This window comes from Streptopelia decaocto (assembly GCF_964273445.1).
Source record: "Streptopelia decaocto genome assembly, chromosome: 1".
NCBI lineage: Eukaryota > Metazoa > Chordata > Aves > Columbiformes > Columbidae > Streptopelia > Streptopelia decaocto.
Window position 1 is genome coordinate 136,626,572 of NC_138663.1, and position 120,817 is coordinate 136,747,388.

A 120,817-nucleotide genomic window follows, 5' to 3' on the forward strand; every position below is an offset into this window, starting at 1 on the left:
TGGGTCACCAGGCAGAGGGGACAGTTGAGGGCTGTGAACACAGACCCTGTTAGTGATACTGTCTGGCGTAGGATGATGGAGGAGACCAGCACGGGGAGTTTAAATGTTCTGCTTGGTTCATGAAGGGAGGGAGATGTCTACAGAAGTGGGTTCAGGACTTCGCAGAAGATGATGTGGTTACCCACAGTTGTGAAGTGAGTCCCTCCTTGCTGGTCTGGAGGGGGCTGGCATATGTGGGAGGACATGCCTCCTCTCTGAGGGGGCAAGGAGAAGGCTTTCTCTTCCTACAGAAGGCAGCCAGCCACCCAGACTGTGAGAGGATGGCCTGGTGAGACATCAAGGTCTGAGCATCCTGTTGTCTGTCAGCCACGTTTGAAGTCTGCCCTTTGGCAGGCAGGCAGGCAGGATGCGCTGTGGCACGCGATGGGTTTGGTGGCATGCCGGTACAGGGAGGCATCCCGTGCGCTGACTCAACATCAAGGTGCTATGAGAAGCCCAGAATAAATTCAAGGAAGTGTAAAGTATTCTGTGAGCACTGAAGGTCCCTGAGAACAACCATCCGTCTGGTGATAGGAGTTCAGTATTCCCCTTTAGCCTGGGAGCAGAAAGCTGGTAGCCAACAGGCCACACATCTCTGTAGTACCCTTCTGCAAATCATTTTCCCTTCAAGCTCTAAAACAGGGATAATGATGATAATTATGGTGATAAACTGCACAATAGGAGTTATAATTGCTCAAGGTCCTTCACTAGAGCTTTTGGTGTTTTTTTCTGGTATGTGAAATGATAACATGCAACACTTTTGAGGACAAATAAAAGAAGTCCTCACCATACCAACAGACAGAACCTGAAATGCTTTTGGCAGTGGTTGGATCAGTTGGAGGCTTGATTTCTCTGAAAAATGACTCTATCAAAATGAAGGGGTGAGGTGGTGAGTTTGTAGAGGTCTGTGGGAGGAGATGGGGTTTCTCTGCTGTGTGAGGGTGGGGAGCCCAGAGTTAAGAAGGGAGGTGGTGCACTAGTTTCCCAGCCAGATTTCCTCCAAGTCAAAATTACCCAAATTACCCTCCTCCTCTTTGGTCTGACTTTTGGTGAAAAGCTGCAATTTTTTTTTTTTTCCTAATTTGTTTGTTTGTTTTTCACAGAATCATAGAATGTTAGATATTGGAAGGGACCTTGAAAGATCATCCAGTCCAATCCCCCTGCCAGAGCAGGAACACCTAGATGAGGTTACACAGGAATGTGTCCAGGCGAGTTTTGAATGTCTCCAGAGAAGGAGACTCCACAACCTCCCTGGGCAGCCTGTTCCAGTGCTCTGTCACTCTCACCATGAAGTTTCTTCTCATATTTAAGTGCAACCTCCTGTGTTCCAGTTTGTACCTATTGCCCCTTGTTGTATCATTGGTTGTCACCGAGAAGAGCCTGGCTCCATCCTCGTGACCCAGATACATACAGTTATATTTGGCAGGGAGCAAGAGGGGGCAGTGAAGCCTTAGCAGAGTTAAGTTTGCCTCCCTAGGTGAAGCATGCAGCCTGCCCCTGTAAGGAGGTCTGAATTTCTGGGATAAAAAATGTGGGGAAAGTGCAAGTGCCTGCTCTTACGAGCAGAGATATGCATGTACTGAAGGTTAGACTAGAAAAATGTTGGGCGAGGGGAGCAAGACTCAGGGCCTGAGGCTAGACCCGTCCCATTTCCCTTCTTGCTGCTACTGGATGATTTCTGTTCCTTATCTATAAACCCCTCAGCTGATCAAGGGGAGCCTTTTTGGTAGCTGACTCAAAAGTACATGAACTTGGATGCCCAGATGGCATCTGTTTCTGCTTGCTGGGGAGCTGGGGAGGAGGTAGCTGAAGGTTTCCCTCCTCGCCCTCTCTTTAGTTTTCCAACTTTCTGCCTGCTTCTTGCACTTTGCTAACTCCAGCCTGCGCCTCTGTGGAAGAAGGCAAATCCTGAAGGGATGGAGTCATGTTCGAGGGCAGAAAGGTGCCTTGCAACGAAGGACTTGATGAAGAGAGGCTGAGATTCACTGGAGAGGCTCCTGGTCGCTCTCCTCCTCGCCGGCCCCTCCTCGGGCCTTTTCAGAGCCAAGCGTTGGTAACGCAGGAAGCGTCTGTCCGCGCCGCAGGCTGCGGCTGGGCTCGGCTGGGCTGGCAGTGATTTCCTCTCAGGCAGTCCGTTATCTGTCGACTGTCAGGACAGGCTTGCCCTCTTCCTCCCCTCGGCCCCAGCCCCATTCCCCAACTCCTCTCCCCGCCTTCCCTCAGCCTCTTGCACACACACGCGCGCTCACACACACACACACACACACACGCACTTTACTGCCAAAAACCGTCCTCCGCCTCCCTCCTCAGCTAACTTCCTTTCAGCATTTTTTTTGAGCTGGATAATCCTAGGATTTGTAAAACGGGGGAAAGGAGAGAGCGAGCGAGCTGGAGTCAGGACAGGAAGCTGGTTTCTCATTCCTCTAACTGTCCGAAGGCAGGAGGAGGGGAAGGGGGGGAGCCAAAGAGGAGCCTTGTGCAGACTCTTCCCCGGTCCCTTTTCATTAGTCCGTTTGAACTTCCAGTCTCCTCTGAAAGCCAAGAGAAGGAAGACCAGACTGGGACAGTTTCTGCTGGAAGTGGCGACAGCGTGGCTGACAAAACCCAGAAGGTGGCTGTGGAGGGTTCCGGGACTGTGCTGAGGGAAAGACGTTCCTCCCCACCATTGCCTGCCCCCCAACTTGCCAGCTCCAATGTGGGCACCCGTCCACCACCCACTTCCCTCTGATGAGAACCCTTCCGGGCTCGGGCTATGATCGCTGCTGCTGCCAGCTGGGGAGCCTCCTCTCAACCTGACCTTCTTCTGCCACAGGAGCAGCCCAGCATCTGGTGGGCATTAATGTTTACTTCTCCAGCTGGACGCTGTACAGGACCCCCGATGTCACCCCCTGGGAGCGGGACACGGGTGGTGGTCTGAGAAGAGCAAGATTTTTTGTTGCCTGGCGTGAGGCTGGGGGGAGGGGGGCAAGGCAGGAGGGGAGCGAACCTCTTTTGGGACTAACCTCATGAAGAACAAGGGAGCCAAGCAGAAACTCAAGAGGAAGGGAGCCGCGAGCGCATTCGGCTGTGACCTGACGGAGTATCTGGAGAGCTCTGGGCAGGATGGTAAATGCCTCTTTATTCTCACTCTGGTAGCAAAGGAGCAGAGCGCGTCTCCCTTTTTTTTTTTACTGGTAGGACTGCAAACCGGACCTTCCCAAGGCTGAGGGTTAGACAACCTGGAGCTGGTTTATCCCCGGGAAGTGGAGTCACTGCCTGGTTACTCACAATGAATGAACAATCAGAAGATTGCTTTGTTGACGTGCCTGCATGACCATTGCATGAGTAGAGCTGCATGTGGGGAAAAGACTGGGCTAGGGCTCTCAGGCTGCCTAAGTGTGGATGGAGGTGGCCAGCTGTACATCATGGTGCCCTCTCCTATCTACCTGGCTGTGGAAGGGGGTAGACTTTTAGAGAGCTAGGTTCGGAAATTAGAACTGAACTTAGTGTTTGCCTCCTCTTGGACTTGGAAATCCTTCCGAAGTCCACAAGACTAGAGTGCTACAGGGCTGTAAGGAGGAACTGGGAGTGTTCCATCTGCCCCTCCTGGACTCCAGTATAGTTCCTATATTGTCCTTTTGCTGCTGGATGGAGGCAGAACAGACACTGGGGCGTGGGGTGGAGTAGAGATGAGTGTGCAGTGTAAGGGGCAGCTGAGCTAATATTTTCACTACCTTACCTGTTATCTTTATCTTCTCTCCTCCTCCCCCTGACCTCCATGCCCCCAGATATCAGATGATAACATGGCAGCTCAGACAAGACTTAACTGCAATAAGATCAAAGGGTCCTGAGCTTGAAATGGCTGGTTCTGGATGAGAGAAGGAGCAGAATGATTTTTCTTAAAGAGACTTGAATGATGAGAGAAGCAGTTGAGAGTTTGGCATAGAGAAAGACCTGCAGTTTAGCAAAAGGAAAAATAAATATATGCCTGTTACCATCCCTGATGTGAGAATTATATTCTAGGTTTAGCATTATGTTCCAGTTTGAATTAACTAACTTTTAGCAATGTCAGGCTACTCTGAGCAAAAAAAGCTTCTAGTGGCAAGGTCAGCTTTGTATGGGGAGGGCTGTGCAATCAGGTCTTCCATTTGCTCATGAAGTACGGTGTGGAACGGCACTGGCAGGCGGATAGACTACATAACAGTAGAACTTTCCGTTGCACAGTGAAGAGGGCAGTACATATATCATTAAGATAAAAATGTTTTATATGTGGATTTATTTAGGTATGGGGGAAAACCAGACATTCAGTTTCATAGTGAGTCGCCCCTAACAACTACTGTATCTTTTAACTTACATAGCCCCTAATGGCAATTGAATTGAAATAGCAAAAATAACAGACTTAATGACTGCTACCACTTTGTGAGCATGAGGTACAAACAGATAAATTCCATTCAGTGCTAATATGAGCTGCTGTGCTGGAGGAAAAAATTACAGCTGTTTACAGGAACACTGAAAAACAACACAGGGAAGGCAGTCACAGACAGTATATTCAGCTGAAGCAGCAAGGCAGATTTTAAAGGAAGAAAGATAGTCACTGCAGCTGAAATTAGGCCAGAACAGCAAAATTATTAGCAGAAACCTCTTTTTTTTTTTTTTTAATAGTTTTTTGAGCTCCAGAAAGGAGGACATTGTCTCAAGTCTCATTTGTGGGATGGTTCACAATTTCAACCTACTTATCCCTCCATGCTGAGGAACAGTGGGGGAGAGTATGAAGTTCCTTTCCCTTCATGCACTAATGCTATTTGCTGAATGGCACATCGTGGGATCCAGAACTGAAAGACTCAATTGTTACAGGTTTGTTGGAAAGGGTATAAGTTAGATTGGTACAATTCAATTTATCAGGACAGGGGGAGAAGAAGTGAGTCTATTAGAGATATGAGTTTTGTTGCTAGTAGGGCTCTCAGGATCAACAAGAACGTGACCAGGTATGCCAAAGTGACATCTTGGAAGGAAATGAAGGTTTGGATATCACCAGGACACCACAAACTTGCAACCTGTAACTATGAAACAAAATTAGAAGAGCATTTAGGGTATGAGACATGGTTGATTTTGGGAGAGGCAGGACACAAGTCAGACAGTTGTGCTTTCACACTCAGGTCTGCTTTACTGTGTCCTGTGCTGCTGCTTTGTGTGACTGGTCCTGCACAATTGCGCAGGCAATGAGGAGCAGAGACCTGCTTTGCTGGTGCTGGGGATGGCAAAGGGAGCACAGGAGATGGCCGAGGTAAGTGTAGGCAATTCAGTTTGGCTTTTTCCCTTGGGATTAGTACACGGCCGTTACAGTTAGGGGGTGCTGCACTGCTTGCGTGATGCCTTGTGGAGGAGATGCACATCTTGAGTCTCTACATGCTTGTGGTTGTTGAAGAGTAGCTTGTGCTTTCAGCAGGGACCTTAGTCCCTGTGTCCTTGCCAAATTCCAGTGGAGAGAAAGATATTCTGCTTAAGGTATCAGTATTTCCTCTCTTGTCATTTAACTGTTTAATAACATGACAAGATCTGCTTCAGAGGTGGCTGCATTTCATTGAAGGGTGAAAAGATCCCACTGTCTCCCTTACCAGACAGATGTACCTAAGTGTCTATTATAAAGAGCTTTATGTTAATACAATAAAAGCTGTGGCAAATCTACAAAGTATTTAAGAGAGGTGTGGATGGAAAGGCTTTAGCAAGTACAGTGGTGTAGCTCAGTAGACAAAAATGTGATACAAAAGCCTTTAACCCTAATTTGATTCTTCAGATCTGACCCAGGTCAGTGGTGACTGACAGATGTTGCTGTCTGGTAGCTGGTTTGAAGCTCAGATGTGTTGAATTTATTGTTATTCAAGTCAGTTCCTGTCAGTACCACATTTGACCCTACTTGGCCTTTTCCTGCTGGCAGTCTCTACACAGAGACTGGTCATGCTCCTTATGGGGGCAGACTGCTATCAGCACTCCTAAGCATTTAAAATCATGACTCAGGCCACAAAAATCATGAGATAAATTCTGTTTTCTGAAACTCCAGTTTGCATCTGAGTTATGTTTTCAAGTTTTTCTATGGGCAAGAGGGCTAGAAACTCGGGGAAGAATCAGTTTTGCTTCCTTCCCGATAAAATCCTCAAGCAATGACTTTAATAGCAGTAGATTTGAGGAAAATCTCACATAAGACATAAAAGAATGGTGACTGGCAATACCAATGAGTAAAAGTCATCTGATTTCACATAGTGCCTCTTCTGCTGCTGCCAGCACTGAATCCACACATGGAGGTAAATGATCTTTTGGAGTGTCAGAGCTTCACTAGAAAGCAGTGTCAGAGCTTCACTAGAAAGCAGTGTCAGGCTTTGGGCATGGATAGGCACCCATGCAGGAGAAGGTTAGTGCTTATTTCCTCTACTGAAACATTTTTCTGTGTCAAACTTTATTCAAGTGTTGTAAAGATGCAATGAGCTCAGCTTTTCCCCTTAACCCCCCCACACACTCCTCACTGCTCCCTCAATGCCTCTCATCCTCAGTCTGTGGCACCCAAACCACTTTCTGTCTCTTTTTCTAATGCTAGTTACTGGCTTTGTTTGTCATTTGCTGCAGAAAAAGAGTTGCTTTGCTTGAGGAGCTTTGGAGCCACCAACCTGCTCGTGCTTTCTGCTTGAGGCTCCTTGCCAGCAGCACTCCCTGAGGCTGGGGGGTGGGAAAGGGAGCTGTTATCTGCAAATGTAGCATAGGAGGACAGGTGAGGAAACCCTTACATGCCTCTGGATTGTAATAGGGGGGAGGAGACAACAATATGGGTAGCCCATATGATGTTCTTCTGTGCGGTGTGGCTGCGCAATGACTGGTTTCTGCCTTGTCACACTACTACGTTTGAATGAAAGAGTAAGGAAAGTTTTCATTTAGTGCTAGTGGTCTCATAAAAACATGGTAGTTCTGGCTTGCACTGGCTCCCCAAGCGGGATCTTAACCACTTTTGAGAGCTGCTGTAGGTCAAGACCTTACTGTAGGTTAGGGAAGTATTTCTGAGGGAAAAAAACAACAGTAATTCAGCGGCGATACACTTTGTACAAAGAAAAGCTGGCCTTGGATACTCTTTGGCTGTTTTGGTAACAGGCCATTAGCATGCTGTCTGCTGCCTGATTCTGATGCCGTGTGTTTCATTGTGAAGCTGCCTTATCTGTGCCCAGGTGGATGAGGAGGCCTGTCACTCAGGAATAAAGCAGTTTGCTTTAAGAGCAGTCTCCCCTTGGAGCCAATTGTTAAACTCCCTACTCAGATATGAAGCAGCTTTTCTGGATCACGTGGCTTCACTTTCTCACACGTGCAGCTGCATGTGTTTGTAAGAGTGTGCAGGGATGTGTGTGAGGGTGCATGCAAGTCCATAGTATATGTGTGTGCCACACAAAGATGCATTTGTGTCCACTTAGTACATTTTTTAAGCTGGTTTTCCTGTGCTGATGTTTTGAAGCGAATGCATGCCCATGCTTTTGGGTAGATGTTTTTGGTTAGTGATGCATGCAGGAAGTCCTGGGAAAACTGCTGAAGGATCATTAATGGCAATATGGAGAAAAAAGACAAGGCCATTTTTTTTCTGAAGTCCCCTTGGAAAAATGAAAATGCCACAGGCCCATTTAATCTGCTGCAGAAGAATGAAGAGCTGCATTCATCCCACTCTCAAAATTAGAAACTGTGGCACTAGGGATTTCTGTCTCAAGAACAGATTGAGCTGAAAAGAAACCTTTTTCTGTCTTTGTGGCCAGGTTGCTTTCAATCCAGATCTCTTCCCTGACCTACCTCGCTCTGGGGCTATGCAAACACTTGTCTTCCTGTAAGGAAGGAAGCAGCAGGAGCCTGGAGAAGAAGGGGACAAGAACAGATTCTTGGCCTGGCTTGAAATGCATTAGTCCTTTTTTTTTTTTTTAATTTTTAATCTTTAATCTGATGTTCTGCTGCAATCTGCTCTACGTTTTCACACTGCTGACATACTAAGAAGCCCCATGACCTGTGCTCTATGGGAGTCTGTTCCTGGCTGTAGTCATGCAGCCTGTGTGGATAATTTAAGGCTGCATTCTCTCACCTTTGTGATGGGAGCAAAAGGGACAGTTGGGCTCTGAAGTCTGGGGGCAAAAGAAGTGGGAGAAGTGGGACTGTATTATCGTTCAGCAGAGGAGAGCTGTGGCAGAAGGGCCCTGAGGGCTGAGTACATGAATTGGCAGGTGGAAGAGCTGGGCTGGAGTTGGAGGCAAAACAGCTCCTTAGCCTTTTCAGAGTCTGTCAAGGCATGTCCAGGGGACAGAGGAGTGAGGAACTCTGCTGCCAAAGTGTGTGTGTGGAAATTATTAATAATGTAAAAGTTGCTTTTTCTCCACCTACTTCAACAGGTGGAACATTGCACTATAAGTCCCAGATATCAGCCTCTATGGCAACAAAATGAGAGCAAAAAGACACTTGGAACAACAGGAGCAGAAGCCATCTGTCTGCTTCTGTTACTCCAGTGTTCCTCCTTGTTTTAGACAATGTTTGTGTTACTTCCTCCATCTGTTTCTGGTTCCTGGGAGCTGGATTTTTGTGTCTCTGTGGCATAGTGTTACTGCAGTTAAAAAGCCATGTTGCGAGCTCAGCTCCTTGTTTTGTATTGACTTTCCATTGCAAGGGCTGTGTGATGAGTAAAGAGCCCTTCCATGCTGCCTTCTGCTTTACATTTCCCTTACCAAACACTGCAGGAGGCACTCGTGTCGTTTGCGTGCTATAAGCCCCACTTTGATCCTGCCTACTCCCCACCCCCTGAGAACGGCAGGAATTACATGTCTTACCTGCAGATTAGAGATTAGAGAAGGTATTTTGATTCAGTAAATGTTTTCTCTTTGTTGGTGATGGCTGATTTCATCTGGTCTTGGGAAATCAAGAAGTAGGGACTTCGGTTCTCATGATACCACAGCTCTCAAAGGCTCAAGGAAATAACTGCTGTGGATGAAACACTGGCACTGCACAAGCTGGATGTGTGACATAGGCTGATGTAGGCATGGTGAACAAGTAGTTCGGGAGATCCCCAGTTGTCTGCAGTGCTTGGATCCAAAGCTTTGGTGTAGGCCCTGTTCTAGTTTGGAGAGTTCGTGATGCAAACAAAATGTTAGAAAGCTTGCATCTGTAATTTGGGCTTTGCACATGTGATGCATTTCTACAGCAGCAACATTTGCTGGCAGTCAGGGTTGTGCCAAAAGTTTATGTTCTGGTGTTTCTACTTGAACAGTAATAGGGGAAATGAAAACAGCCTGTCAGTAATGGTATACCTGGCCCTGCTCTGAAGGGCATGGGGTGGGGTGGCTGTCAGACTGACTGCCCATGTCATGGCTTTGACTGGATCTCTGATCTGCACTGGGTACAGTTTTCCTAACTGTGAAATACAAAGGGAGGGTGATTAAAGGGCGGAGAGTTACCAGTGTCTGCCTCCAGTCCTGAACCACCAACAGAGTGCCAGATGCACTTAGGGCTTTGACACTTAAACCTACAGATACCTTATTACAATATAAAGGCTGCTGATTGGCTCCACTGCCAGTTGTTTTAAGGGCAACTCATGTTGCTAGTTGCCTACTAGCGTCTACTTTCTGTTCATTCCCAGAGCTCCAAGCTCCAGTTGTCCTTTGTTCATATGCCAGAGCCTTCAGCTTCTCTGCTGATAACTTCAGTGTGTTTTGCATTGTCAACAAAAGAAAAATCTGCACCATGTTTACAATGGACACAGAGAACAGTATAACATAAATTGAATTCAGTGTTAAATTAAATAACATGAGGCAACTGCAGTGACTGTATTATTAACTTTAGTGCTTAATTCACTAATGTAATCCTCTGTTTTCTATATTTATCTGAAACCACAAGCAGACTTTCTGGTCTTCTGCACCAGTGTGATTGCAGATATGAAAGGATTTACCATGGGCTTTAGACCTAGCTTGTTGTCAAATGTCTAGGCCATTGCATATAATAAAGTTATAGACACCAATACTAAACCTCACCCTCACTCAAGTGCCAAATCAATGCTGTTATTGTGTGTGAAAGCAAGGAATTTAGTCCCTAATGCTACAAGTCTCTCGGCACAGCTCACTTAAGCAGACAGGGAAGTCCTAGTCCTCTTCTGTCCCACTCTCCTGCCTTGAACACGACCCTGCAGCTGGATTAGATTCCCGCTTTTCAGCCTGGTGGAGGCACTTTTGATCTTAACAGTGCACCAAAAGGGATAAAGCAAAACCCATGCTGTTTGCACTTGCCTTCAGTTCCTCTGCCTCAGTTGCTGTCCTCCCGTTTGGGAGCAGCGGCCTAGACAAGGCTCAAACTAGCCCACCTCCATCCTGCTGCCCACAGCTGATGCCATGCATGACAGCTCCAGTTCCAAACAACGCTGGGTTGGCTGGATGGCCACTTTGATTTAAGTAATTTAGTGTCCATATGGGTAAAGTTACCTTAATAGCAGCAGAAAATATTACAGAATCACAGAATTATTGAGATGGGCAAGGACCTCTTCCAATTATCTAGACCAAACCCTCTGCTCAAGCAGGGTCACCTTGAGACATTTCCTCAGGACTATATCTAGCTGAGTTTTGAATATCTCTACAGATGGAGACTCCACAGCCTCTGTGGGCAACTCAATCCAGCCTTTGAGCACCGTCATAGTAAAAAAGTATTATGTTCAGGTAGATTTTTTTTTGTTGTTTTAAATTTGTGCCTCTTGTCCTATCAGCAGGCACCACTGAGAAGATCCTGTCTCTCTTTTTTTCATTCCATCTCATCAGGTATTTGTTCACATCGCTAAGGTCCCTCCTGATATTTCTGTTATCCAGGCTCAACAGTCCCAGCTCTCTCAGCCTCTGTTCTTATGAGAGATACTCCAGTCCCTTAATCATCTTTGTGGCCCTGAGCTGGGCTTGCTCCAGTAAGCCTTTCTTGTATTGGGGAGCCAAGAGCTGGACACAGGACTCCAGGTGTGGCCTTACCAGTGCTGAGCAGAGTAGAAGGATCACCTCCCTCTACTTGCTGGCAACCTGCTTCCTAATTCTTCTAACTTTCCTAGTAATTCCTACAGTTTCCATCAGAAATTGGTCTTGGCCTCCCAGCCTAGGCTTGCAGCTCCACTCAATAACTAACATGCAATTGGGACAGCACTAAGGATCCTTTCTGCTCAGGTTAATGCTGAAAATGAATTGTCTTCTCATAAAGAGCCCCTGTTCTTTAAATGGTTTCTACAGTCTTGCTGCTGGCCAGCTCAAACAAGCTGATGTATGCTTTGTATAATACCCTGATATGCTGCATTGTATGAAAGCTGTGCATAGCCTTGGTTTAATAGAAATCCTACAAATAATACTGTGAAGCAGCATACCTTTCTCAGGTGGGGGTTGTACAGCCCTCCAAAAAGCACTACGCACAGAACCGGGGACTTGTGGCTGGATTTGTCTCTCTTGTGGTGGCTGTGTTACATGCCCTTCTCCAGCATGGAGACTGGGCAAGAGGAGGGGAAATATGCACCCTGTACAGGATTCTCAGCTGTGGCTGCTGCTCTCAGAAATACGGCCTGAGCAGCTGAACTGAGTTCATAGCCATTTATCTGCAGCTCCTCTCTCTGCCCTCTTCTACACTCAAGGCTTAGCTACCTAAATGCCTTTGGAAATGCTATTATCTCCTGTGCTCTCTGGGGCCAGGAGCAGCTTGAAGATTTATCATCTGGAACAGGGGGCTTTGCTTAGTTCTGTAAAGCACAGAACAGTTAAAGAAAGAAAAAAAACTAAACCCCAAACCAAATGCAAAACCAGTTTTACATCTCTTGTCCTTTGCTTTCTCCATTGGAGAATGTGTCTACATTTGGTTTTGTAATGTGATTAAAGGAGACCCTTCTGCTGTAACTAAGTTGTGCGACTTGTTTCCCGCAGAGTATCAGATGAGAGACCATGTCAGGTTCTCCAGCACAAACTGAATTTAAAGGATACCTCTGTAGTTTTTGCCAAACACAGCAGCATAGCTACTGCCTTTTTTTTTTTTTTTTTTTTTTTTTTCCTGCAAGGTGCTGACTTGCTCACAAGGTTTCTCTGTGTGTGGGATGCAGGGCTGATGATCCAGGATAGATCTGTACCTGATCTCACTGTCTGCATTCACTGGCTCATCAAAAAATGCTGATGAGACAAACCTGGAACACTGGGAGAACAGGAAAAGGGTTTGTTTATCTGGATCTGAATATTTCAGTTGGGATATTTTGATACTGTAAGTATTCTGTATTTGCCACCTCTAGCAGTGAACGTAACTGTCAGTCCTGTTGCAGATAGGCAGTTTGGCAGTACAACAGGGACAACCAGCCTGTGGAAACCCCTTTGCTCCATGTGCAGCTAGTGCTTGTTTTTCTATTAATCTCTCATTATGGTGCTGGTGGTAGCGATGGCAGTCATGCTTCAGGAGGTTCAGAGGTGTGATCGGGCAGGGTGAGCCTCCTCCTGGCCCCCTGGCATCTGTGCTGCAACTTGTGTGAAATAAATAAGCTGTCAGCAGGACTGAACCGCTTGCTTTCCTTTTGCAAGATTGGAGAGGGGAACTGCTTCACCATTTGGCTCTTTCTCTTTTTATTTTCCTAGTGGGCATTTTCCTTATCCTTGCTCCAATCAGGTAGTTTCAGATACACGAGAGGCAAAATGAGAACAAACTCTCTTGTGAGATTTATTGCGTCTTCTGCTTCTAATCAAGACAGAAAAATAGAGCAAGAGGCTTCCTTCTGTAATCCTGTTCTCTCCTTTCCAGTCCCGGCTGGAAACCAGAAGTACAACGAGGTAGAGGAATGAAGCAAAAAATGTTAAAACAAATGTCCTGGAGCCTCTACAAGGAGCACAGGGTGTGGCCTGAGGTGACAGCTCAAGGTGACAGAGGGGACGTGAGGGATTTTACCTTCTGTCAAGGGTTTTCAGTTCCGCTTACTTAGTTGCGGAGTTTTTTTTCTGTATTTCCCCCCCCTTCATTTCAATAACTTTATTTCCAGCATGGCAGCATGCACAGGTTGCCAAAGTCAATGTATCAAGCCTCAGCACCTAAGGCAGGCTTAAGAGCGGTAAATGGGAAGAGCTAGTTTTGATCTACTGAGTCCATTATTCTTTCTTCCTGGCTTGATAGTGAGAGCTATTCACACACTGCTGCCCAGGGTTTGCTATGTAAAGCCACAAATGCGGTCTGAGTCAAGAAATTCAATTCCAGATCCTAATAGCTTCAATTTGGGGTCCCCCTCTAGACATCGTCCTGCAGAGGATGCCCATCCTTGGATCAGCCAGGCGCAGGTGACCCGTCCTCGGGGTGGCAGGCAGAGCCTGGTGGTGGGGGCAGCCCCTGGGCTCTGCTTGTACACTGGCTTCAGAGGCAGGGAAGGAACTAATGTAATAAATACAAAGAAGGGCTAGGAGTCCTAATTAGTCCTCATTTCTAGCTTGCTAGAATACCCATCTGTCACTCTGCTGCAATAACAAGATTTGAGAAGATTAACTGGATACTACTTAGGCTCTGAAACATGGCAGCTCAATGAGTGTGCTGCTGTTCAGCCTTAAGCCGTGCTTGCAGCAATTACACCCTAAGCAGGTTTATGTCTGGTTAGCATTTGCATGGGAGTTGCCCAAAAAAATCTGCTGCAGGAATGGTGATTCAGAAGATGTCAGGCATAGTATTGGTTCAGTCAAGTTGATGACTTGTCATCATTTAGGGAAATGCTGCAATTTGGGCACAGTGTAAAACAAGGACTCAAATCCTTTTTAAAAGTTCTGATTTATCATTTGTTTCTATGGCATAGGGATTTTTTTTATTTATTTTTTTTTTTTTTTACACATGTATAGACTGTGCTGTGTCTTTCCCTTTCCAGAAGCAATTTCAGCTGGAGCCGTGATTTGTTTTTTCACTCAGTGTCCGAAACTGTCACGTAGCGTTGCTCTGCCCAGCTCAACAGCTGCCCTCTCCCAGCCTACAGCTGGGTGCAGTGAGTCTTGTTTTTGCAGTTTGTGACATATTTCCGGATGTAAAGCACTCATTAAATTATTGATGTTAGCTCTTGGGCATTAAAGACAGACGTGAAGTGCAGCTCTGGATCCTAAGGGCTTTGGAGACTTATCCCTGCTCTAATGATGTTTCCCTACTTGGGATTTTTCATGCATCTCATACTAGTTTTGAACTCACTGCAGGATGGTGGAAGGACTTAGCAGATGGACAAAGGGTGACAGCAAGGCTTTTCTTTGCAACATTATATACCTATGAAGCAAATTTAAGTGGGCATTGGTAGAAAAAGGAGAAAGAGATGTATGTTTTCTTTGAGAGAGAGGGAAAATCAGAAAAATGTGTTCCTGCATCTTGTCAGAGAATATTTGCAGCATATGAAAAGATTTTGTATAGATGTGATTCAGGGGACAGTGCAGGTGCACCTGACATCAATTCTTGCACTTAAGAAAAGACATTTTAGCTTTTAAAGTGCCACATTTCTATGAATTCCTGCACTTCTACTTGAAAAGAGGCTAATAGCAATAGTGCAACTTGCTTTGCCTCATGGTGACACCGGTGTGGAGGTTGGGACACTCAGTGCAGTCCTGTCTCTGCAGGAGCTTTTAGCTTTTTGTTTTGGCTGTGGTGGTGAAAAGAGGGAACTCGCTCGATGCGGGATAAGGGAGAGAAGGCAGCAAGCGTGGCGCTGCCTGCTGCTGAGATCTCCAGGCAGCTTTGTGTGTTGCTTGCAAGTTCACGGGGAACCGACTGCAAACAAAAACCTGGGTATGGCAGGAAAATCCTCTCCCATGTCTGATGGGGGTTACCATATTGGAGTTTGAATGTGAAATAGTCAAGAAGCATCTCCCTTCCTCACCTCTTCTCCCCTTCTTGTGCTGGGATGTTGTGGTTGCACACAAACCTCCTGTTTATGGTGGGGGAGAGAAAGGGGTGAGGGCCATAGCTGACCCTCTCCTTCCCTCGGCAGTTTGTATGTTAATTAGCTTATTCCTACAAGACAAGCCCACAGCCCGACAATGCGTTGATTCAGCTGCCGAACAATGTCCAATTATCCCAGCCCCGGGAGCAAGAGGCTGGCCCCCAGCACATGGGCTCTGGCCAAATGGCTCCTCAAACTCACTTGGCTGGGCCAGTAACGCTGCTTGGGGGATTTGACATGTGTCAGCAGTTTCAGATGAGTTGCTTTTGCGAGCTACCAACAACACAGTTGTCTGAAACACTGGGAAGAGTTCCATGCGTACCCTGGGCAGTGCCATCCACTCCATGCTCCATGCCAAGACAGTATTGGTGGCTAAAAGGGAGCATGGATGTTCATGTGTGAAATGAGATTTTTGCACCCTCAGCTTGGCTTTCTTTATCCTTCATCCAGTTTGGTGACCTGGCAGAGATCTCAGAATCACAAAATCATAGAATGTTCTGAGTTGGAAGGGATCCACAGGGATCATCGAGTCCAACTCCTGTCCCTCCATATGACAACTCCACACTTCACACCATGTATCTGAGGGCATTGTCCAGTCTCTTCTTGAACACTGTCAGGCTTGGGGCTGTGACAACTCCCTGGGGAGCCTGTTCCAATATGAGCAGCTTAGGAGCACACCTTTTGCTTTTCTCTTTATGTTCCGGTGTTTGTACATGAGTGAAGACTGAGTTGCTCAGATTGGAGTTTGAATTGTGTAGAGCAAAGGAGGTGGCAGGAGTCACACTGGTGGCATGCCATAGGCTATGGCAATCTCTGCTGCTGCCACTGCTTGACTCAGTGAGATACCTTTGACCACTCCTTTTTCTACATCCTGCTCCCCTCAGTGGTTAAATGACACTGGCGTCATCATCTTTTTGGTATGAAGTTCTCAGTATGATTATTGTTTTTATTATTATTATTAAATGTGAAGGGTCTCAGCTGTTTTCATCACCCAATACTGAAAAGTGGGCTCTTTGAGCTGTGGGGAGTGTCACATTGGGTGACAGGGCAGAAAAGGATGGCACTCACCCAACTTGTCTTCCTCAGGCATACCAAGACCCTGAGAGGGAGGTGTGAGGAACACCAAGGTGGCATTATGTACCTCGAGAGGAAGGTTGCTAGTGCTTTCTTCTGAGTTAGTGAGGCCTCTGCCCTGATACCTGATGTTTTGGCTTTGAAGAGAATGTGACAGCCATTTACCACCTAACCTTTGGGTCTAGGAAATGGAAAAACAATGCAGCATCTATCTGAAATAGCAGAAGAGATCACCCTAAACTGGAATTTGTCCAGGATGCTGGTTTTAGTTCTGCTAATCTTCAAAAAAAAAAAAAAAAAAAAAAGAAAATAGAAAACGTGCTACAAAGACTTTCTGCAAGGACTTTCTGCAAGACTGCAGTCTTCATTTTGTAGTCTCTGATTTAGAAGGGAGAATACGCAATAGCACAGCTTTTTCTTTGCACACCATGTGGCATGGTTCATTGCTGGCTCATGGAAAGGACTGCCCCTTAAAAGTCACTGGCAGCAATTTCAGTTAATTCTGGTTTTGGGACCAGGCCCAACCTTGGGTTATTGATAGAAGCTAATGATAATGCATCCAAAGAAACAGCTGGGAGGGAAGAAGTGTGGCAGATACATGAAAAAGGAGACCAGAGGGAACAAATGGGGAAAGGGAATAAGGGCAGAGGTGGAGCAGAGAAAGCATGTGAGTAAATCCCAATATGTTTGAAATAGAGGAGGGAGAGGTTGGAAAAACTACTCTGAGAGCAAAACAACTGAAGACTGCCAATGAATGTTAGAAGAGAGAGGGCTATAAGTGGGAGGAAAATTAAAAATCCTGGCAGATTTGGTAGTAGGGACAGGGCAGATGAAGAGATGCTTTTTGGGGTACAGAGAGATAGAGGATAGACAGGAATAGCGTACACCAGAAACAATAGAGAGTAAAGGGAGATGCTCACAGTGACAACAGCTCTTGTTATTCAAAACTCCTTTGCCAGGTTCTTACCTAAAACTGAGCCAGAGAAAGAGGTGAGGGAATTATTTCTGTCTCCTTTTGGCCCTTGAAACACGCTTAGCTTTGGAAAGTGCAAAGAGATGCTGTTGAGTTACTGCATTGTAAGTGATGCATTTTTTCATCAGTTAACTATATTTTTTCATTCCCTCTTTGGTGCCTAACTGATTTTAGAATGAGCTTCGGTCACTGATCTGTTCCAGAGTCCATGGGTGTGAGCAAGAGCAGCTTTGTCTCGCTTGGATAAGCTTGTAATACTTAATGTTTAAATGTGCTCAGCATCATTGCCCGCTGAGGGCACGCCATGCCTCAGCTTGCTTTGCTTTGGAAGCCTGTGCTATGAATCAAAACTTATCTGATTTTACGGTGTCCAACAAGTTCCTGATTTTAGATCATACAGTTCATCCCCCTTTGAGACAGACCTGTGCAAAGAGATTAACTTAGCCTGGTGGATTTTTTTATCCTCTGAAACCCATCAGCCATGCACAGGTCTTGGCCTGAAGTGTGTGGCTCAGCTGTGTTGGCTACAGAGAACTGCAAAGACAAAGAGATGATTGACATACACAGCAGTACTGCAGCTATCAAAATGTGAGGAAGTTTGATTAAGTATGATCTCAACGCCCTTTTCCTGCAACACCCCTTCTTGTGTTTGCAATGTGTTTGTTAGTGCCTCAAAGCCCTTAGTACAGCAAGATCCAGGAGTCAGAAAAACAAAAAAACCCACAGTCCAGAAACCCAACTCCTTGGCATTTGAATTTGAAGAAGCGTAGTGCATTAAAGGATTTTCTTTTTTTGCTTCCTCTTTCTTTGCTTCCCCATATCTTTGTTATTCCCAGGAACGACCGTATTTACTTTTTTTGCCTCTTGCTAAACCACGGGACAGACAGGGGCTTCATCAGGGAGCGGTTTCACAGGACTGCCGGAGTGGGCAAAACAATGGGGCTTTAATCCGGGCGCCTCCAGCAGCCGCTGCTGCCCAGAGGTTTCTCTGCGTTCCCAACATGGAACAGTCGCCTCTTTCATGAAGTGCCTGTGGGATGAGCACAGGATTGCTACACCCAAAGCAGTTCCATGCAGCAACAGCTCTCTGAAAGGAAACGCTGCCGAGGACGCCGCCTGCAACGCCCCAAGCTACTGGGGTGTCAAGTGTGAGAGCCTCTTTCTTCCAGGTCTGGGCTGTGTTTGCCTTCCACATGCAATCTTTGAATAGCTCAAGTCTGGAAAGCATTTAGGAAAATGTCTAACTTTTCTGCTGAAGGACAAAAAAAAAAAAAAAAAGGAGGAAAAAACCCATCGGGGTAATGGAATAGTTTCCAATGACTTGATGCAGTGTGGCCAAACCATTTGTAATAATTTCCTTTAAATTCCTTTTATATAGAAAGAATTAAATATGAAATCATGAATCAGGAAGCAGTCATCCTGCCAGCCAGTGACATGTACAGAGAGATCAGAGCAAAGTGAGAAAGACACAGAACAGCAGGAGACTTGCAAAAACCTTTTTTAGCCCTCTCTTTTTCTTCCTCTTTTTGTTTAGTGTACACATCCATGTAGTACTAACAGTTCTTACCCAAAAGAAGCTGCGGGAATCTCCTGCTGCTCCTTGTCTCTCCGATGGCAGCCCTGAACCTTCCTGTCTTGATGTGTCTCATCTGTCTGTGTTTCCTGATGGATTTCGCAGTCCCCAGATGTTTGGATACCTGATTCATCTCAAAGGAGACTGTGAAATATTAAGTATTTTTAAATATCCAGCTTTATAATTGCTTTGTTTAACTTTGCAACATTCTGAACTCATATAAGGCAATAATAAAAATCACTGCTGTTTTCCTTCAAAGGATATTGCTGTTGCTGGTTCTAAATTTGTGTGCGCACAAAGATTTTGCCTTTTTGCTAGCAAGGTTCTAACATACGTGTTTCCTGAATTCCTATTTTTCCAATTCTCTTTTTCGAACCTTCTGTAAAGACTCCTGTCTGGAGTTCCCAGGCTGTGGCGTAAAAGAGAACTGAGGTTACCCAAGTGCTACCCAATCCAAGTTAAGAAATTTCCCCAACAAAACCAGAAATCAGAAGAAAAAGACCTTGTGCCTGTTGTCTACAAAGGTCTACAGGTCTACAAAGCTGTCTACAAAGCTGACTTGAGTTGCACCTGAGTTCTGCATATCTCAAAAGCTTGTTTGGGTTACACTCTGGAGGTCTGGCACTGGCCTCTGCTGTCTCCTGCCCACAGTGGTAGGTGGACATGCCTATCTGGAGCCCAGCTCATTTTGAACTGGTTCTTCTCAGTTTGCTCTGATCATTGTAGATGCCTGAGTCCAGTTTCCCTGAAATCCAGGCTGTTCAGCTGTAGGGTTTTTATCTGAGTCTGTCTCCAGCTTGGCTCCGAGGGAAGGGAGAGTAAATATTACAGGCCAGGAGACTACAGATGCAAAAAATTATAGGCTTTAAAATGTCACTAGCTGAGCACATAATGGATATTCTTTGGATTTTATGATTAGCTGTTATGTTCTGTTGGCCAATGCTGCCTTCCTGATGCGATTTATAAAGGAGTCTCAGGTTGCGGCCAGGCAAGCCAGAGTCAGAAGTGGATGCCTTGGGAATGCCACTATCTTTTGCAATGTTTCCTTTGTTTCTTCTGAGCAGGACAAGCTTGCTGGCATACAACTAACTCTGACTCCCACCCACTTTGCCATCTCTCCTTCCAGCCTGAGTCCAACAAGACATCATCCACCTAAATGTCTGCTTGCATAGTGCAAAACCAAGGGGGTTATGAACCAGGCTATGCTGCTAACCATGCCATTATGCCCATCAGTTTAGATCAAGGCTAGTGTATTACGTGCAGGATTCACACAGCCAACTCCCATCTCTATCTAGAGCCATCCTAAAACCTAGGATGGCCTGAAGACTGCATGTGAAACCGGGCTTTAACTCTACATGGGACCATCTCTGCCCAGGGGAGCAGACCATTGGTCTGTGCTCCATGACAGCTACTTCTGCACTTCATGCATTTCTAGTGATGTGTCTCTCTGCAGCCCCTTTCCTACTCTTCTCAGGTGAGCCAGAGGAACAGCTGGCCTGACTGAACGTCCCCTGCCCAGCTGTCCTCTGGTGTATGAAGCTGTGGAATAGAAGGGAACATGCAGGGCTGTGTGGCAAAGTTGGATGGACCAGGGCTGTACAAGCCAAGGGATTCCGTAGCATGTGGCTCTGGGCGCCCCACGTGTCCATTCAAGAGCTCCAACATACAGGATCTCTCATGGTGAGACACAAGAAGTAAAAGGAACTCACATGCTGACAGAGAAAGGGCATCTTCATTTTATTACTGTGGCTCTGAAACTTTTTTCTAGCACCTTGCAGCCCTCTGACACCTTGCCTCCATTTCACCATACTGCCTTTTACCACTGATCTCCAGAAGTACAGGCTGTATGGCATCGGGCCAGCTTCTGACCTCAGTGACACTAGTATAAATCTGGGACGCTGCAGCCAACTGGTGTGGAAGCACTTCAAATCTGCATATACCGCAAGTGTTCCCAGCTGTGGAAGGGGCTTATGATTTAGGTTGGTGAAACAGCAGAACAAAAGAAATGTCTACATGACGTGGATACTTGCGTATCCCGCCTGTGACTAAGTGTTTCCACAACATCCACACTTTCCCTGTTACCAGCAGGGTGAGCCATGAATTAGCTCCAGTATAGTCCAAAGAATGCACCAGGACACAACTGGTGTCAAGAGTGAAAAAAAGAACCAAATTTTAGGTGGATTTGTCAACAAGTAGCATTGTTGTAACTCACTGCAGTTAGTATTGAAGATGGTGGTAGCATCAACTCCAACAGAAGTAGATTGTGTTGGTCTAAATATCTTGAAGGACAGACTGCTGAGAAAGTGTTGGTGAGGTTGGATAGGTATCAGAGGAACACTCAAGTTGAAAGCTTTAAAGACAGTGCCCAGATGGGAGGTTCTGGAGACAAGGCATTGTCTGTTTTGAGAATGCTTGACCACAGAATGACCTTCCTTAAATGAAGGCAAGCTGCAGTCAAATATGATCTTTTTTGAGACATGCTGTGAAATTCCTCTTTGGCCAGGGCCCTTTGCTGCTGTAACTGGAGAAAATGAATTAGTAATAAACAGTGGAAGAAAGCATTGTGGTAGGAAAAGGTTGACTGAACCTGAGAGGTGCAGAACAGAGAGCAGAAAGAGCCTCAGCTCATTCTTAAAAATGATCACATCCTTAACATAATGGCTATCAGGGAAGTGCCATAGAGCAAGTGCTACTCAGGCCCTTCAGACTGAAGCCAAACATGTTGTTTCAGAACAGCTGAGAAGCTGTGGCAGATATGTTGTAGTGTATTGGCAGGCAAATCAGAGAGAGCAAGACAAACATCCTAGAAACCCTGAGGATTCCCCTTGGTACAAACACTTCAGGTGGGTGGAGGAGTGATGTAAGGCAATGCTTACCAGCCAGTGCAGGCTGGAAGTGGTTCCTGTGATGGGGCAGAGAAATATGGCCTACAGCTGGAAGTTGACTCCTAGCCTAGCTTTTACCCCATCCCTCCTGTGAACTGCTGTGTGACACTGTGACAGCTGGCAGACACATTTTGTGGGTACTCCCCTGGTGGGCTCTGCACAGGCTCTCCTATAACCTTGCAGGGAACAACATGGGTCAGGGTGGCCCCCACCCTGCAGTGCAGCCAGTGCTGAGCAAGGAACAGTAGCCAGGGAGGTCCCAGGTCACCTGAGAGCAGCCCCAGGGGTGTTTAGGGAGATGACAGGAGGTGCCTGGTGAAGGACATGCCCATGTCCCCCAGACTTGGGCTCAAGAGAAACCATTTCCACTTGGAAGACAGCAGAGAACTAGAACTGCTGTGAGGGATTCTGACACCCCTGCAGTCTGCCGGCTCTGGAGGCAGCAGTAACTTGTATATTTTGAGCCTTCCTCCATACAAAGTGGGCAATGTCTGAAGGGGTGGATATCCATCCAAATATCTGAGGAAAACACTGAGTTGCCAGCGTGGTTTCCTGTCCTCCTGGACACATCATCAGCTGCTGGTTTGGAAATAACAGTCTGGGTGTCCCTGTGTGAGCCATGGCAGCTGGAGATGGATTTGTTTTCTGTTGATTTCATGGCAGTGTTGCTGCTTCAGGCCACTGCTTTGGTGTGAAGATCAACAACATCCTAGAGGAGACACCCAGTGAACTGCTGACTGCTCCACGGCTACCCAATCTGCATGCCCAGCGTGGGAAGCGGTCAGACCACCCTGACGGCATCAACAAAGCCATCATGTTTGCTGACATTTCAAGAGAACAGAGAAGGGAACAAAAGCTGGGGACAAAAGCTAGGAACAAAAGTCTTTGATCCAGTTAAGAGCTGCAGTTGGAAGATACGGGCCTGAATAGTAAATGCCAGATCCAAGCGCCTTTTTTCTGGAGAGAGATTTTAAAGCTTGGTCCCAGTCTCAAAGGTGGGGCTTGAATTTGCTCTCCATGGAAAGAAAGTTATGCTGAAAACTGAGTGCCTTGTGAAATGAAAATGGACTGTAAAGAAAGGAACCAATGGACAGCTGAGGAGACGGAAGAAGTCAGAAGGGAAGGCAAGAAGTTTGGCATAACTGATTTGTGAACAGGCAGGACATCTTTTCCAGTGAATTCAGGCCTTCCCTCCCACCCCTCAGCAACCTCTCTTCCCTGAAATGATCAGAAATAATGCAGTTTCTCCCCAGATGGCCTCTGGGTATCTTCTTGCCATTATTGTGGTATTTAGTCATGAGAGAACCATTCAAGAGGAAAAAAAAGACAATAATTAGAAGTGATGCCGCGAAGCATGGATCCAGTTCCAGACATTCCCAGGCACAGGGGTACTGAAGTCCATTATTTTAGTACCAGGCTGACTTTTATGACAACCAAGCCAAAAGGTTGCTCCAAGAGTCTGATCAGTACTCTCTGACGTAAATTTCTTCCTGAGGTTTTAGTCTGTGTGTCCAGATTTTGGCTAGAAGTTTGAGTAGGGAGGGTCTTTCTGCTTTGGTAGATGCCTGGGAAGAATTGAGTCTCTCCCAGAAAAACACATTTGTGTGAGATTTTCAACTTGACTCTCTGGGTCAGTGATTCTGATAAGCCAGTTGCAATCTCTGCCTGCTTTAACAACTTCTGAACTTTTGAAGGTTAGTTTCTATTTACCAGGAGTTCAGATATAAGAAAACTACGTGGTTTAGTCACAGAGTGGGAATCAAAGCCTTGGGGTCTAACCTTAGCTCTTCCACTAACTCATTGCATGACTTTGGGCTGTCAACTCATTTCTGTTTCTCATTTTTTGCACCTTTGGGATGAGAACGATACTTATCCCCTGTTAATTCACGACTCCTTGCCAAGGGGTTAGATTTTTGCTGATGACAGCAAAGCGCATTCTATGAGACCGAGATGGGGTTTTATCCTCACAAGGTGGGACGTGAGATACAAGCAAGATTTCAACTGAGGGTTTTTTGTATCCTGAGGGTTGAAAAGCAAACTCTAAAATGCTTGCCTCAATTTTCTCTCATTCATTGACAAGAACACAACATCCTGGGCTTCAGCTTACAAGTAATGGTGCTGCTGTCCTCAGAAGTATATAGAGAGGAGCAAACACTAGCCAGTCTTTGATGATATCACTTGATATCTGTTACAGCAGGTTCCTGTTTTACACTGTGCTCTATCTTTCCCTACTGCAAGGTTTTCTTTCATCTGGAATCAGAATAAAAAAGCAGAAACTTCCCCTAAATAAAAATTCTCCAAAAGGTTATATTATATTGAAAATGATGATAGGGAAGTGAACATATTTCACCTTCTGGAAACAATATATTTGATTGTTTATTTGGCTGAAAAATCCAACGGAATCCCTGCATTCCAGCGAAATATTTTTATTCTGTCAAATGCACACTTTCCCACTGGAAAATGATTTGGCTGGAAGATTTTCAAGTAGCCTTTCTTCCCGCATGCTTTAGTATTCACTTTAGACTCCAGCTGTTGGTTGCAGTTCTCCCTTGTTGCAGTGAGTACTAGAACTATATGCTCTTCTTTATAATTAATACAGCAATACTCTTCCAGGGGGTCTCACTGTGGCTTAAAAGGCATCACCTGATAATGAAATGGGAAGGCCAGCAAAGTGGTTTTGTCTTTGTCACAGTGGCCTCTGCAGGACCATTCCCTTCAGAATAATTCTCTGCCTAACTTGAAATATCCAGGTAGGGTGGCTCCCATCCCCTCCCTTGAGAAGGCAATTCTACAACATGATGCTACGTCTCACTCTTAGGAGGTTTCTTCCTACCATTCAATTTAAACTTCCCCTCATCATTTCATTCAGTCAGTCCTCATTGCAACCCCCTGATCATCCAGAGCAAGCCCTTTCCCTTGGTGGTATTTGCAGCCCGTGCAGACCGCTATTGTGCGCGTTGGTTTCTCTCCTGGTAATGTGGGCCAGCTGTGTCTATTTACTACCCCCACTTTGTTCTTCCTTGCAAGTCTATCCCTGTAGATCATTAGAGTTTCTGCTCTTTTTCTCTTCCTCCTCCCCACATGCAGCATGGTATCCTGTTTTCCTTGTAACTGTAGCCATGCTGCAGGGCTAAAAGATTCAAGGATTTTTCCATTAATAATCCCCACGCCCTTTTCCTGGTCAAGATGTTGCTTAAGAGGGATTGAGGTAATTCATTCATGAACAGCAAGCCATACTAAAAGAGAGCGAGAGCACGACGGGGAAATGTGAGATCGGTGAAGCCTGTCTCTCTTGCATACTCTGTCAAAAAGTGCGGTGTTGCTCTGAGAGCAGCTTTAGAAATGGGGTCACATCCTGCAAAGCGCTCACAGGTTTTAGATGGTGCTACCAGCTGCCAAGCACCTTCCAGAAAAGCTGCTGGCACCGTGTAGGCTGGAGTTCCCTAAAAAAAGCAGGGAAATCTCCTTTCCTGGTCCCCCATCCCACTCCTGTGTGCCAGCAGCAGTGCAGCCCCAGCTAAGTTTAGCCACGCAGGGCATGTCTTCTGCGGCCAGGAATGCTTGCCTAAATGTCAGCGCTGCAAATTTCAGCGGCCCTGGCCAACTTCTGCTGTGTGAACATAGGTGGGATTTTTTCCTTTGCATCTTAACACCCTCACCAGCCACCAAGATTTTGCAATTGCACCTTGAGTAAGAATTTCTGCTTGTGGGGAAAAACTAAGCCCCAGTTCACTGTCTTGCAACTCTGCTGGTTCTACCAGGCTTGGGGCCACATCTGCTGCTGGCTATGGTTGCATAAAGCTGGGGTAATTTTGTCAGCCTCTATGGCAATGTTCACTCTGAATTTGGAAGTGTAACCCTTTGCTTAGTTCCTACAGTGACACAGGAAGGAGGCCAGGAAATAGGCAGGAAAAGAAGGAGAAAATCACATTTTAACGATATTGAAATACATGTGGAACTCATCCACAGAGGACCATTAGGAGCCGTAGTTGAAACTCAAAGGGACAAGTCCTGTTCTGGTTATTGCTAGGGGACCTAATAAGCTGTTTGGTTATTGCTAGAGGCCCCTTCATAAAGCCCTTCCCCACTACACACATTTTGGCTGTAGTTTTAGGCATGCTATAAAAAATGTTGGGGGACTCTGTTTCCCCAGTCGTTCCCTGAGTAGGGGAAAGCTCAGCTTGCAAGGAACAAGTTCTAACACAGAAGGACATGGAGGGCGTGTGGCTGAAGCGCTATGGAGAGCAGGCAACGCTGCTGCCATGGCTGGCTGTGCTCACGCTCTTTCCTGTTGTGTGTCCCCACCACAACGGAGACTGTAATTGCACGTTCGTGGGCTGTTCCTTACACTGTACAGCACACTGATAACCTCCTGGTGGGAGCTGGGACAAGCTCATCAGCTTCTCTAACGGGACAAGAGCAAACCTCAAATGCCAGGAGCTGTGTGGAGGTCCAAAATGGTGTCTGGTTGGGTTTCCCCTTCTCTGCTGGGGCAGTGGCTCAGGCAAGGGCAGCCTGCAGAGCTGAAGGGCTTCAGCTTGGTGTAAGCCATGTTCTGAAATTGTTATCCAGTTTCTGCACTGTTGCTGAAACAGTGCTGGCAGCGGTAGAGATTCCTCTGTTTGAAGGAATAAAACCGAAGGCAATGGTCTAGCGTAAAGGTCTTGGCATCTCCCACAGCTTATGACAACGCCACTGGAGCATGGGGGCCGTGGCTGTAGCTTTTCTTTTGTGAGCTTGCATTCCTTAGCAGTGGGAAATCGGCAGCTGTAATTAGTCTCTGATGTTCTCTGCTAATAAGTGTTTTCTCTGGTACTTGCAAATACCGTCATCCCAGAGACATAACTCTATTGTTTTGACCTCTTATCTCTTCTCTCTCCTCCTCAATGAGAGAGGCCCCAGATGTTCTTCAACACTACCAGGAAAAGACTCATCCACGCCTGCTCCTTCCCATTATATCCCTGTCTCCACTACCTCTTTTTTTTTTTTTTTAATTCCCTTTGGCTGCTGTGTAGGAAAATGGCTCCTGCTAGTCCTCATGGAAAAGGACACGGATTCCGGCAGGAAGCCCCTTTGCTTTGGGAGGAAAAGGGGCCTGACATCAACAGGAAGCGCTGTGCGGCGGAGCTGCTGCTGCCTCCGAGCAAGGGGGGCCTTGAAAACAATGTCGGCTGGCGGTTTAGGACTGGCCAGCAGGAAACGCAGGCACGTTGGTGTTTGCAGTGCAGAGGAAATGATAAGCGCTACCTGGCCTGACTTGGAGCAGAGATAGCATGGTGAAAAAAAAAAAAAAAAAAAGAAAGATGGGAAAGAAAAAAAAAAGGTTGTTTTTCTTCATACTGGTTTGGAGCCTGTCCTTTGCTAAATGGAAAACAAAATAAAGAGTAAAATATGGAATGTATCAGGAATCTGTTGGGGGGCTTGGAAACTGAGGAGCGCAGTTGTGAAGTGACGAGATTTACTACTTTAGTAACAGCTGGATATAGCTTTTTTTTCCATTGTTAGCACTGAGAATGACCCTCAGCTTGATAACCACTAGCATGCATATTTATTGAGAAATGAAGGGAGGGGGAGGCTCATGTCCCATGGGGAACTGGGGGGGATTTTCTGTGTGGGAAAAAAGTCATGGGGACAACTGCTCCTGCTTGGGTCAAAAGGGCCTTGGGAGTACAAAGAAGAGCAACGTATAGATAGATATCTCTCCTGACTTGTGCCTACTAGGTGAGAGCATAGGGCGTAGAAGCCTTTTTGAGGAAGAAGATGGCATCATGCTGTAATATTTTATTCAATTCTGTTTCTTTTCCCCTTTTATTGGTGTCTGTAAAAGCCATATTATGCATCCTTTCATTACTGACCTTCTGACAGCACAAGTTGCTGTTTCTGGTACCCTTGCCCCTCTGCCTGGCAGCTGCAGAGGTACAGTCCTTGCAGGTCAGCCTTGGAGAAACCAGGCTGTACACCCTGGGTTCATCTCAGTAGTTATGTGCTGACATTGTGGGGTGGAGGTAGACACAAACAGCGTGGCAGGAAATATTTTCTTCTAAACAATCCCAGCCTCTAGAAGGCTGGAGGGCAGTGTGACACCATCTGCAAATGCTGTTCTGCCTCCTCTGCTGTCCTTGATGATTCTCACAGGCTTCGCAGAAGGAGCAAGCTGCCCTCTTGCAACATATGGGAAGTGCTGATCTGCTACAAGGCTGGCAGATGGAGCAGTGCTCTGTTTCCTGCTGTTTCTGAAAGAAGCCCTGAAGGTGCAGTGCCACATGCAGATGTTGAAGTCAGGCTGCTTAGCAGCTCCTTTTAGAGCTCTTTACCCTCCCTGGTGTACAGAAAGAAAAATATGATCCCTACGATTAAGTCTGTAAGGTACACTTTAGAGGACTGCAGCTTCTGGAGATGAAAAGGTGTAGCCAAGTGACCCATATACCATGGGCTAAGCTACTGAGTGAAACCAATTCATTGAGACTGGTTCTGGACTTGCTGATGTAGAAATCCATACATGCTTGAGGAATCCATCCCCAAAACACCACCTTTCCTTAGCTGAGAGCAAGAACTTCACCCAGAAAGGTCTTCAGCACAGTAGCAACATGCAGAGCAATGCATGACCTAAATGCACTTTACCTAAGAGAGGAGAGCATGGAAAATGTCTTTGGCAATGGTGTCCTCTACTCTACCCTGGTGAGGCTGCATCTAGAGTACTGTGTCCAGCTCTGACCTCCCCAGTTTAAGAAGACAAGGAATTACTAGAGGGAGTCCAGCGGCAGATTATGAAGATGGTGAGGGGCCTAGAGCACCTTTCTTAGGAGGAGAGACTGAGAGAGCTGGTCTGTTCAGAAGAGAAGGCTGAGTGGGGATCTCATCAATGCTGGGTGTCAAGAGGGTGGGACCAGACTCCTTTCAGTGGTGCCCAACGATAGGATGAGGGGCAATGGGCACAAACTGAAGCACAGGAGGTTCCATCTGAATATGAGGAAAAACTTCTTCACTTTCAAGGTGCCAGAGCACTGGAACAGGCTGCCCAGAGAGGCTGTGGGGTCTCCTTCTCTAGAGACATTCAAAACCTGCCTGGACACTTTCCTGTGCAATCTGCTCTGGGTGAACCTGCTTTAGCAGGTGGGTTGGACTAGATGATCTCCAGAGGTCCCTTCTAACCCCAACCATTCTGTGATTCTGTATTCTCCAGCTGGCTGAGCAATCTTCAACAAGCAAGAGCACCAGCCTGTAGTCATGTGTCCCCCAGACCTATTACCTCAGTCTAGCAAGATTTTTGCAGTTTTTGACTATTGTAAATACCACCTTTAGGCATCAGGCTTTGATTGACACCTTCTTAAAAAAAAAACATGTTTCTCTAAGAAGAATTTCCTGGTAATGCACAGGAAATCTCTCTCAGACACATATATACATACATGAATAAAATTGTGTATGTAAAAATACATGCATATATGTATACATATGCACATACATATATATGTTGATATATACACAGATATACATTTATTTATGTATAGAGGTATATGTGTCTGACCAGGTGCTGGTTGTGACAGAATTTTCTCCATGCTGCTCGGACACAGAAAGTGAGCTCCTGGGCTGTGGCAATCGTATACCCTGGGCATTGTTTAGGATAGGTAGAACAGCACCTTGTTTCACCAGACAAACATCAGCAATCCAAGTCACCCGTAGCTTAATCCTCTTCAAATAATGACCGATTTGTTTTCAGCCTCCTCTGAGCAGGGCTGGGAGGAGCATTTCTAGGTGACCTTCCACTGCCAACAGCAGTCTTAATTCTCCACTCTGTGTTGAACCTCACACCATCATTTTATGCTCCTGTAAAGCTGGTGAAAATGCTTCTATCATTCCTACACCTCGTTTGCTAGTATTTGCATGCCATAGTAAGAGGTAAGAGAAAGAAGAACAAACATTTTTTTTTTTCCTGTCTTGTGGAAAATATTGCTGAATTCAATGGGATTTTTTTGTATGAGTGCAGTTCTTTGGGCCAGGCCCAGACAGCCTTGCAGTGAAAACAGTCTAAATATATGCTCAGCAACTGAGCAAAGATGGAGTGGATTTTGTGCTGCTTGGCTTCAGACTATAAAGACTGATTACTGCTAGTGCCTTTGCATGTTTGTTTTCAATCAGATTGACATCATAAAGCCTTATTTACTTTTTCTCAAAAGTCTGTTTTCATTTGCCTTTCACTTCTCATTTGCAGCCTTTATGGGTTTGTATTTAGGCTCCTCATCTCTCTGTCTGTGATACATAATGATTCTCAGCAATTTTCTCCACTGTTTGCCTGAAGTTGTTGACTATCCATGAAACAGCCCATTTGGAATAACCTCTGGGAATTGCTGTATCTACTCTTCACTAGGAGAGCCCTAGAGGCAAGATCAGTGAGAAGCCTGAGTGAAAGAACATTGCTGCATAATCTGGTGTCAGTCTGCATCAGTCCATCAGTTTGACAGAGGGCAAAATGAAAAGATAAAAATATGTGCTGTGAGATTCAGCCATGCAGTTTCTCATCCATAGGGGAGCTTGGTCTAGACTAGCTTCTCAGTTACTTTGTACCTTGCTCGCAAGCGTTTACCTGAACTCTCAGGTGATTTGCCCCTGCTACCCCCCTTTCACACACCTGAGCTCATTGGCACTGCCATTCTGCATTAGCTGGCACGGTTGGATGTATATGTTAAAGCTGGGGAATGGCTGTCATAAATGCTGGTAAATGACTTGCTATGTAGCAAGTGTGGAACGAGACCCATGAGTGCTGACAGACCTCCAGCCTACCCTTGCACATTCAAAAGGACAACAATAATTTCCTGGGAAAGAACCACAGAAGGAACTGCGGAAAAGCTCATCTTGCTGCAGCACCAGGGTTCATGAGACAATGGCCTGTCTCCTCACTTCACTCTCTCTTCACCAGGAGGACAACAACAGCATCATCTTTCCAGAAGCCTCCTGAGAATATCTATTTGGCAATTAGTTGCTTTGTCACCAGCATGCCATGACTATGAAAGTGGACTGAAGTTCTGTAAGTGGGAGAGCACGACAGAAGCTACAGACAAATTCTGTATCCTATAGAGATTGCTACAGATTTCAGTCTATGGAGGTGGTGTTTGTGAAAGGCACAATACAAAGGACTTCAAAACTGTTAAACCAGTAGCTGGTATTTTTCAGGTTCACTTCAAAATCTAAGTACTCAGAATTTCTTTCTAACAGCCCCAAAGGCTTTCTTATAAAGAAAAACCTGGAATTCCTATTTTCTGGCACACAAAAGTCCACATCAAAAAGAAATAAGGCACAAACTAACACTAACAGCCAGGTAGGGAGTATGAGTTGATCCCTTGAATTGCCCTTCTCCAGGTTCTGGGATCCTAAGAATTGCATGTCAAGAGAGATGTTGGTTTCTACACTCTTTTTACAGTCAAGAAATGCGTGTAATAGCTTACAAGTCACTTCTAGAGTAATTTTGAGACTGTAAGAAACTGAGCAAGTCTGTGTCAGCTAGCAGGCTCAGGTAAAAGATAAGAGACTGTGCACTATTTGTTTTCTAACTTTTTTCTGAAGCTCTTGTAAATGAAAACATAAAGGCCAAAATCAGTTGAGATGAGGAAACAACTTATGAATGAAGTCCATATATTTTCCTTGCTTTGCTGCCAGCAATTAAGTAGGTTAGCATGACTTACGTTGGTGTCCGTGCTTAAGAGAGGAGTATAGAAAGGAAGCAGAATGTCACACAGTGTGACACCTACAGTCCATAAGCTTCTTTACCGACCTGGATGAAAGACAGCTGCCACTCAAGACACTTTGAATGGAGCCTACCTCACCAGCTGTCCATCCCAGTGCTCAACGTTTACCTGCACTCTCCGTTTGCAGGTTGGTTCTCCTGGCTCCCTTGAGTGTCGTCATTGCCCCTCTTACGCCTGCGCTCCATCAGCGCTGACACAGCCTTGGGTTTGCTAGTGCTTTGAGTACGTGTTCTCAAAAACAAGGTTAATGGCAGAATTCCTGTCTCATAGCCTGCTTACACCTCGTAGTATCTAGGCATTTACTGAGATGGAGGTCAATTCATTATATGCAGCTTCAAAACTATTCTGATATTTTCTATATTTATACCCAAGTCCCTTTTCTGAGACAGCATAAATTCTCCCATTACTCCTACCTTCAGAATTAATTACCCCGATTGTTTTTGCTGTGATGAACAAAATGCTGTACAATATCCACCCTCATCTGCTGTGGATCAGAGCTGTTAGGATTCAAATGGCTAGCTGAGGGTGTGTACAGGCCATTGATGTGCCCTGCAGAACCTAAGATGCTGGTTTTAGAGGTGGCTTTACCACAGAGTCATAAGAGTTAAGAGTGAAGATATCCTGTTCGGCTATCTGGTCTGTTGTTTTTTTTTTCCAGGAAACTCACAGCAGGATGTTTTCCTAACAAAACTATTCTAGTGTTTAGTATAACCTCTTTTCAAAAGTGCCTGCATGACAGAATTTGCCAGCTATGTCAAGGTACTAGTCACGTTTCAGGGGGGCATGGTGACCGCTGGGATTGTTGAGAGTCAGCATTCAATCCTGCTTGTGCAGTGCTTTCTCTTAGGCTTTCTTTGATGTGTGTTGTTGACGAGCTGGCCAGGTCTGCCACAGGCTTCTTTCATTTCTGCCTGGAACATCACAACTGTCATATATGCTCTGGAAAATCAGGTGTTTCTACATGCCTTATTTAGATATATGAGATGTAAGCTGGGTATAATATCAGTGGGGAAGAAAACCCTTGATATTGGTGCCATTGTCTTCATGCAAACTCAGACGGGGCCTGCAGGCTGTGCTGAAGTGCATTTGCTTGAAATCAGCATGCCAAACAGTGCTCAGCATCTCCACTTCCCACTCAGGCCATGGAGAGTGATGGCTCGCAGCATCTGTTAGATTTGAGATCTGTTTTTCCCACATCTTTGCCCACTCAAATCACAACTGCGTTCAGGATGGTGCGTTTATCACAGGGAACAGCATGGTTGTGCTAACCTCCGTGACTACCTCAGTGGTAGTCAATGGTGCAGAGTCTAGTTGGAGGCCAGTATCTAGTGGAGTGCCTCAGGGGTCAGTACTGGGGCCAATATTATTCAATATATTCATTAATGATTTAGACGAGGGAATAGAGTGTACTATCAGCAAGTTTGCTGATGACACTAAGCTGGGAGGAGTGGCTGACAGGCCAGAAGGCTGTGCTGCCATCCAGTGGGACCTGGACAGGCTGGAGAGTTGGGCAGGGAATAACCTGATGAAATTTAACAAGGGAAAGTGTAGAGTCCGGCATCTGGGCAGAAACAACCCCAGGTTCCAGTATAGGTTGGGAAATTACATATTAGAGAGCAGTGTAGGGGAAAGGGACCTGGGGGTCCTGGTGGACAACAGGATGACCATGAGCCAGTACTGTGCCCTTGTGGCCAGGAAGGCCAACGGCATCCTGGGGTATATTACAAGGGGGGTGGTTAGTAGATTGAGAGAGGTTCTCCTTCCCTTCTACTCCGCCCTGGCGAGACCCCATCTGGAATATTGTGTCCAGTTCTGGGCCCCTCAGTTCAAGAAGGACAGGGAACTGCTGGAGAGGGTCCAGCGTAGGGCAACAAAGATGATTAAGGGAGTGGAGCATCTCCCTTATGAGGAAAGGCTGAGGGAGCTGGGTCTCTTTAGTTTGGAGGAGACTGAGGGGTGACCTTATTAATGTTTATAAATATATAAAGGGTGAGTGCCACAAGGATGGAGCCAGGCTCTTCTCGGTGGCAAACAATGATAGGACAAGGGGTAATGGGATCAAGCTGGAACACAAGAGGTTCCACTTAAATTTGAGAAAAAACTTCTTCTCAGTGAGGGTGACAGACACTGGAACAGGCTGCCCAGGGAGGTTGTTGAGTCTCCTTCTCTGGAGACATTCAAAACCCACCTGGACATGTTCCTGTGCGACCTCACCTAGGCGTTCCTGCTCCAGCAGGGGGATTGGACTAGATGATCTTCTGAGGTCCCTTCCAATCCCAGACATACTGTAATACTGTGATACTGTGTGACACTGCAGAGACATTTCCTGCAGAAGTAGAGGGGGAAAAAAAATGGAGTGTGTGACTTATATGATGATTCAGTTGTGCTGTCCATGCAGAGAGGATCACCTTGGCGCCAGATATTTGTCTTTTTTTAGCTGTGTCTATGGCCGCTAAGGGGGAAGAGATGAGGAGGATTCTAACAAGGTGATTTGTTTTTAAGCCTGTTTGGTGTTGTTTAGCTATCTCACGCTGTTCAAACACAGGTGAGTGTGTGCATGGGGGCGTTGTGGTAGCTAAGCGCTAACAACCAAACTAAACACTGGAATCTGATGGTGAGACTGTTTATTTTTTCTTCTTCTATAAAATGAAATTAGTGCTGGTGAAAAGTATGCACAGACATCCTGGAGACTGCAGCCCTCTGTTTGTCCTTACAGCAGTTATAACCAGGCAGGGAAAACCCTCCCCATCCCCAGCTCTGCCAAGTTCATCTTGGAGCAGGAGAAATCCTCTGCAGCGATTTCAGATGCTGTGGTCCCTTACATCTCTGGCCCCTGCTGAAAAGGAGACCGTGGAAGGCAAAGGAGATGATACCTGGGGGCAAGACAGGATTTATCCTCATCTGCTGTGGGTCAGGGCTATATGTTGAGAGACAAACTGGAATTGTGACTGCTGTGTTGGACTAGGGCTCGCGTGATCTTCAGGGAGGAGAGAACAGTTTGATCTCCTCTGGAATTTGTTTCTCAGCCAACTTTAAGCCTAGTAAAAATCAGAAATGATCAGCAAAAAAAATGAATCTGGCGAGTCAGCATTAAAACTTGTGATTTAAAGTAGGAAGCATCAGGAAATGCAGAAAAATGTCACACCAAAGATACTGACTCTCAAGTATGTTGCCATTTATGCAATGCTGCTCCTTTCTTCTGATTAGGAGGCCAAGTTAATATATTAGTATGTTCTAGAATGTGTACTGTTTTGTTGTTTTTGTACAAAATAACAAATCTTGCTTAGTATGGATTGAAACATTTATTTTTTAGGAGAAAATATTTCCTAATTTAGTAATTTAAATTGAAACAAGAGATTATTTTGACCTTTATTGTCATGCTACTGACATAGCATGAAAGGAAGCATGCACTGCTATTGAGGGCAATGGAAGACAATTTTAAAAAAATACTAATATGTAACAAAACCAAAATGGTGAAATAGAAATGGCTACTATGTTTTTTTATGGTGCAGGATTCATTTCTGGGAGAGCTTCAAAAAAACAAAAAACAACAAAAAAACCCCACACTGAACTATTTCTTACAAGTCAAACATCAAAAAGTTGGTGTTTCAGGTGAAATGAAAAGTCTGCATTTATCATCCCATTACTTGAACTAAAATTAAAATAAAATTAGAGAGGACGTGAAACCTCCTCCATGTGGCATAAACCAGCCACTAAGGAGGACCTGAGTAGCTCTGCCACTAATTTTTATCCTTGCAAGGAGCCCTCTGAGAGAATAACAGAAGGATAAAGATAAAAATGAAGCTTGCTGGTACTCTGTCCAGTTCAGTACAATGTACTGTGAACACATGACCCAATCCGGGTTAGCTAAATTTAAGCACAGTCTTACTGGACATTATTCACCATGACTGGTTAGGGTGGCTGACTTAGCAACCTCCTCCCTAGAGTCCACCTGGAGCCCACGGAGACTAAGAGCTTCTTCTAGAAGGTGGCACTGAAGGCCACAGGACATTGCTTGCATCTCCTGGTGGACTGGGGTCTTTCTCACTCATTGCTGGCTTTGGTGGGAAGCCAGGAGGACATCCTCCCACCTCTTGTTAGATGGGGTGACTCTCTCTCTTCCTAGTGTCCCCTCCTGATTGGGCTGTTTGGTGATTCAGTTAGGCACATGCTTAAATGTCTCCCTGGCTTTGGTCCAAAATGCTCAGCCTTGTGCCAGACGACGTTTTTGTCAGGCAGGCAAAGAGTGAGCACCTTGCTCGCTGGTGGAGAGGTTTGGTGGGTGGTAGCACCATGGCTGGGAAGGGACAGAAGAAGAGAGAGACCTCTCCCGTCACAGCAAGGTTGGGAGGTGAGATGCTCAGCACCCATCGCTGGCTCTGGAAGCCAGAGGAACTGGAAGGAGAGGGAAGTGCAATACCTGAGCTACCAGGAGTAGCACACATATGTAAGGGAGGTGGCATGAGCTGCGGTCATGGAAAAGACCCTGTTGAAGGTGAATGTCTGCATACGCTGAGCTCAGAGGTGATATCCAGTGAGAGTGGAATGAGTTACTACGACTGCCCTTCTGGTTTATTTTTGTCTAGGGGAAGAGAAGTATTGTCTTTTGTATGCAGTGTGTTTATAACTCAATTTCCCTTCTGACTGATGCCCTTGCTCCATGCTCTCCTCTCCTCCTCCATCTGGTTTCTATTGTAGTTTTAAATGAGGACAGTTTGGCTGTCTGGCAGAACAAGCAGGGTCTGTGTGACACCAGCTGCCTCTTCCAACTTCTAAGCCTCCAGCACAGTTTTAATTATAGAAGTGTCAAGATTGGACACCCCTCGTCCCCCCCTTTTTGTGTCTGCACGCATACACACAGCCCCTTCTACAAATCCCCATCCACGTTCCATCTTCCTCTGTGAGAGATCCAGTTCTGTGATTTACGTGTGCCCTGTAATGCCGATAGAGTCCTGTTGTAAAGCACAGGTTAGGGTCTGTACCTCCTCACATTCAGGGTTGATCAAAGCCTTTATTTTGGCTCATCAGGAGCCACATCTGAAATAATCAAACCACCTCAGAAATGCCTGGAAGTGGGAGGAAGGTAATCCTGGCCTCTCTAACCTTACCTCCCCTGAGTGCCTGAAAGACTCAGCTTTGTAGGAGATCAGAGCTGCTTAGGAATTTCAGAGCTGCAGGTTCCACTCAAAGAAAACATTTATTGTGCTCCAGCTTCATAAAAGTGCTCCATTTAGGGGCTTGATTTGCAGAAAGCTGATGTAGTCCCTCCACCTCCAGGGATCTGAGGTCAAAGTCTGTAATTTTTGGTTGCAAGTGAAATATGTCCTATATGGGTTTTGGTTTTTTTTTTTTTTTGACATCACAAAACCACAAGACATGTTGGCATAACTGACTGTTTCTCTTCATAAGAGCCAAAGATGTGGTATGGAAGGAAATGATGAACATGATAAGTGAAGGACACTGTCAGAGATATGTGAGAAGCCCGGGGCTGGAAAATCAGGGAAGACTGCAGGGCTGGAGTAAGAGATGCTGTCAGAGCTTGGTTCACATTGTTTGTCTGCAGTCTGTAGGTTGCTTCTACTCTGGAGTCTTCACCTGCTTTCGAAAATGGGTTGAATTGTGTACATTTGCTACAGCTTATTGCCCCGAGGCCCCTCTTTTTGCTTACCAGCCCTCAACAGATGGATCTACCTTTCTCTGGCTTCTAAGAGGTTTGTTTACCTGCCTGAGGCCTTTTGACCTAATTTATCCTAAGGAAACTTAAAACTCAGCAAAAAACCAGCGTGATTTAACAGGTTTTACTTCTAAGAGGTCATATTAGCCACAGCAAGCATCAGTATATGCATTTTTAGTTGGTGAGCCTATTCTTAAACCCAAGATTTTAAAAAGGATCTAATAAAGGGCGCTGTGGGCATGGACCCTATTTTTGCAGCAGTTAGGCACCATCATGTGAGGTTTGTCTATAAGACAGACTGTTTGATTTTTAAACAAACTTTGTCCTATGTCTGTCCTGATCAAATAGGTTTTCTGTTTGATTAATTCTTCTTTTTCCAGGTAGCATGGAGAGGTCATAAAAATCATCCCAAGGGCTTTGAGTGTGACACAGCATGACTAATGTATCTGCATTATGAGTCCCTGCTCAAAAAACCCCATAAAGTCAGATTTTCCCTGTTGTTTTGAAGAGTGTTCTTTAAGTGAGGAGAATTAGTCTGTTTGGCTCATTCAGGCTTCCAAGTAATCACTGGCACTTTGTGTATTCCTGCATTTGGGTTGGCCAGAAGAGAAGAGAAGGGATGCACAAGAAGGTCCTCTTTACCTCCCTCAGTAATATTTGGGAAGCAGAATGTTAGCACTTGCCTGACCAACTGGGCTCACTAATAGTGTGTCACTGAGGAGGGCACCAGTTTGGAAGCCCTCCTCACCACAGCCTGTGCCCTGGGCTGCTTTGTAGGTGCAAGTCCACCACCCATGAGCTGGGTCTGGCCTCAGTGACACCCATGAGAAATACAATAAGGCACCAGCTGGTTTTTGTTCAGGCTGTCCTTGGAGTGCTGTCTTTGGATGCCACCTGATGAAGCACATGTTAACATATCATTGTGGTATTGAACCTCAGGCAGAAGAACCCAGGGGAGGTCCAGCCAGAGGCATTATCTGTGTGATGTTGCAAAGATGTAGTAATTCCTATGCCTGGTTTTCCAGTCAAATGTATGGCTTTGTCCATTTTCTTTCCTACAGCTTTCTGAATGCACAGTGCAGCAGAGTCAGCATTACAGCAGGGAACTTGAACTTCTGCATTTACTGACTTTTGTGCTTATGGCTGTGTGAAGCGTTGCCTTAAATACACGGTAGTTTCTAGCACCTAATAAGGAAGGACTCTCTTACTGTTATTGTTATAGCTAGGGTTGTTATAGTTCTGGGCAAAGGGAGCCTTAGTCTGGCAAAGAGGATGAGTGTTTCCTATATCTATACAATGGGGAAAAATAAACATATACTTTGGGTCCAGGTCTGGATGTAAATGTTGTGCCTCGGGCTCCTCTCAGCTTTAAGGCTGGTTGAGCCTTTGGCTGGTTATGCTGATGGAGTTCTTTTGAAGCCAATGTCAGATTTTGTCAGTGTGCAGATCTAGTCAATATATGAACTTTATACCCTCTTTGTGGGAGTTTATGAGCACTAAACTGTGGGTATGTAGGCTTATATGGAAGTGTGAATGCTCCTCTGATTTTTATCCAAGCCAATTAGGCCTTTTGGCATGATTCAATGGGGCTAGAACTCTATCCTGTGGAGGGGGGAGGTTCCCAGGACGTCATGCTATACCTCATGCTTTCAATTAGAATGAAATGGAATTTTTTTTCCTGAAAAGAAAAGAAAAAGGGAGAGAGGAAAACCCTACCTTTCTTCCCACAATGTTTCTGTGACTTCAGGGTCAGTCATTGTTGTATGTCAATGAGCGTGGTATGGCACAGCCATAGCATAACCTCATTTTGCAAGTTCACTTCAACCACATTATGGGGTTTATTTTTGGTTTGCCGTGTATTTCTCTTGTTACTGTACCCTTGCCTGCATCTGCAGAGAGCTTTTGCTGTTGTTTCATGAAACTGGCTCCTCTGTGGTGATTTGTGGAAGTTCTTGGTGTGTATTCATTGGGTATCTTGCCTTGCTTTCCTCTCTTAGTCCCCTACGTGCTGAAGAGCTGTGCAGAGTTCATTGAGACTCATGGCATTGTGGATGGGATCTACCGCCTCTCAGGAGTGACATCCAACATACAAAAGCTGAGGTAAGGGCAATCTGTCTGAGTGCCAGAGGGATTTGGTCACATTTCTTGCTACCTTTTTGCTGTTATGTTTTGCTGTTAGTCCCTCAGGCATAGACTGAGGCCAACAGAGCTCTACGCTGGTGCAGAAGATGAACTGTCTCTGAAGCTGGTAACAGGGAAATACAACATTTCAAGGGTTAGTCCATGACAAAGAAAAAAAAATTCTCCCTCTGCATTTTTTAATGGCAAAGGCCTGGAGGGTCTCAGCACAGATGCTGAGTTATCTCACTTCAAGACAAAGCAATCTCTTTATATCATTTTGGAGTCCACTCATGGGATTATGTTAGGAAAACCAGGGTCTAGTTGAAACCTGGAGGCCTGATCCCAGGAGACAGTCTGAGCCAGGCTGCAGAAACATCTCTGCTTTCCAGTTTGTCTTTTCTTCTACCTGGAAATAAATCTTATTCGTCTACATTGTTATGTTTCCATATTTTTCCAGACAAGAGTTTGTTTCTGACCAATGCCCGGATTTGACGAGGGAAGTTTACCTCCAGGACATCCACTGCGTGGGGTCGCTCTGCAAGCTGTACTTCAGGGAGCTGCCCAACCCTCTCCTCACTTATGAGCTCTACAAGAAATTCACGGTGAGACACTTTGCTTTGCTCATTCCTCTCCAGCAGTGTGGATGTGCTGCAGGATCCTCCATGACAGCTGTTTGGGATTCGGTCCAATACGCTGTCTTCTGGTGCATCTCTCTGTATAAACACTTCTCAGTGCTCTTCTTGTCTTGCGCTGACTCTCCCTGTCCTTGTTTCTTTCCCCCATTTAATATTTTTTTCCTCAGTTTCTCTGCTGTTTCCTCCCCTTCATCTTGCTCATTTTTACACCACATGGCTTCCTTGCTGTTATTCTTTCTCCCCACTGTGTACCTCCTCCCAGAATTACTAATTCTCTTTCTTTTTCTCATTACTGTCCATCACTGAGAGTCTTCTGGATCACCTGGGGCTTGCGATCATAATCACAAGGCTGCAGTTTCCTCCTCTCTGTCTCTTCAGCAGTCCCTGACACCTGCACAAACTGATTGCTCAGCCCATGTGTAAAGCACCAACTTTTCTGCACCTGTAGCATTTTTCATACAATTTGTCAGAATGCAAATAATGACACAGGTTATGCCAGCTATGGCATATCAGGTTCATCATCCTCATGCCATCAATACAAATGGCAGAGGAAAGTGGCAGCTGGCCAAGCAGAAATCTCTAACCTTGTTTAAAGAGATTGTAATTCAAAGAGTAGTTGCTTGATTCTGCAAAACAACCATAGATTATACATGGATACAGCTGGAGCCTAGGAGCCGACTGTGGGAGAGCAGAAAAATAAGACCACAAAGCCTGAATTTTTAAGAGAGCTGGCTAATTTTGATGACAGGTAATATTTTATTAAAAGGTGGCACAGCAAGCTACACTTGTTGAGGTTGCCTGCTTCTTACCACTCTAAATCCACTTTCAGTTGTTTATGACACAAACAAATTTAAATTCAGTCATTCAGGCTGAAATTTTATGTGCCAGAGGTGTGAATTTTCAGCTAAAAGAGTTCATCAGCTTCTTAAAACAACTGGGATGGGGGGATGGGAAACGTTTTCTCAGTGCTAGAAACATCCGTCCTTTGTTAAGAATTTCTGTCATCCTGCTCTTTCCCATTTGCTGGGAGGTGGAGGGGACAGACCGCCAAAAATGCCAGATGTTGCAGAGAAGTAGTTTTGCAAAATCATGTCCGAACGAAAAGGGAAGCGACAAGCAACCTTAGCTGCAGGTATTGCCATCTGCATTGCCTCTATTCTGAAGTCGTGTTTCTTACAAGTCGTGTTGCTATGGCACAGGAGGCACTGAGGGGCACCCACGGGGTGCACACAAGAAGACGACTTTCTGTTGCCTGCTGAGGGAGGAGACAGGCACATCTGTGCAGGAGAGCTTGCTGTAGGGCAAATCCAGGTGGGACCAGCCAAGCAGCAACCTGGTAGAGTAAGTCTGGTAGCTGTGAGGGGCTACAGCTGAGCTGGGGACCACTGGCTCGCTGTGCTGACTGACAGACATGCAACAGTGTTAGATGACTTGCTGTTGCAATGCCAAATTTTAAGTAACATTGGTCTGCGTTTCAAGGTGATGTATAATAAAAACTTCAGTCAAAATTCTGAGCAGATTTGAAAAACTGGCCTGTATCCACAGGATATGGGGATCCTGAGGATATAGGCTAAGATCTCTAAAATAGACACAGTCAGGATGAATAGGATCTTAAAAATACAGGGTGTTATTCAACTATTCACAGTAACTGATGAGTCTCATTCTTGTTGAAGATATTTGGCTGATGTCTTTTTGGCTATCATCACTGATTTATGAAAGAAAAATGCTCTGAAGGAAACATGAAGATTTAGATGGAAACTTTTTTTAGGAAACAATGTTTGCTGAAAAGTGCACTTTTGGAATGATGACTTGCAGATTTTCGTTAGATATATTCAGTAAATAGTTTTATTCAAAAACAAAAGGGAAAACATTTGTGTAACTGTCTAAATGTTTCTTTTACAAATACTTTCTAAAGGAAATGTTTCAACATTAAATCAACATATCTAACTTTTAATAAAATGCCTTTCAGAAAAGGGTTAAACAGCTCCAAATTTAAATGATAATTTCTTTCACTTATGGTCCAGTACGATGCTTTGGTCAGCCTTGAACAATTGTTTTTAAAATCTTGTGCCAGCTCCCCAAAATGTTATCACTTTGGATTGACCTAAAAAGGGTTTTTTTTTAAATCTCCGGCTTTTTAGTTTGTCCTCAGCCACAAAATCCTTTATTCACCTAAGTCTACTCAGTAGGGATTTATAATGGGTAACCCAGCTGACAGGAAGCACAGTCAGATACCAGGAGGAAAGAAAGAGAAAAGACCAGTTCCCTAAGGAGCAGAAAACCCATTAGGAGCGTGTGTGTGCGTGGGGTGTCGGAACAGGGAATGGTGGCAGCTGTGCCTCAGCAGAAGAGTGTTGGTAGGAGTAAAGGATGCATGCTAATCCCAGTCTGACTCAGTCGGAGCTGTCTCTGAGATGGGATAGGCTCCACTTTGAGTCACCAGAGTGATTCAGACATTTGTGGCTAAGGAAAGTCAAATTCTTAATTACTAGGGAGCGGTTGGCCTTTTGGTCATCATTATGTCAAGTTCACAGATGTAACATCCCAGTCATGACCTCACTGGCTATCAACTTTTGACAAATGATGCCCTCTCACGCTCTCCACCTTGCCATCTTGTATTCTAATGACAGATCCTTGTTTCACAGGACAGATAAATTGACGCTGCTTAGCTTGTTCTAAACTGGGCACAGAAGGACTGAACACGCCCTCAGAGCAAATGAGCCATAGGAGGCCAAGCCTACCTTCTCTGGACTCTGTTCCACTTGTTAACTGGTGCTTATGAATTGTTCACTCCCGGAATCACCAGTGGAGTGAAAAAATCCTAAATGGCATAAATTTGTAACGAGATTAACAGACATGTAATAAAATGAGTTATTAGTTATTCCTTGATTTCTGTATTCCGTTGCTGTAATCCTAGGTTTTGCAGGGGCCCTTAGATTTCCAAGGCACAACATGTATGGGTCAGAAGTGTGGTTCAGAGGTTTGAATGGGTCATGACCTCAGAGAAGCTGGTATTCACTTGCTGTCTAAGCATTAGGTCTTTGAGACCTCTAAGTTAAGTATGGGAATGAAAATCAACACTGGAGGAGAAAATTCTGTGTACAATCTAGTTGAAATCCAATGTTTTAGATGCATCAGTTAAAGTTTATGTTTCTCTCCATCTCCATCCTTGGACAAGGTCATTCAACTGGAAACCTCATGTAATGATCACAAGAGTTCTTATACTTAGGATTTCTGGGCTGATGGTAGCAGGCTTTAATTTGGGCAAAACAAGTGCATCCACATCTCATGTACACCAAACTAGTGAGCTCACTTGTTTTTCTTTGCCCTCACGTCAGTGAGAAGTTGAAACCAGAGAGCATAGATCTCAATTCCCAGTGTTAGGGAATAAAACATGATTCATATACATCTCTGGCCTTGAAACTGGCAAAGTTTGGTTTGCTGGTGGTTGCACATGAGAAGTGGTCTGCTGGGAAAAGGACAGTGACCAGAAAAGAGACGGCAGTGTCATCAGTGTGGATGTTGTAGTGACTGCTACAAGAAGATGCTTCTCTAGTTGTGGCTGGTAATTTCAGGTTCATAATGCTTAAGCGACGGGTGGTTTGGGACGGGTTATTTCCTTCCTTTCCTTTCCTAGCAGTGCTGACGTCTGTCTGTAGGCAAAGCTTCTGCTGGCAGCGTGGGTCCCAGCTTCTTTCTTTGAACTCACTCCAAACTCCAGTGGCAGCAGGGTAGGCAGGAGGTTCCCAGACAGTCATGCATTGTTTGAACTTGCTGGTGGTTTGTCCTCTCTCAACACAAATATTGAAAAGGAATAGCTGAACAGATGAATACCAATGCAGTAAGCTCCTAGGAATGCAGACAAAACTTATCGTAGCTCTCTAAGCTCTTGGTCCATAGAGACTTGTTCAAGACCAAGATGTATAACCTTGATTCTGTCTAACCTAGTCTAACCCTGAGTATAAGGATTTATTAATCTATCCAGACAGTGGTTTTGCTAAAGCTTCTCCCATCATAAAAGATGCAAACTCACAGAAACAATCCCTATAGCTATCTTCATATGAGAGCCAAATATTGCTTATTTTGAAAAATGTGTAACATGTATATCCAAGCCATTTTCATAACACATGGTTTGAAAGACCTGATTTATTTTTAACTTTTTTTTTGAGGGATCGCTATTTTTCATTTTTCCATTATTTTCACTTCTTTCTTTCCCTCTCTATTTCACCCGTCACTGCCCAAGTTAAAAAGGGAAAAATAACAGGAAAAAAAAAAAAAAAAAAAAAAGAAACATAGCTCCTAATTGAAGGTCTCAGTCCTTAAATGCCCCTGCCCCCAAAACAGTGACCACCATGTCTCAGCGTGTAGGAAGGATGTACTGAGACAAGAAATTACAGCACTGCAAGTTTCTGCTGTGCTGGGAACACAAAGCAACTTCTCCTACCAATAGCTGTGTAAGGTAACAAGAGAGCATTCCCTCTGAGACAGGCTGTCTCCTGTGACCCTCCTTATCCTTCTTCCTTTTCCCCTGAGCCCATTGCCAGGGCAGACTGTTTCCTTGTATCTCCACAGGAAGCAGTATCTCGCTTCCCTGAGGACGAGCAGTTGGCACAAATTCAAAATGTCATCCAGGAGCTCCCACCATCACATTACAGGTGAGATCATGTCCACCAAGGTGCTGAGGAACAGTTCAGTGACCCTCACGATCAGGGAATACTGCCTGAAACAGTGCTGGAGTTCATTTCCAGGAGTCAATACCCAAAAGCTGACTCACCATTTCCTAGTCTGACAACAATTGATCTGGCATTTAAATATCACTGAACAAATTCTTGTTAGAGATTGAACAAGCTCTCCATGCCACCATTTATCATCCTTCTTCCCTGGGTATGAACCCCGTGGCACCCTTGGCCAGTGTTCTGCATGTGGGGAGGGGAAGATGATCTGCTGGAGGTGCTTGAGCAAGAGCTAAGCCCTCAACCTTTGCAGCATCCCACTCCTTCTCCCATCCATCTGCCGTCTTCCTTGCACCCATCACATTAAGCATTGTTTGGTTCATGCCCCACCCTTGACCACCCCAGAGCAGAGTTGTTCAGGTGTTCACTGCCATCCTGTATAAATGATGGTGCTGTAAATCCTCTGTCCTATGAGGCCTGTTGTGCCATTGCAGACATTGCCTTCCTTGAGGAGGGGACATCTCGGGGGCCACAGCTAGGTCTGAGCCTTACTGTCCCAGTGGGCAAGCATCAGTCAATTGACACATTTTTCTTTCTTCATGTGAAACCACTGCAGAACACTGGAATACCTGATCAAGCACTTGACTCATCTGGCCTCCTTCAGCAACATGACCAACATGCACACCAGAAACCTGGCCTTGGTGTGGGCTCCCAATCTCCTCAGGTATAGTAGAGAGTTCTCTCATCCAGAGCACCATGCAATGACAGGGAAAAGCAGAACAACGAAACAACAGTGGAGGAGAGCAAATAGCTTTCAAAAGAAGAAAAAAAAGCCTCCAGGTTGAATCATCTGAGGTTTTACTGCCAGCATCCAAGGAAACCTGTGGTTTTGTGTGTTTCTTATTAAAAAAAAAAAAAAAAAAAGCAGCTGTTATTTGCAATTTGAGCATATTTATTTAAAAATGAGGAGTTAGCTCATCACTGTGGTATGGAAATGACATTTCTGACAGTGCCAGTGCTTCTGCAGTGGGATGGTGAGAGACAGCAAGGCTTGGATGGGAGGGCAACAGGGCAATAATACTACAAACCTGTGCCCAGATCTGCTTGAGCAAAAGTGAGATGAGCTTGGTGGGTTTGGATGGCAAACAGTGAGAGATCCCAAGACCACCAGCTAGTTTGTTATGTTTACTGTGCCTGGCACTCTGCTGGGAAGAGGCCTGGATAAGATGCAAGCAGAGGTTTGGCTGATATGTTGTAGAGCTAAGCAGAACAAGTAAAAATATAATGAGAAAAAAAAATTAACTATTTTACATCTTGTTGAAATTCCCTTCCAATGTACTGAGAAGAATGAACTATGTAGTGAGAGTCTAGGACTGCAGCTGGGCAGGAGAGGAGTAATTGCAGATATGGCGGGGGGAACTGTGGGCTGGTAGAGGACCGGAGGGAGGGACATTGGCCAGAGTGGTACACGCCTGAAAAACATCCCCTAAAGAGTAATCTCACCCTTTTAAACCACAAAATAGGCAGAGCAAGTTCTGAGAGTGAACCAAATGTTTCTTCTATTGAATATCACAAAGTGGACATTTACTACTGAAATATTTTCATTCTAGCATCTGTCCTTGTCAAAAAAACCTGAAGTCTGTTTCCTTTTGCAATCTTTTGTAAGTGCAAGACCCAGGGAGGAAAAGAATGGAGCAAGCAATTCAACTGCACTCTCTTTACAGGGTTATCCTCTTGGCAATGCCCCAAGCTATTATCTAACACACCAGTCTTTAACTTTACAAAGGATCCATTGCCCAGAGATAATTTCTTCAGCAACACTTTGGCATGTCAAGATAAGGAATGTTTCTTTGCTGAGAGCAAGAGTGAGAATGTGGGAGTGTAGCCGGGTAGAGAAGATACTACTGGGGCACACGGCAAAGTGTTGAAAAAATTGGCTCAAGGAAGACCTGTGCAGGGTTCTAAGGGATTTCACTGATAGATGACTGAAGCATTGAGTAAGGATCTGGAAGCAGTATTTGAAGGCTCCTGTGTTGTCTTTCAGGCCAAACTTTGAAATTGCTAAAAGAGCAGCAAATAGGGAGAAGAATGGAGCTTGAGAGTCACAGTTTTGTGTACTGCTGAAGAACATAAAAGCTAAGTAGGGAAAATAACACAGGCAAGAAAGAAAATAACAGAGGTGGCAGAGAAAACAGGGAAAATAATTTTAGAAAGACTGAAAAGGCAGAGAGAGAATGAGGGCTTGTGAGGGAAAGAGAGCAAGAGGTACAGCAAGAGCGGGGAAAACATCCCTGTTTCAAGGCTTGCAGAAAGAAAGCTCATCTTTCCTTCCCAGGGGCTGTGTGTGGCAATACTGGGTACTAGTCTGTTTCTACCCTCATGCAGGTCAAAGGAGATTGAGGCAGTTGGCTGCAATGGGGATGCAGCTTTCCTGGAGGTGCGAGTGCAGCAGCTGGTGATCGAGTTCATCCTGAATCACGTGGATCAGATCTTCAACAACAACAGAAAAGCCAGCTCTGCAGAGAACATTGGTAACAACCTCCCCAAGTCACTCCATGTGTCACTTGTCATGTACTCCAGCTCTAACTGTATTCCCTTCAACTAATATTTCAAGGACATCAGCCCTTACCATCCTCACAGACTCCTTCAAAAACACCTTGAGCCTAATCCCTCATTATTCTTCTTCTCTTCATCCCTATCTCCAGCATTTTCTTCTTGAATATTAGCATCTTTCAGTGTGCTCCCAGAGTGCCCTATGGCTCATCTTTTGCATGATCCCACCTGGCTTAACCCTTTCCACAAAAGGAAGACCACCTGATTGCTTCTCAATCCCGGTCTAAGCTTTCTCTCTAAGACCATCAGCCACAGTCTCAATTCTTCTCTCAGGATGCCCCAGAGATAATTCCTCACACTGATGATACCTCCCCTGCAGCCACCATATCCACTCAAGTCAGAGGCCACACTCTGAAGATAAAACTTAAGCTTGTATTCTAAAAGCTCATGTCTTATGCCTCAGGATATTTTATAAAGGAGATTTATTTTCCTGGGACTTCAACAGTTTTCAGGGATGCTGGTTTTGTTATTTAGTGATGGGTTTGTTGTCAAAACACTTTTAAGTCTGGGAAATAATAGGACTTGGATCCATAGTGACCTCACATAATTTCAGAAATAATCTTCTTTCTTTTTTACACACCAGGAAGACTCGTGATACCTTCAAAAGTGAGAGAGTAACCAGCTTTCTGCTTTTCAGCCCTGCGCCAGCTCATCCTGTTCACCTTTCCTGTAACACATAGGATTCTCTGTTAGTCTGTCCCTGGAACCTGCATTTCCAGTGTGGTGCCCTGCTCAACCTGTAACACCCCTGCTCTGCTGGTGTAGATGCCATGCTTATGCCCTTATTTATTGCCTGGCAGAATCATAGAATCATTTTGGTTGGAAAAGACCTTTAAGATCGAGTCCAACTGTTAACCTAGCTCTGTCAAGTCCACCTCAAAATCATCTCCCTAGGAACCTCATCCATACATCTTTAAAACATCCCCAGGGATCGTGACTCAATCACTTCCCTGGGCATGGAGGAAGACATGGAGTGGGAACTGCTCCCCTACTGCCTTAAACATTGTACTGAAACATTGGCTAGTAAATTCCAAGGCTTCTGGTTCTACTGCAGGTCAGTGGCCCAAAACTGGTCCAACTTCTCTAAGTGATGAACACTGCTGGCTTAAAACAGTCTTATGGAGTCAAGAGAGGAACATGCTGATGATCTCAGTTGAATTCTTGCCCCTTCACCCAGCCTCTCTGCACAGGCAGTAGCTTGCACCCTGCTTCAGCAGTAGAGCTAAGTACTGAGGGGAATCCAGAGCCTGTGCTTCCTTCATGCACCTTGAGGTGGTCTGTTTAGGACAGGGTTGTTATTGGGGTGACATGTGGGAAGCTGGCTTTGCCACTGCTCATGTAAACAGAGACCTTGTGTTCCCAGGGCTATTGATCACACTGCTTTCCATAGCCCTTTCCATAGGAGAGTAAAGAAATGCTGGTTTTTATAAAAGTCCCCTTTCTGGAACAAGACAAGGAGAAAGATCTGGAAGTGAGAGAAATAATTAGGTACCAGGTTTGGATCAGGGACTGAACTGCTCCAAAATCTGGGGAGGGAGGGAAGGAGAGAGGAGAAAGGAGAACATGTGAATCCTGGTGTTTTTCGGAGACTCCTTTTTCACACCAAAGCATCTATCTACAGCAGAGGCAAGAAATCTCTGCAACACAGACTTTGGCTGGTGAGCATGGCCCCTGCTGGGAGTGCACTCAGAGGGATAAGGTTGCTGGGGAGATGGAAGACGTATCTGACAAAAAGTCTCTCTCCCTGCACGTGTCACTCCTTTACACCCTCCACAGGAGATGTTCCAGTCAACTAAAGACATGAAGCTCTTGCTCTTGTCTCTCCTCACCCCAGGCTGGAATGTATTTTCTTGCTTTTCAGAGAGTGCATCGGTTCTGAAAAGCCTGACCCTCCCCTCAGCCTCCCTGCCAATGAAACTGGTGAGCCTGGAAGAAGCGCAGGCACGGAGTCTGTCTGCCTCCCACCCTGCTCGGAAGGAGAGGAGAGAGAACAGCTTGCCTGAAATTGTCCCTGTTACTGGGTCCCTCTTCCACACAGTTGTTGACCTACCTGACAGCAAGTAAGTGCCAAGAGGAATGTAAAGTTCCTGGGTTCATAGTTCTCACTTGTCACAGTATCACACAGTATGTTTGGGATTGGAAGGGACCTCAAAAGATCATCTAGTTCAATCTCCCTGCTGGAGCAGGAACGCCTAGGTGAGGTCGCACAGGAACATGTCCTCATCCTTCCATCATGGCAGAACCTCACAGACCTCCTGCAGGAGGAATTAGTTGTCTTTACATCCTTGTGCCAGCCAAGAATTTGGCTAAGCATGGCTGAATGTGGAGCAGGTCTGGACACAGGTCTCCTGTGAGTTCCACCTGCTGGTGGCTGGTCCACCGGACACCTGGTGGCATTGACCTGCCCAGCTTCATTGTTCTTCAGGTTCCTCTGCGCTGATAACCGCACAGTAAGGCAATTTTTCACTCCTAGCATGAAGAGATATTTACATAGTGGCACCTGTGCCACTTATACCTATGCCAAAAGAAGAGATTGATTTTGGCAAGTTGCTGCAGTTGTTGGCACTGTTGCCCAGCATAAGTACTTATCTATTAGTCTATCTATCTGTTAATATACGGCCACTCTACTGCCTGGTTTGAGAGATTATAGCCTCTGCAGTAGACGGCTCATTTATCTGCTGACCCATAAGGCAGCACAGCAAATATATTTCTTTGCACTTGATATATTAAAGCAAAAAGGAGCCATCTAACAGAGTACTGCCAAGGAGATAACCATCTTAAGGCAAAAGGGTGTATTGGCCCTCTAGAGTGCCTTTTCCTTTCTCACTTGAAGAGAACAGTCCTATCCCCAAGATATGAATCCTCTTTGTAGGACTGATTTGTGCTCTTCTGAATACTGATCTGGAAGAAAAGCAGAACTATGGGGGTAGAAAACCCATTATGGAGAGTAAGACAGGGAAATAACAGGGTTTTTACTCTGGAAGAGGGGAGATTTAAGGAAGAATCAGAATGAGTATGTGAATCAACTGAAACAGAGCTTCTTGCAGTAATACACATAGGAAAAACCTGGATTCAGGAGTAGTAGCTTCTTTCTGTTTAAAGCTGAGATTTCCAAAGAGAAACAGAGAACTGGTGTCCCCCTTCCCCCGACAGTTACAAGAAATTCCCTTAAGCCTCCTCCTTTTTGGGTGGTACATTATACTTGCATATGATCATGTAACACCTATGATTAAATTGTTAGCCTGAGAAGCATTAATAGCTAGTTTGTCTTAAGGGATCCTCTTATTTTCACAAATTCATAAAAACTATAAGACATGTGGAGTTTAAAGGATAGTTTCTTGCACCAAGTGATAGTACCAGTTCTTTTGTTTCTCTGAAATTTATCTGTCATTAAAACCTGTTAAAAAGGCAATTTTTCTTTACTGTATTGCAAGATAGTTCTAGCCTCAGAAACCTCTCCTTTCTGGAGACAAGTGTGATTGATAGCTCAGGCAATCACAGTTGCTGTATCATGATGCCAAACCCAGCTGGCTAAAGAGTCAGCTTAGGTGTCTTTCCATCTATGACATGGTTAAGTCAGCAATATAGATATATCACTTACAGAAAAGCAAGAGTTGGTTGTGCAACTATGCCTTGCATGCCTTAGAATTAATTAAAACAGGAGAAAGAAAAGAGGGACAGTGTTGAGAAGAGAAAGCTCAGAGGCTTTTGTGGGATATTAAAAAGGCAAAAGTCTTTAGGGTTTAGTAACGTCCTGAGCCTTTTTTCCTTCCAGGAGAAAATTATCTACCAAGTCCAAGAAATGGAAGTCGATATTTAACTTGGGCCGTTCTGGCTCAGAATCGAAGTCTAAACTGAGTCGAAATGGGAGTGTCTTCGTAAGGGCACAGAAGCTTTCTGGTAAGAACACTTTTCAGTTAGGTATTTCTCTCTGCAGCTTTCTCCTGTGATATTGATAGCATGGGGCAACCTGTATCCACATGACACTAGTACCATCAGACTTGAGATAGTCTAATGGGGTCACGTCTGTTGCCTGGTTTCATGGACATCTTATTTTCACGTGATGGCGAGAAGCACCTGTTTGGGAGGATATACCAGAGATCTACAGTAAATATTCCATTTTGGTATGTCATAAACATATCAAACATCCCGCTGCTCAGCTGTCAAGCTTGGGGACTAGGAAATGCTGTGTAGTTTTGGATTAGTCTAGTCTTCCAGCCCAGCCGTCCCCTGGCTCCTAATGTCCATTCACCCATGACATTGGGTGAACGGCTGTCCTCCCACTAAAGGGTGTTAAAGAACCAGCTGTGTTCAATGTCTTTGTGAAAAACAAGACACCAGGAGTTCCTACAGCTCCTGGCGCTCAGCACTCTAAGGGAAGCTATTACTTCTGCAGAATTTACAAGAGAGAAGTTGTCTTTTCTTCTGGCTGTAATCCCAAGGTCTAGCCCCTCTTGAGCTGCAATTTCCTAAAGACTCTGCTTCCTGGAAAATCACATGGAAGTGCCAATTTCCAGTGTTCAGAAATGATGACTCAAATTCAAAATATCATGAAGTTGACTTTAAAGTAACTACAATTTTCAAAAGAAAGCATATACTTTTTTTTTTTTCTCTACCTGAGTTCATAAAGAAGTGTTTTGGGTTCATATGTCCTAGATTTTTTTTAGCATTTCCAATACAATAAATTTACTTTTTAAAAAGATGATGAAGGTGAACATTTCTTTTAGATAACGTCATGACTCCAAGATCTGGTGTTTGGAGGACCACTACTAAATATTGCAAGACTTAAAATAAAACAGTTAATGTTGGCAACATTACCTACCACCACATATAAGAGAGGCTGTATTTGGATCAGAAGTGAGTGTGAAGCCAAATGCTGGATCCAGCTCATTTTGGACCTCTGCCTTCCCCCATGTTTTGCATGTACAGATGGTCTCACATAGGGTGCCCATGGCAAACCTCAGAATAGCTCTCCATCCTATTTTGATCATGGGATCACCTTCTCACTTTGACAAGGAATACTATGTCCCAAGATAGAGTTTGCCCAAGGATGCCCAGGAATGGCTGGAGCCTGGTGATAGGAGCATTGAGTGATAGGAGGCTGTACATTTTCACCAGCAGGGCATACAAATGCACAGATGTGTGCAGAGGTTTAGGCACTAAAGTACTGCTTTTGAGAAGCTGCCATGTTATATTTTTGTGTGCTCTCTGCTTACAGCCTAATGTGAGGAAACAGATGAACTTGCTGGTGAAACTCAGCACATGCTTTAACACAGTTTGTGTCCATGCACACAAGTCTGCAAGTCACATAAAAGGCGAGCTCCACAGCTTGAATTCTGTTCCTCTGCGAAAGAGGAGGCAGTGCTCAAGACATCATGCCATATGAATGTAAAAGGTAGCCAAGACTCCATATAAATGCAAAAAAGTAGCTGGAGTTTCTCCTATGCTCATGTGAAAGTCGGTCCCAGAAACCTTAATTATGAAAACAAATGAAGTTCAACAACCCTGCTCACTTCCCGCCTTACCTACTTTGCGCAATGTTGTAAACAGCAGACTTTGCTCCTAGACATTTTCCAGAGCTGCACTGGCCCTTTTTGGGCTGCCAGAGACTAACATGTCTTCCTTGCCAGCTACATTCCCCCCATCTCCCCTTTTCAGAGATGTAACAGCTACATACTTCCAAAACCTCTCAGGAAGAGACCTGTGGAGTGTCTGGTGACAAATGGCAGCTTGTTTCTGGACAAGCACATCCAGAGGGGATGACCAGGAAAATAGGTTGCTACTGCCCTCACAAATTTCCCGGCATGCTTGCTGGAGTCAGGGGGTGCTCATGCCAGTAAGAGAGCCTGGGAGTGCAATGTGAAAATAACCTAACATTTGCTGTCAGGAATGAGAGGTGAGAAGGCATTTATGTCAGTTTAGTTAAAAAGTCCCCACAACCAATAGAGTGACTTGATTGGGGAGGGCAGTGGCACATAACAGCTTTGGGGATGGTTAACTGCTTCACAGTAGAGATGATGTTGACTGGCTGGGTTAAGTATAGCTCTCCACATGTCTGGCAGGTGCAAAGCTGTTGTTAGCACTAGCAGATGCCCAGCTGTGTGGACATGTGTTGTGGGTAATAAGTCCTGTGGTGTGGTTACAGAGGGGGAATGCTTGAAAATAGAAAATAACTCTGATGTCTGCCTGGTGCACCCATCTATATGTAGCATTTGGTGTTTATGGCTGAAACCTGCAAAGCCACAGGGTCTGAAACCTCCTTTTCCGCAGAAAAAGCAACTATTCGGCCTGCGAAGAGCATGGACTCACTGTGTTCCCTGCCAGTGGAAGGTGAGACATCAGTAGCCTATACTGTAAGAGTGAAGGACTGCACTGCTGGATCCTCAGCTTTCCCCTGCGTTTGTATGGATGCAGTGATCTGTTTCTTTGCCTATCTCAGTGTTGTGTTTCTTTGTATGCTTATGCCATGGCTGCTGACATATGCCTCTACTTTTGTGCACATGTTCTTTTAACCCTTTTCTGTGTCTTTTATGTTGGTGTACGTACCTGAGAATTGCCACTGTGCCTAGCTGCACCTTTATTAGCAGCGGGATTGCTTTGATTTAATTTTCAGTTATTCTGGGCACAAAGTTCCCATTCATAAGTGAAAAGTGTTTGCAATAAGCTGACAAAGCCCAGAGCTGTGATCTTTGTGGGCAATGCACTCTAGCCCCAGACTTGGCTGCATCTGATTGAGAAGGGCCTCTAATAAAAGTCTTAGGTAATTTCCACTGGAAGGAATCCTATCCAGCCCTACCTGCCCAGCTTGATAGAGGCCCCAGGGCTGGAGCCTGGAAGGTCTTCAGTGCCTGCTGTCCCCATCTCCCTGGGGAAATGTGGGTGTTCACCAGGGCAGGACTCATCCCTGGAGGGATTGATACAGGCTCTTCACAGAGGAAGGTTGTTTGCTACTTCTTTGCTTCTCGCTAACTTGTTCCTGTCTTCTCATCTCTAGGGGAGGATGAGAAGAGCAGATTCAAACGGGCAGTGACTACTGGAGGTTTTTTTGTTCCTGTGATGAAGATACGGACGGGAGGCACGGGCAGCTCATACGACCTCAGCAAGGAGAACGAGTGGGAGCGGGAAGGATCTGCCATGGGGGCCAAAGGAAGCTCAGAGCTGGGTGGAGAGAAAGGTCCTCCCAGGACACCACAGGCAAAGTCACCCCCCGAGCAGCTGAAGGTCTTCCGGGCAGGAGAGGATGCTGAAAATGAGCAGACTTCCTCCAAAGGCGGCCGCATGTTCTACACCTCCGAAACAGCCAAGTCAGGCTTCCCAAGCAGCCTCTTCCCCTTGGAGGCCTCCCCTCGTCACCAGAGGAAAGCCCTGAACATCTCAGAGCCTTTCGCTGTCTCTGTCCCCCTGCGGGTATCCGCGGTCATCAGCACCAACAGCACTCCCTGCCGTGTGCCCGCCAAGGAGAAGCTTTCCCTCTCCAGCCTTGAGGAGCTCTCTTCCCTGGTGTCCGAGAGCACAAGCCCCTCTGCCCTGGAAGCCGGGACCCACACAAGGACAGAGCAGGCACCAGAGAGGAAGGAGAAACAGCCAGGGCCCACTCCACTAGCGGCAGCATCCAGAGGTAAAAGTGTGTTAAGGAGTGGGACATGGAGCCTCTGTTGGGCTAATGGAGGTGCCCTGCAGCTCGTTGGCATGGAGATTGCTCCAGGCTGTTCATGTGGCAGGAAAGAGACCAAGCTGTAGGAGGGTGGGTGTTGACAGTAGCAGGTCAGGTTGGCGCTCATTTCAGTAATGAGGCTGGGGAGGTGGGTGGCCTCCTGAGAACATCCTGTTGCGCCCGGAGGGAGCTCTTTAGCTTTGTTAGTTGACTTCGGATTGAAACAGCACCATATTTTCAGTCATAAGTAGTTACATTGTTCATTTGTGTTTCTGATCCAGGCTCTCACCCTGAGGAGCTGATGGCAGCCAGGAAACCTGAGTCCTTAGAAACTCCACAGCCAGCAGTGGAAAATCAGGAGACGTTATGTGCGCAAAGTAGCTGCACAAGCAGCACCAGCAGACCCCAGCAGTCCTCAGAGCAGAGTCCCACCTTGGAACAAACACCAGCCTCAGAGGTTCATACAGGACCAATCCTTACAGACAAGGCAGAGAAAGTACAGCTCAAGATGAATGATATCTCCTCAGAAAGCAGCTGTGGCCAACAGGAGATCAAGACAGCCAGGACAGAAGAAGGATCACGCTTAAGAGATGTGGTAAGAAAGAAGGCATGAGAAAAGAGATGGGGGACAATGTAATGGTGGTGACTGGTTGTTTAAAATTTCATTGTGTGTCCATAGTCACAAAAACTCAGTCTATGACCTAGGCTAAGTGGGGTCAAGAATTGACCATAGGCTGATTTCATTTCTGTCCACATCAACATATGGTGATTTACCTTTACATGACTACCTACTGTCCCCTTTTGGTCTTCTTTTCCTGCAACTATACGATTGCAGTCAGTGCAATCTGTCTGCTCTGAGACTCCCCAGATGTGAGACTGTCCGGATGTCTGAGCATTTTGACCCATGGCCTCTGAATTCTCCTTCTATTTTTGCTGTCCCATTTGTCCTGGGCAGCCTGAGCAGTCCTTTTTTTTCTTCCATTCTCTACACAGTTGCTTTTTTCTATTATTTTTTAATTTTTTTTAATTATTAGTTTTTTATCCTCTGTATCTCTAGCAGAGCTTTTTCACAAAGTTTCTTACAGCGATACTCATCTCTGGACAGCTATTTAAAGATCTGTTGGCATAGCTCATTGAATAGATTATTCATTCCAGTTTGTGTGCAATTAGGGAATGCAGATCCTCTGGCGAGGCCAAGTGAGTCTGAATGGGAAGAGCTGAGAAACAGGCTGAGACATTCCAGCTACTCATTCACTTCACTCTTTCAGTACATCTGTCCAGGACTCATTTTGGCTGCACCTTGGATCTTCTCTTCCATAAACTCACTTGTTTATAGAATTATTTCCTTCCTTGAACTTGTAGCAGTGTCTGTGTTTCTGTACTCATGAGCACGCTCATCCAGGAGCCTGTCTATTCTAAGAGGGCTGTTTGAGGAAAATGGGGGGGTATTTACTGTTAAGTTGTGAGTTGCTGGATCATGGCATTTCTTATGTTTTTCAGACTCAAGAGGACCCTACAAATACCCTTCTAGAACCACTGTGGCCAGAGATACAGCAGGAACTGAAAATTATCGAACCTGAAGAGGAGCTCTTGCTCCCCAAGAGGGGCCTAATTTCTGAATCCTCTTCTTCAGTACAAACAGATACTTCTTCCTCTGATAGAGGGCAGAGCCCAACACTGTCTGAGCAGAAATCCGCAAGCAGAACACCACAAATGACAACTCAGGTGCCTTTATTTTGTGCCACTGGCACGGAACGACAAGACAGCCTCCACAATTGCCAGTCTGATGTGGATGCACAGCAGAGCTGTGCTTCAGTCCTACCCAAACTGGGTACTCTTCCGACTGGCACAGCCACTTCGAAGAACCACCACCCTGTGGTCGACAGCAGGAGTGAATGTCTCACTCCTCCCCTGAACTGGAAGCTTCATAGTCAATCAGAATTTAGTGAGGTTGCCCCAAGTGATGGATTTTCCAAAGGAGCATGTCCAGAGTTAGGGAGAGAAAAAGACAGCACTTTCCAGCTGCAGAAGGAAAAGGATGGTCTTACTAGAGTCCAGACTCAGAGAGGGAAGCCTGAGATAATGACTGCTGATGAAAGGGACACATTCTCCTCCAAGGTGCCAAGTGGAGCTGGAATCCAGGAGCTGAAGGAGGGCAATGCTGTTAGCAGAACCCATGATGCTGGTGACCAGGAAGATGAGGATACCTGGACAGATAATGTGCAGAGCTTAGAACTTGTGGAGCCATGGGAGGATCACCAGTGGGTTACAAGCCCACTCCACTCCCCTACTTTTAAGGACGTACAGGAGAAGATGATAGAGGAGTTTCAGCCACAGAGACAGAGAGCAGAGACAGGCCTTTCTCTTAGACCAAGATTCAGTCGCAGCCTCTCCCTGGACAGTAAAGACACAGTAATGAGTTTGTGGACTATCCCATTCTCTTTCTTAGATGCCAGTGACCACCAGCAACCATGCAGTGACATTCTGCCAGTGACTTGTGAGCTGCCCAAAACACAACCCATTTCTCCCTCTAGTCTGGGCAATGCTAAGCAAGATGATAATGGCATAAATCCTCCAGAAGAACCTTCAAAACTTGAGGACCTGAGATACCCCCTCAGCAGGGACCAAGCACGAGCTGAAAAAGGACCCTCTAGAATCCCTTTTCTAGAGGAAAAGAAAGTGGATGTGAGCAAAGAAAACCCTTGGAACTCAAAGCCTGAGCTGTCTTTACCATACCAAAATAGCCCAGGCAGCTCTTCAAAGGTGAAGAAAACAAAGGAGGAGTTATCCATGTCTCAGGACACTGCCTTGGGAGGAGAGACCATTACCAAAGCATCACGCTCTGCCACTGAGGCACAACTGAGTAGTAAAAGTGAAGAAACACCTCGTAAAGTGAAGACCAGGCCTTCGTCCCTCAACTTGGATTCACTCCTTCCAGCCCCAGATTTCTTCACATTCGAGAGCCTGTCCATACCCTCTGCTCCCGGGAACCTCCTGTGTGGGCAGAAGGAAGTAAAAAGCAGCGATTCTGTCCCATCCCTACCAACTGCTTGCCCTGCTGCCAGTAAAGGCATCCCATGGGCATCTCATTTCAATGCCCATGTGGATCTAGACTTGGATTACCTGGCAGTGGCCCATGCCACCACTGGCCGCCGTAACTCTGCCCCTGTCAGTGTGTCGGCAGTCAGGACCTCCTTCATGATTAAGATGTGCCAGGCAAGAGCAGTGCCTGTGATACCCCCCAAGATTCAGTACACCCAGATCCCCCAGCCCCTGCAGGCTCAGAATGTGGCTCCACCAGCTGAGAAGAAGGAAGCAGAAACTAAGCAGACCACCAGGCAGACTCAAAGAGGGGCATGGAGTCACTTGGAGGCCCCCAAGAGCCCGCTGACAGAGAAAAAAGCCAAAGCAGAGAAAGAAAACAGTGACCCAGCTCAGAAGGACTCAGCCTGTCCTTGGCACAGCAGCCTTGGCTCTCCACTGGAGCAACCTCAGTCCAGTCATTATCCTGCTCTGGATGCCTCTGTTCTGCGCCGAAAGCGCACTTCTGAGGGGGAGACAGCTGGAGATAACCCACAGTCCTCAAAGATGGAGAGGCCATCGGGGTTCTCCAAGCCTTCCTATAGATCTAGGCCCGGGAGGCCCCAGAGTCTGATTCTCTTCAGTCCCCCTTTCCCCATTATGGACCACCCCTCCTCTTCAGCAGACTCCAGGGTGTTGTTATCACCCATTAGGAGCCCCACTCAGACCACCTCTTTGAGCCCCATTTGTGGTGATCTGTCTGAGATTTCGCGGACAACGCCCGAGGGGGTGACGCTGCGGAACAAAATGACCATCCCCAAGAATGGCCAGAGGCTGGAGACCTCTACCAGCTGCTTTTACCAGCCCCAGAGGCGCTCTGTGATTCTGGATGGACGAAGTGGGAGGCAGATTGACTAGCAACTGCTTCTCATATTCCTTTTCCGTGGTGGATGGGATGGGAGTGTCAAAGACCAACTCTGTTGCCATTTTGCTGTTGTTATAACTATTTTGTGCAAGATAGACCTGAATCCTTCATGGTTTCTTGCAAAGCATTTTGCTATGGAGGGTCATAGTCTTTTTGTTTTGCTTTTCCTTCCCTTTCTCACCCCTGCCTAGTCCCTCACTGTCTGCTTTTTTTTATAAGCCAGTCCCAGGTAACTTACATTTCCTCATACATATTGTCTAACAAACCCTGTGAAAGCCTCATCTTCCCTATGAAAAAAAAGTAAAAATAATTCTCAGTATAATTAGAAAACAGGGCTGAGAGGAAACACCGTTCCAAAGTGTTGCAGCCCAGGGTGCAGGGGCACATCTGCTAAGGAGGTAAGTCCAGATGTTTGGGACCTCCTTCCATTGTTTCCCAGCCACCAGTGAAGGACTGTGGTTGTCTGATTTAGACGGTGTAAATAAACAGTGCAGAAGGCTGGTGGTAACTCAAGAGAAAGGTAAAGCTGGCATGAGCAAATCACACAGGGTGTGAGACACCCAAGGATGTTCCAGTGACAAACATACAACCTGAAGGCGCTGCCTCCAGCTCTGTCCTTGCATTGAAGATGTGCTCTTTCCAGTGTGTGCAAGGGCTCGACTGAAAGCAGCTGGACAGGAAACGCCCAGTTGTTCTTTCAATCTTCCAAGTCCTGCTCATGAGTTTTTTTGCTCTCAGCCACACCTTCCTTGAGCAGACAAGATCTGTGTGGCTGGGGGATGAGTGTGCAGCTGGGTGTCCAGCGGTAGAGACTTCTCAGGCTGGTACCAATGAAAGCAAATATACGGTCATAACAAAGGCCGGTATCAACCATTTTCATCATTGCTTAAAGCCAGATGACACCTCTGCAACTATCTCCAGCTGTCTCCCACACTGCCAACAGCAGAGAAAAGCAAGAGGAATTTCTGATCTGCATGTCCTTGGGCTATTGCCCCCTTGCACCCTGACTGACCTATCTTTGACCCTTGGTCTTTCATTGCCACTGTGTGGCATGTCCCCAGGTGCTTCTTCTTCCTTTATACTTGCTCTCCTTGTGATTTTACACTATTTCTTTGAGAGCATGGCTGTTTGTCACCTCCCCGGCCCTCAGTGCTTTCAGATTGACTGAGAGTATGGTAAAAAGGATGATTTGTGGGACTGCAGAACAGATCATGAACGGTATCCTGAGAGGGGGATTTGAAGTGAATTAAACTCTCTCCTGAAGGGCTGTTGTTATTACAGGCAAATACGCGTTCATATAAGCAACAGCTGTCACAGGAATAGAATTAAAGCTTCCTTTATAAAGCCTCTAACTCCGTGTTCAACAGAGGCTCATCTATTGCCCATCTCAACGTGGGCAATCGCAAATTCAGGTACAGCCCATGCTGTCTCTGCAGTTTGTGTCACTAGTGACTATGGAGGAGACTGGAACACAGGTGTTGCTGCCAGAACTTTGTCCCTGTAATAGTGTTCATGGAGATGTCTGAGTCTGTAGACCCTCAAATGAACATTTTGGGCAGTAACTGTGTATCTGGTAGGAAGTGCTATAGCCGCCACAATGAGGGCCAACCAGAATTTCCCAATGGATGTATGTTTAGGGCTTTTTTTTTCTGAAGTACTGGCATTTTCAAATTGTTAGCAAACTCAACCCACGAGCTTCTGATCTGTACTGATTGTGTCACTTAATTAGTGTCATATTAAACCAGACGAGAGCCTGGAGTTCTTGTTTGGGTCCATGTTCTCTCACAGATGCCAGCCTATGCTTTACTTGGGCAAGCTGTGGACGACAGGTCCAGAATACTCAGCTTTGTGAAAATTGTATTATCCTCCTCCCAGACCATGAGATGCCTGTGCAGCCTCCCATTAAAACAAGGGAGTTGCCAGTCCTCCATTCTCCTCATGATTAGTGCAGCTCTGTGCTGCATTTACATGGCACCCAAATGCTTTTTTTACTGCCTCGTGGGAAAGCTTTTAACCACCATGGCTTGGTTAATGTTGAATGACTTGGGAAGGTGCGATATGAGGTATTATGGTAAGGCTTTAGAGAAAGTAAAAGTTGTGGAAATGATGCCCAGGCCTTTTTGGTGTCAACAAAATAGTTTATTTTGGACAGGGATTTATATTCTCTCAGTTCCTAGAAGTTATGACTGCCAAAGCATCTGGAATGGAGCCAGTGAAGCTCACAAAATAATGTATCAGAAGAAAAAGAAAATGTGATGAAACCTGGGCACCTTGAAACTATTTTTTTTTCCCCTCCTTATTCTCATATAAGCTGATCTATGAACAAGAAATGAGGTCTGGCAATTTGTATATAATACACTGTCTCAGCTTTTAACAGCTTTCCTGTAAGTAATAGCGCTTTTGGCCTAAGTGGTGAAACTCCTGCAAGAGAAAATTATTAGAAGTCTTTACTTAATATTAAAGAACAGCCTCCACTAAAATCTGTATCCAGACTGTACGTTTCAAGGGTGTTTCAGAATTTGAACTCAGATCCAGCTCCTGAATCTTAATTAAGCAGAGATTCTGTAATGACGTCTCTCTTTTGTAGCTCAATCCCATCTCTATCTGCAATTCAATCTCCAGCCTTCAGTTGAGGCATCAAACTTCTGAGAGCCTCGTGAAGTGGGCTTAATGCAGTCACATCACTGTAGCTCTATAGTCACAAGTGGGCTTGGATGAAGAGCGCTGAGATAAAGCCTCAGATTCTGCAGAGTTAAGAGAACTTGTTTATTTTCACGGTGCACCACTGCACAGGTGTCACCATTCCCAACTCTAGACTCAGACTTCTGCAGAGTCTGTAGTGCTTGATGACGGATCCATGTTGATACTGACAGTTGCAGTCTCCTCAAGGACCAGAGCATGATAGTTGGTCAGAGCCAGAAGACAGAAGCCATCTCCCATCAAGTGGTGCTGGCTAAGTGTTTGGAACTTCATGAGATGCAACTTTACTAAGCCATTCCTGAGGTCAGCTTCAGCGTCAGACCTGATGTCATCTTTGCTTCAGAGCCATTAGGTTGTCCTCTGTCACCCTGCAGTAGCAGATTTTTTTCTGTGAAGCGTCATAGAGAGGGGTAGATAAGATTAATGGGAGATAGGTCTGGCCCAGAATTTGAAGTTTTGTGTACAGGAGAGATAAATCAGTTGTTCTTGACATTATGGAAAGGACCTTTCTAAATAGACTGTCACATCATTTGCAGCTGTGCAAGGATCATCTCAGGGACCCTGCAATATGTTTTGGTTCTCCTGAGACTATGAAGAGTGTAAAGGCCATTGCCAAGTTTGCAAATTGCCCCAGTCTCAATCATGATGTGGTATCACCAGCATGTGTTCCTTGTGGACTTTTACAAATGGGAAACAAGTGACTAAATTTCACTTATTCTTCCCATGTAGTCAGGATGTTTGTGCAGCTTCTGTTAAGTGTAGCTGAGAGTGAAATTGTTGGGCTGGCGAAGATGGGAATCCTCTGACAGAAAGGAGGGACATGGATAATGTTAGCTCATGTGGGAGCTGCCTTACTGATGGGAAAGTGAACAGAAATTAAGATTGTATTTTACCTAATAAACCACATTCATCTGGGCTGTCCACCCCATGCTATCACTTCAGAAAGACTGAAGCACTTCTTTTTTTAACCTTTGGAACTTCAGAGGAACTTAGGTCTGTATTAGAGAGGATCAATTAAGCTCTGAGACATTTTCCCTCATCCAGAGTTCAAATGGTGCAATCAAAGTCTTTTTTCTTTCTTTAAGAATTCTGAAATGCCTGTAGTGGTGAATATTGTGTTAAATTTATATATATATATATAAAAGAACTTTCTATATAAATATATTAAAAAGGAAATGTAATTAAAATGAAGGAATTGCCTAAATAGAATCCTGCACGTCTGTGAAACTTGGGCTGATGCATGGAACTGTTTTCTGCTGCAATGTTTGTAGCACCAAGGGTGTGAGATCAAGTGGCTTTTTGCCCACAGAGGAGAAGCTACTGAATTCTGGCTAATCTGTGGTGGCCAGAAGCCCTGAATCTGCCTTCCTAAGGCTGATCATGTCCTGGGAGAGGACATGTCCTCTGGGAGACCACAGTGCAAGGACTGATTTAGCTTTCCACCACTAGCTTCTCCCCTTTGAAATCTTTGAAAATGCAAACAATTTACTGGAGCATATATTACCTTTCAGGCATGTCCACATTTTTCAGTTGTCCCTTTTACTGTTCTCCATCTCTAGAAGAAGAAAAAATAAATCTCTAGGGGTGGGGGAGAAGCTGTAGCTGATTCCAATTTGTTTCATCTTTTGCTTGCTCCTGATCAATGTAAAGGCTTGGGGATAACTAATTCTGCTCCAAGCAAGGAATGGAAAGCTTGCCACTGAGTTCAACTGGAGATGGAGCAGGACATTAACAGCCCAGGAAAGGAAGGATGACAGGAGACAAGTGCTTCCTGAGGGCTCCATGCAGCAGCCCAGACCTTAGATCTTGTTCTTGTAGGCACTGGTCCCCTTTGAAATACTTTTTGCTACCAGGTCAAGGGAAGGGCTGGAAGTCAGAGACTGTGAAAAGAACTGTCCCCATCATACTGGCCTTGGTTTGTGATTACTTCTGCTAGCTCTGATGGATTGTATTTTTGTTAAGCTTCGTTCTCTGTGTGGACTTGCCTGCTTTTGTGCCTTATTGCTTAAAAGAAAAAAGAAAACAAAAACAAAACAAACAAAACAAAACAAAAACCAGCCACAAAAAAAAAAAAAGTTTTGCCAGATCTCAGCCATGAGATTAAACTGGAGTTTTTATAAAAACAGACCTGTGCCCTAGTGATGTTTTAAAGCATTTTATTTTTCCTGGATTTGGTTTATGAATATGTTGAAAATGCATTTGTGTTCATCTGACATGGAGTTCGAGCCTTTCTGTTACTGTGTAGGTGGATGGGGCACCACACAGTGTTTGTCTGGGTTTTGACTATGGGGATGAAGTTCAGGGCCTGATCACACACTTTTCTGATGGCAGGTTATGAGGGCTGCAGCTGCTCTGCAGCTCTGAAAATGAAGTGGGGCTTGGAGACTTCTGTAGAATTACCATTATCTGAAACACTTTAAAATTTCCAAGGGATATTGTAATTTCTTACAATTTTTAATTCTTCCAGGCTGAAGTTTCAGTGATGCACAACCACATCCTCCCATTTAGCATGTCTCCTGCAGAACTCTGCCTTGCCTGTGATGATGTAGAACAATGCAGAGCAGAGTACAGAAATACTTTGGGATCCCAATGCTTGTAGAGGGGAAGCCCAGCTGGAACAAGAGAATTTATTATAACGCCTTTGGTGCTATGTGCATGCACTTCTGTTGATTTGTAAAGGACAAGTAAGAACTTAAAAAATTATTAAGTTTCCTGGTTCTCTAGATTCTTGCAGTGCCCTCACTGATCTAATCTCTGAGCTGTAGCATGGAAGTGAATATTATTATCATCTGTTCGTTATTCCATCCTTGGGGGGAAAAAAGAGAGGGGGTTCTTGTGGTTGTAGCCTCATTGGGCATACCTGCAGTTCAGTCTCCTCTTTGTTCTCCCTAAAAAACAGATGAATCCTTAGGTTTTTCCTATTCAGCAGCTGAATTCAGGGCTTTACTCCCTTTCCTACCTCCTTCATGACTTCAATTTCCCTTTAGGAAAATGCCTGTGTTGTGCTTCCTGCACAACCATGGCAACCGGCACACAAAGTAGGAGAGAAAACCGTGTCTGTTGACCTCTGTAATTGTTGTTAGTCATTGCCAATTATTAGTGCAGTATGAGAAAAGTATTTTTGTATTCTTTGTGCCACAGAGTGTAGCAGTGAGTTGGCCATAAGGCAAGAGGAAAATCTCACGCTGTTCCCCAGCATTCCCATGGTTATGGAAATCAAGCAAAAGGCACGCTGCAGACTTGGTTGTGCTCCACTCAGCACTGTGATCTAGATCAGGGTGCCTAAACACTTGGAAGTGCTTGAAGACAATTTCAGCCAATTCCTTTTGCCTGCTTTTCCCATCACTATGAGTTTGAAAGTCTGACTGAGGACAAGGATCTGTGTAGGTTGTATTGGAAGCACCAGCTATGACATCTTGGATACTGTCAGCTAAGCCAAAACCAGGATTAAGCAAGTTCCCAAACTAGCTGTTGACCAGGAAATTCAATCCAGCGCCAAAGGGCAGTTGATACCAGTATCTCATGTATCCTCCTTGTAACATAGAAGTCCAGCAGCTGTGGGACACAGGACATGTCTAGTTGGCGTCCCACTGGATGGAGCTAAACGTCAACAGGCAGCAAAGGGAAGGCACGCAGTGCATGGAAGGAAATTTAGCCCGGTGGGGGATATTTAGGCCAAACTGGCACAAGGCATTGACAGGAGCAAAAAGAACAGGATCATAATGGCCAAGATGGAGAAAGGCAGTAAGACCTCTGAGTTCATTTTCCATCTGAGCAGAATAAACTTTTCAGAGCACATGTCTCACTGCAAGGGTAAAGGATGAACAGTTTCAGAGTTAAGGTTTAGAAATGACTCAGAGCTGCGAAGCTCAGACCCGGCCAAGTCCTGGTGCCCCTGTTAGCTAGAGCATGAGTGCTAAAACAAGAACATTTGGTTCACTCCATAATAAAAATGGTAGCTATTTTCTCATGCCTTGTTTGCAAACTGCAGTGTGAGATGAACTGCATTTTGCAAACAGAAAATTCATAGGAATCATGTCATGCACTTTGGGTCCAGATCAATCTTAAAACTGGACGTGCTTTCTTCTATGGCACACCTGCTACAGTGAGCACATATCTGTCATTTAAATCCCTTATCTGAAAAGACCAGGAGAGATTTGAATTCAGTGAGAGGAAATGACTTCAAAGAAGACTTAGTAGCTGCTTAAAAATGAACTACAAGGAACAAGAACATGGGAACAACCAGCACTGGAGAAAGGAAAATAACACACAAGATGATTATTAAACATGGAAAGTGTCTAGATAAGTAAAACCTGAAAAGGAAAAAGACAAAACAGAAATGAAAACAAAACCAAACAAAACTCCAAGCCAAATAAAAACAAGCAAAAAAACCCAAACCAAACACCAAGCCAAGCAAGACACAACAAAACCCAGCCATAGTAACCAATCTGAAAAATATCAGGTAACTTCTTTCCCTCCTTCTTCATAAGAGTCAAGAAAAAGATCAGAAGAAAACAGGTGCTCACAAATTGCTTTACTCTTTTCTTTTATTTTCTTTTTGTTTTATTGTGAGATAATTTGCTTTTAATTTGCTTTAAACACCAAGGGTCAGACAGTGGAGATGTAAAAAGACTAAGCTGGTTATTTGCAGGGATTATTTGAAGTGGCTTGGTTTTAACTTCTCCAGCCCTGTGCCAGCCACAGTAACCTGCTAAAGGTGAGCGTTACTTTGCGAAAAAATAGACAGAGTGAAGGTTTTCAGTTCTGTATTGACTCGCAGTCAGTAACAGCCCTGGGTATCCAGAGCAGCTCACTGCCCATCACTTGGCTCACTTGCAGAGTTTATCTGAACTAGTGAATGTGCAAGAACTGCAAGATGACCTTGCCTATGCTGGAATTTCACCTTGCATGCAAGCTAACACAGTCAGACACACCCTCACCTTTTTTTTCCTGTTGAGGATAAACCCTCAGCAGTCATCCTCAACTCCTCATGCAGCCAGATCTCCTAAAGATAGATGCCTGAGATGACAGGGAGAGTCCTTGCAGGAGGTTCCCAGCATACCACACGTTGCAGAGGCTTTCTCCAGTTGCCACAGAGGGCAGGGCTGCCAAAGGGTGGAAAAAGGAGGCTTCATTTATGAGCTAGTTTTAGGTCATACTTGGTCCCAATGAACATTTTATTGGCATGGGTCCCTGTTGTAAGGAATGTGAAAAACTTAAGATGCCCGGGCAGTGAACAGGATGGGGAATAAATCTTCTGAGTCAGAGGACAGCAAACACCACTGACAGCCTGGTGCTGGTTTTCACAGTGAGGTGGGTAGTCAGATACAAGCACAGCACATAGTGGGCATTGTATGTGGTACATGAACCAGCAAGGTAAGGAGAAACAGGGACTGAGAAAGTCTGTGCAAAGAGATCTCATGAAGAAGAATAACAACAAATGAGGGGAAAGGAAGAAGGGGTAGGAAAGTCTGCTGGAAAAATAGGAGCAAGGCACAAAATACACAAAGGCAGCCCCACATTGCCCCATTGCCTGAAGGAACAGAGATCTTCAGTACTGTCAGCCACAAACATTCAATGATGTGAAAGACATCAGGTTATGTTTGTGTGTATATGGGAGAGGAGCAACTGAGGGTTTGGGATTCTTGTTGGCTTGGAGACTGTGCTGCTCTGTCAAGTATGAGCAGAGGCTGTTTCTCAGCAAGACTCTAATTTCTCAGAGCTGGGAATTTTAAAATAAATTAATAATCTAAAAATGTAGTTGGTAACTCTGTGGGAGAGTTGAAACATTATTTTTTTTGCCAGGAGAGAGCTGTGAATATTCACACCTACGGAGAAGAAATACACAGAGTGAATCTGCAAACAAACAACACAGTTTCTACCTGGAGAATTCTTTTCTTCATCTGTGCATATACCCTGCTCTGAATGCCACATACATCCATACCCTTCAGCCAGCAATCCAAATAGCTGAGAATGACCAGGATTTCTTTAAAAGCCTCATCCAACACATAAACCCATTCACCACTATTCCTGCCATGGTCTCTATCGCTTCCTCACCCTCCTCTGGCATCCCAGGTAGGGAACTTGCAGAGATTGGAATCAACCTTCAGAAGCTGAAAAACCAGAAAAAGCTGTGCAGGATTTTTAATGAGCCTGCTCAACATCATTCTGCCCTCAGTTCAGTCTTCTTCCTCTTTAGTTCAGGTGGATAAAGCTGGGTTTTTCTGGTTGCATTGTGACATGCTTGGCACTTCTGCATAGATCTACCATTGCCTGGATCACTTGTCCATTACACCTTTTATTTTTTTAAAACATAAACCATAAACTGCAACATGAGGGACAGGCTTAAGAAGCTGAAAGAAAATTTGAAAAACCCAAGCTTAATTGGTTTCAGTTGCCATTTATGCAATAGGTCAATGTTATAATTTGCAACTGGTTGGAGCAGTTAATACTGCAATAGTCTCTTCAAAGAAGTCTCAGTTCCTGCAACTTTTTTCCCTATATTGAGCACAGTGCTACAATCACACCACATTTAGATACAGCAAGAAGGAAGAGACCTCTGGGTCTGAAGCAAAAGACCAGAGAAAGAAAATAATATTTGAAATTACTTACTTCTGTGGTCCTAAAGTTTTCTTCAGGCCACAACTCCAGCCACATCCATATACAGAAGGCCTTGCTAGTCTCTGGAAAGTCCCACAGCCAGTTGTTTCAGACATGACTTGAGCAAGAGATCTTTCTGAAGGGGTGCAGCTATCCATGAAGGCTGCCATGACAGGGGAGTTTTTGGAGGGGTTTGGCCAGGCAAGGACAGAGGCTGTGTGCCTGCACTGTCTTTCCTCCCCCATTTCTCTCCTGTCTGCTGTTACTGTTGGCAGGGATTTGCAAGCAGCAAGCAGCATGGCAAGTGGCAGGGAACCCAGTCTTTGCTATTGCTGCCTAACTTAGGCAGACACTGATTCTCTTTAGATTTCTTTAGATTTAGGTATTACTGTAGCTTTGAGCAACATACACACACACAAAAGCCCTACCACCAAACTCCCCCTCCCCCATTTCAAAAACAAATCAAGACCACTAAAACACACAGTCTGCATAGTCTATCCATGCCTTGAGTCTCACAAAAATGTTCTGAAGACTAATTTAGTTATGAAAATTTCTGAGTCGAGGGTCTCCGAGACAGTCACCATCCCACTGAACCAGAGGAGTGGCTGATCTATGGGGATTTTCCTTTCTGAAGGCACGCTCACACAGAAAAGCCCTTCTGTGTTGCCGGGACCCATTTCTTCCCCAAGCTATTCACCCTCATAGCTGCCTCTTTCTGTCCTCCAGCACCCTGGCAAGGGACTGTTCAGCTACAGAGTTTCTGTAGCACCATGCATAATGGTGCTTTGCCCTCTGATCTTCAGGACAGGGTTCCAGGACTTTAAACCCTGCCTTCGCATTGCCACAGACGGCCCAGGTACAAACCTTTATCAATTCCCCTTCCCAAATACACAATTTGATCACGAAAAAAAAATCACTTCCACTTCTTTTTAATTAGTATTTTGGTGAATATACAAAAACAAAGAATCAAGGCAGCTGGCAAGTGTTGGGACCTGAACCAGTATGCCTTAGGAGGGAGGCTTTGCCTTAAAATACTTTATACAGGAGCATATTTCACATGACACATGAAACTGCTGGAGCGTTGACTAGGAAAGACACCAGATCAGGGTGGGCCAAAGTAAACAGCCTGTATTGAACTAAGAACTGTAACTGCTGATGCAAGGTCTGGATTTGGTTCAGTTAGCTCCTTGCTTGCATTTTTCGCAAGAGTTACTCGTTGCCATTATTGGCTGTTTGTCCCACCTGATGTGGTGATTTGGGAGGGGAATACACAGGGGACGTGATCATATACATGCAGGTAGCAGAAGCAAGAAGCATGGTAATCTAGGGGTGTGAGGCAGGCACTATTGCAAAGCCAAGTGCAGCACAGAAGCCCTTGTATTCTGCACAAATTCTAGCCCGTAGATGTGTGAAATCTTTTGTGAAGTATGTAACAGCTTTTTGAAGGAGTCGCATGTTAGCCAGAAGAGTTTTTTCTGGACTGGCACTTCTGAAGGTAGGAGCACATGCAGTATTTTCATCAGTGACAGGAGGTAGGCTTGAATATAGGCAGCATGTTGCTCCGGAGTGAGCTAGCCTTTTATTGGGCTTGACTAGCAACAGGCCTTTTATCTGTGACATATCTTTACTGCTGACACACTTAAACTCTTAGAGAATCTGCCTTATTCTAAGGCAAGGCATGACAGACACCAGGAACAGAATCGAACAATAAAATATATTAGAGAGGTCTGTAGTCTTCTCCCTTCCAGCATCTGTCTTTATTGGTCACAGGAGGTTACAGTTTTGCTCACATAGCCCTTGCTGGAGCCTTTAGTGTTAGGATTTTAATTCAACCTAGTTTTAGAGAGAAATTTTTCTGAAGCAAGCATATATGGACATTTTCTTTTCTGATGTCATCACAGAACAAATCAGATCACACCTTATGCTCCAAGGACTGCTTGCACAGCGATAGAAGGATTGTGCCTCAGCTGGGATGCATGAAGGCTTCAGAATGAGGGGCCAAGAAGAAGATTCTTTCCTGTAGTCATCAGCTGTGTGTGTCAAGTTTTTGAAGGGGCAAAAGTATATATAGGAGAGGTAGTGGGAAAACTTGAAATCCTCCGTGGCACAAGGAGAATGGAACAGGAGATGAACAAATGCAGTTTCACATGGTGCTTCGCGACAGCGCTGAGGACACTGGGCCATCAGTATTCAATTCTGCTCCAGTAGAACATGGTACCAAGGAGAACGCAGAACTGAAACAACAAGACTATTAGGTTTCTCTGCTCCCCACTTCCTCCTCCCCACTTCTCCCCCAGCATTATTTAGTCCTACTACTAGGAAAGAGCAACAAAAATTGGTGATAATCGAAGTCCGTTCAGGCAGAGGAAGCTTAAAGCTTTATATCTGCACAGAAACTTCACAGTGAATAAAGAAAATGTGTGCAGCCATAACTATTTGACTGGATCACTCAGCTCGCTAGGGATTATCTGTCATGAAGCTGCTGAACCCTGAATACGTAAAACACTCATACAAAGTCTTCAAACTAAAAACTGAACTATCTGTCATGGTTACTGCTTAGATGATGCAATACCCTTCACAAACAACCATCTGCAAGCTGCATTTGCTGTGTTGTATTGCTGAGATGGCAGCAGGCCATGGCAGGTTGGAAGGCCATCCAGCTCCTCACCTGTGGAAGCCAGAATGGAAGGCAACTTGTAAATGCAGCTCTGTTAGTGCAACAGGCTACAGGCAGATTGGTGATGAATGAATAACTATAATGTACAGACATTTTAAACGAAATGCGTCAGTCCTGTCATCCACCTCCACCCAGCTGGGTGTGGAGTCGCAAAAAAAGAGAAGAGGAAATAAAGGCAAATATTAAGTACTCACAGTCCAGCAGAGGATGGCAAAACCAAACCAGGCAACACCCCAGGCATGTGTGTTCATTGGCCCAGAAATAACATCATAACAACCCTGTAAGACAACCGTGAGTGAATCAACACTAGCTTTGAGCTTGTACCCCTAGGCTACAAGCTTAACTATCTCAGAGAGAGACTGAGGTGGCATTGCAATTTAGGTACTTCAGAGGGTCTCAAGAAGACAAACCAGAGCTACACCGCTTATTGACAACTTGTAGATAGCCTACCTGTTTCTAGCTCCAAATACAAAGTAGACCCACCTCTGACGTTTCAAGAACAACTTCTTGTGCCATCTACTTGCCAAATATTTCTGTTTCTAGCTCCAAATATAAAGTGGACCCATCTAGGACACTTCAAGGACAACTTCCTATGCCATCCACTTGCCAAGTGTGTGTATATAACCAAACACAGCCGACAGAGTCGACTTCCAGAAGCAAGAAGCTGCAGGCAAATTTGGAAGATTGGACACCTAGAAATGCTTGCCAGTGAGGCAGCTGATGCTCATGACCCAGTAATCTGTTTGAACAGGACAAACTGGTCTCTTGCAAAGCTCTACCTTGAGGAGGAAAACTGTCAACTTGCTTGCTCATATTATATGCACTCATCTTTGGGCTAAGTTTGATTTAGCTTCTATCCATCTACATGTTGGAGATGCCACATCTTATGAATGATGGCATTGGGAGAGTTTTCTTAACAGTTGTCTCTCCATCAGGAAAACCTTATCACAACCCGTCCTGTGTTCACCAACATGACCAGGACTCTATAGACATTGCTTCTCCTCCAGGAAGTTTTTGAACACCTGCAGCTTACAGCAGGGGATGAAGGCTATTCACTGTTTTCTTCCCTTCCAGAAAGGCGCTTTTGACCAACATATGTTAACTAGAAAAAACAGAGAGGATCTTACGTTGCTCTTATAGTAGCCTTGGACTCCCAGCTTGCAGCCATCGAGGTTGACGGGAGACCCTTGGGCATCCAGGACACAGCAATTGCGAGGCCAAGGGAAGTCGGCATCGTTGTGCGTGTCGCGGAAAGCGGACGTGTACTCCTGCCAGTCGGAGGGGCCCCGCACCCCACAGCACTGGTTCTGCAGGGTGAGAGAAAGGAACGTTTTTTATGAGCGCAGGTCATGGCCCTACACACGACTGGACCCTGCACATGGCTGGTTGGGTATTAACCAAAGATTTATGGAAGAGATTTTTGGAGTGCCTGCCTTTGACAGTCTGCCATCTGATAAATGATCAAAACAGGGAGTGTGGCAGGACTTTCTCTAAGGTTCAAGGCAGATGCTGTCCTCTTTATTACGAAGGGGGACTTGAAATTCCAGGGCTGCAGAGCATTTAGTAATTAGTGAGAGTTGTCAGTGTTGTTATTACCTGAAGCATGAGTTTATCCCATGTATCTGTAACCCTTTTAGTCATCCAACTGTCGTTGTTGTTGTCTGTCTCTGACTTCTGATACCTCTCCAACATTTGCTTTAGGAAGAGATTTGGAGTGAGCTACAGAAAAAAAAAATAATAAAAGAACAGAGAAGAATGTGAGAACTATGGTAATAAGTGGTCATGTAAAACAAATAAGAGGTTATTTGGGATGGGTTTGTTTGCTTGTTTCACTGTCCTGCAGAAGAACAGGAATGCTGCCTCTCCCCCAGTTTTACACATGGGAGAATAAAGAGCAAGATTTGAGGAGCAGGAGAAAAAAGATATAAATCTTGAGCATGACTCTTAAGCAGGATCTACCAGATGTCAGTTCACAGGAGATGTGCAGAAGCTATGGGTTAGGTTTGATATGCTGCTTGGAACTAAAGCACCACAAGTCATTTCCCATACTACCAATATCTCCAATAACTCATGTAACCTTTCCCTCACTAGTAACACTGCCTGGGGCAATGCTGAAGATTTGTCTTCTGCATCCATGATAGATTAATCAGTCTGTAGCTGAAGGACTAAGCACTGTATTGATGACTCAGCTAACCTACGCTATTATTTGCTTGACTACAAGGTTGTAAACATTTTAAAATGTTGAAAATAGAAAAACTATGTTAAAAAGAACATGTGGGGTTTTATTCTAACTAAGCAATATTTGTTTGATATTATACTGTACCACCACATAGGCCACTTACTACACTGAACAGGACCGCCATGTGCCCCAGAACTGCAATGTTTCCCAGCACTGTTGCGTGAATACACAAGGAAAGAAATACTCACAAAGTCTCGGTGAGTTGCTGCTGTGATGCAAGAAGCCATTTCAAATGCATAAGTGATCAGCATCAGAATAATATACTGTGGGTGACAGACAGCAGAGTTAGCTCTTGGAGAAACCAGCAATTTTTTTCAAGATTAAGCCTGAAACCCTGCTCAAGCCAAAGAAGGTCAGGCTGTCCCAGTCTCCTAAGTGTTCTCCATGCCCCTGAAAATTCATGTAGCCCTTCCCTGTGCTTGTTTCAGTTTGCAATCTGCTATCTTGAAGGTATATGACTGGAGTTGTTCTCACAGACAAGAGTTCATCAAAACCTCATGGCATTGATAGCACCCTACCTCTATGGAAAACACTTTGCCTGGTATGTCCTAGAGTAACATCTGCCCTTTTCTTTGTTGCATCCCATTGGCAACTTACGCTTGTGCCATGTCTCCCTCTTCCACTTACCAGCTAAGAGCATTTCAGCAAGAAACTGTTCATTCCTAGCAGGAAAGCTTGCACTTTGGGGAAACAGAAGGTGCAATTTAGGATGTAATTCAGACCCTCTCAATTTTGCATCATCAGATTTCCTCAGCACTCCTACTTTGTGAGCAAAGATCCTTCATGAAAAGAGATCCTGAGGATCACCTCTCATAGCCTATTTCACTGTTTTTCTTCCCTTCTCAGCACAATCTCTTTAACTTTTCCCATATTCCCTTCAGAGTTCTCATGTCTCTTTCTCCTCCCACATTTTGTAATGTTCTTCTTAGATTCAAGGCATTTGTTTCCTCCTTACCCCAGCTTCTGCCCCTCACACCCTCTCTTATCCCCTATACTACAGACTTGGGTTTCAGCCAAGACACCAAAATTCAGAGTTAAGGAATTATCTTCCCTCAGCTGTTTGCTGGCAAATTCTCTGGCACAAGAGTTCAAATCTCTAAGCATCTCTTGTTTAAAAATATACCCTGCCCTCCCACATTAATCCAAGAGAGAGATGATTCCAGAGCTTTCAACTCTACCCTTCTTTAATGCAAGCACCAATTAAGTTTTGTCACTGCCAACCTAAAGGACTGAGTAAGAAATTGTACAGAGATTTGTTCACATCTTAACATTGTCCTTGGCTAATCCAAAGCTCTCTGTCCCCACCCTTGTAATTTCTGCCTGCCTGCTGATGTCTAATGTTCTCGATTGCACCCATATTTGGTATACGAACATATACTAGTGCCTTGTACAGAAATCATTGCATATCAGCTCCTAAACTGAATGGTATATGACAGCTGAAAGGCAGTAAGGGATGGGGAGGAACAAGGATTTAAACCACATCCCAGTTACATCTGATTGCACAAGTGCTTCTACATTGCTTCAGGGCAAGGTCAGGGTCAAGCCAGTCAGCTTAAACCTCTGTTGTGGCTATGACCATTAATTACCTCACCTTGTCTGACATTACAGCCATGAACAAGAAGAGCCTTTGGCTCCTTGTCACTAATAAAAGCTGTCTTTGCTCAGGGGTTGACTCTCAAGGTGAGCAGGGAAGCTAAGGCAGCATTTTTTTCTCAGTTTGACAGCAATAGGTGGGTAAACTTTGCTACACTTACCACGAGCAGCAAGGTCCTATTGGACTTAATGACTCCAATGATACCAAGGATAGACAGAGCAAAGAGTGCAAAGCCAACGAAGATGCCAATCCAGGCAGCAGCGTAGATGTCATCATTTTCTGTGGCTTCCAACAGAGGGTAGAGACCATGGGGATCGGACACAAAGAAGATGCACTCTGCTGTCAGGGCAATGCCGCACATCTGAGAAGCACAAGTTCGGGAAATCCATTAGATAAAGATTCCACAAAGAAAAAACAGAGATAGAAAAAGATGGAGAGTGCTTTCATTTCATTAAATTCAGTTTACTGCCAAACAGGAACTACTCAACTCCTCCTCTGCCCAACTCTGCAATTCCTTGTATTATATCTTCACAGAACTGCAGGCAGAACTCACCCAGCCTAGACCTATTTTGGTCAGGCTTAGAAACTGATGATGTTAAGGAAGAATTAACACAACCTTTCCCTTCAGTATATGGAGGGAGGCAGCTGGAAATACATTGGTCAGCAGCAAGGGCTATTCCTTTAGAATTCATGTTTGTCTTGTGGATCAGCCCTTGCTGTCCCTTGCTGTCCTCTCCCCACTCAAGCTAGCACAGGTCTCCTTTACCTCTCCTCTCACACTTTATTTATATGTAGACTTCACACATGAAGAGAGATTTCATGGCTAGGAACTGCTGTTTTAAGGAGTGTCATATGGAAGGAAGCCTCCATCCACACTTGTCCCACTTCACTTACCCCAATGACCACATTGCCAAAGACTAATAGACCCTGCAAGATGCGTATGCCATCATCACTTTTTGCCATCTTTAATTCTTCATGCAACCTGGGAAAAGTCAAAGACAGTCTTCAGTCAGATCAGTACAGTAGGCTTCACTCAGAAACAGAGATTATCCCTGAGGAGAAGGATAGACAGAACCTGCCAGCCTCTCTGTACATCTCCCACCCCTTGCTTCATAGAAGTTTCAGAGAAGACACTTCCTTAGGTGTGAAACTGGTAACTCAAACTCTTCCTGATACTTGAGCTACAGAAGATTGAGAGCACTCTGGGGGCAGCCAGTGTCTTTGGTTCGCTTTTGGTTGGGGTTTCCATCATCTCGACAGCACCCATGCAAACCTCATCTCATGTCATTGCATTCCCACCTGGCTAGAAACACCAGCTACACCCAGATGGACAGGGGACAAGTTCAGTGCTCTCACTTTGTTCCTCTGCCAAAGGAACCAGCTTCACCTGAGGGTGTGTTATCCATCCCACTGGCTGTTTCATTTTGGCCAGCACTACCATGGGACAAAACTGGTAACTATGGTGCTTTAGCCGTATCCCACACACATACCTATGGTGCATGGCTTGGCACCACCTTGCTAAGGATAGTCTCATCTCCCACCCATGCTGAGAACTGGAGATGGGCCCCCCATTCCCAGTCAGGTACGGGGGAGGGAGGGAGCAGCTCAGGCTGCAGCTGGCTTATGGGAGCTGGGCCAAGTAGCATTCCCCCCAAATTCCTGAGAGCGCTATATCCTGCAGGCTGAGGCCAGGTGCCCCGTGTCGAATTCATCCCCTTCCAGAGGGAGCGGCATAGAGGCACTAGTCAGAGGTTTGAGACCTCTTGGAGAAACAAGCCCAGATGCCAGCACCAACGGGCTCCTTCTTTCAAAGGGATGGAGTGCGTGTGTGCATGGAGAGGGGGAGGGAAAAAATACCCAAACCCTGGACAGCTGCATTTGCTGGATGGTTAAGGAAATACAAGCTGCGAAAGAGAGGCTGAAGTGGGCTCAGCTTGAGCAGACAAGAGGAAAAGCAGCTTGAACATCCCTCTTCTGCCAGAGTACCTGCACTAGTGCCTTCTCTTGCTGGGGTTACTGACTTTGGGATTCTTCAAAGATGCTGTTGGAAAATAAGATGAGACATAGGTGTCAATTAAGTGAAGTTCCTTGAGGAAGAGATCATTGTGCGAGCTCTCTAAAAAAGCCACCTTCAACCTCCTCAGCAGCTGCCCTTTTAGGATAGGCAGGACTTTCAACAGTGACAGAGGGGAAACCAGAATTTGTTACTACCCTTTCTGCAGCAGTGTGAGGGTTGGGCATGGAGAGATATCTGGTGGTCTCACCATTATACCAGCAGCAGAGCGCTTAAGTATTTATACATGATAGTGTGAGTGGGGATGGCCATTATTTCCATGGTAAGAAAACATTCTTGTTCTCAGTTATTTGGTTGGAGGCCAGCCCAATACACCTGAAGCTGTATGGCTCTGTACTTGAAAATGGCAGGCTCATGAGGTCAACGTGAATCTCAGTCCCTACCAAACTTGTTGACCAACCAGCATGCCCAGGGGCCACATAAAACTGCCTCACAGGTCAGATCTGGGTCTGAGCAATGTTTGGCCACATATGGTCTGTAATACAATACTGCAGAATCTGTCAAACTTGAGATGGACACTGGTCCTCTACTCATCTGAAAGTTGTAGAGACCACTGCCTGGCTCATGCTGCAAACTTCATGCTGCAAACTCCTGAGATTCTAGAAAAGCCTTTCATTATCATCAGCTAAGAGACATGACAAGTCAGAGAGCAGTTCAAAAAGCAAGGAAAGCTCCCCTGCCCAAATGCAGGCATGTGAACTCTGACTACTACATGGAAAAGCAGGTCTGCTCCAGGTGCCAAGTAGATAGCTGGGCTGAGTGTGCCGTGCGGGTAGTAAAACAGGTCACACTAAGCATGAATTAAGGAGTCACAACCCTTTCCTTAACATCACAGGAATCTCTTTCTCTTTCCTTTTGTCTCCTCCCTGCAGTGAAATGACAGAACTCACACCTTGTACATAGGCTGTCCACCCAGCCCATGTGCTTGCCTCCCCACAAGCCAACTTTCTTGTCCTCCCTGGCAGGCAGAGCCTGGATTGGTCTTGCCTCTACTTGCACAGGTATTACTGCAGGCATGCAAGTTTCTTCTCCTGGGGCAAGCCCATGTCCTAGGCTACTGTAGCTGTAAGAAAGCTGGACAGAGTCACCACCACACAGATATCAGCTGGAGAGTGGCAAGCTTCTAGAGAACCTAAGGCTCTCCAGTACCTTACCTAAGACCAATGGGGGAATTGGAGAGACTGGGAAGAGGAAAAGGGAGGGAAAAGCCTTTACCACAGACCTGTAAATTAAGAAGTGCTGTGATGTTGCCACATTATATGAATTCTCCCTCTGCCTCCAAGTGAACAGCACTGAGGGAGTCCATTTCTCAGTGTCCACTTCGTTCCCATGTGCCACATGTGGCAACCTCTTGTCTGGCCCCTTCTCTGTCATGAAGGGTCTAGTATTGGCATCGTGGTTGAGAGACTGAGGAGGTGCTTCAAGGCCATGAAAACATCTAGGCAGCTGGAGAGCTGACCCTCCAACAAGCCCCAGAGCAGAAGGTGTGGAAGATCTGGGGCTTTCCACCTGCTGCCTGCTCCTCACACCTCAGAGGTAAGCTGTGTTAAGCAAGATCAATTTGCACAGCAGTTGACACAGGTGCATGAATAGAGAGGCATGAGGCCAGCTTGCCTGAGGCAAGCTACATGCAGGTATGACTCACAGCCACCCATGGCATGTGACACTGGCAGGCAGTCCTCTTCCCAGCTCCTAGAGAGACAGCTGCCAGCAGCTCCTGCCTGCAGACATGAATCAATTTGGAGGTAGAGGAGCCTTCTTCGTGGGCTGGCTAAGAATAGTTTTACAACCCAAATACTGTTTCCTGGGACTCCAGGGAAACCCCTGAGGAAACTGGAGCTTCAGCTGTGGTTTTCCAAAATCTCCATACGAACAGGTGGCCACGTCATGGGATTTCAGCCTTGAGCTTTCATGGACCTGGTGTTCCTCAGCAAGGTTCCCAGGCACCTTGAAATTTAGCCGGGACCCTCTAGGAATTCAATTATTACTACCACAGACTTTGCTCCATGCTCCAAGCAGCTTTGGAAAGGCCTCTGTTGCTCCCATCGTATCACAGAAAGCTACATTCCCCTGCAGCATGTCCTTCTTCCTTTTCCATACACCCTGGACACAACCCATACTGCAACCTCTCCTCTCACACTCCCAAAACACTCCTGGCACTCATGGTTGTACAGCTGAGCCTGTCAAAGCCCGGGGCAGTGGTAGCCCTGCCTTTACCTGTTACTCCACAAGTTGCGGACAGACCCATTGTTTCCATGACCTTGTAGCTTTCTTGACCTCTCCTCCCTTACTCTACTCATAGTGGCCCTGTGAGACCTGAAGCATGACTCTGGGAGCCAAAAAGGAAGCTCCTTTCTGCAGAGGCTGGCTTCTGCCCTTGTATTTTAGGTGACAACCCCATGCAGGCTTTCAAAAGAAGCCCTGCTCACAACAGTTCCTGGATTCAAGCAGATTTCAGTATCTATTGTGCATCCCTCACTCACATTGGGCTGGTTGATCTTCTGAAGCCTCCACACCCTCCTTGGGACAAGATTTCAGTAGCCTTACAGATGAAAGTCCCCTGCTTTGCCTAGTCCTACTCTATCCCTAGCCAAAAAAAGCCAATGGGTAAGAACTAGTTTGGCACTGCCCCATGCGGAAGAGGGTCATATTTTGATTGCCTTGCATTTTGTGCCCATTGTCATGGTGCGGTCATGGCACTGTGACCAAGGGGTGTCCAAAAACAGTCCTGTAAGCATCATTTGTTTCTATACCCTGCTTCTGGAGGCCTCTAAGTGTGATGGTGGCACTTGCAGGGGCTTCACCTCACCCCCTGCTATCCTGCTTTACTTCAATGTCCCTGCACAGACTGTTGAATTCTCATCCCCTAGTGTAAAGTGACAAAGACAAGGGACGCGTTTATTTTATTACTCACAGACTCTGCAGCCTTCAGATGCCTTGGCTGATGGTGTCCAAGCCACTCAAGCACAACTAAGCAAACCCAGCCATTCAAGGGCAGAAACCTGCCCTTTGCCAGTACACCCCTCTGGCGCAGAAGGCTGGTCACCATAGCTCCTGCCCCTGTCCCTCACCTGGCCCCAAATGGAGAGTGTCTCTCTACAGGTAGGAGCGAGATGCCTGGGCTGGGGACGGGGTGCTGATGGAGGGAAGCCAGCAGGGTGGAAGAGCTTCTGGAGGTGCTGTGCCAGCACCGGTGCCAGTGCCGGTGCCACGGGAAGCCTCTGAAAGCCACAGACCTGCCCACACCCTGAACTGCTGTAGGTTCTGATGCATCAAGGCTTGATGGGCCAGACAGCAATAAATCTACTTTTTCTTTTTTTTTTTTTTTTAATTTGTTTTAGTGGAAAATTTAGCCCCTCAGGGGCTTAAAAAAAAGGTATTTTTCAAGTGCTTTGGACACTTTCAGAGTTACAGAGTTTTTAAGAAGATGCGATTCAGTGTCTTATTGATGAATTGTTTGGACTCTGCTGTAAGAAGCCAAATGCTTTGCAAGTATCAATTCACCTTTTGTTTACTTATTTAAAGCAAATGCCTCCAGTGCACACACAAAACCACACACTCCTCCCTCCCTGCCGGACTTTCCCCATCCCTCCACCTGGCCCGAAATGCAGCCGCATCTGAGAGAGAACAGCTTGTGCACCAGGAGTCAACCACACTCAGAAAAGGAAGAGCCAGCCAATTATTTTGTGCTACCATGGGAGAAAAATAAAGCAAAAACAAAACTCAGCATCAAGCGAGGGTCAGAGACTAATTAAGTTTCCTTTTGAAAGAGATTGCTATGAAATGAAGCCTGTGTGAACAGTGGAGTGGCTGGTAAATCATCATCAGGCATAATTACCTCGGAAATAGAGCTGGGAGGTAAGTTTTTCCTCTCTCCCTCATTAGTTCAGCACAACCAAAACAAGAGGAATTTTTTTTGGCCTTTCCTATTTTCACAAGTGAGGGGAAATTACAGGACTCATCTTTTTTTACAACTTTTTTTTTTATATAACACTCAGATATGTTCGCAACAAATTTAATTTTCCTGTTCCCTCCTCCCCGGTCTTTAGAAGAAAAATTATGAAACAAATTAAAACAGCCATAGAGAAGGTACACCTGAGGTATGAAAAATGAAATACTTAATCTTTTGCAGTTAACCTTATCCAGGTACCAGACTCCCACATACTAAACACAGCTCAGAGACTAAATAAACCATCAAACATAAAAGCTTCCTTTTCTCCTAACAGACAGTTATCGCTCATGTGCCTCATTAAGAGGAAGACGATGGCCAAAGCAAAGCAACTCACCCCTCCCTTCTTGTGGTGCTTCCCAGCAGAAATCCCGACCCACCTGCAAAGCTGAAAAAGCTCTGTTCTCCCACCTCCGCTGGGCTTTAAAGAGCCCAGGTTGCTTGAGGAAAGTGCTGTGTGATTGGTAGGGTGCCCATCACATGAGGAAGACTTTTTTCTAGCCAAACCTGTTCCCCAGTCCTCGTGGGACTGGAGGGTGTCTCTGATTCTTAGATCGTATCGGAATGCCATCGTGCCGAAAACAAAAAGCTTTAAAGAATTTCTATTATTATACTCTCGAAAGGGTGGACAAATGACTCACTCATACGAGATACTTGAACTTTAAAGAGGATGGGCGAGTTGGAAGGACATAATTATAAATATTAGGTTTGCTGGACTGATGTTTGAGCATGGGTATAAGAAGAATGTACTGACTAGAAAAAGGAGAGTAAACAAATTTTAATGTTTTCATTTAATTATGTTGCATGGGGAAAATCCAGTGGTTTGGGTTGGATCCATTTTCATTTTATTTAGCTTGGGATTTTCCTTGGAAACAGAAGCGTAGGTGTTGGCTGCTCTGTAAGACACTGTGGATAAAATGAAAAGTGGCAAGACTATTGCATTTCCTTGGCCCCTCTGGATTTTTAACATATTCAGTCTTATTAAGACTGAGCACAGGCAAGCACAGACATATATCTTAATTGGCCTGTGATGAACTGAGAGGGGCTGAGGTTGAGTGGCACAGCAGAAAAGGAACATCTCTCACCTTTCTCTCCCTCACTCATTCCTGTACAAGTCTGCCAAAAGTCTTGATTCCTGTTACTGGAGCCTTGAGCAAGACTCTGGCAAAAGCACAAGTGCTTGTGCTTGGTGTTCCTCATCTACTGGTGCAAAAAACATCCAAATGAATAATGGGCTTGGGAGCTTCGTGTTTTTAGAGCCCTTCGCAAGTCAAAAGCAAACATGAAAAGAATATTTATATATAGCTCCTTGGTAGCCATGCTAGCACATATCTTGTCAGAAATTAGTGAGAACTGCAATAGCTTTAATGTTTTATGGATCTCCTTGGTACTTGGAGACAACTGAAGAGACATCCAGCTCTCCCATGAGATCCCTATGAGATCTCACCCTGAGGAGAAGACAGTGCTTTTGGGATTTTCTATCTCGAAGAGGTATCACAGCAATAAGCCAAAGGAGACTCAGCCTTTGCAGCCAGCCTGATCTACTAGGCAGCTATAAGGAATTTATCACTTGAGTGCTCAATGGCAGGGATGAAGATATATCTAGACTTAACTCAGACCTGCTTGCCCATTATTTGTGCTCTCTACAACATATGAAGTCTGGCTGGGTGCAGACACCGCCCCATTTTTTTGCAGTGCTGGGGGGAATGTGTGTTTCACACTGACTGGTGTGCTGGGGTCTAGGAAGACAGGTTCCCAGCATGACTGCCAGGCATTGAGATCAGCCAGCGAGAGGATAAGCAGGGTATCATCTGAGTATCACAGCTTGACAAGACATGGGCCTGTGGTTAGGCACAAGCCCTGCTCGTGGTAGCACGCTCCGCCACATCTCACATGGGAGGAGAGAAGCAGCAGCAAGTGTAGAAATGCTAATTTGGAAGAAGAAGACAAGAAAAGAGGAGAGAAAGGAGGGGAAGCTGATAGTGAAGTCCACAGTCTTTCCAGTCACCAGCACAGAGAATGGCTGTTGGGAGAGAGCCATGGTGCAGCTGAGCCCTTGCTGCCCCATAGCCCCATCCAGAAAGCTGCTGAAGGGTGTTGGTGAGTCCTCATTTGGGCTGGATGAGTGGATAAGGCTGGGGAAGGTGGTGTTCAGTCCTGAACTGCCATCACCATTTAGCTGCTAATAGCTTGTTATTTGGCTAAATAAGTCTATTTTTTAGTGATATTCAGAGAGGAATTTGGTATTGGGACGGAAAGGTTTTTGTTTTGCACTTTTGTGTGTGTGTGTGTGTGTGTGTGTGTGTGTGTGTGTGTGTTACTAATGGCAGACTATGAGTTTGCATGAATTTTTGTGCAGAGCAGAGGGTCAGAGAGTGGCCTTGCCTGAGCAATGAAGTGCAGTGGGGCTAACAAACCTGGGTAGGAAGCCCAGGTGCCACCATGGGTACTTACAGTGGGTCACCTATAGCTGCTTTAGGTCTGTATCTGCACTGGCACATTCAGATGAGAATGTGCCAGCACTTCTCTATAGCCAGACCCATGTGTTCGTGCAAGCTCTTGCACTTGTGAATGATACAGTCTCATGAGTGCACACACCTCTTCATAGAGCCATACATATGCTCACATGCATATGTACATATGGAAATCCACTCAGGTATGTATTTTCCTCACATGTATATAGACATAGCTCCACATATGTGCATACCTCCATTGTGTGTGGTCTAAAGGCAAAGTGCTGTCTTGGGAGTGAAGACACACTGAAATTTGGGGTTTCATCTGGAGGGACAGTCAGATGCTGATGCCACAGTCTGGCTCATTTTCAGATAGAGGTGGAAAATTAAATTTCTCAGGAGCAACGTGCTCTATAGGTGACAGGACAATGTGACAACATGCCTGTCACTGAGTGTGCCATGCCTTTTCAGAACTGGCATAGGCGGAATTCTGGGGGATGCCGAAAGAGAGAACAAAGATTCTGAAAAGGGTTGATTAGATGTTGTAGGTAATTCCAGTGGACTGGCCTTGCTCTTAACCTCTGAGAACACTCTTTGCATTCTTTGAATTTCCTTTCTTCATAGCATGAAAACAGTGATTTAAGACAGAGAGTGTGAGAGGAAGGAATTAGAGAGGGAGGAGGGAATAGAGGGAGAGAGCATACTAGGAGGCAGAGGAGGTTATGGCCAAAGCAGCAGGGTCCCAAGTGACATTTCTGTGGCCACCTCATTCCAGAATCACAAAGGAACCACTCCCATCCATGAGCAGGAGGCTCCTAAATGCATTTGCAATGTTGTATGGGAAGATCAGATCTCGTGGTAAAGGGAGAGAGCTCACACATCCCTAGCAGTGTGGCTGCAGTGTTGGCCATGCCCGTGCACTTGTGCACAGACTCAGCTTGACATACACTGTCTGTTTGTCCCCAGGAGGGCTTTTTTGATGATTGTCCCTCCATCACACTGCAGCACTGCTGGGAGCAATGCCGAACATCCCTGCTGCAGCGTGCTGCAAAGGTTCTGCACATGAATGGAGGGGCTGCCCCTTACCCAGCGGAGTCCCCAGCTCAGTGGCTGGGTCAGCAACATCCCTCTGAGGGCAGCACTGCCAGGGGCCTCAGCCCCAGTTCCTGCCACCCGGCTTTGCTCCTGCATTCCTGGGAGGGATGCGAACAGCTGCTTCCTGGTCCACAATTCAACCTTCCTTCCCTCAGCCAGATTTGGAGTTGAGGCTTGCATCTGATGCTCAAGCCCTCCATGTGCCATGGCCAGGAGCCAGCTCCTCCCCGGAGGAGAAGGGAATTCCTCAGGGCCGCCTCCTCTCATCTGCATGGGGGGTAAGGACGAGGGCTGTAGGTGACAGATGTCCACCCTGCCCCTTGGGTTTGCAGCTGGCCTGGCCTCACGCCAGCCTTACCTCCTGCCTCCTCAACCGAGTCATGGCTTTTACTACAGCTGCCTCTCTCTTTCGGTAATGTTTTTGCCCCTTTTTTGCCACTTCTTTACCTCTCGACTTTAAGGGAGAGGAAGAACTGTGGGGTGTGGAGAACAAATAAGTGAGCACCACCTAGGGAGATCAGGGGAGAGCAAGTCTGTCCCTCAAATTGTTTACCAAACAGTGCTGAGTGTGGGGAGACAAATGGCATACCGTTAGCAACAACCATGGGCTAATTATAGTGGGTTAGGATAAACCACCGGGTCTCTGGGCTAGCCACTCCAGCTAAGCCTGCAAACATATAGACTGAAAAGCAGAACTGTATGTATATATTTAGTATGACGTGGAATGTAGTAAGTAACTTCTTTGTAAAACCTCAGATACCTTGGTGAAGAGCGTTATAGAAAACCTAGATACAGGCATCTTTGTGATGCCAGTAATCCTGGTGTTTTTCATTTGGCAATGCATAATCCACTCATGAATATGGTATTGCACTCTTCATTCCAAAGAAGAGTGGTATACAGTATGTTCTCAAGGTTTGGAGTTTCTTAATATTTTGTGGAAGGAGGCCATACACCTTATTTTTCTAATTTTATTCATGAGCTTATAGTCATGACTATTTTGGTGATGCTAAGACTTGTGATTTTGGGTGTTTGCATATAGCCCAAGCTACCAGAATCATGTGATTGCATGAAAATCTGTACTTTCAGCCTTTCAGAACAGACTGCTGCTTCTCTTTCTGACAAATGTGCAAGCAGAAAGGACAAACAACTTGGAGAAAGCTGCTTTGTCTGGTAAAAGAGCTAGGTTCAGGCTGGGAACTCCTTCTCCAGGGAGTTTTGGACTAGTGCTTATAGTGAAATTTGCACATGTGGGTAAAGGCAGGAACAAATTAAATCTTGGTATCCTACTGCTGACAATTAGACCATCTGCTGTGGCTCCCTTCCTCAGTGGTCTCAACCCAAAAGCTTAGAGAAATAGTGGATGTTTATAAAGGCTAATCTCCCTTGGCTGCCACTACTATTCATAAAGAAGACCCTTCAGGGTGCCTTCTTGCACATCTTGAGAGAGATTTTGGCTATAAATCTCTCTCTGAGGATTTCTCTTTTACTCTACTGACTACAAATAAACCTCATAGGAGAGCCTCATTCCACGCCTGAGGCTAGTTTCTGCAAAGGAAAACCCAGGACAAAATATCTGCATCTTAGATCTGCTGATCTCACCTAGGTCTTCCAGCAGCCTACAGGTCACGTTTAGTACATGGAGAAACCAGAAGATAAAATAAGTGTGGAGGAGCCTGGGGGAGCCCTGAGGTCAAGCCCTGCCCTGGTTCCCCTCCCACCAGCAAGAGTTTCTCTGGTGGGGAAGGGAAGCCAAACCCTGCAAGAGTGGCGCTCCCCAGCCAACACCCTTGATGGCGTAAAAGGGTCAATGAAGGGGACATGGCTTCCTCTTGAATCTCATCCTCGGATGTGGGCAGGCCTGCTCACTTTGAAGAGGAGCCTGACCACATACAGGCTACAAATCTCACCGTGCCTGGGCAAAAGATTGCCTGGGATCTTGCAAAATACATAGCAGCAGAAAAGACTTTTGAGAAGACAGAAATGTTCTGCTTGTGTTTTAGACAGAGCCTGTAAAAGGCTGACAATATCCAGAGTTCTGCTAGAAGGTGTCTCCATATTTACTGCTCTTGGTTGTGAATTCGAGGGCTTTCTGGCCTCTGAAAGACTGTATATGTCAGTGTCAATATATCTATTAGGATGTGGTCCCACTTCCCGAATGGCCTTGGCACTGTGGTGGTCCTTTGTTGCTGGTGGTTCAGCTGAATTTCATCTAACAGACGGGGAACAAGCTGTTCTGTCTGGATCCAGTTACTGCGTTGCCCTTAAAACCCTCTTCTCCAAAATCCTGTGTGTCAGTCTCAAGCCACAACATGGTAGAAAGATGAGATCTTGTTTGGGGACCTTTATGGCTTGTTTGCAAGGGGCCAAACAGATTTGTTCGCATGAATTGTTCCAGCTCATTATTGAAGGCTGTTAGGGAATAGCTCATGTCTCCTAAATCCATCGAGCTTGCGTCCTTTGCATTAGCTGCTTCTGATCTGAGAGGCTGAAAGAGGCTGGCAGCGGAGCACTGCCATCTACATATGGTTGCCTGTCACTGTCCGGTTTCCAACACACTTGCTGTAAGCCAGGTGCTGCAAGCATATGTTTGATTTATCTCAGCATCTCCACCACCCACCTTGCCAGAGGGCTGCAGCACCCAAGAGAAAGAGGAAGGACCGTCATGTTAAAGCTGCATCACAAGAGTCTTGGCAGCAGGAGGAAAGGGCAACAGCAGAAGGGTGTTGGCTGGTGTGCTGCTTAGGGGCACTGGGATGGAAATAAATAGCATGCATGCCTCGGGCGAGTGTGTAGTGCTCCTGGGATGACAGCCTCTGCCTTGACAAGGGTGTGGTTGATGTCTCATACCGACTCATTGCTTTGACAGAACTGTAGGCACTGTCCGATGTTCTTCCTCTGAAATTCTCTCTTAAGGTTTCAGTAACTAACTGGAAACTTCCCTGAGAAGTCTGTGAGACTCAGACCCCATCACGCATCTCTGGTTTGACTCAGTCAACCCTATACCCAGCTCTTACTGGGTTTTAGTTTCAGGTGGGTGATGGAAAATGGAGCTGGGCTTTGGGCTATCCAGCCTTTTTACATGGACCTTCTCTACTGTAGCTACTCCACGGCTGGACATAGCTTTTGAGTTAGTCAGCGAAGGCTAGGCCGGTCTGTGCTGCCCTCTCATGGGCACACAGAGGAAGGGTTAAGTTTCATCCTTTATCTTCAAAATGCTTTTTTAAACCTACTACTCAAGCGCCGGTTTTCAACACATGATTTCTGAAAAGCCAGGAAGGTTTATGAACAAATTCTAAGAGGTCTATGAAAGGTAACTATGCAATGTCCTTCTATTGATAGTTGTGCCGGACTTCGGCCTAAAGAGGAGTCCTTTCTAAAGAGATTTGCTCTTCATTTGGAAACATTTAGGAATCTAACAGGGCAAAAAGTAGTGAGCTGTTGCTCCAGAGAACAGGCTGAGTTTCTCCCATATGCACTCCCATCCATAATACTAAACATAGGATTAACATCATGGCATCATACTATGGTCAAGGAGTTTCTCAAGATAGTTCTGTTACGCTACCAAGGATTAGTACAACAGGGCCAAAAGCTGGGTTCTCCAACACACAGCACTTGCTTTTGGTACTGTGGTGTTTCAGCAAACTGGCAACACTGCCTTTCCCTGAACCTCCTTGCAAAGAGGCAGGATATTCTGGTAGACCCAAGGGGATGCTTAAACAATAGTGGGACAGAGCAAGCATCACTCTGCTCTTCAAAAGGACCCCTGTGGTGTTCATGGTATTTATGGAACTTTGAGTCACTGTTAAAAATCTCTGGGTCTCTGACCACTTGCCTGGGTTTTAACATAGCCTTCTCCCTAATGTCTACTGATCTGTCCAAATACCAACAGCTCCTCAAGGTAGGAGTTGTTTTTTCTTCAAGAGCTGGTATGACATGCTCTTCAAGAGCTGGTATGACATTTTTTCCATTAACATAAAATTGTGCTATTCCACATGTTTTTATTCACCTCTATTTTCTGTTTTATTCTAACTGGTAAGCTGAGAGGCTGAAAGGAGGAAGGACAGAGTCCTCTTGTTCTTAGAAACTCCCTGACCCTAATATGGATCCTGGCTCCTAGGTAATAAGAAGAATTTTAAAGTGTTGGACCAGGTGATTCCAGGTAAGACATTTGTCTTCAAGGCTTGTAAGTTTACGGTGAAGTTTTCACAGCCAAGGTAAGCTGTGTGTTGCACTCCCTGAGCTACATTGCCTACCTTTTTATTTTGTGAACTGTACTAGATAGCTGTGCACCTTCATAAATCTGGATCTATGCAGCCCCATGTTCCTCCATCTCTTGCCACTTTAATGAGTGACAATGAACAAGAAGTCCATTTTGGTCTCAAACTGAGTTGCAACAAAAAAAGCAGTAAGTCCATCTCATAGTTTGTTTCTTTTGCTGGTATTATTTCATTGCAGCTTATGAAATGACACCAGCAGTTTCTCCTGTTTTCTGCAATAGAAGATAGAAAGTTTATCCCAGGCTCCAGGATGAATATGTCATGGACATGGCCTTCCTAGTGCCCAAAGACAGTGAGATCTGTGACAGAGAAGAGTGACCTCTTCCCATATGAGAGAGGAGTTGCATAGGGAATTGAGATGATAGCCTTGAGGGAGAAAGGAAGAGCCACTGCATTCATTCATACCGGGTATTTCTAATACAGACCAAGTACTGAAGTGTCTGCAGTCAGCTTCCAGTCTTGAACTACGTGTACAGAAATCTCTTGGGATTGCTTTGCCTAACTTGAACTGTTCTGCAATGACATTCCAGCTCACCACTTTTCTCCAGGAGAAGATGGCAAGTGATTGTTCATCCAACCCATGTCATGTCAACAATTCAAATTTCTCTTTTTCATTTGTGTGTGTTGAGGCATGGCCATGAACTTTTGGTGATGCTGCTACGTCAATGTTGTCCATAAAGACAGTCTCAAAAAAGGAATGCAGCCGTGGATATTGATGCCTGACCTTAAGGGAATGTTTCTTCTTTTTCTTCTACATTTCATCTGGCTGAAAGAGAAGTTTTCCCTTGAAGGCATGTCAGGCAGGGTTTGATCAATTTTCCATGGTGTATTTCCTAGTATATTCCCTATTCCCTTTCCAAGCACTCCTACATTGCCCAGTTTTTAGCTTGAGCTCCCTCTTGAGCTAAGAGCTGTATCGGGCTTTACCCAGAGGTTAATTTCTTCCATTTCAGATATACAAGCCCTGAATAGTTGCTGCTGCCTGCTTAGAGTTTTACATGATGGTAAAACTTTGAAATCAATGGCATTAAAGTAGCATAAAATTGGTGTTATGTAGCAATGATTCATGTCCAGTGAGTCACAATGAAATGTCTCATGCTATAAGTGGCTGGCCATTGAACAGCTATCCTGCTTGTGTCTAGCTAAGAAGCAGGGCAGAGTCTGTGTGAACTTTTCAAAGGATCTTTAATCAGCAGTTACAACATTATTTATTTCTTTTAAAATTGGCTAGAAGCAGCAGACACGCAACTTTAGTATTGCTTGAGGCATCTGAGTCATTTTAAGTTCCGTACAGGTTTGGCAGAAAAAGAATCTGGTATTTTGATCCAAGACACCTATTTCACGGTGAGAACACTTTCCTTCTGGTTGGCCCATCTGCATGTTGCTTCTGGGGGACTACAAGGTTCACAACAGAAATGGACTGCTTACCGTAAGATTATGCTATTTGGCGGTTGAACTGGATGTCATGCTTCTGTGACAGTCCACGGATCAACAGCAAATCTTGTCTGTGAAAATACTGCACTTTCTCAGTGCCCAGCTCAAACTACAGAAGAAACACCCCTGGGAACAACAAGCTGTCTCCAGCCTCCCCGCCTTCCACTCTACGACCTATCCCTATCCATTTGAAGCACACAGCAATATACAGGTGTGAGTAAAAAAACAAAAACCCTTTTCAAAAGAATGCACTTCAGTGCACAGACATCTCCCTCGTGGAGAGGAGAAAGAACAAACAACAGATGTTAGTCACGTTGCTTAGCACACTACTGGAGGGCATTCAAATATACTGTGACTAGTGTGCTATAAGGACTTATATGGAATAGTTTCGGTTACACACAATGAACTGTTAATTCCTTCAGAGCACCCACAGCAAGAAATTTAATGACAGCTTAATGTCAAGTTGATAAATATCCACTTAGGAAGAAACAAGGATCCAATGGTTTGGGAAAGAAATTATGGAAAAGGGACAGTCACACTGGAATTAAGACTACAATAAATGTTTCCATTTTAAATCGAAGTTTTCTCATTGTCTTCACCACAGAAGAACCTTCATACACACAAACAGCAGTGGTGCATTAGTGCCATAATATGAGGTAGAATTTTTCTGGAGCTAAGGTGTATTTTTCAGCAAAACTCTGAAGTAAATCAAAACAGGACAGCTATGTGGCAATAGAATAAACATAATAATCTGCACAACCTCTGGACTATGCTTTTTTGTTTTCATAAAACTAAATTCATGGAGTTTTTTCTCTTGAAAAAATCCAGTTCAAAATACAATCCAATCATCTCAGAGGCTTGAGGAGAAGAAGTGACATTTCTCCTCAGCTCATGAGTCCTTTCCCAAGATTTCTAGTCAAAGCCCTTGCTTGGAGCTAGTCAGCTTCCTACCCAAATCTGTGAAAGCTGAAGGGTTGTCCTTGGCCTCCTGCCTTCCACCATCTCTTGCCATCTACACATGCCAACTCCCGGCCCACACAGCTATGCCGAGTACAGCCTCATTCATTTCTATACAACTGCAGCTCCTCAAGGGAGAGACACCTCAGTCCTGAGGAACAGAAAAGACAGCTGTTCTCTCTTATGTGCACTGGGGAGGATTTCTTGCTACCACGCCACAGCTTTGTTAGCATGAGATAAGGTGGCCAGGCCACCAAAGGAAAATTTCAGTCCCCAGATTGCTAAGGAACACTGGGTCTCTACCCCTCTCTTGCAAAGCTTCTGTCATCTGTAAGAAGACAACTTTCCAGCTCACTTCAAGGTATCTGAAAGAGAAATTAAGAATCTTTCCTTGCATAACTCCCTTAATTTCGACATGAAGTTGAGGGCATATAGCTATAGTCCAAGAACATATTGCAAGTCACACGTTTTTCACAAGACAACAAGAAAATGCAATGCACAAATGATAGAAGCAGGAGATTCCCAGCTAAGGCTGTACAAAAAGCATCCTAATCCTCTTCAACAAAATTCAAAGACATGCCAGCTTCTCCATCTCTTGGGAAAACATGCTGACAAGTGACTATGCAGACGAAAAGCCTTCAGCCACTATCTTCAGCTTCCATGCATTTCCTGTTTCACAGAGGTGCATTAGAACTTCTCTCACATCCACATTCACAGAGCACATAGGCACAGGGCTGCTGATAAATTCTTGGTCAAAAATACATCAGGCTGAAAAAAATCAGTCTCTCTGTTTCATTAAGTGTCCAGTTCTCCTAGCTGCTGAAGATAAGTAGGGCTTTCAACAGCATCTCACTGCTTCAGTGGACCTAGATACCCAAGTCAAAACTCTTATGAAGTCCATGAAGATTTTATTTGAATCTTTAGCCATCTTTAGGCTCACAATAAACTTGAAAACCTTCCTGCCCTATGAATGACAGGGTGCTTAGTGCTTTTAACCTGGAAACACATGAGTTAACTGGTCTCTTTTGAGAACCTTAGATAGAAAGGCAACTCTTCTGAGACACAGAATTTGTATTACAAATACTTGCCTCTGTTGTTCCCAAACTTTTGGGGCCCAAGCTCTGTTGTGGAGTATCACAAAACCTAATAATCAGACTTCTAGCTGAAAATAGTTAGACGAAAGATAAGTTTCTATGGTGCTCTCTTCATAGCCATAGAGACAGTCATTTGCAAATACTTTACTGTCCATCATGAAATTAGAGCACTTGCCTAAAAAAGAGGAAAGTCTGTAGTGACAAAAATCCTTCTGGCATCTACTGCACATACACATTAAATTAAGCCAAAATAACAGTATGCTCTGTTGCACATTTTCAATAATCTTCAGGCAAGAGACAAGTAAAAGAAAGACAAAGTTTCTTTACAGGGTGGAAACAGATACTTGCATAGTATGAAAATGAGGATTTTAAGTGTTTTGAGAAGCCAAAGCAGTTCAAATAATGTGTTTGCTAAGTGTACCTTGACTCTGAATTTCCTGGGCTACACGTGCTTGGTTTTGCTTTGTTTAGTTTTATTCACCTCCTACATTCCTGAGTGACAATGTCTTCTGAAGCCACAGAGGGTTCATGCAACTGTTGCTTTCCTATTCTTTTATTAAAATATACACCGTACTTGCAATGATACAAGGAGGAGAACCCCAAAAAGCAGAGTGATCAGAACCCAGCAGGGATGGTTAATGGTGAGACAGCTGCGCCCAGTGTATGGAGGAGGCAGAGGAGCTCTGGGGGCAATGGAGAAGCCACAGACTCATCCTCTCAAGGTATTAGATGGACATGGGTGCTGCTGCAAAGCTGCAGACACTGAGCCATCAATGCAGCGTGAATAAAGAGACTGTGGGTCAACCATGGCAGCTTTTTAATGCTACTTGCTTTTGTGCTTGCATTGACTGAGCTGTGAGGTTTCTTTTAATGGAAAAGCAGAGTCTAGGGGTGGCCTAAATGTAGGATTTATGCATTTGTATGCACAGACCACATAGGAGTTTAGCAGATCTGCCCCTTCAAGATGTGCTGTATGTGCATGCAGGTCCATGCCTACTTTAAGAATTGAGTTTGTGCATCCAAACCAATACTTGCTTGTAGGATTTAAACTCAAGGGGAAACACAAGTTTACAAAACAGGAAAATCAGGAAACAGAGATACAAGCAGACCTGTTCAATGTTACTGTTAATGACTACAAAAGAATGATGCTGTGAAAGCCCCATGCAATACCACAATAGCAAGGTCACTAAGGGACAAAAGGAGTGCTTAGGGTCCCTTCCAGGAACATATCTTCATCTTCCTCCTCCTCCAGTATTCCCTCCTTTTCTGCCTGCCTGGCATTTATCATAGACTGCACCTGGGCAAGAGGAAAAGGGTTATTTGGGAGCTTATTTCCTTACCACTGGTGCCCAGAACTGACCTTGCCATTCCTTTGCAGGTTCTGCATTCAGTATGGCATGAACCCAGCAGCAAAGCACAAAGGTAGTGTTTCCCCTGACTGACCAGAGGACAGTAAAGGAAAATACTCTCTCTTTTTGTCTGCTTTCTTTCCTCTAACCTCCTCATTTCCCCAAGGAGCTCCCCACACTTCTAACTGAATCCCAAACTATTGCCTCACTCCACTGCCATTGAATTTCCTGTGTTTTAATACCCAGCAGGATCAGCAGACACAGCTCTCCTGAACAGGGATGTGTGGGCAGGAAAAGTGTTTTCTCCCAGTGTGTGACAGGAGCTGGAGAAGGCTCACAAGGTCACAGAGAAGCCATATTTCTGTCCCTAAGCTTCCCTCACCTCTCAGATAACTGTCCTCCAGGGAACAACTACCCCATTCTCCTCCCACACCCAGCTCTTCCACACACACACCCTTCCCATACCTCTGTTCCCACTCCCGTTAGAGCACTTGTGGTCCCTTGCACCCCAGGCACTCTGCTCCTGCCCTGTGCTTCTCCCCCTCCCAGGTGAGCAGACACACAGTGAGAGAAATAGCCACGGTTTGACCATGTTTCTGATATGCTCAGCAAAGCTGGCTTTCTGCTGCGGCCCTAGCAGACCGTCCCCGCTGAGCCCCACAAAGACACTGTACCTGCAGCAACATGAACTGTAAGGGGTCATCAGGCTTCTGGTACACCAGTTTTTCTGTGATGTCCTGAGACAGAGAGAAGGAAAGAAGTATTGATCCTTGGGCAGGTGGGTGTCTGCACTTCCTGCTCCGATACTAGCTGCATTTTAAAAAGCAAGCATTTCTTTCAATCCCCAATGATGATTAAGGGTCCTTTTCTAATGCTTTTCTTAAGTTTATGCTTAACAAAGCACAGGACAAGGAGAGACTCAGGGAGGGGTTAATTTAGTCCAAGCCAACTTTAAGCCACGCTTCTCCAGCAAGCCTCTGGAGGGAGAAGGGAAAGAGAAACTTCACCTGAAATATCTGCAGAATATTGTGTTTCTCCATGTACTTAACAGAGACTTCAAAGGGGTCTTCGTACACCATTGGCTGCTCTGATATTTCATGTATAGTCTCTGTTGGCTTGACTAGAGTTGCTGGTGACTGAGCCCCAGGTAAGTCATGCAGTGATGGCGGGAATTCAACTATAGGTGTCTGGTGCTCAGAGGATACAGCAGCTGATGGTGTGCTAGATTCTTCCACTTCAAATTCTGAAGGATCATTGGGCTTTCGCTAAAATATTTAACAAATAAAGAAAAAAAAATGTTCTAAACACGCCCCACAGACCACGTACATGACATTACTTCATCCTTCTACAAGCATGTTGCAGCCCCTTTTAGAATGAGCACTAATAGGCTTTAATTTCTGTGACTATTCCCACTCACACCCTCTGTCTGTGAGCCCGGGAACTCCCTTTAAGCTCAGGATCAAGCCTTCAGACCTGGTCTGAGCTATGCAGTGGGTGTAGCCAGGCCTGATCCTCGCTTACTGACTGGTTTTCTTAGGAGGACTGTAAGTGTACATTGTGCGCTCCCTGGGGCACAGGAGCCACATCAGCCACTCGCTGGTTTTGGGGTTCCCGGCTGCAGCTGTGTCACCTGAAACAGAGTGCCACGGGGGGAGGCCGGAGGGGGTGCATGACCCCGCCCTTCCCTGTGATTAGGAAGAGGGGTGTTCTGCCTGGGGACCAGGGGGTGAGCGGCGGGCAGGGCGTTTCATTAGGGGCTACAGGGGTTACGGTGCCTGGGCGCGCAGGCGGCCGCGGACACGGCGACCCCCGGCGCTGGGTGTGCGCGGGGGAAGAGGTCTCTGGACACGGGGCCGCCACCGCTCGCCCTCACCAGCCCCCGACTCTCCATGGCAGGACCGGGCTGCGCTTCGCTTTCCCACGGCGCCGGCTTTTTCTGCCGCTCGCCGTAGGCGGGAGAGGAGGCGGAAGACGCCGGAGTGGTTGTCGGGGAAACTGCCGTCCCGAATCCCGGGTAGGCGGTGCCGCCGGGGTCACGTGGGTAGCGAGTGCCGTGCGGCCATCATGGGTTAGGGCGGAAGCGGCGGGTATCGAATGAGGAGATGTCAGGGGTTGTGGTGGTGCGTGGTTTTTGTTTTGGTCCCGGTTCAGGTCCGGGCGGCCACCCCCTTGCCTACGGTGTTCTTCCCCCAGCGGCAGTTAGGGAGGAACATGTCGGCAGTCAGCGAGCTCCTTGCCGGGGTTTGTGGCTGCCTGTGGCCTGGTGGAAGTGAGGGGTCCCTCAGCAGACGGAGGGGCATGGAGGTGGCCCGTAGCCCAGCTCGCCACCGGCCCTGTGTCTTGCAGGAAGCTGAGTCATTTTGCTGAATTCCAGACCCTTTTGACCTCACTGTGCTCCTGTAAGAGATGCAAGAAAAGCCAGGGTAGCCGTGTGCTCTTGTTGGCCCTGGTAGCAAAGACGAGAGTAGTGAGGAGACGTGGAGGAGAAAGGCAGAGACAAGCTGTACACAGAAGGAAAGGTGGAAAATGGCCTGTAAAATAGCTTGTAAAGAGAAGCATGGAAGAAAGAGGTAGGGTAGTAGAATGCTGAGAGAAATCATTGCACATTCATGTGAGAGGTGGCTTCTCCTTAGTTTTACACAGATCCTGATGGTGTGCTGCGTGATGAACTTTGTCAGAAAAAGCAAATAAGCAGATTGCCAGTTTCCCCCAAAGAGGAGATGAAAGGAATGAAGATAAAAGCTGTGCTGGGTTACCACAGTAACCATCTTCTGAAATGCTCTGGTTCGTGCTCCAGTGTGACAGGAGCTGGCATTGAAACATGAGTGCCTGAAACTGCCATGGCGGTTGATGGAGGGTGAGAGGGAGGGAGATACAGGACTTCAAAACTTGTGCTAAACTAACAGATGTCGCTTCCATTCAGAACATCTCAGTTTGTGTGTATTTTTCAGGTTACGTTGTTGACCTTTTAAGAGAAACAGCTTCCCCACTGCTCCCCCTTACTGGCCTCGTGTTAGCACTGTCTGTATCTTCAGCCATGCTGACCACTCGGATTATCTTGCACTGGAGCACTGCTGTCATGGGATGCCAGGTTGTTACTCAACTCCTCTGAGCCCATCTTGCCTCTCCCACCTTCCCATGGACAGCATGGGACTGCTGGGGTTTTGAGTGTGGGGGGTTTTTGATCTGTATTGACTTGGAAGGGTCTTGAAAGATGGTGGGTAAAATATGTAAAATTGTTGAGGGGTCTTATATAGTTGATTGGGTGGACTCTCAGGGAGATTTCAAGATCTGAATTCTTCAAACTCCACTGATTAACCCATCCTCACGTGATGGGAGAGGGTACATTATACTGCCTAGTGCTTGGGATTGTCAGTCTTTGATTTGTGGACCTTGATGTATTTCCTCTAGGAGCTGTGGAGCAGGATTAAGTTTGTAGGCAGAATATTCACTGGTTTGTCTTGTATACCCCTTGGAAATACTATATTTGTTCTGCAGTGATCTGTACATGTTTAAACTCACATTTGCAACCTTTGTAACTGTGAAGAAGTTTTTGCTTGATGAGGTCTTGCTGCCACTCAGTCTGGAAACCAAGACAGAAACGTCCAGAAACAGTTGAGGTGTGAGTTAGGAGATCCTCCCGGCCCTGCAGCTAGATATTTCTGCACAGCTGTAATGCTCACACAGCTAGTTTATTGAGGGCCTGAAAGGAAAGCTGTAAACTGTTACATCCCTGTCATACTCCAGGGTGATGGTGTTTGCTAGTAGCTGCAGTTACCATTTTAACTGAAGTAGGCATCTACATTCAGTTGTGTGCGTATGGGTAGTTGTGTGCTGAGCCATCCCAGGGCTGTTTTCTCCACAGCAGGAGTCCCTGCCGAACGTCTCCCCTGGGTTTCTCCTCTACACCCTTTACTGGACGGGACTAAGCAGTTCTCGGCTGCCTGCTGACTTCAAATAGCATCCTGCTGTGGGTAAATCTCAAGCCCCATGTCTTCCTTTTATCTGTGCCTCATCGGTAAACAGCAGATCTCTCCATTTCCAACCCCACTGCTTACTGCAGGGATCTGGCTGCTGGGGCTGGAAAGCTAGGATTTTGTACAAGGAAGCAAGATGAATGACTCTATTAAATAAACATCACTGCTCTGTTTATTCTTTCAAAAGAACAGATTACAAAAAGCAGAAGATGCATTTTAAATGCATTAAAAATTCTGAGCAAAATAATGCCTTAAATACAATGCTCATGTAACATAAATCACATGGCTTTTTTTTTTTTTTTTTCTATCCAGGCACATGGAAAGCAAAAACATATTATTATATCATTATTTATATGGCACCATATGCTAAGTCTGGAACTTAAAGACTTTGAAATAAATAAGAAAACACCAGCTGCAGATCAGCAATATGCTCCTTTATTGGAAGTCACTGTGTAACTGTGGCTATCATTCCTGCTGTTAAGTTAAAACTTAAATAAATTGTCAGAGAAATAAGATAGCCATTAGAGATTCAGTGTCTGTCTCCTGGGGACACTTTTTCTAACAGCTGTAACAAAGATCTGCTGCTGGTTTTGTCCTATCTGTGTAGTAACTCATTGCATTTGTCCCTGCAGTATCACACAGTTGTTCAGTAGAGATGGTTGAGCTGTTCACTATAAATAATGTTGGTTAACAATGCGGCCCCTCTTGGGTTAATAAATTACGCTCAAACCACTCCTGAGCCTCTTTGATTGGTTTCTTGCAAGTCTGCAGTGAAGAATTGGAAGAAATAATTTTCCACAGTCTGTTCACTTTGAATATTTCTTTTTACTTTATTGAGCTGTAAAGATATATATAAAACAGACAAATTCTGAAAATGCCCATCTGAAACTCCTGTCACCTCATCCGGTACTCGAAAATAATAATGTGATGCATGAGATGGAACACATTGGAAATTTGAACGTCATTGCTTAAAGGGGCAGAGGGCCCTGGTCAGCACCAGGCTGAGGAATTCGTCCCCCCGCTTCATGCCAGAGCTGCTGGTGGGGCTCGGGCTTCCTCCAAGACCAAGGTTGCTGGCTGGAGCGGCAAGTTCACATGCTACATGATCCAAGAGGCTGCTACAGACCAGCAGGTACCCGAGGCTGTGGCCTCATGGTTCCCCGTATGCTGTGTCTCTGAGGCTCTCTGACCTGTGGTTTTGCACAGTTGCAGCCAGACGTAGTTAAATCCTTCCTGAAGTCTGGAGAGCAAAGACCGGCTTTGTGGCACGGAGCAACGATCCCCAAAACAGGCTGCGAGAAGGTCGCTGGGGTCCTTGGAGAGAGATCTCTCTGCATCCACATGCTGACCTGTGACTCAGGGTGGGCTGTGTGGTTGCTCAGCACGTTGGTTCCTTACCTGTATGGTGGGGTAAGTGCGCTGCCCTCCGTCCAGAAGGTTGTTGAGAAAGCTTTGCAGGCTGGGAGAAGAGCAGGTAGAAGTGCAACAGAGCCACATGGAGAAAACCGGCTCCTGCATGAGGTTGAGGGGGCTGGGACACAAGGGAGAGAGAAGCAGGCTGGGGCTGCTTATGTGTGCCCAGACCTCTCCTGCACCAACAGCCTTTTATTCGAGCCTGCTTCCAACGGTGACGTTGAGGAGTAGACTGCACCAAGGTGTCTGCTTTCAGCCTATACCAAAGTTTCTGCCTTCTTACAGGCGGCTCTTGGAGTGTAGAGACCAAGCCAGAGCACACTGGCAAATCCAGCTTTTCCTCCAGTACAGCCTCTTGCCTGGGCTCTGCCCGCATTTCCCAGCAGAGAGCAGCAGAGCCTCATAGCTGCTCGCAGGGGCTCCGAGTGCATCCTCCAAGACCTTCTTGGAGTGCTTGCCTCCACAAAACACAGCAGTAAACCTTCACTTGGCTCGCAGGCGCATGTCAGACTTGTCAAGAGCATTGGTGTGGGCAAAAAGAAAACGCGTGTTCGCAATCCCAAAGATTCACTGCTTTCCTGAAAACAGAGGTTATTCATGGAGAACGAGAGACCTTTCGTGAGGGGATGCTCTCCAGGTTGTCTTTGTGCTCAGTGCTAGAAGGTAGTGCCTCGAGTATGGCTTCAGAAAGTGGGGAGATACCTCTAGCAGATTAAGCAAACCTCTTTCACAGATGACTGACATGGATTAGGTGACCCTTGAGGTCTCCTTCAGGTGCATCTTTGGCAGTACAAGAAAGAAACGTTATTAGCTTCTGCATTTGCTTTGGAAACCTGTTTAACCTACTTTAGATTTAACCCTTTCTCTTAAAAATAAAGTTTTACCTGTCTCTTTCTGGTTCTCTCCTCGCTTTATAATGTTATTGTGAATGTTACTGGAGAGAAAAATGAATGAAAATGTGAGACACTGCTTCTTTGCCATGATGTCAAAACTAATCTGTGTCTAATTTAGAAAACATTCTCCAGGAAAATGAGGTTTTATCCCCCATTTGGAAACTTAGCTGCTCATCCTCAGACGTTTAAAGAAGCCAAATTTGGAATTATACTGGAAGACCCTCAGTGATATTAACTGGGGCAGTTTATGTCATTCCTTAATTGTCCCACTCTAATTACTGAAGCTATCATGGTTTTATACTTTCCCTTGGGAAGTAATCATAGACCTTCCGGGAGGTCAAACCCTTGTAAGGTAGAAGACTTCTATTTTGTCTCACCATCACATGGCATCAGAGGGAGGGAATGCTCTGTTCTGACTGAAATCCACAGCGAACCTTTGTCCCATCCTCTCCCTGTCAGTTGTGAAATCCCTGGAGGAAGGGAAAGTTCAGGCGTGATGTTCGCCTGTAGGAGCGGTGCCTGTGGAGGGTGCTGGGGATGAGGATTGTAGCTGGGATGGGATGTGCGTGGGAAGGCACAGGTTTCCCTCTTCACTCCACCCTGTGAACGCTGCCTCATTGCTCTGCTCCCCTCTACTGTGAACCCATCCCTCTCCATGGGATGAGGAGGCAGACATGGCATGCGACATTGCTTTTGGAAGGCAAATGTGTCACACAATGACAGTAAGACCCTGGATAACCCTGTCAGGAGGTCCCTCTTAAAGAGGCAGTAATCCCTGGACAGTGGTGAGTGGCTTTCTGCTTTCGTCAAAGCCTTGTGGCCAGAGCACCCCTCTGTCCTCACTTCCCCACACCCCCTCATTTGGCCCGTGTGCCAAGCTAATTTCAAATATCATGCAAACCCCCTCAGCCCTGGGGTCAATGAGCTGGTCTCCACAGCCTCCCACCACTCCTACCATGTAGGATTTGTCCTTCGTTATTGATGCAAATGATGTTTCGTTTCTGAATCGTAGCTGTACATGGGAAAGGTGCAATTAGCTGCTGCATGGAACCGGGCCCGTCTGCCTTGCCTTGTTTAACAGAGGCTTTAATTAAAGACCCCCTGATGCTAGAAAGCCACATTAATTATTCATCTGAAAACATTTACATAGAGTCCCCCGTTTCTCTTCTTCAATAAATTATCAACTTCACGTCTCCATAATTCATTGAAATGACTAAAAATACATTGTCTCAGCCTCCATCACCTCCCTCCTCACTCTGGCTTTGTCTGTTCCAACTGTGATGGGTTCAGTGTCTTAATGTGAAGGTCTCCTACTGCTTTTAAGTAAAAAGGGGGATGGAGGAAAAGGGGGCGAGGGAAAGATTGTCCCTGCATGGGAGTCATGCAGATGGCAGTAATTTTTCTGTTTCTTTCCCACACAACTGGCATGATCCTGAGGTTTGAAGAAGCTCATAAACTATTTCTAATGAGGAAAAATCCACTGAAGGGAGAAGAAAAGACATTTCCAGGGGCAAAGAGGCCTGAATTTAGACAATTTCTGGGCTCATCTGCAGATATTCCATGTGACCCAGAGCCCAGCAGTTAATCTCCTTGTATCACCTCCATACCCCACCTGTAGACCAGACCAGCAGTTCCCCTTCTGTCTGGTAGAAGATTGCTGTTTTACTAATTATAAGCTGTTTTGAAGAGGGAAAAAAGCAGAGAAGCTTAGGCAGAGGGATAAGTTCTGCAGCAATTCACAACGAAGATGTCACTGCAGGCACAGCTGAGGGAAAATTCACTGCAAATAGTTTTCTCCAACACATTTAACTTTGTGATAAAGTGAACTGTCACATGAGAGAGGAAAAAAATCAGTCCTCTGAGGGCTTGTTTACATGGGGAGTTAAGACAAATTAGTGTGAGGTGTGAGTTAATGCACAGAAGTCGAAGTGCATTAAACCTCTTTGTGAATGCTCTGATACAGAAGGAAAATGGGCTTAGTTCACTATGGTGACAATTAAACAAAAGCAAAGCAAGCTCGCTTTATCCCTGAATGTCCATGCAGGGCTTAATATGCTTTAATTAATGTGCATTCATTTCACATATTTGGTTAATTTACATTGTTTCATGAATGTCTGAACCTGCAGGGCTTGGACAAATGCGTGTTCCACCTGAGTCTGAATAACTGCTGTTCTCTGCAGAACCGGGAGAGGTCTGGTGGCTGCAGAAATCAGACCTGATGTGCTCTCCTAGGAGCAGTGGGAGCCAGTGGCTAGGAAGGAGTCACCTTTTAAGCTGGTGGGTGGAAGGGGGCAGGATGTAATCAAAGAGAGCATTACAGAGAGCACTGACTCCACAGGAGTTTGCCCACTGGCCTTTGAAGACATGTGCTCAGTGTTTTCAGAAGGAAATAAAGAAGTTTCTGTGTTTGGATCTGAGCACATAGAGTCTGGGTCTAAGACTAAAAATGGAGTTGAATTGATAATGAAGAGAGTGATACACTTATCTGAAGCATCACCTTCCCTTCCCTTCCCTTCCCTTCCCTTCCCTTCCCTTCCCTTCCCTTCCCTTCCCTTCCCTTCCCTTCCCTTCCCTTCCCTTCCCTTCCCTTCCCTTCCCTTCCCTTCCCTTCCCTTCCCTTCCCTTCCCTTCCCTTCCCTTCCCTTCCCTTCCCTTCCCTTCCCTTCCCTTCCCTTCCCTTCCCTTCCCTTCCCTTCCCTTCCCTTCCCTTCCCTTCCCTTCCCTTCCCTTCCCTTCCCTTCCCTTCCCTTCCCTTCCCCTCCCTTCCCTTCCCTTCCCTTCCCTTCCCTTCCCTTCCCTTCCCTTCCCTTCCCTTCCCTTCCCTTCCCTTCCCTTCCCTTCCCTTCCCTTCCCTTCCCTTCCCTTCCCTTCCCTTCCCCTTCCCTCCTCTGGCCATGAGCATGTGCCTAAATCTTGGGCACTGCTTTCTTGGAACTGAGAGACTAGAAACTCTTCCCACATCGATTCTTGGAAGGCAATTCCTGGAGGTCTTTTTAAACGTGAATATGCTAGCTCTGGTTCAAGCTGTTTCTCACAAATTGGTGGAGGCTGAGGGGCATAGGAGGGAAGTACAGCCATATTCTACTCTTCAGCAAATACATGTTCCTGAAACACGTGAACAATTCTACAGTCCTTTCTGTAGAATTACTGTAATGGGGAGGAATGGGATGGTGTTGGCAGGGGGAGTGGAATGTATGAAATACAAAAATTTAGATACACAGGAACAGTACCTGTGGCATAGAGGACAGAGAGGGAGAAATAGGACTGTCAGCTGTGGAGATGATGTCTTTTCAGAGGCTGACTTTTGGAAATGGGTCACCGTTTGGAAGATCTCATCTGCTTCACCATGAATGGCATGTAGTAGTACACTCTCGTTTGTTAGCCCCAGCCCAGGGGCTTTGTGTGCTGTTACCTCTGGGAGTAACCTCTTCCCACTGACCTTTTCCTTGGAGCCTGGAGGTACCATTTCATCGGATGTGCTGGAAAAGAACACCAACAGAAGTCATTCTGCTGCTCAAGATATTGCTGGAGGATGCTAGGTAGCGCTGAACTCAAAGCTTTCTTGCATTCAAATGAGGTCAGATACTTAGGATTAACTTTACTAAGATATAAATGTAAGCTATTGCTTACCAATGATATAATAGTTCAGACTGTATTATTAAGGGATCTGAATTAACATTCTTCTGGATGTAAGAGAGAAAAAAATGTGTTCTCTTCCTTCTAAGCAAATTGGATTAAAATTTTCCACAGTGAAGATTTTTAGCTCTTTAAAATGTCTATGGAGACCCCTTAAAATTTGTCCAGGCTGTGGCTTCTGTCCAGATGTACCTAAGTATCAGTCTTTAGATACTTCACTCACAGTCCGGTGTTTACCATTAGATTTATATTGGCCTTAAAATGTTTTGAAGTAATAGTCGGTGCTGTCTCCTGGGGGATAAGACAATCTGTAATTGGCTTAAATAGAAGGGAGATTTGGTTAGACATTAAGAGGCCTTTACTAATTCTAAAGTAGGAAAGCACAGGAATAAATGGCTCGGGGCCTTCTGCCTGTAGAGAAGTTTGGATGAATGTGTTGAAATGATCTTGTCTTGTCTCAGAAGGAAAGCAGAAATCATTCTTTGTGGTTTCTTTCAATTTTATTTTCTATGATACTGCATATGCCCACGAAGTTTTCTGGCCAAAAGTGGCAACAGCAGCATTTACATTGCCACTGCATTGTCATTGAAAATGCTACCTTACTAGTGCCCAAAAGGAAGAACAGACTGAAATAACAGGATGCAAATGAGAGCATCCTTTCTTTCCAAGCTGGCAGGAGCAAGCCATTTTGGAAGGTGATGTACATCTCCCATAACCCATGCTCCAGCTTCCTTGGTTGAGCCAAATTGTCTTGCTGGCTTGTTGAAAGGGAGAAGTGTTACCACTGTAATTAGAAACATTAAAGCAATCAAAATGAGCATACAAGCATAATTAAGGCACTATTGGTTTATGTCCCCTGCAGGCATTCTTTTAGAATAAATGACTTTTTGGTTTAATTTAAGCGTCTACCAAAACATCACTAAAACAAAAGGAGGGAGGAATTTCTACCCATATATTTTCACCAGTAAAACTACTTAGTTTTCAGTTTCATAACCTACTTTACACTGGTAAAATTTCCCCACACAGATGAAATTTAGAGGGCATTGCTGAATAAAGAGTGCAGCTTCAAAATAGTAAGTTGAATCTGGACCACAAGAAACAAAGAAGAGCAAAAGGGACATCCCCGAGTCTGGATCAAGCTCTTCATAAAAGAGGAATCAGTTCTGCTGTGCCAGTTTTGGACATGATATTATGGAAGTATCCTTTTTGTCTGTGAAGGAAAGGTGCCCAGAATAATTAACAGGGCTGGAAGAGAGTTTGCAACCTAGGTGGGTGGAAAAAGATGAGAAGAAAATCAGGAACATCAAGTTAGTATTGGGGAGCTGCAACTCTTCTGCCCCTCTGTAAGACCGGAGTAGGATTACACTGTGGAAGATGTTGAGCTCCACTCATAGAGTTCACTGAGTTAAGCCTTGGAGAAGTAGGTGTTCAGCTCTGACCTTCTGAGTCTGATCTGTCTGCAGATAAGTAGCCACAGCCTGTCTGCCTTGGGGAAGATGGCTCAGCACTGTGTGCGCATATGTGTGTGAGGTGGTATGGGTGGTGACAAAGCAGCACATTTGCCACCCATTAGAAAAGTGCTGCTGCTTGGCTCCTCATTCTGCCAGAGGAATACTTTTGCTTGTGAGCCTTGTAGTTGTGATGGCAAGTTAAGCCCAAGGAAAGATGCTCAGAGTTACCCATTGGTCAAGGCGGGATTGCCATACAGTGGGGTGGTAAAGAGTGGGTATAGTCACATGCCAAATGTGTTCATATCTTCTGACTTAGCTGTCTTCAGCTCCCAGGAAGGTTGAATGACTGGAGGAACGTCGGGTGGACTTTATTTGAAGTTGATGTTAACCTCCTCACTGGTGTGAGGTCATGGTGTCTGCTGAGTATTCCTGGTGGTCTGTGAAGAAGCCTCAAATTTGACCATCTCTGCAAGGATTTGACGCTATGGCGTGTTCTCAGAAATGTCTTCCTCATGGCCAGTCTTCCCTGTTTTATTGAACTTTGGGACTTTGATTTATCCTCTGATGAGATCCTACACAAATACTCAATCTGACTGGTATAGACGAGGAACATACAGAGCCAGCTAATGGTGGTGCAAATGGGAGCACATGGCCACTTCTATTGAGGACCTGCCTTTCTAGAAGGATTATCAAGGTCTCCTGTTAGCACTGCAGGATCACTGACCCACTCATGGCTATCTCAGACTCAGCTGTTTGCCCATAAGCCAGACAAGTAACAAATCCGCAGTCGGCATCTCTGACCACTAGGGCCCTAACTTACTCAGCTGTTGTGAACTGCAGACTAAACTCATCCCACGTGTTCCTTCACTCAGGCAACAAGGGAGGCAACAGGTTCTACTGGGTGCTGCTGCAGCTCCCTGGTCCTAGCACTGCCCTCACAGGTGAGAAGTGCCATCCATCAAGATCTGAATGTCCCCATGCTGGACAGCCAAGAAGGGATGGGAAGCCTAAGCCATGAAGGTAGATAACAGACATTGATTCTGAATTTTGATTGTAGTTCTTCATGCTAAAAGTGAGTCATGGTAAGAGTCAATGGGTGTACCCTTCCTCCCCAAAACTCAGCAAGAGGTTCAGGGATGCAAGGATAACTTTTTCACTTGGATTTGAGCATGCACATGAAGGTGAGAACTATGGAGATCACAACTGCCTTTGAATCTCTCTAGCTCTGGCTAGCATCTGCAGCCTTAGAGTGACTGGAGCAAGCAGCTCCCTTATCCCAAAGCCTTGTCCTGTTAGGGAGGCTGCTGCTTCCCCCGGTTACCTGGTTTAGGACTGCTGCAGTTCCTGGCCAGGGAAGGAAGCCCAGAAGAGCCCTTATGCTGGGGGATCTCCTGCAGCACCTCTGCAGAGTGGCTCAAACACCTCACTTCTGGTTTTCTCCCCTGTCTGTTCTGAGTGTTGCCACAGCTGATGTGCCATCTGTACAGGACAGGCTGATGGCTCTTCACCTCACCCTGCACCCTCTGTGGAGGTGAGGGGCGGGCAAATGGCTGCGACAGACATGCAAAAGGACAAGGTGAACATCACAGGCAGCGCCAAGAAAATCCACTCAAAACTCAGCTCCATATGGGGAAGCACAGTTCCAGCTGTTTGGCCTTCGGAGTAAGCTGGCTCTGAAGCTGCTGCTACCCTGGCTTTAATTCTAGGCAAGCACAGACCCATCAGAGCTGGTGAATAGGGGGAAAGCAGCAGGGGTAGCAGCACCACGCTGGTACAAGGAATCTTGTGATGCTATTGCTCACCATGATTATGCTATTAACAGCCAAGCAGGGTGGAGTTTAATGAGCAAAGGTAGATGAGAAAAGGAAAACAACTGAGACAAATGATGTTTAAATGTGATGGCTCATTAAACAAAAGCTCTCTGCTATGTTTCTTTCCTTGGAAGCAACAAAGGGGACAATGGCCATAAGTAAAAGGCAACCCACTGACAACAGGAAGGATTTATAGAAACTAACACACTTAATTCAGCAGCTCCAGCACCAATGAGCAGAGATATTTTGCATCAAGTAACTCAAGTGAAGGCTTTTGCAATGTTTTTTGCATGAGACAGAGAGCTCTTTTCAGCCCAAATCCTAGGAGCTTCTCACTGTTTGAATATCAAGGTCTGGTCCTGCTTTCTTGCACATCCAAACTCCTGCTGTCTCCAGCAGAAGTTTTGGAATGCAGAAGTCTGTGTAGCACAAGATGCAGGTCTCATACTAATGTGTCCACCATCCTGTCTGGCCTGCGTTACCGATGCTTGCTTGTGTGACTTTGATCTTGACCAGATAGTGTAGTTCTTACTGAACCGTAGGCTTAACAGGCTTTGAGGCATTATCCTAATCAATCACCTCCAAAAGGCAGGAGCAGCTACATTGGTGTTCTTCCTGCCAACTGTATAACCTGTGCTCTGAGCATCCAAGCAGTAGAGGCTCTGCACCCCTCAAATTGAGCAACTATTCCAGTGTTTCGTTGTCATTATCCACCTTATCAGTATATTGTCCTAACCAGCCTGAATATGGAGGACAGATTATTTCTTCCCTCTTTGCTGAAGCCTTAGTATTGATTTTCTAATACACTGCCTCTCAGTTTTCTAAAAACATGAAAGAAAGGATCTCCATAATGTTCATCTGTCTTACAAGGCAAATGGCTACTCTGCAGTTGTATAAATCATGAGGCTGGGTGTGATCTTCTGCCTGAAAAAAGATTTAATCTATCATATTGAAGTTTCTGTTGTGTTATTTATGAGAAAGGTAAAGGCAATAGTTTTCAGACATAAAATACCTGATCCCTCAGAATCTTCCACCAGTGAGCTCCTGAGCTGAGAAGGTGGCCCTGCAATCCTGCAAGACAGGGCCCTAGACTTCTTTACCAATTCAGAATTCATCAGGAATGAGAAGGACTGAGTACATGATTATTTCCAATGCTAGGGTATCTTGGATGTCAACAGAATGATATCTTTACTGCTCTTTTCTTGTTTTCTGCATGGGCAACTTAGCCTTATCAGAAATTGCATTGTCTAAGCCTGGGAAATTTAGCTACTTAGATGCTGTAGAAAATATGCTGCCAGCACTCTCAATAAGAAAAAAAAAATCTTAGCAACAGATGCAGAGATGTCAGATTTAAATTTCCTATTATTTGGCCTTCTTGAAGGTCAGGCATGAAGGAACTAACCCAGATTGCAGGGTTCCTGCTGAAATGGTTGTGCACAACAGCAGTGGTACAGGCCCTTTTGTCGGCTGTGTTCTGCACATTGACTGTGCTGACATCATAAACCACAGTGAAACAAGTAACTTTGTTCTAACTGCTGCAACAGGAGGTCCTCTGTCTCCCAAACATCATCTGATCCAAGAGCGACTGAACTGCCTTGAAAGCAGCTTTCATCAACACCCTCTTTGTTCCAAGTGAGGAGCTCGCACCACTGGAACTGCCTGTTCACAAAGCTCATGGGAAGACAGCCAGCAAAATACAGCATCCATATGGAAAATGCTTATTGGTTAAGAGATGACAACTCTGTGGACAGGAGAAATGCTGCTGAGACAATTTATCTACAGTGGGGAGTTTAAGCATCCAGTTCTCACTTCTGTTCTACTGTATCTCCTGTTCAGTGGATGTCAAAATGTTGCAGTTGAGCAACATCTCATTTTGTGCATGCAAATCTGTAGTCTGATTGATTGCCCTCGGACTGATTTTTGCTCAAAATTGCTGAAGCCCCATTACCTAAATGATATGAGCCAGAGAAGTTAAAGACTGATTATGATGTCATAAAGCAACCTGAATCTGCAAAATAATAACGTAGGTATTTGATAGGGCATGCAGTTGTGTTTGCAATTGGCACTTTGAAGTCAGATACCACCTTAATATTAGTGACAGCAACCTACAAGAAAAATAAAACACAATGGTAAGGCAAGGCCAGCAGGACATGCAGTGACTGAAGCATGTTGCACCTTGGCCCCTGGCAGTGAGTGAATTTCCAAAACTGACAGCAGGATTTAGCTCCAGCTCAATTGCTTAAATGTGGGTGTGCGGAAGGCTATGATGTTGAAGTCAGCAGAGCTGCTCTTGCTGAAGTAGACACAGTTGATAGGCTGAATGGCTCTCCAGGCTCTGCAGCCTGCATTGACTCATTTTTTTGTTGACTGTAAGCAAACGTTTGGCCCCTAGTTCATATGTAGGTACCTACAATCCAGACACCTACACCTCACACTGGCTCTAAGTGTGCACAGTTTAACTCACTCCTAAGCTGCAAAACTCACCTTGGTGTGTGCATTGTCAGTTAATAACAATAGCAAGCTCCTGTAAAAAGTGGTTAACAAAGCATAAACTCTGATTGTGGGGGAATATCAGTTTCATGTTTAAGACCAGTCCTTTGACTTCATTTCATGCCATGAGGATGTAGAAAGTATCTGGAAATGGGATACTGAACTGGAATGTCTTCTGAATGGTGTGTTCACAAAACATTCAGTCCCAGAGGTCAAGAATATGTAAATGTGTATTTCTCTCAAACATTTCACCCACCTTGCCTATCTTATAAATGACTTCTTCTCCTGGTTTTGCTCTGATAGATTTCCTAGAGCTCTCTTAATTCTTTGCAGGTGACCTCTCTCCAGTTCCACATCTACTGATGACCACATTTTCTTCCTCTATCTATTGAAAGCAGCAACCACTGTATCTGTTCCAAAACACCTCTCCATGGACAGATCCAGGGGGCTTCTGATGACAAACAACAATTTGATGCTCATTCACATTACACTGACATGTAAACCCACTGAGTTTGACCAGAATAAATGGGACCTGACTGTCTTTATAAATTTCTTTGAGTGCCTGGTGGGAGGCAGAACTTGCTCTTGCCAATGACCTCTGAGATTGCAGTATAAAAATAACCTAAAACAGTTAAAAAGCAACAAGAAGGGAAGGATGCATTTTATGTCAATTCAGTCAAAAAGTCCTTAGAATTAGTTGCCTGAAGTGTTTGGGAAAGCTGACAGAGTATAATAGTGCAGAGACTATTTTCTTGCTTCTCAGCAAAGACAGCATTAATCGTCTGGGCTTAATATAGCCTTCCACATGCCAACTGGGTGCAAAATTATGGCTGTTATTAGAAAACCACTTACCATGTGGACAGGCTTAAAGTGCAATAAGCTGTGGGATGTGGATGCAGATGGAGTATGCTTAAGGACATACAGTGACCTTGAGAATTGTATGCCATGTCTTTGGAGAGATAGTGCCTCTTCATTATGGACTCTGACAGAGATGGAGCTCTTCATCAGTGGTGGGGCAAAGAAGGACTTGGAGTTGGAACCACGCTTGAATTTTGTGATCCAGGTGTATCTAGGGATGTCTGAGCACTAGAGATTTACTGTAAACAGTTGTGTACAACATTATAATATCTGTATGCATAATACATAGACCAATATACATCAGGATTGTGCCAGGGAAAGAATCCACAGCTCTGGGTGTTTGTAAGAATGTCATGCATAGAAAAAAACCACAGACCTGTAAGCAACCTCCATTCTCTTCTATACGCGGGCTGGTTTGGTTGGCGTACCTTCTACCAAATAGCTACTCTGATTTTGATAGGGAGCAGATATATGGCTGGGTATCTCATATTTTCCATAGTGCTTGAAGAATGCATAGTATGACCAATAAAGTAAAACCTTTTGACAACCTGTATTGTAACATCTGTACACTGCAGCTTAGAAATTATTGTTCTGGTATTACTACCTAGTAAAATGGGCTCAGTCTTTCAATGCTTATGTAACTCTTGTTTTGTCTGTACAATAATTGTTTCAATCCTTTTTTTCTCTCAGCAGATTTTCTCAAAAGTTATTAATAAACAGTTTTGACTAATAAGTTGCAGATTTTGCAGTGAATTCATTGGGTATTTTTTCTGTCTACAGTTGGCCTCTTTGGTTATGCAGCGATCTCTCTGATCTCTGATGAAAGAAATAATTTTAAGAGAGTGATAATAAATATGCTGTTGGTGAAGTCTTTTGGACAAATGTAAATTTTTGCTAAAATTAGAAGACATCCAGCCTAGCATTTCCGTGGTTATCCAAATACTGACATACAACGACATCACAAAGAGTGAGTCAAGCTGATTCATGGATCAGGATTTTTGATAGTCAACCAACACTATTATTTAGATAATTATGTCTGTACAGGATGCTATGGCACTTCTATCCTACATGTATTGCCACCTACTGAGACAGCTTCTTTTTATTACTAAAATATACCTTTCCTGCCTTTAAACATTATGACCACTGTGGGAATTTCTCTTATTACTGAGTCACATGGTGATTTGCTGAAAGTGACAGGGCTCAACTTGTGTGAATTAATGCTGAACTGGAAGCACAGAAGAGACTTGCCGTGGCTTCTTGTCTGACTGCTGGAAGGATCAAAGTTTTGGCAGCAGGGCTGGAACTGAGAGAAGCGACTAAAAAGAAGGGGAAGTGAGAACATCCCAAGCATTTCTAATTGTCATTTTCTTGTGTTGGTGACGGAATACTGTGAGATCACTGATTGTCCTTTCTCCTGTTTCAGCCTGTGTTTCTGCAGGTACCTCTACACTGAGTGCCACCAAGACCTGCTAAGCTGAGAGGACGATCCAAGTCTCACCTTCTAGTTGGGAAGGGTGTCCTGGGGAGATGGCTGGGTACTGTGCCACTGTTGGGCTATTGCAGCTATCAGGAGGTAGGACCATCATTTACAGCTGCACATGCTCTTGTGCAAACCCCTCTTCTGGCCAGGGTCAGGAAGGGGAAAGGTCACTTCACAAAAATCAGCTACTATGCACTTAACATCTTGTGTTGTCATTACCAGCTGTATTAGTTCTTAGTTGTACTGGGGATCTGCTTTCCTTCCCAGCTGGAGACTGGGGAGTTTTGCTGTGCTCCTCAGCACTAAGACACTGTTTGTGCTGTGAATGGAGGGTCAACCCTGTATCTGGAGCACAGACATGCATCTGTCTCTGACCCTTTCACTGCAAATTTTCCAACAAACTCTGTCCCATGTTCAGATTTGGGGAGAAGTGGCCTTAACTGCCTGCTAGACATCTAATGCACTCCTTGCAAAAACTACTGTAGTCTATCTGAAAGGCTAAATAACAAGGCACAAGGCGCTTGCTGTCAGGCTGGAGTGCTGTAGCCATGCTGGTGTTCATCTGAACCCTGCCAGCTCAAGGCTGCTCCCTGTGTTTCTGCCACTGGAAGATTCCTCAGCATTCCTTCTTCCATCTCCCTTTTCTCCTCCCCATGCCAGAAGAGGCTCCTTGGCTTTTAGGTGGAGGCAGATCATGGCAGATGTGCATTCTTCTTTGAGTCTTGCCCACTGTTTGGGCTAATTAATCCTGACATGTTGCAGTTGCTGTTATGGAAGAAATGTCAAGAGAAATTAGACCAACTGGTAGCATGAAAACAGTGGAAACCAGGACTGCACGGTACCTCACTTTCCTGGAGAAGCTTGCTTTGCTTTTCTGATGAAGACAGCAGGGAACTGGACAGCTGTGAGCAGAAGAGTCTGACCTGTGTCACTCGCTCTTGGCACAGTCCTCTTGCACTGAGATCCACCAAGGGGACAGCGAGGAACTTCCCCAAACAGACCCAGCAGGAGATCTAGCCAGCAGCAACTGGCGCGGCTGGGCTTTCGTGAGAGCCAGGACAGCCCTGGGATTCAGCTTGGCTTGGAGTCCCAGTTCCCTGAAGCGTAAGGCTGCGAGGAGCTCTGGGGCTTAGTTGAGCTCCTTGGGGAGGAGAGAAGCACTGCTGAGTTGCTTCTTTATATTCTTTTATTCTGTCTATGAGCACCTTCAGCTGCTGTTTCTCACCACTTCCTTCACCTTTTATCTATTGACTTGGATGATTTTGTACACTAATCAATTTTGCTGGACTTATCAGTAGCTTTCATGCCTTTATTTTTCTTAAAGCAAACAACCTTCATATTTTGTTGTTCCACTAGACCACCGCATTTGAGCTCTTTCCTTTCTGCAGTGATCTGATTTAAAAAAATGAGAAGCCGGTGTAATAATACACAGTGCAGCTGCACAATGCGGATGCATTGTAAATACATATTTCCCCCTATGTGAACATCTCTTCCTCTGTGCACTCCTGTGGGACATGTAGCTTGTAAGTCTGCAGATGCCACAAGCTTGGAATAGAATTGCACTTATGGAGAACAGACTTTGACACTTAAATATTGCCCAAAATTCAGGAGTGTATTTTGTGCTGTGCGTCTTGGGGATGCAAGCAAGTAAAATTTCACGTTTGTTTGATGCATTGGCAAAAAAGTCTCTTTGTTCTGCCACAGACAGGCACCTACTTGCCAAAGTGATGTTACTTATATTTAAATATTAAGAACAAGACCTTGCCATGGCGTGGTATCTCTGGCTTGCCAAACTCAAAAGTAAGTTTTGCTTCTAGTAGTGCAGAAGGAATATATTTCTTCCATTTTGAACCCACAGACTGCAAGTTCTCCTGCAGGCCTTAGAGGTCTCCCTCTTGCTGTCTGTGCTTGGCTCAGTGCAGGAGTCCTTCTCAAGGATGCCTCAAAGGAGTGAACCATGAGCTGTTTTATACCAAGAAGCAGAGGAGAGACCAGGCACTAAGTGAGGAGCACAGACAGAAGGAAAAAGAAGGATGGTTTTATGAGGGCCATGCCAGTCCGCAGGGGACAAAGGCCTGTCTGCAGCAGAGATGCTGGCTTTGGTAGCTGTGATGGCAGTAGCTGCTCTGTATGTCAGGCCTCTTTGCACTGCACCAGTCAGCTCCAGACTCTCTGGCTTGCTCAGGGGTCAGTCTAGGCACACAGTTGCCCAGGGCAGGAGGTTATAGGAGGCAGAAAGATAGTCATGGTCTCTTGCCCACTATGCTTATGAGTGCAGAGGAATACTGAGCTATTGCTGGCCAGTGATGCGCCCTCTTATCTACAGCAGTCAGTGCATCGTGGTTTCTGTGTTAGCCAAAGGCTCAGCTTATCCCTCTCCCATGGTCTTGTGCTATGTGTCGCTCATCCTTATCCCAGGCTATGTTCCTCAAAAGACCACAGAATCACTTATTCTCTCTCTCTTGTGGTCAGGGCAAAGAGAGGTGCTCTGTTGTGCTATAGACCTAGTTTGCAGGGACAAGCCCTCCTATCTCACTTTGGGCTTGATCTGAGCCTTACTGTACACATCTAAGGTGTAAGAGAGCAAAGGGAATGGGATATGGGGACTATGAGAAACAAGGCTTAGATACCAGTTCCTGATCCCACATCCATTCATTTGTCCTTTCATCCTACTCTCTTCCAGAGGTACTGCTCTGCTAGGTTGAATGTCATTTGGCTGCACAAAACACTTGCTGTCTGTGGTCACAGCAGATATGCCTGTCCTCTGGGTGATGAGTTTCCAAATAATTTATAGAAGGAGACCTGGACCTCATAGGCATCACTGCTACCTGGATCCTGACTTCCATTCATTTCCTTGCTGGGGGAGCTTCAAGAGCTGTGACTATGGGAACAGTCGCACAGCCCTGTGTGAAGGGATGCACGCGTTTGTGTGGTGCCAAGGTGGAAATGCAACTCTGCTTATGTCTCTCTGTAAACATCAGGCCACTAACTGAGCTGGGACTGCCTTCTGCTGCTTTATGTGGGGGAAGTGCACACACTTGGGCTGCCACTCAGCATGGCTGCTTTGCTGTTTTTTTGCACAAATCAGGTGTGTTTCACTGACCAAAACTGCCCATGACTTAGACAGGGGCTGTGCTAAAGCTATTAGTTTAAGATATTTTAATGCAAGTGCAGCCAGAACCCTGTGGTACTCTCAAATTGGTCTCTGTCTTGTGTATCAGAGTATTTTCCATCCAAGCGAGATGCAGAAATCCTGGGAGCTCTGGAACCCTTCTGTGCACTCAGACCTATCTCAGGGCTTCTCAGCCATGTCAGCAAGATAGACTACTTCAGGGCTGAATGAATGAGGCTAGATCAGGCCTTTAAGGGGGAGCTGCCATTGGAAGACCATTGGAAGCATTCCTTTTCTGATTGTCCTGCATGTCTACAAGTCTGTGTCCTACAAGTGTTCTGCCTGCTTGAGCACAACAGTAGCCAGCCTAGATCAATGATTTGGCTTAGGTGAAGCAGGGAGTGGGGTCATTGTCCCATACTTTGCACCCCTTGGTCTAGCCTACTTGGCACAAGGGCTGAGCGCTGCACCTGATGGAAGCCCTCCTCCTTCCCTTTGCTGCTGTTGGGTTGGGCACAGCAGGTCAGTGCTACAAGTGGTGTGGGCTGTGTTGGCATCCAGACAGGTTTTGGCCTGGGGGTGATATCTGTCACATTTACCCCAAGCCTCCACAGGTGAGTGGAGGTGGCTCTAGTGATGGAAAAGACATCTGCCCCAGCTTGCTGGCACTGCTGCCTTGTTGGAAGTTGCCAGTCCTGACCAGTCTACTGGGAAGATGTGTGAGTTTCTTTCCCTCGTCCAGGTTTTGTAAACTCCTCATGATTAGTTCATATCAACCACTTTGATGGATTCAACTAATCTGTTTGCTTTTTCCATGACTTGGATTTGAGAAGACTTCTGTGAACTGGTCTCCCAGCAGTGCTGTGTAAGCTCTCTATCCTTGCAAAGGCAGCGAGAGAAAGCTGAGAACTATCTGCTCTTTTACTGGCATGGCTGAATCTGAGAGAAGGCACCTGTCCATCGCCTGAAGCCTTTCTCACTCATGGCCCTGCCCTGCGTTGGTTAAAGCAGCAAAATCTCCTCCCTGAGCTTGCTCATGTCAGTATAAAAGTGACTTACATCTGCTTTTTAATTCATAATTTCCTTATAGACTTAACTTGGATCATCATAAGCTGTTTCCAATCCTACAGAATGAGAAGGCAGACGGCTTTCAACTAAATGCATGCAACACCAGCACAATTTTATGGGTGGGCAGGCTCCAAGCAACGTGACTGAAGGCACGAGGATATTCACAGCTATTAAAGTCAAAATAAATACAGTGCAGATGGCCTAATAAATTCAAACAGTGAATGCCATAGCAAGAACTTTGTCCATAAGTAAAGAAAGACAAAGTTAATCCAAAGAAAAAATAAGTATATTCACTCTGCATTATTCACCCAACCACAGCTCCTCCTCAGGGAGACCAAGCTGGTAATGGCTGGAGCGGGGTAGGGCAAAGCAAAAGGCGCAACAAAAATGGCAACAAAACCCAAGCATTTTTCCATGTTTCACCTATTGGTGCTAAAATATTAAACGCCTTTGCCCAGGGTGGGAGGATGTGAAGCCCTCAGGCAGGAACAGCAACACACAGAGATACCCCTGAGACTTTCCGCATTGGCTCTGAAATATACTCCAGGGATATTTTTTTTTTTGCTGTTGTACTGCGGGACCTCCTCAAAGGAAGGAGAGAAACCACCCCGTTGTTCACTATGGGACTGTAAGGTACTAAGAATGGAAAGACTAGCACCTGACTGAGCAGGGAGGGAAGACCTACTGATGGTTCTGTCCCTATACTGATGCTCTCGAATAAACCTCTAGAAGTAAGCTATCATTAGTGTCTCAACAAATTACAATAATATTTGGGGACCAGTTCCTCAGGGCACTTTAGTAAACCTGAAGCTTATTAGGCATCTTCCAGAAAGTCAGGAGAGTCTTTGCACATTTGCTTCAATGTTATTAATTTAAAAGTGTTAGCCGATTAGGGAGAGTCCACTAACTTGTAAAACTTTACTTATTTACACTCTTTCTTGGAGAGGGATTTTCTAGAAGCGTGATGATGATAAGCTTAGGCATTACAAATCCTCTTGCTGCTTTTGTCAACAGGCAGCCTGAGTGCATTAATCAGAGACGCATGCTTCCCAGCAACGGCTTTGCTCCAGTTCCCTGCCGCTGGGCACAGCCCTGCAAGGCACTGGCTTCCCAGAAAGTCGTGAGGAGCTCTGCACACTGGCATTAGCCCTTCCCAGGGCTGGAAACCCCATGTGAAAGGCAGCAGCAAATGGGGGTGTTTCTCATGACTCCCCTTTGTAGGCGACAGACAAGATGAGGCTGTCTTTGCCTCAAAAGCAAAGCACTCTCCCTAAAGCATACATTTCAGCTCAAGGCAATTTTCTTGCACCACACACATCTCTACGGCATGAAGCTTCAGCAGGGCAAGATTCAGGGCACGCTTGGGCTTCAAAAGCATGCTCTGAATCACTTTCCAGTCGAGTGAAAAATTGCAGTTCAAATTACTCCTGCAGGGAAGGGAAATGGAGCACAGGGTGAGGAGGACTGGGAATGTTGTGACCTTCAGGCCCTCAAGACTGTCTCAGTCACCTCGAAGGGTGACCCAAATGCTTCTTTTTTATCTGAGAGCCTCCAAACGGTTTTGGCCCAAGCCAGTTATGCAGCTCTGTGGTATTCACGTGGTAATAGTGAGGTAAACGCTGCTGATGTGCTACTCCAGGGAGGTGATGGTACACATTAATGGTATGAGGAACTTGGTGCAATTTCTGCTCCACCTGAGCCTGGACCATTATTTATCCCTGTGTCACTGCAGCAAGAGAGTTTTAACTAATAAGAGTTTCTCATTCCTGGTAGTTACTGAGTTTTTGCTCTGGGCACTTGGTGAATCCTCATCTCCCTGGTGTGCACATAATGTTTCTCCATGAAGTGTGAAGTTTGAGCCCACCTATCAGACTGGGACAAGTCCTTCCTCCATCATAGATTCACTGAGATGGTACTAGGGAAGATGAACCCATCCACTAGCTGGTTTGGGCAAGAAAGTCACTGTCTTGGACAGTGAGAAATAAGGGTAGCATCCTGCTGACAGAACAGGCAGATATTAGAGACACAGAGTTTGACACAGGTTGTGTAGAAGTGAGTTATTACTCCTTTTGACCATTTGTCCATTGTCTGCCTGTCTGGCTACTCAAACTTCTTTATGAGTTATTTGGAGTGTTATTCTGTGAACTGACATTTACCTTCTTCGAAAGCTGCAAGGAGAGGATAACCCACCGCCTTCTTATATGGAAAATGCCAATAATGAAATTGGATGAAGTCTGTTCTCCCTTCACTATGAGCGCCACGGTTTCACAAATGCATTGTGAGCATGTTGGTAGCCTTTGCTGCCTTGAAGGGGTTTGCTTCTTGAAGCAAATTGATTTCCCCTCTTAGTCAACACAAAAGCAAAGTTTTTGAGCTCTGACTGTTCTACAGGTGCCTGTGCAAGATTTAATACATGTTAATGTGCATGCAAGGATGTTGCTAGGAAACTTGTGAGAGCTAAATGAGGAAGTGCTGTTAATAGAGGCAAGCAACAGGGCCTCAAAAGTCTTCCTTTGCAGTCTTACTGATGGGTCATTATTATATAAACAGGCCCAACTGTGGGGCTTGGGTCATCCCAACCAAAATGATTCTGTGATTCTATCCCCTGGTGTCAGTGGACCTGCTTAAATAGCAGCAAAAAAGGCTTGGCTCTTGTGGTGGTGTTTTGGTGCTTTTCTATTCTGATAAACTTCACTGCACCACAAGCTTCTGGAAAGCGTGGGTAAGTGTTTTTTTTTTTTTTCTTTGGATTAGTTGATGGGGACTCTGCTCTGCCTTATTTCACTGTACCTATTTGGCACTTGCTGGTGACCAGTCTGGACAAGCCCGTTGCCAACCTGTCTGAGACCTGAGTTGGGGCTGTGCTTTCCCAGTCAGCCTGAAAATGTTTTGTGGTGTCTAGAGCACAGAGGGAGGTGATTTTTTTGCCACTACCTTTGTCTGTCTCCAGTAGGCCTCTTAGAGTTTAATTCAGCTAAAAGTTGGTCTTGAATGAGAGATTCTCCTCACTTCTTCGTGGTGTAAGAGGCCTATAGAGCCCAAGGGATGAGAAGTTAGAAGAGACTGCTAAAATCTTAATTTGGAAGAGGCCAGAAAAATTTTGGCTTGGGTGGTCTGTGGGTACACTTAATATGTGATCTTCCCAAGTTAACTGCTCTTGCCTTCTCCTCCTAAAGGCATATTATTTCTGAAACAAGTGTTGCTCTTCCTGCCATTACTGACCCCAAGATTCTTGCAAAGAATTAAGAGAGTGCTGAGCTTGCCCTCTTTTAGAGACACATAAAATTATGTATGTTATGTACTTTCTGACTGCTGTAAAAGTTAGGGCTGGAAATCCTGGCTTGCTCCCAGCTGAAGCTGTGACATTCTGCTACTTGAGCTTGTTTTTGAACTTACTGAGTATGTAATGATTCCCTTCATTTCACTAACAAACAAGAACCAATCAACCAAGCAAATTAACTAGACTCCATCAGAAAAGGGATTCTTTGGGTATAACCATTTGTTTTCTCAGCTCAGAGTGACCTGCAGGTGCCTGCTGTCAGCTGGAGAGGGAAAGTCCTTGCTGTGGTGTGATGTGTGGATGAGAGCAAGTTGTGTGCCATATAAGCTCTTTCAGAATGAGTTGGGGATGGAGTTACTCTTCATATATCCTGAAGTATAACTCCTTTATACAGCTCACCCTAAAGGAGCCCTGATAACTTTTTAGCCCTTTCCACGCCAACTGCTATTGCAAAAAAAACCCACTGGAATAATTTAGTGAGTTAAAAATGTTTATTGGAAGAACAATCTCCTCCTGACTCCCTAGTGTTCAGATCCAGAGACTTTTTTTTTAATCTTGAAGGCTTTGCGTGCCTAAAAGTTTGTCTGATTTTTTTTTTCCATCTCTTAGCTGATCTAATAAAAATTAAATCCTTTCCCTACAAACCGTCTCAGCTACAGCCTAAAGCCTTCACAACTGCAACAATACTACTACTGTGAACAAAGTTGCCTCCACTTCAATGAATCCAACTGTGCAGAACTCAAAGGGAATTAGCTGTGCCACCATTTAAAAATTACTCAAATGCATTTCTATGCACAAAAAGTCATAGCATTAAAATCTTGACTCTTTTCAGGGCATGTGTCCTCTTTGTGTGGCTGGGAATTGCCCTTCCCTAATAGCATGAAGCTCTCATTTCTATCCCTTCATGACCATTAGGCATTAAAGAGGAGAGGGTTTTTGTTGTACAGGGTTTTTATGCCTAGAAAAGCATCACTTGCCAAAGGCTGAATCTGAATCTTGTCTATCCTGAATGGGGATAGTTTGGGGAGAAATGCCTTTGAAACTGTTGAGCTATTTGTAACACTAGAATACATCTCGGTGAAGATGGATTAAGGGGTAGAGTACAGCTGAGCTGGTGAAAGGCATGTGATTAATTCAGTTTTGACAGGACTGTATAATTTATAGCCTGGATCACACCTCCAATTAGGCATATCACATTCTTTATTTCTGCAGCTGTAGAATCTAGGAATACCATACCTGAATGTCAGCTGTAGTGTGCTTGGTGCTGTACAAACAGAAATAAAGATACAATGTGAGAGAGAGTGTGTGCACCTGAAAAATATTGAGACTATTTTGGAAGACAGCGATGCTCACTAGTGAAGTATGAGACCATTGAAGCTTTCATGCTTAATGAACTGATTATTTCCATATATGTCCCAGTTTCTGTCTTTGCAGGCACTCTCTCATGGAGGTCAAGTTTGGTTCCAAGGAGATATAAGCTGAGGAAGGCTATTTAAGGGGGCAGGGAAAGGACTGCAAAGGTGGATGTCTGGTGATGCTGTAGATGGTGTGGGTTTTGGATGCCATGACCACCAGAGGCTGAAGTTTTACTCATGAGGGATGTGTGGGTTCCTGATTTCTGGTGGGCTGGAACTTTAATACAGGGCTATAGAAAAAGAAAGGGAGTTTATCCCTGAAAGAAGTGGTGTCTCCCAAGCGGAAACAGGTCACTCTGCCTCGTTATGGACATGACCAAGGAGGCAATGAGGAAACCTATCTAGGCTGGAGCTCCCGGTTCCTGTAAGGGCATCAGCTGCCCTTGCTGTGGAACCGTCTCTGAACATCGAGCAGCCTGGGGAAAGCAGGCTTAAACTAAACTGGTGCCCCTTACACTGGGGGAAGGACCTCCTGCCAGGTGATTGTGAAGTGGATGTTGGTCAAAACGCCTCCTTGCTGTTGCTGCACTGAAGACCTTGCTGTTACACTGCTACCTGTAGGACTTGCAAGGCTGTTGTAGGAGCTCTGCTGTGCACCTCCACATCACACCTTGAGGCTACTGTTATTTGCACAGCTTGTGCTCCCCTTGCTAGTGATTTAGGAAGTGTCGCTGCATAAATTAGTATGCAGGGAAATAACTTGGCGTCTCTGCCATGTGTCTGTTTTCCTGTAGTCTTCCCCAGTATTTCAGACTGGATCGGTAATGAGCAGATAGCTATATTTGTGTGGAAGTGAGATGCCAGCTCCTTAAGGATTCATTTATTGGGCTGCAGGCCAAGGCATATTCTGTCCCTTGATTGCATGTTACATGCTGCTTTTAGTTAATCCAACAGGGAAGGTTTTAAATTTTCAATCCAACA

At 45.4% G+C, this 120,817-nt stretch overlaps 2 protein-coding genes across 3 annotated transcripts; one reads left to right on the plus strand and one right to left on the minus strand.

The window, feature by feature from the left end:
• Nucleotides 1-2,417: 2,417 nt before the first annotated feature.
• ARHGAP31 (Rho GTPase activating protein 31) lies at nt 2,418-63,345 on the plus strand. Of its 2 annotated transcripts, none has more exons than XM_082052427.1 (12): nt 2,418-3,144; nt 38,876-38,978; nt 39,457-39,601; nt 44,207-44,289; nt 44,924-45,031; nt 46,693-46,838; nt 48,782-48,980; nt 50,696-50,820; nt 53,191-53,322; nt 53,915-54,538; nt 54,856-55,169; nt 56,075-63,345. In XM_082052427.1, exons 1-12 carry the CDS (start codon nt 3,045-3,047, stop codon nt 58,511-58,513), a joined length of 4,518 nt encoding a protein of 1,505 aa, XP_081908553.1. In that variant the 5' UTR covers nt 2,418-3,044; the 3' UTR covers nt 58,514-63,345. The 2 variants fall into 2 exon arrangements, with proteins under 2 accessions (XP_081908553.1, XP_081908554.1); XM_082052428.1 differs by having other exon boundaries at nt 53,191-53,250.
• Nucleotides 63,346-69,563: 6,218 nt separating this feature from the next.
• Nucleotides 69,564-75,305, minus strand: UPK1B (uroplakin 1B). The gene is made up of 7 exons (XM_082043819.1): nt 75,225-75,305; nt 74,491-74,691; nt 72,925-72,999; nt 72,094-72,216; nt 71,625-71,804; nt 70,692-70,775; nt 69,564-70,054 (listed from the first exon to the last, which is right to left on the minus strand). The coding sequence occupies exons 1-7, from the start codon at nt 75,291-75,293 to the stop codon at nt 70,004-70,006; spliced, it is 783 nt and encodes a 260-aa protein (XP_081899945.1). The 5' UTR covers nt 75,294-75,305; the 3' UTR covers nt 69,564-70,003.
• Nucleotides 75,306-120,817: the final 45,512 nt, after the last annotated feature.

Bases quoted from the DNA above. Each gene is read 5' to 3' on its own strand.
- ARHGAP31 (XM_082052427.1), top strand. From the start codon at position 3,045: ATGAAGAACAAGGGAGCCAAGCAGAAACTCAAGAGGAAGGGAGCCGCG. The intron at 39,602-44,206 runs GTGAGACACTTT...GTATCTCCACAG, and splicing joins AGCTCTACAAGAAATTCACG to GAAGCAGTATCTCGCTTCCC. The intron at 45,032-46,692 runs GTATAGTAGAGA...ACCCTCATGCAG, and splicing joins TGGGCTCCCAATCTCCTCAG to GTCAAAGGAGATTGAGGCAG.
- UPK1B (XM_082043819.1), bottom strand. From the start codon at position 75,293: ATGGCAAAAAGTGATGATGGCATACGCATCTTGCAGGGTCTATTAGTC. The intron at 71,805-72,093 runs GTAATAACAACA...CTCACCCTGCAG, and splicing joins GGGATAAACTCATGCTTCAG to AACCAGTGCTGTGGGGTGCG. The intron at 70,055-70,691 runs GTGAGTACTTAA...TTGTTGTTTCAG, and splicing joins TTGCCATCCTCTGCTGGACT to TTCTGCGTTCTCCTTGGTAC.